Source organism: Hemitrygon akajei, chromosome 21 (assembly GCF_048418815.1).
Source record: "Hemitrygon akajei chromosome 21, sHemAka1.3, whole genome shotgun sequence".
NCBI lineage: Eukaryota > Metazoa > Chordata > Chondrichthyes > Myliobatiformes > Dasyatidae > Hemitrygon > Hemitrygon akajei.
In genome coordinates, this window is record NC_133144.1 from 17,131,561 (window position 1) to 17,275,739 (window position 144,179).

Below are 144,179 nucleotides of genomic sequence, written 5' to 3' on the forward strand. Positions count from 1 at the left end.
TCTGAAATTCTGTTAACAATAGTTCTATCATCGGCAAATTTACAGATGGTGTTTGAACTGTGCCTAGCCACACAGTCATGGGTGTAGAAAGAGTAGAGCAATGGGCTAAGCACGCATCCTCGTGGCACACCAATGTTGATTGTCAATGAAGAGGGGATGCTGTTTCCAATCCACACAGTCTGTGGTCTCCCAGTGAGGATGTCAAAAATCCAGTTGCAGAGGGAGGTACGGAGGGCCAAGTTTTGGAGCTTGTTGAATGGAACTGATGGTGTGATTATGTGGAATGCTGTGCTGTATTTAATCAACAGCAGCATCACGTAAGTGTTATTATTGTCTGGTGATCCAAGGCCGAGTGGAGAGCCAGTGAGATTGCATCCACTGTAGACCGATTGTGACAATAGGCAAATTGCAGCAGGTCCTGGTCCTTGCCTAGGCAGAAGTTAAATTTGCCCATGACCACCCTCTCAAAGCACTTCATCACAGTAAATGAGAGTGCCACTGGGTGATAATCATTGAGGCAGCTCCTCCACTCCTCTTGGGCACTGGTGTGATTGTTTCCCTTTTGAAGCAGGTGGGAGCCTCCGACTGTAGCAGTGAGGGATTGAGAATGTCCTTGAATGTTACTGCCAGTTGGTTCACACAGCTTTTCAGAACCCAACCAGGTACACCATCAGGCCCTGATGCCTTGCGAGGGATCACGCAACATGTTCTCTTGAAAGACGTTCTGAGGTTAGCTTTTGAAACTGAGATCTCAGGGTCTCTGGATGCTGCAGGAATTCACACAGGTGTAGATTTATTTTCCCTTTCAAAGATTACAAAAAGTTCGTTGAGCTCACCTGAGAGTGAAGTATCACAGCCATTTATGATGTTAGGTTTCGCTTTGTAGGAAGCAATGGTCTACAAACCCTGCCAGAGTTGATGGATATCCGATTCCATCAACCGTAAATGTTTTTCACTTTTAATATAGCCTTCAGTAGGTTGTACCTGGACTTCTTGTATAGTTCTGGATCACCCGTCTTGAATGTCACAGAACTATCCCCCAACAGACTACAAATCTGATCAGGACAGATCTACAAATGAGGAGGTGATTGACAAGAGCTACAGGGAGGTAATTACCCCTGGGATGCAGGAGATAGGTAACTGGGTGACTGTTAGGAGAAGGAGGGGAAATGCCAGTGCAGAGTGCACCTCAGGCCATTTCCCTCAATAATAATTATATAACTTTAGATACTATTGAGGGGGGTGACCTACCCGGGGAACTACAGTGACCCAGTCTCTGGCGCTGAGTCCAGTGCTGTGGCTCAGAAGAGCAAAGAAGTGAAGAGGACTGTAGTGTTGATAGAAGATTCCTTAGTCGGAGGAACAGAGACGAGATTCTGTGGGTGTGATATAGACACCCGATGGTATGTTGCCTCCCTGGTGCCAGGATCAGGAATGTTGTGGATCGTGTCCATGGCATTCTCAAAGGTGAGGGTGAGTAACCAGAAATCTTGGGATATATTGGCTTAGGGTGAGGAAATCCTGAAGAGAGATTTTAGAGAGCTTGGTAGGATGCTGAGAAACAGGACCTCTGGGGTAGTAACCTCTGGATTGTTGCCTATGCCATGTGCCAGTGAGGGTAAGACTGGAATGATTTGTCAGGTGATTGTGTGGCTGAGGAACTGGTGCAGGGGGCAGGGGTTCAGATTTATGGATCATTGGGATCTCTTCTGGGAAAGGAATGACCTGTACAAAACAGCCAGGCTATACCTGAACCCGAAGGAGTCCAAAATCCTTGTGGGAAAGTTGGCTAGAGTTGTTTGGATGGGTTTAAGCTAATTTGGCAGGGGTGTGGGAACCGGAGTGATAGTGCTGAAGATGAGGTAGTTGATTTACAAGCAGAGGCAATGTGTACCAAGACTCCTAGCAAGGAAAGGTGAGGAGTAGTAAGGATGTGGTCTACAAATTCCGATGGCAGATAGACAATGCATGCCAAAAGGGCAATGTTACAACAGTCGTGGGAGATTTCAATATGCAGGTAGATTGGGGAAATCAGGTTGGTCCTAGATTCCAGGAGGGGGAATTTCTAAAAAGCCCATGAGACAGCTTTTTAGAGCAGCTTGTGGGTGAGCCCACGAGGGAATCAGCTATTCTGGTTTAGGTGCTGTGCAATGATCCAGAATTGATTAGAGAGCTTAAGGTAAAAGAACCCTTAGGGGCAAGTGATAGTTATAGGATCAACTTCACCATGAATTTTGAGAAGGAGACGTATCAGTATTACTAAAGGGAATTACAGAGGCATGAGGGAGGAGCTGGCCAAAATTGATTGGAAAAGAACACAGGCAAGGATGGAGGTGAGCAGCAAAGATTAGAATTTCTGGAAGCAATTCAAAAGGCACAGGGTAAAAACATCCCAAAGAGGAAGAAATATTCTAAAGTCAAGATGGCACAACCAGAGAAATCAATGCCAACATAAAAGCCAATGAGAGGGCATTTAATAGAGCAAAAATTAGTGGGAAGTTAGAGGATTGGGAAGTTTTCAAAAACCAACAGAAGGCAACTAAAAAAGTAATTAAGAAGGAAAAGATGGAATATGAAAGTAAGCTAGCCAATAATATTAAAGAGGATACCAAAAGTTTCTTCAGATGCATAAAGTGTAAAAGAGAGGCGAGTGTGGATACTGGATTGCTTGAAAACAATGTTGGAGAGAATGTAACGGAGGACAAGGAAATGGCAGATAGATTGAATAAGTATTTTCCATCAGTCTTCATTGTGGAAGACAGTAGCAGTATGGTGGAGGAAACCTCAGATGCCAGGGGCCATGAAGTGTGTGAAGTTACCATTACAAGGGAGAAGGTTCCTGGGAAACTGAAAGGCCTGAAGGTAGATAAGTCACCTGGGCCAGTGTTCTGAAAAGGATGGCTGAAGAGATTGTGGAGGCATTAGTAATGATCTTTCAAGAAATCACCAGATTCTAGAATGTTTCTTGAAGACTGGAAAATTGCAGATGTTACCCCACTTGTCAAGAAGGAAGAGAGGCAGAAGAAAGGAAACTATAGGCCAGGTAGTCTGCCCTCAGTGGATGGGAAGATGTTGGAGTCAATTATTAAGGATAAAGACTCGGGGTACTTGGAGTCACTTGATAGAATAGGCAGTAGTCAGCATGGTTTCCTCAAGGGAAAATCTTGCCTGACAAATATGTTGGAATTCTTTGAAGAAATAACAACTAGGATAGATAAAGGAGAATCAGTGGATGTTGCGTACTTGGATATTCAGAAGGCCTTTGATAAGGTGCCACACATGAGGCTGTTTGATAAGCTACAAGCCCATGGTGTTACAGGAAAGATTCTAGCATGGATAAAGGAGCTGCTGATTGGCAGGAGGCAAAGAAGGGAGCCTTTTCTGATTGGCTGCCAGTGACTAGTGATGTTTCACAGAGGTCTATGTTGGGACCAATTCTTTTAAAATTATATGTCAATGATTTGGATGATGGAATTGATGGCTTTGTTGCAAAGTTTGCAGACGATATGAAGATAGGTGGAGGGCAGGTAGTTTTGAGGAAAGACAGAGGCTAGAGAAGGACTTAGACAGATTATGGGAATGGCTAAGAACTGACAGATGGAATACAGTGTATGGTCATGCTGGGAGAAGAAATGAAAGTGTTGGCTATTTTCTAAATGGAGAAAAAATACATAAAAAACTGAGGTGCAAAGGGACTTGTGCACAATTCTCTAAGGATTAAATTGCAGGTTGAGTCTGTGGAGAAGAAGGCAAATCTGACATTAACCTTTATTTTGAGAGATCTAGAATATAAAAGCAAGGATGTAATGTTGAGGATTTATGAAGCACTGGAGTATTGGGAGCAGTTTTGGGGCTCTTATCTTAGAAAGGATGTGCTGAAACTAGAGAGGGTTCCAAGGAGCTTCACAAAAGTAATTCCAGGATTGAATGGCTTGTTATATGAAGAGTGTACGATGGATCTGGGCCTGGTATTCACTAGAATTCAGAAGAATGAGGGTTGGCCTCATTGAAACCAATCGAATAGTGAAAGGCCTTGAGAGAGTTGATGTGGAGAGGATGTTTCCTATGGTGGAAGAGTCTAAGGCTAGAGGATACAGCCTCAGAATAGAGGGGCATCTTTTTAGAACTGAGATGAGGAGGAATATTTTTAGGCAGAGAGTGATGAATATGTGGAATTCTTTGCCACAGGCAGCTGTCGAGGCTAGGTCTTTATGTCTATTTAAAGCAGAGCTTGATAGATTCTTGATTGGTCAGGACATGAGGGGATACAGGGAGAAGGCAGTACAATGGGGCTGAGAGGAAAACTTATCAGCCAATGTGAAATGTTGGAACAGATGCGATGGGCCAAATGGTCTAATTCTGCACCTATATCTAATGGTCTTTTGGCCCAAGATCTTCCAGATCAGCTAAGCAGGGCAGAGGCAGAACCACCACATCTGTGCACCACAATGAGTTAATTATAAAGCATACTTCACCTCCACTGCCCTAAAAAAAACCTGGCTATCCTGTTTTTGCAGAGAATGGTGAAGTGCTGCATCCAAAATGGTGGGTGTGAGCCATGTTTCTGTGCAGCAAAGAACACAGCAGTCCCTGATGTTGCCTTGTACAGCAATCGTGCTCTGTGGTCTTCAACTTTATTTTCCAGAGTCTGTACCTTCACCAACAGGATAATTGAGAGTGGATGTCCGATGTTGCCGCATTGCAATGGAACCAGTAGACTAGCACAGTATCTACATTTCTGCTCTCTTAAAGGGGAACTTCACTCACAGCCCGTGTCTGCTGTCTGAGGTTCATTGATTTTGTGTATTGATAGGTTCTTTAAGCATCTTAAAATAATGTTGATTACCGATGTACCCATGACTGTGGCACTGGATTTCAGCTGTAGTAGACCTAAACAGGGATATGTTCCCATTGGAGCTCCATGCAAACAGTAGCACTTAATGGTGCCAAGTTTCACCACTTTGATGTTGATGCCCTGGAACTTGAAACTGCTCACCGTTTCCACCACTGATCACTCAATGAGGAATGGTGTGTGCTTTCCCAACTTCTCCTTCCTGAAGTTCACTATCAAGCCCTTGGTCTTGATGATGTTGAGTACAAGGTTATTGTTGCAACACCCATTTTCCAGCTGATATATCTTGCGCCTGTACACCTGTCATCTACTGCTCTTTCTCAATGTCACAGAAACTAAAGAGGTAATCGCTGACTTCAGGAGGGGGAAAGAAGGAAAAACATATGCTAGTCTACATGGGGCCGGGGGGGGGGGGGGGGGGGGGAATTGGTGATCAACAAGTCAGCAGCTTTAAGTTCCTGAGCAAGGAAGTTTGGCTTGTCACCAAACACTCCAATGACTTCTGCAGATGTTCTTTTGAAAGAATCCTGACTGGTTGCTTCATGGACTTGTATGGCATTTTGAATGCGCAGGAACATATGAAACTGCAGAGAGTAGTGGACTTTGCCTAATACATCACAGGATCATTCCTCACATCTGTATTATCTACAGGAGACACTGCCTCAAGAAGGCAACATTGATCATCAAAGATCCCCACCATCCAGACCCTGCTTTCTTTTTGCATCTACCATTGGGAAGCAGGTTCAGAAGCATGAAGACCCACACCACCAAGATTCAAAATTCCAGTTTATTTATCATGTGTACACTGAAACATACAGGAAAACACCTCAATTGCATTAACAACCATCATCAGTTTCAAGAACAGACACTTCTTTTCAACCAATATACACAAAATGCTGGAGAAACTCAGCAGGTCAGGCAGCATCTATGGAAGTGAATAAACAGTCAATATTTCAGGCTGAGACCCTTCATCAGAACTGGAAAGGAGGGGGGTAGATGCTAGAATAAGGGGAGGCGAAAGGAGGAGGAGGCTAAGCTAGAAGGTGATAGGTGAAGCTAGGTGGGTGGGAGAGGGATAAGGTAAGAAACTGGGAGGGAATAGGCAGAAAAAGTAAAGGGCTGGAGAAGAAAGAATCTCTAAGGAGAGGAGAGTGGATCATGCGAGACAAAAAGGAGGAGGGGCACCTAGGGGAGGGGATAAGCAGGTAAAAAATGGTAAGTGGTCAGAGTTGAGGAATGAAGAAGACCAAAGGGTGAGAGAGAAAAGACCAGCGGTTAGAGAAATCGAAGTTCATGCCATCAGGTTGGAGACTACCCAGACAAAATATGAGGTGTTGCTCCTCCAACCTGAGAGTGGCTTCATCGTTACAGAAGAGGAGGCCATGGACTGATGTGTTGGAATAGAATAGGAATTGAAATGGATGGCCACTGAGAAATTCTGCTTTTTGTAGATGGAGCTGAGGGGTTCAACAAAGTGGACCTCCGGTCTACATTGTGTCTCACCAGTGCAGAAGAGGCTGCATCAGGAACACTGGATACAGTAGATAACCCCAACAGAATTGCAGGTAAAATGCTGTTGGAAGGACTGTTTAGGTCCAACTGGTGGTGAGGGAGGAGATGATGGGGCAGGTGTAGCACTTCTGCCGCTTGCATAATTGTGAAATGAAGGAGATTAGCGGAGAGGGATGAATGGACAAGGGAATCATCGAGGGAACGATCCCTTCAGAAAGCAGAGAGTGGGGTGGGGGAAGAGGAAGTTAAGTTGTGTTTGATGGCAGGGTCCCGTTGAAGATGGTGGAAGTTGCCGAGGATGGTGTGTTGGATGCATAGGCTCATGGGGTGGTAGGTAAGGAACACTATCCCTGATAGGGTGAGTGCGGATGTCCAGGAAATGGCTACCGTTTGAGTTTGCAGAATGTGGGAGGAGGCAAAAGAGAAATTGTTGAGGGTGAGGACCAGTTTTGTCAGATCTAGGAAAGTGGTAGTGATGGGGAGGTCACAGCGGGTACCTAAACGCGCCAGCTTCCGGCGTTTCGACTCTCGCTCTCCGGAATACGGATAGCCGGCGTGACCTTTTTAAGGGTTCAGGATCGTCCCGCTAATAGCAATCATGCTTTGGGTGCCAAGAATTGAGTATTCAAGGAGCACCTGAACTGAAGTTCAGTGCTCAATCATAAGCCTAACTAGAGACATCATTTAGCGTTTTGTTTTTACACAGCTCTCCTGATGCACCATCAACAACTCGGAGACGTGGGTTAAGGTAGGCTTTTATTGGCTGGAAGAAAGCACAAGCAGCAAGTGACCATCACACAACATCCTGGAGACTGAGGAAGGGTCTGTGGCTCCAATCGCCTTTATACCGGGGTCTGTGGGAGGAGTCACAGGAGCAGTCAGCGGGGGGGGGGGGGGGTGTCCAGACAGGTATATGTAGTTCACCACATTCACCCCCCCTTTGTTTTAAAAGAGAGTCCCCATGGGGCGAAGTTTCTTACAAATATATTTACAGGTTAAGTCTATCAGGTGGTCGAATCTTTCGCTGCGATCTACGTAGCACCGGCTGTGATTGCACAGGTGCCGGTGGTGATTGCACAGGTGCTGGTGGTGGTGATTGCCCAGGTGCCGGAGGTGGTGATTGCACAGGTGCCGGTGGTGGTGATTGCACAGGTGCCGGTGGTGGTGATTGCACAGGTGCCGGTGGTGATTGCACAGGTGCTGGTGGTGATTGCACAGGTGCCGGAGGTGGTGATTGCACAGGTGCCGGTGGTGGTGATTGCACAGGTGCCGGTGGTGGTGATTGCACAGGTGCCGGTGGTGATTGCACAGGTGCTGGTGGTGATTGCACAGGTGCCGGTGGTGGTGATTGCACAGGTGCCGGTGGTGGTGATTGCACCGGAGACGGTGGTTGTGCTGGTTCCGGCCTGACTGGAGGAGTCAGCCCACTAGGCGTCAGTGATCCCTCACGCGTGTGCGAGACGCCCGGTATGGGAGTGTTGTGAGGAGTCTGTGTAGGGCTCGGTGTCACCTCGGGTACAGGGTTCATAGTTACCGTGGAGTGTACGGGGTAGTGGTCTGCTGCTCCTGTGGGCGCCAGGTCGCGGACGGAGACCGTGTCCTCCCGCCCATCAGGTAAGACCACGTAGGCATACTGGGGGTTCGCATGTAGAAGGTGAACCCTCTCGACCAGCGGGGAGTATTTATTGCTCCTCGCATGTTTCCGGAGCAGCACTGGCCCTGGGGACGCCAGCCAAGCTGGTCGGGTGGTCCCAGTGGCAGACTTCCTGGGAAAAGAGGCGCACTTGAGGGGTAGCATTGGTGGACGTGCATAACAGAGAGCGGATGGAGTGGAGTGCCTCGGGGAGGGCCTCCTGCCATCGAGAGACCGGCAACCCCTTTGACTTAAGAGCTAAAAGCAGGGGTTTATGTCCTGTGCGACGTCTCGACCGGTCGCCCTTGTCCCATAATGCTCACAAACTGGAGACGGACTGTTTTTAACTCCAATACATGGTCTCTTGCATCCGGGCTGGAAGAAACTGGTTGGACTGAAGTTTCTGTGGCATGGCCTCAGAAATGACTGGCGTAACTGGACTGAAGCCTGCGTGGAGTGCCAGCGGACAAAAATTAACCGTCATGTTCAGGCGCAGTTGGCACTTTTTGAAGTCCCTGAGCGGCGGATTGACCATGCCAATGTGGACGATGTTGGCCCCCCCCCCCCATGATTTCACACACATTCTTATCATGGAGGACCATATCACCAGGTGGCCCAAGGTCATCCCTCTAGCATCGATGACAGACGCAAACACGTGGCTTGATCATTCATCAGCACCCGGATTGCTGGGTTTGGCGCCCCATCTGATATTTCCTCTCACCGTGGTCCCAATTCATTTCAGACCTCTGGGCTGTAATGGCCGAGATCCTTGGTGTTAGGCTGCATCACATCATGGCGTATCACCCATATAACCATAACAGCACGGAAGCAAGTCATCTCGGCTCTTCTAGTGCGTGCTGAACGCTTACTCTCACCTAGTCCCACCGTTCTGCACTCAGCCCATAACCCCCCATTCCTTTCCTGTTCATATACCCATCCAATTTTACTTTAAATGACAATACCGAACCGGCCTTTACCACTTCTACTGGAAGCTTGTTCCACACAGCTACCACTCTCTGAGTAAAGAAATTCCCCCTCGTGTTACCCCTAAACTTTTGCCCCCTAACTCTCAACTCATGTCCTCTTGTTTGAATCTCCCCTATTTTCAATGGAAAATGCCTATCCACGTCAATTCTATCTATCCCCCTCATAATTTTAAATAGTTCTATCAAGTTCCCCCCCCCCCCAACCTTCTACACTCCAAAGAATAAAGACCTAACTTGTTCAGCCTTTCTCTGTAACTTAGGTGCTGAAACCCAGGAAACATTCTAGTAAATCTTCTCTGTACTCTCCCTATTTTGTTGACATCTTTCCTATACTGTAATTCGGTCACCAGAACTGTACACAATACTCCAAATTTGGCCTCACCAATGCCTTGTACAATTTTAACATTACATCCCAACTCCTATACTCAATGCTCTGATTTATAAAGGCCAGCATACCAAAAGCTTTCTTCACCACCCTACCCACATGAGATTCTACCTTCGGGAAACTATGCACCATTATTCCTAGATCACTCTGTTCTACTGCATTCTTCAATGCCCTACCATTTACCATGTATGTCCTATTTTGATTATTCCTACCAAAATGTAGCACCTCACACTTATTAGCATTAAGCTTTGAAAACCTACTTCATTATCCACAGCACCACCTATCTTAGTATCATCTGCATACTTACTAATCCAATTTACCACACCATCATCCAGATCATTAATATATATGACAAACAACATTGGACACAGTACAGATCCCTGAGGCACACCACTAGTCACCGGCCTCCAACCTGACAAACAGTTATCCACCACTACTCTCTGGCATCTCCCATCCAGCCACTGTTGAATCCATTTTACTACTTCAATATTAATACCCAACGATTGAACCTTCCTAACCAACCTTCCATGCGGAACCTTGTCAAAGGCCTTACTGAAGTCCATATAGACAACATCCACTGCTTTTCCCTCAACTTTCCTAGTACCCTCTTCAAAAAATTCAATAAGATTTGTCAAACATGACCTTCCACGCACAAATCCATGTTGACTGTTCCTAATCAGAGCCTGTCTATCCAGATAATTATATATACCAGTAATCCAATGGGCGTTTCACCGTTCCTTAAAGGCTGCCTGAGGGCTTCCCTAACGGACGAGTGTTGGCATGATCGTCTCCCACGGGCCCGCTGGGGCTCAGAACGGCTCCAAAACGGGACCTGCGGTTGTCCGTGGCAAAGTTAGTAGACGGGCAGCTAATATGAGTGCCAGATGATTTTACTCCTGACGCCACAACCTCTTATCAGCGTCCCCGCTCCTCAGTGAATTCAATTCCTCTTCACCTATCCCTACCTTCCATCATGACGTACAGCCGTCTTCCGTTCCTGGTGACCTACATTCCGCCTCGTTTGCTTTCGTCGGCCAGGACGCTCACCAACATCACACCCCTGTGCATTCTGTTTAATCGTATCAACTTAATCCTGACTGGCACCCGTTTTCCTCGCACTATGATCATTTAATTCGGAATCTCGATTAGCGCTGGTCGCGGAGTCATTGTGTGTTTAGAATGATTCTCTCGCAGTGTCACTTTGTTGTGCCACTGGAATAGGAATTCCTATTGTAGAACCTCGTTTCCGTCTCTACCTGGGAGTCTGCCGGGTTCAATTATTGCCAGCGCTCACCGTGACAGAGGCTGCTGTTCCTCCGCAACAGATAGTCAAATGAAATCAGTTGAAATTTAGAGATCTTGTGACTTCATTTTGGATTGAAGCCAAATTACCGGGACCTCCTCCAGAGTGACTAAAGCTGGTTTTTGAAAATACTCCAGTGTAAAACAGCACATGGGAGTTGCGACTACAAAGTAAGGTTTATCTTTATGACTTTATCTCGTTTTGATCAGCAAAGCGACAACAAAATGACTTCTGCATAACGATTCTGTGTTCACAACAAACGAGTTTTCATCGATCGTTGTTCTTTTCAGCTCGGCTTGCGAAAAAGGAAAGGGTTAATTCCAAGATATAGTTAGAGGGAAATGGTCATACCAGACAGTGACTGCGTGACCAGTGGTCAGAGCTGCAAATCGAGCATTACTTAAACTGGGAGCTTCCGTGATTGCTGCTCCAATCTGGGAATTGTTTAGAAGCCGTTCAGTTCTGACTGGATGTTCTCGAACGCCAGTAATGATTCGGAATGATTAAGGAGAGAGTTTGAAGCACATTCTGGGTCAGTGTTCATGCCTGCTAAAAGGTGTGAGATCGACCTGGTGACAAAGACAAGAGGCAAAGGATAGGTTCTGTTATTGCAAACAACAAGAGGATTGCAGTGGGGACGGGAGTGAATAAAGAAATTGGTCCCACTGAGAGAAATGGGGAAATTGAACAGTTTGCTGAATGGTTTAATGAATAAACTCGTCTCAGGCTTCCAGCCGGGTTCCGTGGAATGGGCTGCTGGCAACGGTGGTGGAGGCGGAGACGATAGGGTCTTTTAACAGACTCCTGGACAGGTACACGGAGCTCAGAAAAATAGAGAGCTATGAGTAACTCCGGGTAATTTCTAAGGTAAGGACATGTTCGGCACAGCTTTGTGGGCCGAAGGGCCTGTATTGTGCTATAGGTTTTCTATGTTTCTATAATCGACGTTTCAATGACAAACTTTGCCATCTTCATCAGGGATCAGAGATGAAGATGGCAGAGTTTGTCATCGAAACGTCGATTATAATCGATACCTGTACGCCGGGAAAGCACTGAGCCCTTTTTCAGCTGAAGGATTTATTTGTAAAAGAGGAATTCAGTTGGCTGCAATGGGAGTGAAGTGCTGAGCCTGTCCTTTCTCGATCTGGACAGGCTCAAGGATTATTTAAAGCTATGTAAACGGGGCTGCGGTAAGGTCCAACACAGGAGAGGAAGCTTGGACAGATACACTGACATCTAAACATTAAAGGCAGCCAAAATCAAACTGGTAACAGAGCTAACTCACACGGAAAACAAATAAAGATTATAATTCATCAAAATATGACAGGATTGATTACATGAAAGTCAGGCGATGTTTGTAAAGGTACGTCTTAGCATTTCATAATTTAAAAATCCTCTCTGCTGTGGTAAGCGAGAGCAGGAACTGGACGCTCTCTGAGTAATAGAGAAAGGAAGCACAACTTGGCAGTTGAAGGTCGCCTTGGCATCTTCATAAAGTTGGGAGGATTTAAAAAAACAGATTAGAGGGTGCTATCGAGAATTCATTGCGTAAGTAAATTGGGAGGATTAAAAAAAGCAGTGATCAGACAATGTGGAAATGAACTGTGAGTAACTATAGACACCTTGAACCAATTTGCCAAATCGTAATCAATACAGTTTAACATTATGATCGCTTTGAATTAAAATTGACTTATTTGTGTTCTAATTGCATTCGCTCTTGTTATTCTGACCTTGCTCAGAGTTTTTCCCATTTTCTTAAGCAAACAGATAGATAACGCCGTTCAGGCGTAGTTGTAGTTGAAGGCGGTTTTATTATTCACCAACGTGTTGTAGCACGCAAGAGCCAAAAAGACAGCACTTCTCGGCCTTCTTACCAAAGGCAGATTCAGATATTCATTGAAATTCCTTCGGCTTCTAACTACTAAATGAAATGTACAAAGTTATAAAATAGCCGACCTACTGACGAAAGCTAATTTGCTTAACGACGGGATAGTGACCATTAATAGTTGTGAGAAATAAAATAACAATCCAGATCAGGAGAGACATAACACTTGTAAAAACTGCCAAAGGATTTCAGCCAGACACGCCGACGGTGCACTTTTCGTGTGACACGCCGACAGTTCCTCCCGCATTTTGTGTGCTACTTGTATAACTGTATTATTTACGTTTAATTAACAATTTTCCTGAGAATGCTGCATATATAGCGCTTTGTGCCTGTGATGTTGTAAGAAACTTGGGCTTCATTGCCCCGTGTATACATGGACTTTGGCATAAGTCAATAAAAACGCTTACCCGACTCTGAATTGAACATATGCAGAAAGAGAATCAGCTACTGATCAAAGAACAGAGGGACTTTCAGGACACTTTTTTATTTAGTAGAGCAATGTAGATGTAATTACACATGTCAACAATGGAACAACGTGAGGGAAGCGGAGCAACATGTTAGAGATGAGGAAATGAGAAACACACGAAAGCTGATGCAGATGTTTGAAGCATCATCGACTGCGATAAACTGGGACTGTGTTCGTGGCTCAGACATTGCTGACAGCCGAATAGGTTCACTTCCCAGAGTCAGAATCAAGTTCAATATCACCGGCATATGTCGTGAAATATGTTAACTTTGCGGCAGCAGTAGAATGTAGTACTGGACAATACGGGAAAGTTTGAAATACTGTGAGGATACTCTAAAAATACTGTAAGTATATATATGTATATTAAATAGTTTTAAAACAGAAATAAAGAAGTAGTGAGGTAGTGTTCATGGTTTCAATGTCCATTCAGCTCTCAGATGGCAGAAGGGAAGAGGCTGTCCCTGAATCGCTGAGTGTGAAGCTCCAGGCTTCTGTACCTTCTTCCTGGTGGTAACGCTGAGACTAGGGCATGTCCTGGCTGGTGGGGGTCCTTAATGATGGACGCCACACTTTGAGGCACCGCTCGTTGAAGATGTCCTGGATACTACGGAGGCTAGTACCCATGATGGAGCTGACTATTTTTATAACTCTCTGCAGCTCACCTCGATCCTTTGCTGGAGCTAACCCCCCCCCCCCCCTCCCAAACTCCCGCCAAATACCAGACAGTGGTGCAGCCAGTCAGAATGCTCTCCGCTGTACATCTGTAGAAGTTTTTGAGTGTTTTAGGTGACAAACAAATCTCCTCAAACTCCTAATGAAATATAACTGCTGTCTTGCATTCTTAAGAGCTGTATCAGTATGTTGGGACCAGGTTAGATCCTCAGACATATTAAAATCCATGAACGTGAAATTGCTCACTCTTTCCACTTCTGCTCCTTCTATGAGGGTTTGTGTGTGTTCCCTCGTCTTACCCTTTCTGAAGTTGACACTCAGCTCTTTGGTCTTACTGATTTTGAGTGCAAGGTCCGCATCGTTCCACATTAACTGGATCACATGTGTTCAGTATGACCTAGTCAGGGGGTGTAGGAAGACCAGTAGGAGAGTGAAAATGAAGAAGTGCCCACACTCAGACATTGTCAGCTACCCGTATCTCAGCGGCACAAGGTACTAGAATTGAGGGAACTATTATCTCTCAGAAATTACAGAGGTAAAAGTGGAACAGAGGCATTTCACTTCAAATGCAAGGTCCTCAAGACCGAGGCTTGGTTCCTGACGACGGGTGGAATGGTTGAACAACAGATGAAACAGCTTGTGATGAGGGAAGCAGAGTGGAAACAGAGGCCAGGTGAGAAAGTGTTCGAACATTAGTCAAAGTAGATGATAAAGTTTGACTAATTTCACAATGCTGTGGAAGGGGACCACTGATTGCATTTAGCATTCACAAAAATGTGATAAGATATTGAAAAAAAAATACTCTTTTAAATATTTACAGCTGCCCTGTTACCAGAGAAAACTGGCAGTGTAGTTTCAGTAGCCACTTTACTTAACGTACCTCAGTAAAACAGAGAATTAAACCCTTTGGACATCAGCCTCACTGAAGAGAGGACATGCGATCTAATCTTTTTTACCCATGAAATGAAATCGATAGAAATTAAATTTAATTTCTACAATGGCCAAGAAATCATGTTTGGTCTTTCTTTGTTTACCAGTGCAATCAGACGACATCTCTCAACTTGTGTAAGGGTATTAGAATGTAATTCTCAACATAATATAATGATTGTAGAATCTTCTCACTGCTTCTTTCCTTTTAGTTCACTCTTTGCCTGATTAGTATTATAGGGTCATATCACGTAGACATCAGTCATTTGACCCCCAAATACTGTACATACAAACATCAAATATCCATTAATACTAATTCCATTTCTCTTCTTCCATCAATTCCATTCCCACACCCCACTCATTCCCACTGCCATCCACCATCAAAGGTAACTTCCGTCAACTTTCTGACTTGCATACATTTGGGATGTGGGAGGAAACCAGAGCATTTGGGGAAACCTTTGCAGTCACATCAATAGCTCTGTGGTCAGTACCAAACCCGAGTCTCTGAAACAGTGAGGTGGCACTTCAACTAGTTGCCCGACTGTGCTTCCCTCTTTGTGTGTTTATGTTCTTCTTTCTTTATCAATCTTTTTTATTGAGTTTTGAGTAGATAAACATAATGATGATGATACAAAGAGATCAGGATTACATTAATAACGGTTAACGTATACAGAAACACTCCAAGCAACATGTGTAATCTAAGCCTCCCCCTCTCTTAGTAACTAAACATGAAAAAGATTTTAAAAAAAGTTTTTACAAGAGAAAGAAAAAATGTCCCCCTAAACTAAAAAAAAACCAAAATAAAAACAGAACAAAACAAAAGCTGGGCTGCCATGTTTCATCGGTTAAAATTATTATTTGTTATTAACTCCGCTCCTCTATACACAAACAAAAAGTTATTGAGAAGGAATCAGAAAAGGTCAGTTTACATCATATGAAAATATTGAATAAATGGCCTCCAAGTTTCTTCAAATTTAACTGAAGAGTTGATAGTGCCACTCCTAATTTTCTCCAAGTTTAAACATGTTATAGTTTGGGAAAACCATTGAAATGTAGTAGGGGGATTAGAATTTTTCCATTTAAATAAAATGGGTCTTCTGGCTATTAATGTAACAAATGCAATTAAACAGCAACCTGAAGGGGATAATTGACTAGAGTCCATCACTGGTAATCCAAAAATTGCTGTAATTTTTGAGGTTGTAAATCAATACGCAAAACTGCTGAAAAAGTATCAAAATTATCTTTCCAATACTTTTCCAAAAGAGGGCAAGAACAGAACATATGTGTCAAAGAAGCTACCTCAGACTTACATCTGTCACAGACTGGATTTATATGGCAATAAAAATGAGTTAACATATCCTTGGTCATATGGGCCCTATGACCCACTTCAAGTTGTATGAAAGTGTGTCTAGCACACATTGAGGAAGTGTTAACTAGTTGGAGAATTTTCTCCCATTTCTCTTTAGCTAAAAATACCTGAAGTTCTCTTTCCCTTTCATTCTTAATTTTATCAGATGTACCTAGACATATTTTTGTAATCAGATCATAAATAATTGCTATTAAACTCTTCTGATAGGGGTTTAAACCTAATTTTTTTTTCTGTAATTTCAGTTTGATGTGATACCAAAAAAGTAGGTAAAGTGATATTCAAAAAATTTCTAATCTGTAAATATCTGAAAAAATGTGATCTAGGCAAATTATATTTATTAGACAACTGTTCAAATGACATGAAACTGTTATCCATGAATAAGTCATGAAAACATGTTATTCCCTTCGTTTTCCATAAAAGAAAAGCATGATCAATTCTTGATGGTTGGAAGAAAACATTAGGTATAATAGGACTTGATAGGATAAATTTATTCAATCCAAAAAATTTATGAAATTGAAACAATATTCATATTATATGTTTAGTTATTGGATTAATCATTTCTTTATTCAGTTTACTAAGTGGAAAGGGAAGTGAGGTCCCTAAGATAGAAGCCAATGAGAACCCCTGTACAGACTCGCGCTCGAGGTTCACCCATTGTGGACATTGAATTTCATCCCGATCTTGTGTCCAGAACATTAAATATTGAATATTAATTGCCCAATAATAGAATCTTAAGTTTGGCATTGCCAAACCACCATCCTTTACCAATTGCTGTAAATATTTATTACTTAACCTAGGATTTTTATTCTGCCATATATATGAAGAAATTTTAGAATCAATAATATCCAAAAAGGATTTAGAAATGAAAATTGGTACAGCCTGAAACAGGTACAGAAATTTAGGTAAAATAATCATCTTAATAGTATTAATTCTACCAATCAACGATAAGGACAATAGGGACCATTTAGTAAGCAGTTGTTTAACTTGATCAATTAAGGGTAAAAAGTTAACTTTCAAAAAAAGTTAACTTTAAATAGGTCCTTATGATTCTTAGTAATTTTAACATCCAAATAAGTAAAGTAATCAGTAACCAGTCTGAATGGCGATTGTCTATAGATTGGAACTTGCCTATTTAATGGGAAAAGCTCACTCTTATTAAGATTCAATTTATAACCAGAAAAACTACTAAACTGAGCAAGTAGTGATATTATTGCAGGGATGGATTTCTCTGGGTTAGAGATATATAGTAACAGGTCATCCACCTTATGTATCTCATTCGCACGAATAATGCCAAATATGTTGGGTGAATCACGAAGAGCGATTGTCAAGGGCTCCAAGGCAATATCAAATAGTAAGGAACTTAAAGGACAGCCCTGTCTAGTACCTCAAAAAAGCCTGAAAAAGGGGGATCTCTGATTATTGGTAAGTACAGAAGCCAAAGGTGTATGATATGTCAATTTAATCCAAGATATAAACTTTGGGCTAAAATTAAATTTCTCAAGCATGTTAAAATAAATATTCCCATTCAACTCTATCAAACTTCTTCTCAGTGTCAAGTGAAATAACACTTTGTGGAGTTTTAGATGAAGTATATACAATATTCATTAACCTCCTAACATTAAAATATGAGTAATGATTTTTAATAAATTCTGTCTGATCATCACAGACAATTTGTGGGAATACATTTTCCAAGCTAATTGCCAATATTTTGGAAAAGATTTTGGAGTCCACATTCAAAAAGGATATAGGCCTATATGATGCACATTCAGTGGAGTCTTTATCTTTTTTAGGAATTAAAGAAATAGATGCTTCATAAAAGGATTGTGTAATTTCCCTACAAATAAGACATCCTTAATGATTCTACATAACTGAGGAGAAAGTAGATTTGAAAAAGATTTTTAAAAATCTACTGTATACCCATCCAGACCAGGTGCTTTACCAGAATTCATCAAAGAAATTGTTTTCTTTATTTTTTCCTCCATGATGGGTGCATCTAATGCTAAACATTCATTAAGTGGTAATTTCGGAATATTCAGTTTCCTTTAAAATTCATGCATTATGGTCTAATCATTGGGAAATTCTGATTGGCATAAAGAGGTATAGAATTCTTGAAAAGATTTATTAATTTTGTCATGGTCAACCATCAAACTGTCATCCCATTTACAAACTTTAATAATCTGATGTCTAGCTGAAGCAATTTTCAATTGGTTGACCAAGAATTTACCCAATTTATCACCGTGTATATAAAACTGTCTCTTAGTTTTTAAGTAATCGATTTTCAATTGGGGATGTTAATAACAAACTGTGTTGCATCTGAAGTTCAACTCTTTTCATAAAACTCCAGATTAAGAGCAGCAGAATATTTTTTATCAATTTCTTTAAGCTTATCAACCAATGTATGTATTTCATTATTAATTCATTTTTTCAGTCTAGCAGAATATGATATAATTTGGCCACAGATGTATACTTTAAAAGTATCCCATAATATCCCACTGAAAATTTCTTCTGTAAACTTAGTTGAAAAGTAAAAGGCAATCTGTTCTTTAATAAAGTTAACAAAGTTTAAGTCCTGAAGTAGAGAAGAATTAAACCGCCATTGCCTAGCACTAAAAGTTACATCAGTTAATTTGATTGATAGTTTCAAGGGCACAAGATTGGAACGGCGATTGCATCGTAACAGACAGAACTAATGGAGAGTCAACAAAAAAGTAATCAATTCTAGAGTGATTATCAGGCAACAGTTAAAATCTCCACCCATTATCAACATATATTCATTTAAATTAGGAAGAGACACAAATAGATGTTTAAAGAATTCAGATTAGTCAGCATTTGGTGCATAGATATTAACTATAACAACTTTTTGGTTATAAAGTAAATCAGTAATTAATAGAAATCTACCATTCGAGATTGAGGTTGTTTCATGGTGAGCAAATGAAATCAAGGAGTCTATAAAAATAGAAACACCTTTCACCTTAGCCTGTTAATTAGAATGAAATTGTTGTTCTTTCCAAAACCTAAAAATCTGCTGATTATCCTCCTTCCTCACATGGATCTCTTGGGCAAAGATAATCTGAGCATTCAATCTATGAAAAACTTTTAAAATCTTCTTCTGTTTAATCGGATGGTTCAAACCATTCATATTCCATGAGACAAAGTTAGCAATTTTATCCATTTTATTTGAATAAACCATATGGTATGTAAAGGGTTAACCTTCCTGCGTAGGAAACTCGTGAATCAGGACGAGGGAAAAAGGTTTAAAGGGGAACCGGAAGTTCTGATAATTCAGTCATATTTGTAGTTTCAGTTCAGCCCAGATGAAAAAAACTAAACCAAGGATAGACCCACCCCCCAACCCACAAAAGCCCGAAAACTGGCCAACAGACACCCAGAAAGCTAACTAGAAACTCCCTTACCCCCACTCTCTTGAAGGCAAATCTCCAAAATTGGAAAAAAAGATGCAAAATACCACCCATTGTCAAAACATTGAAAGAGGTATGCCATATTTGCAAAACATTTTGAAAAACGAGATCTAGAAAAGTGAAACAGAATACAATCTTATTAATATTTCAGGGGAAAAAAAGGCAATCAATCACCAGATCAGATTCTTGATTATTTTCAAAAATGAACAATTGAAAATAATAAAAGAAGTTAAATGAACTTTAACATAAAAACATGACACACATCGATACTCCAAAACAAATACGAGTATTATCAAACCAAGGGCAAAAATCTTTAAACTTTAAGAGTCAGATCTATAAACTGGTTATTAATTTATAAACTAAATGAATACAGACATGAAAAAATTGAGAAAAATGCAAATTTCCATCCATAGTCAAATGTTGAGAAGGGAATGCTATAAACAACACCAAACAAGTGTTAAAAAAAAGATCAGCCATTTGCAAAACATTTTGAAAGGTGAGTTCTTGAAAAATGAAAGAGAATACAATCCTATTAATATTTCAGGGGAGAAAAACAGTCAATCACCAAATCAAATTCTTAATTATTTTCAAAAATGAACAATTGAAAATAATAAAGTAACAAAGGAAAAATAGAAACTTAAACATAGAAGCATAATAAACATCCATACTCTGAAACAGAATACGAGTGTTATCAAACCAATGGCAAAAATCTTCAAACTTCAAAAGTCTAGATCTATAAACTGATTCTTAACTTATAAACCAAATGAATACAGACACGAAGAAACAGTAAATTTATTAGACACCTGGGAGTGAACATTGATCCTCAAGGAATTGTTGAGTTTTCTTCCACAGGTTTAAACCATTTATGTGATTTGTCAGGCAGAACAACCCTTAAACAAGCTGGGAATAACAGAGCTGGTTGAAACTTTCATTGATAAAGCTCAGACATCACCGGTTTAAAAAGCGATCTTTCTCGCATCACCTCGGGACTGTAGTCTTCAACCATTCGAAACCCGAGGTCTCCGTGTTCAATAACCCCTTTCCGATGGGCAATTCGAATTAAATGCTCCTTGGTTTGCACATAATTGAATCAGAGTATAACAGGTCGGGGCTTCAACCCTTTAGGAGGTTTGGTTCTTAAAGCCCGATGGGCACGGTCAAGTATAGGGGTGGTAGAGAGAGCTTCAGAGCCGAACACATCCACTAAAAATTGAGAAAAGAATTTAATAAGGTCACCACTCTCAACGTCTTCATGGAGTCCTATTATTTGCAGGTTCTGTCTGCGGCTGCGACTCTCCAGGTCAATAATCTTCAGTTTATACTGTTCCAGTGTTTGAGTAGTTGAAGTTAATTTCTTTTCCAGCCATCCAATCTGCAATCTCTCTGCCTTCCAGCTTCATCAAGTTCAGAAATTTGCCGCTGTTGTTTTTCACTCTCCCGCTTAAGCACTCCCAGTCTGCTTTCGATCTCCTTTAACAATACTTCCAAAGTAGAATTTTTTTTATCGAATTTATCATCCAGGAGCTTCGACATAGCTTCCAAAGTGATTGGAGACTGTTTAAGTTGTTTAGAATCTCCCCTTTCCTTCCACTTTCATTATCGGCTTCCTTGCATTCGGCTGATTCATTTTGCCCTCTGGTATTCATTTTCAGCGATTAAAAATCAAAGCTCAGGCATATAAAAGTGTTATAAACACTTTAATATAGATAGTGAAAGGGTGGTAAAAAATTGATAAATGAACAGAGCAAAGCCAAAATACGACTAACTCCATCTAGTGCCCCAAGAGAACTCCGTACGCTCTTGTAACCATCGCCTGGACCATGGACAGTTTGAACCATCCCTTCCTCATTTCTCACTTCAATCTGTTAATCTCACCTAGTTCATCCTTGTCCTCTAGGCTTCTCTTTTTCCTTTTCTGTTTTCCTCATCATGAAGTATAGAATTGTACTACACAGAAACAGGCACTTAGGCCCACAGTATCTGTGCAAACCATCAAGCACCCCTTTTCACTAGTCCCTCAGTAACCCCTTTTCACTAGTTCCTCAGTAACCCCACTGTATTCTGCCCACATTCCCAACAGCTCCCCTCACCCCCGGATTCTACCACTCACAGCCAATCTGTGTACCTTTAGCGTGTGAGAGGAAACTAGAGCCCCCAGGTGAATCCCACACGGTGACAAGGAATACATGCAAACTCCACAGAGACAGCATTGGTATGAATGCTTTTATAAAGGAACAGCTCTTTTCTGGAAAGCACTATAGGTCTATGAAAACAAAATCTTCACACCATTTTAAAAGTTTCTCCCCACCCCCCAGGCAGTTCATCTGATCAAACATTGTAGTTATTCCCTCCCCATCTCCCTCTATCTATTATCTCAGTCACTGCACTGCACAGTAAACCCACTGAATCACTCTTTTATAATGCTGTTGCATCGTGAGTATATGCTGGTATTTATGTATTCATGCACATTTTACTCCATATCTATACTGATAAGCTTATTTTCATAGAATTATTTTTTTCTGTATAGTTGTTGAATGTTGTTTTTTGTTGCCTGTAGTGCCAACACGGCATAGAATTTTCATAAGACATGTAAATGAACAGGGTGAATAACACTGATCCATATTCCTTCATCAGAGGCTGGGATTGAAGCCAGTTGGCTGTGCAGGGAGAGAGCTACATCACTCTGTGACCCAATCACATTGTCCACCAGCTTAGTTTCTTTTCCCTGGATGCCTCCTAGCATAGACCTGGTGAATCGGTGACTTCAAATTCACGATCTATGAAAGCTCAAAAAAGGTCGCAGTTTTGCTCCTAATATCAGAATATGTCCTATACCATTGACTGTCAAATGTTGTGTTAAAATTTTAATTTAACTTTAAGGAAGTTGATCGGTCAGTGAACACTGAAGCTGTTTCCAGTAATTGGGACTGTTTGCCATTTGACAGAAGTGTTGAGAAAGAGTGAGAAGGCACAGGAGGATTCTGTCCAGTCCTTTGAGTCTCAACACCATTCAACCACTCCACATGGCTGATCACCCACTCAGCACCCTGTTCCATCTCCCCCCATCCCTTGCTCACCTTTGTCATTGTGAAATATACACATCACATCCTTGAACATATTTATTGCTGCCACTGCCTCTTATGATAGAGAATTCCAGAGGTTCACCATCTTTGTGAAGAAACTTCTTGAGAACTTGCTCTAAGTGTTTTACCCCACGTCCTGAGGCTGTGATCAGTGGTTACAGATCTCCAGCCATTGGGAGCATCTTCGCATTATCCCCTCTATCTTGTCATGCTACAATCTGATGTATCTCACTGAGATCCTCTCATTCCCTCTATTGGATCTAACCTCAGCTTTGATGTCAGTTCTGCCATTCCAGGAAGCAGTCCAGTGAAACATGGTTGCACTCTGTCCATGACAAGAACATTCCTACTTGGGTAAGGAGATTAAATCTTCGCACAAATCTCCAGAGGGGGTTTCACTAAACTGTGTATGCCTGCAGCAAGACATGTTTGTCTCTGTACTCCAGTCCTGTGGCAATGGAGGACAACACACCATTTGCCTTTGTAAATGCTTGCTGGACCTGAACATAGTTTTTCAGCAACAGGTGTACAAGGAAACCCAGGTTTTGTTATGCTTGCTATTTTCTTTTCTAATGTCTTTCTGTTTTCAGAACCAACGTAGGTAACCTTCCATGAACTGACATTAAACTGAATTGGCACACATTTGCCCAGTCACCCAACTTATTTAAATCATATTGGAGCCTCTTTGCATAATTTCATTCCACCATCCCCACGTTGCAGTGTTCTAACTGAAGTATTTGCATCAGAAAGTTCAGTAAGGCTAAAGGCATTGCTTCAGTGTTTTACTTGTTTCAATGTTTTCTTGTCTCCCAGATGTCCAACTCGGAGAAAGCCGTTCTAATCAAACCCTCACTGACTGAGGCCCAAGTGGTGGAGATCGTTGGTAGATTGTACTGTCTGAAGGTCTCTGAAGTCCAACCGATGCCCAGCTATGATGACCAGAACTTTCACATCCTGGCAACTGAGACCCAGGCAAGCGAGCATCCGAGGAGGAGCTATGTTTTCAAAGTGCTGAACACAGCCAACAGCCAAAACGTAGATTTAGTGGAAACACAAACACAAGCCATGATGCTTTTGAACCAGAAAGGATTACCTTCTCCCACATCCATCCCAACCACAGATGGCAGGATGATGTCACTGGAGACGATTAGTAAGTTTCCTTTGCTACCTTCTTGTCAAGGTTAAATTGCAGCATTGAAATACATTGAGCTGACTCATAGGAGATTGCGGTTCATCCCAATGTGCCTTGCCTGGCCTGCAGAGTTTGCTGTGCCTACCTCAGTGAGCAGCGAGCCTCCCCTCTCATGACTCCCGTTCCTGCACTTATCGAGGAGATGTTCCTGAAGCCATCTGTAGACTGGAGTGGCTGTGCACAGCACAGGAAGGAATTTCACTTAAAACACCAGTCCTTCTTCAGTTGCCAACCTGGTAGGCCGTGCCCCAAGCTCTACCAGCTCTCTCACATTTCCTCTACTTATGTAAATTGATGAAAATCTATTAAAATATTAGCATGCATTTCATCTTCATGGTATCAGAGAATTATTAGGGCATAGGAGGAGATGATTCAGCCCATCTAGTCCATGCTAGTGCAGTCATTTCAATCTCCTTTTACTGCTCTATTTCCTGTACTCCAAAATATATTCTCCCTGAATGATGTCTCTGTTTCCATTTTGAAGGCGCTGATTAATTCCATGTCTACCACCAACAATAGAAGCACTATTAAAAATGCCTGAATGCTTCATTAGTCCAGGGTCTGTAAACTGAATGAAGCATTCATAGAACAATACAGCATAGAAACAGGCTGACCACAGCATCCTCCCTGCTAGTCCCATCACCCTCCAAACCACTCCCCTCCATGTACCTAGCCATATTCCACTTAGGTGTTGCAATTGTATCCACCTCAACCATTCCCAGTACTCACTACCCTCTGTTACCTCTCGGGTCTCTTTTACGTCTCTCCCCTCTTATCTTGCATCTGTGCCCCCTAGGTTTGGACTTCCCAAACCTGTGGAAAATACTATGATCCTCAACATTATCAGTGCCCTAATGATGTTGTGAACTTCTGTGAGGACATCCCTCATTCTCGTATGCTCTAAGGAATAACATCCAGCTTAGCTAACCTCTCTCTATAAGTCAGGCCCTCTAGTACTGCCAGCATCCTCATAAATCTCTTCCACACCCTCTCCAAACTGACAATATCTTTCCCCTAACAGCTTGGACAAAACTGTACACAATACTCCAAGTGCAGCCTCACCTAAGACTTACACAACTGTTACATAATACTCCTACTCCTGAACGCAATGCTTGTATACAAAGTATGTTCTTCAGCACCCTGTGACCCTATGCAACTGGTTTCAAAGAACTGTGCACTTATACCGCCAGGTCACTCTGTTCCACAACACCTACCAGTGCCTTGTCATTCACTGTGCACTGTACCTTGGTTAGACTGCACACCTAACAGCATCACCTAACAGTTATTTAATTTGAAGTCCATTTTCCAATCTACAGTCCATCTCCCTAACTGATCAAGGTCTCTTTTCAATTATAACCTGCTTTATTATCAACAAGAGCCACTGATTTAGTGTCATCAGCAAACTTGCTAATCGTGCCAAGTGCATTCACATTCGAATTGAGTAACTGTATACAAATATCCCTACATTTGACCTTACTGCAGAAGGGAAGACATTGACGAAACAGCGGAAGATGGTGAATCCTAGCACACAGTCTCAAGGAAGTTGTAAGACCATAAGATATTGGAACATAAGTAGGCACCACCATTTCACCATGGCTAATCTGTTATTCCCCTCAGCCCCGGTCTCCTGCCTTCTCCTTGTATCCTTTAATGCCCTGACCAATCAAGAATTTATCAACCTCTGCCTTAAATATTTGTAAATATTTGTAAAACTAGTCCTCCACAGCTGCCTGGAGCAATGAATTCCACAGTTTTACCACTGTTTGGCTAAAGAAATTCTTCCTCATCCCCCTTCTAAATAGACACCTCTCTATTCTGAGGCTGTGTCCTCAGGTCTTAGACTCTCCCATCATAGGGAATATCCTCTCTACATCCACAGTATCAAGAGCTGTCACCACTTGATAGGCTTCATTTGGGATAGTTCTCATTTTTCTGAATTCTTGTGAACACAGGCCCAGAGCTATCAAACACTCTTTACATGATAAGTTGTTCTATTCTGAAATACTGCACAAGGTCTCTCAAGACCCCTTGCACCTCAACTTTTTTGTATTTCCTCTCCATTTAGAAAATAGTCAGCCCTTCAATTTCTTCTACCAAAGTGCATGACCATACACTTTCTGACCTTGTATTCCATCTGCCATTTCTTTGCCCATTCTCCTAATCTGTCTAAGTCCTTCTTAAGCCCCTCGTATTTCCTCAAAACTAACTGCCCCTCCAGCTGGCTTCATGTTGTTTGCAAACTTTGCAACAAAGCCATCAATTCCATCATCCAAGTCATTGATGTATAATGTACAATGAGACCCCTTGTAGAACACCACTAGTCACCAGCAACCAACCAGAAAAGGCTCCCTTTATTCCCACTCTTTGCCTCCTATCAATCAGCCACTGTTTTATGCATCCTGGTATCTTTCCTCTACCACCATGGGCTCTTAACTTGTTAAGTAGCCTCATGTGTGTCACCTTGATAAAAGCCTTCTGAAAATTCAAGTACTCAACTTCAACTGATTCTCCTTTGCCTATCCTGATTGTTATTTCTTCAAAGAATTCCAACAAATTTGTCAGGCAAACTTTTTCTTTGAGCCAACCATATTGACTAAGGCCTATTTTATCAGGTGCCTCCAAGTACCCCCCATATGCTTAACAATGGACTCCAACATCCTCCCAACCACTGAGGTCAGACTAACTGGCGAATAATTTCCTTTCTTCTGCTTCTCTCCCTTCTTGAGGAGTTACCATTTTCACAGTCTTCCAGAATATAGTGATCCTGGAAAGATCATTACTAATGCCTCCACAATCTCTTCAGCCACCTCTTTCAGAACCCTGGGGTGTACACCATCTGGTCCTGGTGATTTAATTTACCAAGAACTTTCTCCCTACTAATGGCACCTTCACACTCTTCTGAACGCTGTCCCTGCTAGTGACTTCCACAGTGAAGACTGATGCAAAATACTTAGTCAGTTCCACTGCCATTTCCTTGTCCCCCATTACCACCTCTCCAGCATCATTTTCCAGTGGTCTGATGTCCACTCTTGCCTTTCTTTTACACTTTATTTACTTGAAGAAACTTTTGGCACCCTCTTTAATTTTATTGGCTAGCTTACATTCATATTCCATCTTTCCCGTAATGACTTTTTAGTTGCCTTCTGCTGCCAAAAATGTGAGGCATTCTTGTTCTGCTGTCATCCCTGCCAGTGTTCTTCGCCCAATCAATTTTGGCCAACTTGTCTCTTATACCTCTAATTCTCTTTATTCCACTGTAAAACAGATACTTCTGACTTTAGCTTCTCCTCAAAATTCAGGGTGAATTCAATCATATGCTGATCACATGCCTCGAGGGTTCTTTTCCCTTAAGCTCTCTAATCAATTCTAGTTCATTGCACATTACTTAATCCAGAACAGTTGATACCCTAGTGTGTTGAACCACGAGCTCTTCTAAAAGACTATCTCATAGGCATTCTAGAAATTCCCCTCTTGGGATCCAGCACCAATCTTATTTTTTTCCCGAAGTCTACCCGCATATTGAAATCCCCCATGACTATTGAAACATTGCTCTTTTGCCGTGCATTTTCTATCTCCTGTTGTAATTTGTAGACAACACCATTACTACTGTTTGGGGGTCTATATATAACTCCCATCAGGGTTAAGTTCTGAGACAAAGTCCTGGGATGGGGATGATTGGCCTCCAAGAACCATAGCAATTTTCCCCATCACAAAGTATGACTCATCCCAATGGAGTGTGCCTGATGCCCATTTACTTCAGCTTGGCCGAGGCTCCTTGGTGCCAAGTCAGCCAAGGGCAGACACTCTTTCTTCACCTCTGGTATTTAGATCTTTGGTCTAAACTTGAACCAAAGCTGTGACAAAGTTTAGAGTCAAGTGGATTTGGTAAAAACACAAATGTGAATTCAGTGAGCAGAGGTCACTTAATATTACCCCACAGAAGTGTTGTCAAATAAACTTTGAGCCAATCGATATAAGATTCTAACATATGTTCCCAAATCACTGGTGAAGCAATGAGTTATTAGGAATTTGTTAAATGAGAAGAGAGAGTCAGGGAGAGAGAGAGGGAGAACAGAAGCCAAGAAGTTTACTCGGGAAGGAGGTTCAGAGCTTTGAATTCCGGTGTTCAACTTAAAGAGGTAGCTGTTAGACATTGGCATATGATCTGTTGTCTGTCACAACCTGAAGCAAGGGCTTGTGTAAGAGGTTGGGACTGAATGTGTGCAGACTAACAGGGCTGGTGGCGTTCACAGGGATAGGGAGAAATTAGAATGTAAGAACTTGAATCTTAACTCAACGTAACTGAATGGGACTTGGCACCATCGAGGACACAGGAAAGTGACTTTTGGATGATACGTTAATGGAGCAATGCAGATGATTGGGGAAAAATGCCTAGTGATCACAAATAAATGCCTGAGATTTTAATGAACAGGATGAGCCAGGATAAGACTGGATTGCCAAAGTTACAGAGATGTAGGGGGGAGTTGAGTATATTTGTACTGGAAGCTCATCGAACAGCAAAGTAGTTCACTCAGGCATCTGGAGATGGTAGCTGTTTTCAGTCAATGCCACAGACCTTAGTCTCCCCAGTAAATACACAGTGCCTACTACACTGAAAAAACACAAGAAAAGACAAATACAAAACATCAAACCAGAGTCTTTGAAACAGTCCAGGAATGTTCAATTCATTTTAAATTATTCTAAATGACCTGCAGTATATTCAGAGCTATTAAAAATCAATTACAAAATTACGGCAGTCCGCTGGTTATAAACACACAACTTTTAGGCATACTGACCTACACAAGCTCTCATAATATTATTAAGTTCAGAAGATCAACATCCTCATTTTCTCCCCATATCTACTTTTAGCAATCATTCTTTCTGATTTGTTTTGTGTGTTTCTGATGCCATTCATCATAACACTGTTGAAACGTTGAAAGTTTTTAGTGTATTTTCTGACTTGTAGACAAAATCAACTTATAGACTTTTGCTAAAATGGAAGCCATTCATTACCCAGGGAGAGACTGTAGATTCTAACATGATTACCTCTCTATCAAAAATCACCAAATAATATTTATTTCAAGATAATGTATAGTACTGTCAGGATGCTGAAACAGGGACCCAATTGCAGACCAAGTACTGTGCGCACTGAGATATTTACTGAGTAGCAAATCCAGAGGGGCAACAAAGTCAGCAGCAAAATTCAGGTGAAGATCAAAATTTCCAGCGAAATCCAAAAACCAGAATCGGGAAACAGGCAGAGTCATTATTCAGATAGATAGACGAATGCTGGAAAGCCTCAAGAAAACTCACTGGCACAATCTGGCAACAAACAGGTGAAAACACAGGACTGAGCAATAAACAGAGAGGCAGATGATAGGTGGAGCACAATGAGACACAGGTGGCAGCAATACAGGTGATAATGGGAAACAGGTGAGAGGCGGAGTACTCACTAATACAGGGGCTGGAGTAGAGCGGGGTGGAGACAGGAGAACAGGGGCATGAAAACAAACAATAGCACGTGGCAATACAAAACCACAGAATGGCGGGTAGGAGGAAACACACAGAAAGACAGTTCAGCTGGAGGAATTGACAAATACCTAATAATGGTGACCCTCAACCATTCCAATGACCTGGTGCAGGTTTAGCAGGCACATTTATGTGTGGCAGGTAAGGGTGTTTTTAATTCAAACATTTATAATTTGTTGTCAGCCTGCCATATTGTAATTGATTTTTAATAGTTTTGTATCTTTTTGACAATAGAGTTCATTTAGAATCATTCTAAGCATTTTATAACTTTGACAGCTAGAAAAGCCTTGATTTGGTTTTGATGGTTGAAGTTTCTTCTGTGAGTGAGGTTTGTTGCCTCACTTAACACCCACTGCCATGCTGAGCCTTGCATTCTGAGTTAGGGTAATAATGGCACCTATTGGCAAGACTTTGAGGGTTCTTTATAATGTGTCAATGGTCTGATATCAATGTGATCTTTCACTACCATTGCAGCATTAATGTTACTCTGGTTGTATTGGAAACATCAGTTTCCGGGCAGAGTTGATACTTTCTTCATTTACCCATGCACACAAAGTGTTGGAAGAACTCAATATCTATGGAGGGACATAAACAGATGAAGTTTTGGACCTAGACCTGGTCCTTGGCACTAAATGTCAACTGTTCATTTCCCTGCATAGATGCTGCCTGATCTGATGAGCTCCTCCAACATTTTGTGTGTGTCGCTCAAGATTTCCAGCATCTATAGAAACTATTGTGTCTTCATTTCCCCTCCATGTCTCTATTTCTATGATGCTTTACCCAATAGATTGATTGATCATTGCCCTGGGGGCTCTCACAAAGCACAGGCGGAGCTCCAGGTCTCCACACCCCTCCCCTCACCTACTCCTGAGTGGCAGATTAAACATTATTCTCTCTCCGATCACACAACTACCAGCAAAGTCAAAGTTCCTCTGACTTTCTAACAATTGTGGAATACAAGCCAACCTTGTACACCCAAAGAATAAAATTTACCAAATGAACTGCTGATGTCATGCTTGTGCTTACCTTCTATGTGGTCATGACATTCTGCCTGGGCTGGGCTGCCCAAAACCAAAGGCACGTTCTGTACGGGTTTGACCCAACTTCCTTTCAGCATCCGGTTTTAACAGGGTCACCTGCACAATAAAGATACTGAAACTACTGATGTTATGACCTGTGAATTTATTTAGAAAGAGAAGGATTAACAGGATTTGTAAAAGCAAAATCTATTGCAGTGCAGGGGAATGTCCGCAAGCAACATGTGGTCAGGCTGTTCAATTACCTGCCAGGAATCCCACTCGCCAAGTTCTCCTTGGATCATCGGATGTACTACAAACTTGGCAGATTCGTTGCTCAAATGGACAAGGTGCTTCATGAGGTACCTTAATATTTTCCTCTTTTGAATGATTGAGTGTGTTCAGGTCTGCAATAGTGTATGAGCTGCCTTAATTCTTTCAACAATGCCACATTCTCTTATGACAACTGCGTAACTCAATACCATTGTTCCTTCTCCAGGGAAAAGACAGGAGAACGTTAAGTGCTGTTGTGGTGATGGACATACCCCCCCCCAATTCCCCCCCCCCCCCCATTTTGGTGGCCCTCTCACTCCTTTACCTCCCCTCCCTTATCTTGATGATCGGTTCATCACCGCTTTTGGTACATTGACCACTTTCAGTTTATTCCACTGTCCTTTCCTATCAGATTCCCTCTTCTTCATCCCTTTGCTTCTTCCACCTATCACCTCCCAGCTTCTCAAATCATCACCACTTCCTCTACCCAACCACTTACCCCCTTCTCTGGTCTCACCGATCACTTGCCGGCTTGCACTCCTCCTCCACCTTCTTATTCTGGCTTCTGCCCACTTCCTTTTCCGCCCTGATGAAGGGTCTTGACCTGAAACATCGACTGTTTATTCTTTTCCATAGATACTGCCTGACCTGCTGAGTTCCTCCAACAATTTGTGCACAGTGGGCTAAGCATGCATCCTTGAGGTGCACCAGTTTTGATTGTCAGTGAGGAAGAGATGTTATTTCTGATCTGCAGTGACTGTCATTTCCTGGTGATGAATCAAGGATCTAGCTGCAGAGTGAGGAAGAGTGGCCCAGAATTTGGAGCTTGTTGATTAGAATTGATGGTATGATTGTGTTGGATATTGAGCCGTTATCAAGAAATAGCAGCCTGCCATATGTTTTGCTATTGTCCAGATGATCCAAGGAAGACTGAGTGGAGAACCAGAGAGATTGCATCTGCTGTAGACCTACTGTGGCGATAGACAAATTGCAATGGGTCCAGGTCCTTGCTTAGGGAAGAATTGATTCTGGCCATGACCAACTTCTCAAAATACTTTGTCACTGTAGATGTGAGTGCCACTGGGTGATAGTCATTGAGGCAGCTCACCCTGCTTTTGGGCACTGGTATGATTTTTGCCTTTTTGAATTGGGTAGAAACCTCTGACTGCAGCAGTGAGGGAGTGAAGATGTCCTTGAACACTCCTGCCAGTTGGTAGACACAGGTTTTCAGAGCCTGACCAGGTACACCATTAGTGCCTGATGCCTTTGCGGGGGTTCACCCTCTTGAACCTGTTCTGACGTCACCCTCTGAGACAGATCACAGGGTCACCAGATGCTGCAAGCATTTGCAAAGTTATAGTTTTATTCTCCCTTTCAAAGCATGCATAAAAGGCATTGAGCTCATCTGGGAGCGAAGCATCACTGCTATTCATGATGTTAAGTTTTGCCTTGTAAGAAGCAGAGGCCTGCAAACCCAATCAGAGCTGATGTGCATTTCTAACTTCATGGATTTTTGTATAACTCTGGATCGCCGGTCTTGAATGCCACAGATCTAGCCCTCAGTAAACTACAAGTCTCCTGGTTCATCCACGACTTCTGGTTTAGGAACGTCTGATAAGTTCTTAAAGGCACACACTCATCCACGCTGGTCTTGATGAAACCCATGACAACCGTGGCATATTCATTCAGATTTTAAGATGCGTCTCTAAATATTGTTCAGTCCACAAATGCTCTTCTACCTCCAACAACCATAACGTCTTGGTCCTGTCCACTGGTGTTGCATTGATAGGAATGGCATCCAAGCATCCTGTCTTTGGAGAAAATGGTGAGGCCAGCAGCCGCAGCACTGCATCCAAGGTGGCGGGTGTGAGCCATGTTTCTGTAAAGCCAAGTACAGAGCAGTCCCTGATATCCCTCTGGCACTGCAATCTTGCTCTGCGGTCTTCAATTTTATTTTCCAGAAGCTGTACGTTCACCAGCTGGATTGTTGAGAGTGAGGGTCAAAGATCTGTGTTTCAATTGTACTGCAGTCCAGTTTGACTTCGGCACTTCCATTTTTTAAAGGACAACAGCACGTAAGCTAATCTGTAGTCTGAGATTCATTGATATCACTAGATTTGAGTATTGATAGATTTAAAAAAAATCTCTTAAACCAATGTTGTTTACTGAAGTACCCATGATTGTGACTGTGGACTGTACAACCTTGGCTATCATTCTTGCATGTTCACTTTGTGAGGATTCTTGAGTTTTGTTGATATTCTTGTTGAGTTTTGCTGCGCCTGTTGATAAGCCAGATCTAAAACTGGTTTGGCGACAGGAGGCAGAGGGTAATAGTGGATGGGTGTTGCTCTGACTGAAGGTCTGTAGCAGGTGGTGTACAGCATGAATCAGTTCTGCGATCTCTGTAGCTTGCCATATGCAGGATCTGACTCATCGGAGGAGGTCTGATCAATAACAGCAGTGCCAACTGGAGTCATAAGTAGTGAAGAAGGTTGTCTAAGGATACGGATAATCTGGTTGGTTGGGCAGAGTGGTGGCAAATGGGACTTAACAAGTGTGCATTCAGGGAAGTCAGATTCTTGTTGGGCACAGACAGTAAATGGAAGGAACAACTGGAGCATTAATGTACTGAGAGAACTAAGGAGATGTGTGTCCATAGCTCACTGATAGTGGTGTTACAGGTGGACAGGAGAGAGAAGAAGGCATTTGGTATGTTTGCCTTCATTAAGTTAGGATGTCATGTTGCATCTGTACAAAATATTGGTTGGACTGCATGTGGAATATTGGGATATTTCTGTGCTGTTCAATTCTATGAAACTACAACAGTCCTAAATTTTGGGTAATTAATCTGACTGAGCCACAGAGATCTACCATCCAGCTCATCAATGTTACAGATGGTCCTGTTCCCTACTTATTCCATGAGGCCCGGCAATCATCGCCTTTTCAAATATACTTCCCTGTTGAAAGCTACCATTAAATCTCCTTCCACGCCCACTCAATCAATGATCCCAGATCTAAAAAAATCGCCCGATCTCAGTCCATTCTGTGTGAACAAACTGGGAGGATGTGGAGACAAACCATTCAGTTTCAATGTCTATTAATACTAAAACTTACTGTATGTCAAGATGCTGTTTATTGACAACAGCTCAGCATTTAATGGTTCCTACAGTTCTGATTGAAAATCTCTGAAACCTGGGCCTCCATACATCCCTCTGCAACTGGATCCTCGACTTCCTAACCAGAAGACCACAATCTGTGCAATTGGAGGTAACATCTCCATCTTGTTGACAATCAACACTGGTGCACCTCAGGGATCTGTGCTTTGACCACTGCTCTGCTCTCCCTCTACAGCCATGACTGTGTGTCTAGGCACAACTTAAATGCCATCTATAAATATGCTGATGACACAACTATTGTTCGCAGAATTGCAGATGGTGATAATAGTGCATTCAGGAGCAAGATATATCAGCTAGTTGACTGGCGTCACAGCAACAAACTTGCACTCAGTGTCTGTAAGACCGAAGAACTAATTGTAGACTTCAGAAAGGGTAAGAGAAGGGAACACACACTAGTCCTCACAGAGGGATCAGAAGTGGAAAGAGTGAGCAATTTCAAGTTCATGGCTGTTAACATCTCTGAAGATCCATTCTGGGCCCAAAGTATTGATGTAGCTACAAAGAAGACATGACAACAGCTATATTCATTAGGAATTTGACGAGATTTGGTAAGTCACAAATTTCTGCAGATGTACAATGGAGAGCATTCTAACCGGCTGCATCACGGTCAGGTACGGGTGGGGTGAGCTACTGCACAGGATCAAAATAAGCTGCAGAGATTGGTAAACTTAAACCACTCCTTCATGGGCACCAGCTTCCATAGTATCCAGAACATTTTCAAAGAGCGATGCCTCAAAAAGACAATGTCCATCATGAAGGACCCCCATTAGGAAGGAGGTATAGGAGACTGAAGGCATACATCAACGATTCATGAACAGCTTTTTCCCCTCTGACATCCAATTTCTGAATGGACATTGTACCGATGAACACTAGCTCACTACCTTTCTGCTCACTGTAATTCACAGTTTTTGGTATTATGTCTTTCATTTGCTGGCGCAAAGACACCAAATTTCATGACAGCTGTCGGTGATATTAAACCTGATTCTGACTCTGCTTTAATTTGTACTAAAGATCCACTATTGCAAAGCTTCCAGAGTAATACACACTAAGTGGGTGGAGGAACTCGGCAGGTTATGCAACATCTATGGAAACAGCCGACATCTTGAGCTGAGACCCTTCATCAAGACTGGAAAGGAAGGGGAAAGAAGGTAAAATAAAACGCTGAGGAGAGCGGAAGGAATACAAGCTAGAAAGTGATAGGTGAAGCCAGATGGGTGGGGGAAATGGGATGAAGTAAGAAGCTGGGAGGTGATAGGTGGTGAGGTAAATTTCTGGGGAAGAAGGGATCGGAAAGAAGAAGAGAGTGGGCCATGGGAGAAAGAGAAGGAGGACAGTGAGAGGTAATAGGTAGACAAGGAGAAGAAAAGAGGTAAGTGGAGGGCCAGAATGGGGAATTATAGAGAAGAGGGGAGGTGGACTGGGAGAAATTACTGGAAGCTGTTTCAAAAAAAAAGAAAAAAGATCGATGTTCCTGCCATCCAGTTGGACACTTACTAAACGGAATAATGAGGTGTTGCTCCTCCAACCTGAGAGTGGCCTCATCGTATCAGTAGAGGAGGCCATGGACTGACATGTTGGAATGGGAAAAGGGATTGGAACTAAGATGTTGGCCACCAGGAAATTCCACATTTTTTGGATAGAGTGAAGATGCTTGACAAACCATGCCAGGTTACAACAACAGAGGAGGCCACGTCGGCAGCAAAAGGTACAGTAGACAACCTCAACAGATTCACAGGTAAAGTGTGGCTTCACCTGAAATGACTGCTTGGTGCCCTGAATGGGTAGGGGTAGCACATCCTCCACTTGCATGGATAAGTGCCAGGGGGTAGGTTAGTAGGCAGAGACCAATACACAAGGAAATCATGGAGGGTGTGATCCCTGCAGAAACGGAAAGTCAGAGGATGGTAAAGATGTGTTTGGTGGTAGGGTCCCATTGAAGATGATGAAAGTTGTGGAGAATGATGTGATGGATGTGAAGGCTTGTGGGGTGGTACATGAAGACAAGACGGACTCTATCCCTGTTATGGCAAGATAGAAACATAGAAAACCTACAGCACAATACAGGCCCTTCGGCCCACAAAGTTGTGCCAAAAATGTCCCTACCTTAGAAATTACTAGGGTTACACATAGCCCTCTATTTTACACAGCTCCATGTACCTATCCAAAAGACTCTTAAAAGACCCTATCGTATCAGCCTCCACCACCGTTACCAGCAGCCCATTCCACGCACTCACCACTCTCTGAGTAAAAAAAACGTACCCTGACGTCTCCTCCGTACCTAATCCCCAGCACCTTAAACCTGTGCCCTCTCGTGTTAGACGTTTCAGACCTGGGAAGAAACCTCTGACTATCCACACGATCAATGCCTCTCATCATCTTATACACCTCTATCAGGTCACCTCTAATCCTCCATCACTCCAAGGAGAAAAGGCCAAGTTCACTCAAATTGTTTTCATAAGGCATGCTTCCCAATCCAGGCAACATCTTTGTAGATCTCCTCTGCACCCTTTCTATGGTTTCCACATCCTTCCTGTAGTGAGGCGACCAGAAATGAGCACAGTACTCCAAGTGGGGTCTGACCAGGGTCCTATATAGCTGTAACATTACCTCTCAGCTCCTAAACTCAATTCCATGATTGATGAAGAACAATACACTGTATACTTTCTTAATCACAAAGTCAACCTGCACAGCAACTTTGAGTGTCCTGTGGACTCGGACCCTAAAATCCTTTTGATCCTCCACATTGCCAAGAGTCTTACCATTAATGCTATATTCTGCCATCATATTTGACCTACCAAAATGAACCACTTCACATTTATCTGGGTTGAATCCATCTGCCACTTCTCAGCCCAGTTTTGCATCCTATCAATGTCCCGCTGTAACATCTGACAGCCCTCTACACTATCCACAACGCCTCCGACCTCTGTGTCATCAGCAAACTTACTAACCCATCCCTCCACTTCCTCATCCAGGTCATTTATAAAAATCATGAAGAGTAGGGATCCCAGAACAGATCCCTGAGGCACTCCACTGGTCACCGACCTCCATGCAGAATATAACCCATTTACAACCACTCTTTGCCTTCTGTGGACTAGACAATTCTGGATTCATAAAGCAATGTCCCCTTGGATCCCATGCCTCCTTACTTTCTCAATAAGCCTTGCATGGGGTACCTTAACAAATGCCTTGCTGAAATCCATATACACTACATCTACTGCTCTTCCTTCATCAATGTGTTTAGCCACATCCTCAAAAAAAATTCATTCAGGCTCGTAAGGCACGACCTGCCTTTGACAAAGCCATGCTGACTATTCCTAATCATATCATGCCTCTCCAGATGTTCATAAATCCTGCCTCTCAGGATCTTCTCCATCAGCTTACCAACCACTGAAGTAAGACTCACTGGTCTATAATTTCCTGTGCTGTCTGTACTCCCTTTCTTGAATAAGGGAACAACATCTGAAACCCTCCAATCCTCCGGAACCTCTCCAGTCCCTATTGATGATGAAAAGATCATTGCCAGAGGCTCAGCAATCTCCTCCCTCACCTCCCACAGTAGCCTGGGGTACATCTCATCCAGTCCCGGCGACTTATCCAACTTGATGCTTTCCAAAAGCTCCAGCACATCCTCTTCCTTAATATCTACATGCTCAAACTTTTCAGTCCGCTGCAAGTCATCATTACAATCACCAAGATCCTTTTCCATAGTGAATACTGAAGCAAAGTAAATAAACCATAGGAGTAAAGTATTCATTACGTACCTCTGCTATTTCCTCCACTTCCATACACACTTTCCCACTGTCACACTTGATAGGTCCTATTCTTTCATGTCTTATCCTCTTGCTCTTCACATACTTGTAAAATATCTTGGGGTTTTCCTTAATCCAACCTGCTAAGGCCTTCTCATGGCCCCTTCTGGCTCTCCTGATTCCCTTCTTAAGATCATTCCTGTTAGCCTTATAATCTTCTAGCTCTCTAACATTACCTCGCTCTCTGAACCTTTTGTAAGCTTTTCTTTTCTTCACTAGATTTATTACAGCCTTTGTACACCACAGTTCCTGTACCCTACCATAACTTCCCTGTCTCATTGGAACTTACCTACGCAGTACATCACGCAAATATCCCCTGAACATTTGCCACATTTCTTCTGTACCTTTCCCTGAGAACATCTCTTTCCAATTTAAGCCTCCAAGTTCCTGCCTGATAGCCTCATAATTCCCCTTACTCCAATTAAATGCTTTTCTAACTTGTCTGTTCCTATCTCTCTCCAATGCTATTGTAAAGGAGATAGAAATATGATCATTATCTCCAAAATGCTCTCCCACTGAGAGATCTGACACCTGACCAGGTTCATATCCCAATACCAGATCAAGTACAGTCTCTCCTCTTGTAGGCTTATCTACATATTGTGTCAAGAAACCTTCCTGAACACACCTAACAAACTCCACCCCATCTAAACGCCTTGCTCTAGGGACATGCTAATCGATATTTAGGAAATTAAAATCTCCCATCATGACAACACTTTTATTATTATTATACCTTTCCAGGATCAGTTTCCCTATCTGCTCCTCGATATCCCTGTTACTATTGGGCGGCCTATAAAAAACACCCAGTAAAGTTATTGACCCCTTCCTGTTCCTAACCTCCACTCACAGAGACTCGTAGACAATCCCTCCATGGCATCCACCTTTTCTGCAGCTGTGACACTATATGATCAACAGTGCCACGCCCCCACCTCTTTTGCCTCCCTCCCTGTCCTTTCTGAAACGTCTAAAACCCGGCTCTTGAAGTAACCATTCCTGTCCCTGAGCCATCCAAGTCTCTGTAATGGCCACAACATCATAGCCCCAAGTACTGATCCACTCTCTAAGCTCATCCGCTTTGTTCATAATACTCCTTGCATTAAAATAGACACGTCTCAAACTGTTGGTTCCCTAACATGGTCCCTTAGGAGCTGCAGCTTGACACACCAGGTGGCCGTCCAGGAGGCTGGGAGACTTCAGGACTTCCCACTTCTGACACCGAGCACAGAACACCGGCCTCACACACATACTTCCTTTCCGCAATTAACACAGGTAAACTGGCCTCGCCTCGTCCTGTTACCTCCAAAGTCCTATCACTCTGCTACCCTCTCACTCCGCTGTCCGCTGGATACTTCTCCTGCTCTACTGGCTGACGTCATGTGCCTGCACAGTCTTGCCTCTCTTTACCCCGAGTAGTAAAATGCCTTCTCTCCGAAAATCCTTAGCCGTTCCACTCGCGGCCTTCCTGCTTCGAGATGATGGGATGAAGGCAGATGCTTGGGAAATGGAAGCGATGTGTGTGAAGACAACATTAATGGTGGAGGAAGGGATATCCTGATGTCTTGGAAAGGAAAGTCTCATCCTGATAACAGATACAGCAGAGACAAAGGAAATAGCGTTATTACTGAGGACAGGATGAGGGCGCTCTCGGGCTGCGTTTACTTTCTAGGTTAATTGTTCACAGGGGTGTAATTGGGCGGAAGGTCTTGTTACAGGGATGTATCTCTAAATAAATAAAAATAAACAATTAAATACCGACTTGCATTGTTAAGGTAGTAGTGACCAACTCCTCTCCTTAGACTAAAACCAATACCTCAAATAAACAATGAACTAGTCATCACTGTTCATTTTCTGATTGCAAGTCAAGGGATTTTAATTCTTCTTTGTGAATCAGTTTTCATTGTGTCAACAGTCTTGTCACGCTTGCTCAAGCCCTGACCCAACCCGAGAGGCATCAGAACACACCTCAGGGGGGTTACCGTCCAGGGGTGGGTAAGAGTAGGCGTCCAAGAGGAGCCATCTAGTGTCTGCGAGGTAGCGATCGGTCCGCCAGACCGTAATGACACCGACTTTGTGTGCAGTCTTCATGGTGAGCTTGGGATTGGTCTGGAGAGATCTGACACTGCTCCGTTCAGAGTAGGTGAGGGGAGTGGAGAATTTCAGGTGGTTATCGTCACATCAGCCACTCCAGATGTAGGGTCTCGACATGTAACATTGACTCTCCATTTTGCACCATTGATGCTGCCTACCCCGCTGAGTTCCTCCAGCATCTTGTGTGTTGCTCCAGAATCCAACATCTGCATCCTCTAGTGTCCTGGACACTTGCTCCTCTCTTAGTCCAGAACTCAAGACTCTCTAACACTGCCCAGGCTCCAGGGATTCCCACCTCCCCCCTCCCCCCCGCATTCATGGGCATATTTCAGACCAATAGACACTGATTGGCTGAGTTGTTGAGTGTTTCCCAGTTTTTCTCTGTTTACTCAAGGTGGGGGATGTTGGCAGAAACTGAAGCTTAAGAGCTGAAAGGTCCAAAAAGGAATCAAATATGAGATCAGATTGAGAGGTGGCTTGATATACTGTAGGTGTATGAGATAATAAGCAGCATATATAGATTTGGAAGCCTGTGCCTTTTTCCCGGGGCACCAGTGTCTAATAGGAGAGGATGTACGATTAGAGGATAGTATAGAGTGGATATCAGAGTTAGCTTATTTATGCAGAGAATGGTAAGTGGTGGAACACTATGGCAGGCATGATGGTAGAGGCAGATATGTAAGAGAGAGTTAAGAGGCTCTTGGATAGGCATATGGCTAAAAGAAAATTGGAGGGCTATGAGGGAGGGAAGCATTAGATTGGTCTTGGAATAGGATAAAAGGTCAAAGGGCCTATACTGTGCAGTTCTGTTCTATGTTCATTGTAATGAACAGTATTAACCATCATTTCCTCGCTCCCACCAATGAACACTCATTGAGACAATAACGTATTTTCCAACCATTAGGATTTCAGTCACCCAACCATGAAGAGTCTGCATCGAGACCAATTTATATGGAGCCTTTCAAATACTCATCTCCTGGAAAGGTACTTGCATGAAATGGAGGAGGGTGAAACACAACAGATTTTACAGCAGGTTATTCAACAGTTCAAGGAAAAGATCCGTCCCAACCTGGACAAGTTTCAGAAAGGTAGGTTAAACTTTATTGGAAAGCTGGACAAGTTCCTGATGAGTCCGTGTTCTGGCCTGTCCTATGTTTATTTCTGCACAAGCTGCCTTGCCTGACCCCACAGTTCCGTTCACTTCTCATATGAACAGCCCATTAGTTATTTCTGGTGGATTTAGCTTGTGACCTCTGCAACAGCAGATCCCACAGCCCAGGAGAAAATGGGCGTCTTGCTAAGTTACCATTGCTGGTAGAACAGAATCGCACCATATCTCTTGTTGACAAGTGACAGCTGCTTGATGACAGGGCTGATCAGAGGGAATCCAGGAATGGCACGTAATTATCTGCTTGCTGCAATACTTTGTTAGTGAAGTTGAACATATTATTTGTGCCTGTGGTTTTGGAACCATTAACTTTTATGTGCAGAACTAGCATCAGAATGAGGTTTATTATCTCTTGAGTTATATGACAAGAAATGTGTTGTTTTGTGCCAGAAGTACACTGCAAAGATAGAAAATCACCTTGAAGCACGAGGTAAATAATGCAATAAAAGGAACAATGAGGTAGTGTCGTGATTTCATGGACTGCACACCAATGCTGTTAATACATGATTATCTGAGTTACTGTCACCTTCCTGTCAGCTTGAACCAGTCTGCTTATTCTCCTCTGACTTCTCTCATTAACAAGGCACTTTTTGCCCACAGAACTGCCACTCACTGATTTTTTGTTGTAGTTGTTTTCCGCACCATTCTCTATAAACTTTAGAGACTGTTGTGCATGAAAAGTCCCAGGAGACCAGCAGCTTCTGAGGTCCTCAAACCATCCTGCCTGGTACCAGCAATCATTCCACAGTCAAAGTCACACTTTTTACCCACTCTGATGTTTGTTCTGAACAACAACTGAACCTCTTGACCACGTGTACATGCTTTTATGCATTGAGTTGCTGCCACATGATTGGCTGCTTTAGATATTTGCATTATGAATTGGTGTACAGGTGGACCTAATAAAGTAGCCACTGAGTGTATAAGCCCATGCCCGAATTGAAGGTCAAAGACCGAAGATCAAAGTACCTGGATTGGCAAGTTTGGGGTTTGGAGGTCTGCGAGTCTATGAGTCCAGCCAGGGATTGGAGCCTTGAGGCCTGATGTACGTAAGTCTGGGCCAGGAGGCCTGTCCGTGTGTGTGAGTGGGAAAGGCTGTTATTTTGTTTTGTTGTTGTTTGTATTGTTCTGCTGAACATCGTGGGAATGCATTGTTGGCAAAGGAATACGTGGTGACACTTGTGGGCTGCCGTCCATCAAATCCTCAGGTTGTCTTGGTTGTTAACACAATCGATACATTTCCCTGTATGTTTCATTGCACCTGTGATGAATGAATCTGGATCAGAAAATGCTGCATACTGGCATGGTCGCTTCACCTGATGAGCAGTCACAAACTTAGTGCAATCGTCAGCGTACAATGACCTTTCGTTGGAAGGGTCATTGATGTTGCGATTGAAGATGCTCTGAGTATCTCCTCCAGTGACACCTTGGTGCTTGGATGACTGACCTCCAACAACCACAACCATCCTCCTCTGTGCAAAGTTTGATTCCATCTCCTGACTTTATCATCTTTAAGACCATTGACCAGCTCTAATAGGGTATCTTGAGGAGACAATTGGTCATGCTGCCTTGAAGTCAAGGGCAGCTTCTCCCACCTCGCCACAAGAATTCAGCTCATTTGTGCACATGTGGGAGATGGCTGAAAGATGATCCTGGCAAAGCCCAAACTATTTGTGAGTACTGTAGTTTATTGATGGAGAGGAGGACCTTGCTCAGAAAGAAACTGTTGAATGAGGGTCTTCTCATTCTAAACTATTATTCAATTTTGATATAAAAAATTTTCAGCTTAAAGCTTACTTTACAGTTTCTTTTGCAGACTTAAACTGTGGTGGACTTTAGGCTTCTAAACCTCCTGCCCGATGGTACCTGTGAGAAGATGCCATGGCTCAGATGGCAAGGGATTTTTGGTGGTGGATGTTGCCTTCTTGAGGCAATGTCTCATGTAGACATTGGTGGGTGTAGATGTGCCTGTGATGTACTGGGCTGTGTGTGATGTTGTGCTAACCCTTTCCTCTACATTGATCTCCAGTTTTTCTATCATCTAACAGTCTCCAAAATGTCCCTAAGGTATCTGCTTGTACCAGCATGTCTGCAGGGTATTCAAATCACCAACAACTCTTCGTGCAAAATCCTTACCTCTGACATCCCCCCTATATTTGCTTCAATCACCTTAAAATTATGCCCCCTCGTATTAGCCATTTCCACCCTGGGGAAGTGTGTCTGGTTGTCCACTCAATCTATGCTTCTTAGAATCTTGTACAGCTCTATCGAGTTGCCTCTCATCCTTCTTCATTCCAAAGAGAAGAGCCCAAGCTCACTCAGCCTGTCCTCATAAGTCATCTCTCTAATGCAGACAGCATCCTGGTAAATCTCCTCTGCACCCTCTACAGAGTCTCCACCTCCTTCCTGGAATGAAGTGACCATAACTGGGCAGAATATTCGAAGTGTGGTTTAACCAGGGTTTTATAGAGCTGCACTATTACCTCAGGGCTCTTGAACACAATCCCATGACTAACAAAGCCAACCAACAGATGCCTTCTTAACAACCCTATCACTTGTGCAGCAACGTTGTGGTATGTGGATCCCAAATCTTTGGGATGTGGATCCCAAAATCCCTCTGTTCCTCCACACTGATAAAATCCTCCCATTAACCCTGTATTCTGCCTTTCAATTCGGCCTTCCAAAATGAACCACTTCACAATTTTCCAGAATGAATTCTATCTGCCAGTTCTCTGCCCACTCTGCACCCTGTCTATTCCAAGTTGTAACCTACAAAAACCTTCTACTCTATCCACAATACTACCAACCTTTAGGCCATCTGCTAATTTACTAACCCACCCTTCCACTTCCTCATCCAAGTCATGCATACAATCACAAACAGCAAGAAATCTGAGAACAGATACCTGTGGAACAACATTGTTCACTGACAACATAGAACACAGAACATTGGAGAACAGGGTTAGGCTATCCAGTCCACAATGTTGTGATGAACTAGCTAAAAAGTAAATTTAAAAACAAATAAACTAATCCCGCCTATCAACACAATGTCCATATCCCTCCATCTACCTCATTTTCAAGGGACTATTTAAACGTCTCTTAAAAGCCTCTAATGTATTTGCCTTTACCACCATACCAGGCAGCACATTCCAGGCATCCACCACTCTGAGTAAAAAATTTACCCCTCACATCCTTTGTGAACCTATCCCCTCCTACCTTCAATGCATGGCCTCTGGTATGAGACATTTCTAACCCGGGGAAAAGATACTCCCTGTCTACTTTATCTATGCCTCTCATAATCTTATAAACCACTATCAGATCTCCCCTCAGCCTCTGCCACTCCAAAGAAACTAACCCAAGTGGCCTCTCCTGATAGCACACACCCTCTAAACCAGGCAGCATCTTGGCAAGCCTCATCTACACTCTGTTGCAGTGGGCAGCTGGAGGAGACTTGAAGCGGACCCAGGTGCAGGACGCAGGCATGGAGACTTGACACAGAGATGGATTTGGACATGACTGGGACTCAGAACTCGGAACTTGACTCGGGCTTGGACTGGGACTCGGCGACGACAACAGCAAACAAAGACTGACAATTCGCATCTTGCTCAGAGGAGCAGCTAACAGCCAGCAGTCCCCAGCTAGACCCGAAGAGACAGAATTCCCAACTCTGAGTAGTGGCAAATGGTTGGCCCTACTCAGCCGGGAATGGGATGACTGAAACAAACAACAACAGACAGTTCAAATCCTGACACGGAAGACTGTCCCTTACTCTCGGCGGCTCGGAAGACGGTCCCTTACTCTCGGTGGCTCGGAACGAGCATAGCCGCACTGTTGAGGTGACGAACCAGCAGTGAGTAGATGAAAGCCAGAGTTTTTACGCTGCCGGTTTGAATGAGGATCAGATGCCCTGATCAAGGAGCCCAGTGGAGCATGGGGGGTAAAAGGAAATTAACTGAAATGAATAGTTAATTGACCGGACCATGACACACTCTCTGCAAGGGCTCAACATATTCCTTACAGTGGGATGACTAGAACTGTATGCAATACTCCAAATATGGCCTAACAAGAGTTTTATGAAGTTGCAACATAACCCCTTGACAGTGGAACTCAATGCCATGACTAATAAAAGCAAACATTCCATAAGGTGGCTTATCCACACTATTGACCTGTCTAGCCACTTTCAAGGAGCTGTGAACTTGGACCTCAAGATCTCTCTGTTCAACAACACTGTACTTTCTCCTTGCATTTGCCCAAGTTGCAACATCTCACATTAATCTGGGTTAAACGTCATCTGCCAATTCTCTGCCTATATCTGCAACTGATCTATGTCGCACTGTATTCGTTGTCAGTCCTCTACACTATCCATAACTCCGCCAATCTTGGTATTGTCCGCAGTGAAGGAGGGCAGGAGCAAAGCATTGCGGAGGGTGTGGGGTGGGTGTGGGGTCTGTAGGTTGGGGTGAGGTAGAATCCAGCAGTGGTTAGGGAGGGATCTGATGCAACCATTTGGGAGGGTAAATGAAGCCAGAGATTTTGGAACTGGAGATAGGGAGGTGGCTTGTACCTGAGCTCCTGTATGTCCTCAGCACATCACAGGAACCAGTTTCCCCACCGTGGGAATTGGTAAATTCATGCACCCACGCTGAGTTCATCAATGTCATCAGCTTTACTTCTAAATTCCACCCTGCCATTGTATTCACTTGGTCCGTTTGTGACATCTCTCTCCCCTTTCTCCACCTCTGGAGGAAAAACTGTTGACCAACATCATTTATAAGCTTACCAGTTCCCATGGCAGTCTTGACTATATGTCTTCCCACCCTGTCTCCTGTAAAAATGCTTTTCCTTTCCTCAGTTCCGTCGTCTCCACAGCATCTGTTCTCAGTATGAGGCTTTCCTTTCTAGGACATCAGAGATGACTGCCTTCTTCAAAGAATGGTGCTACCCTTCCTCGATCTTTGTTGCTGCCATCACCTGCATCTCCTTCATTTCCCAGACATCTGTGCTTACCCCATCTCCCTGCCGTCTTAACAGTTCCTCTTGTCCTGACCTACCACCCCATGAGCCTTCGATTCCAACACATCATTCTCTGCAACTTCCCCCACCTCCCAAGGGATCCTACCACCAAAAACATCATCTCCAACTCTTTAACTTTCCTACCCACCTGGCTTCATCTATCATAGCTATCCTCCTTTCCCTCCTCCCACCTTTTTATTCTGTCATCTGCCTCCTTTCCTTTCCTTTGAAGAAGGTTCTTGGCCCAAAATGTTGAGGGTTTGTTCAATTCCACGGATGCTGCTTGATCTATAGAGCTCCTCCGGCATAATGTGTTTGTTGCTGTAGAGGCAATGAAAAAATGTACTTGATGAATACTGTGTTTCTGTCATCACAAACAGAAGGATATGATAGGTATTGGCATTAAAGAGAAAGGAAGTGAATTATTGAAATGATAAATGTAGAGTGAGAGAGGTCATTGTAAAGGGTGTGGTATCTTTAATGTGTTGCCATGAACCCAAACACAGGACACAGACACAGAGATTGAGTTTGGGATGCAGACGCGGGCGTGAGCGTTGAACGGCAAACAGGAGGGAGAGCAGTAAGGCAGGAGACTGGTGGGATTTATCTTGACACGGAGAGACTGGGTCTCACAGGTAAACCTCGGAATTGGAGTAGAACTTAGAAAACTGATCTTGACACGGAGAGACTGAGTTTCACAGGTAATTCTCGGTACTGAAGCAAAACCTAGGACACAGAATCCTTGGAGCCGGAAAGCGTTAATTACCACACTTGGCAAAACCAACGATCTGGCAACTAGTGAGTGCAAAGATGGAGTTTTCATGCTGCAGGTCTTGAAAACCAGGTGTGCTGTCATCAAAGGGAATTAGGAGAAAATGGGGAATTAACGGTGACAGTACCCCCCTCCCAACGGGAGCCCCCAGGCGAACCACCAGGCTTGTCCGGATTGTCTCGATGGAAATCATGGATGAGGGAAGGGTCCAGGATGAAGGAGCGGGGAATGCAGGTACGCTGCTCAAGGCTGTATTCCTCCCAATCGACCAGGTACTGGAGACCCCTGCCTCGACGGCACGCATCCAGTATTCACCGGACGGTGTATGCTGGGAAGTCATCAATGATCCGGGCGGGTGGAGGAGGATCAGCAGATGGGCACAAAGGGCTGACAGGCACAGGTTTCAATTGGGAGACGTGGAACGTAGGATGAATGTGCATGGATCTGGGCAGTTTGAGTCTGACCACCAAGGAGTTGATGATGCTCTCAATTTCGAATGGTCCGAGGTAGCGAGGGGCGAGTACCTTGGATTCATTCTTGAGGGAGATGTCTTTGGAAGAGAGCCAAACCTTCTGCCCAGGCCAATAATTTGGTGCAGGAATTCGATGGCGATCCGTGATCCTCCGGTTGCGGTCAGCGGAGAGGAGCAGGGCCCCGCATGCATCCTTACAGACCTTGTGGCACCGGCGGAGATGGGCCTGGACTGAAGGCACAGTGATGTCATCTTCATGTGCGGGAAACAGAGGGGGTTGATAACCCAGGGATAACCCAGACACTCCGATGGTGGCGCTGACCAGGGAGTTGTGAGCGTACTCTACACAAGCGTGATGGGTGCTCCAGGATGACGGGTTGTTGGTGGATATGCAACGCAGTGCTGCTTCCAAATCCTGGTTTGCTCGTTCTGCCTGACCATTAGTCTGAGGATGGAAGCTGGAAGACAGGCTTACTGAGGCTCCAAGGGCTTGACGAAAGGATCTCCAGACTTCAGAGATGAATTGGGGGCCCCGGTCAGAAATGATGTCAGAGGGAATTCGTCCGTTTCACGAGCTCTAGGGAGTTCGTGAAGGGCTGCGAAGTGTGCGGCTTTAGAGAAGCAGTCCACCACAGTGAGTACGGTGGTGTTCCCATGTGAAGGGGGTAGTCCAGAAATAAAATCCAGCGCAATGTAAGACCAAGGGCGGCTAGGGACAGGTAGGGGATGAAGCAGCCCAGAAGGTGGTCGGTGGGAGGCTTTTCCACGGGTAAAACAGATCAGGCAGAGACGGAGGAGCGAGTGTCAGCAACCATGGAGGGCCACCAGAAATGTCTCTTCAGAAGGGACAGAGCTCGATTGATTCCGGGATGGCAGGCGAAAGGAGAAGTATGCCCCCAGTGGAGAACCTGAGACTGAACAGTGTCAGGCACGAAGAGGCGATTGGGTGTCCATTACCTGGGTCAGGATGAGTCCGTCGGGCCTCTTTGACTATTCATTGGATCTTTCATTCCACCTCCCAGGTGAGGACAGCCACCACACGAAATAGTCTCAGGGTTGGGAAGGCACCCCTTGGAGAGGTATTAACGAGAGAGAGCATCGGGCTTCCTGTTCTTGGAGCCAGGACGATAAGTGAGTGGGAATCTGAAACGGCCAAAAAATAATGACCAACGGGCTTGGCGGGAATTTAGACGTTTGGCAGTTTGGATGTATGCGAGGTTCTTGTGGTCCGTCCAGACGATGATTGGATGTTCGGCTCCCTCCAGCTAGAGCCTCCACTTCTCCAAAGCGAGTTTGACGACCAGTAACTCCCGGTTCCCAACGTCGTAGTTCCGTTCGGTGGGGGGATAGACGAGAGAAGAAGGCGCAAGGATGGAGGTTTTGGTCTGGGCCGGACCGTTGGGAGTGGACCGCTCCCACCCCAGAATCGGAGGCGTCGGCTTCCACAATGAATTGATGAAGGGGTCAGGATAGGAGCGGAAGTGAAACGCCTCTTTAGCTGCGAGAAGGCTGAGTCCGCTTCGGGGTTCAAGTGAAAAGGGGTCACAGGAGAGGTGAGTCGAGTAGGGGGTGCTGCCACCTGGCTGTAATCCCAGATGAAGTGACGAACCCCAGAAATTGTTGGAGTTGCTTGAACATTGTGGATTTTGGCCACTCCGCCACTGCCCGGACCTTTTCGGGATCTGCCCTCACCTGCCCGCTCTCAGTGATGTACCCCAGGAAACTGACAGAAGGGACATGAAACTCGCACTTCTCTGCCTTAACAAATAGCTTGTTCTCCAAAAGCCTCTGCAGAACCTGACAGACATGGTGGGTGTGTTCCTGAAGAGTGTGGGAGAAGATTAAGATATCGTCCAAATAAACAAAAATGAAACTGTTAATAAATTCCCTAAGGACATCCTTTACCAGGGCTTGGAAGACAGCAGAGGCATTGGTGAGACGGATTGGCATGACCAGATATTGGAAATGACCAAGAAGGGTGTTAAAAACTGCTTTCCACTCATCTCCCTCCATTATCCTGACCAGGTGATAGGCACTCTGCAGGTCCAACTTAGAGAAAACCGTGGCTCCGTGAAGGGGCTCAAAAGCAGAGTTGATAAGGGGCAGGGGATACTTATTCTTTATGGTTGATGCTATTCAGCCACAGTAGTCAATGCAGGGATGCAGTGAGCCATCTTTCTTCCCCACAAAGAAGAAACCTGCACCTACTGGTGAAGGTGAGGGTCGGATAATGCCAGCCGCCAGAGAGTCTTTTAGGTAAGCCTCCATTGCTTCCCTTTCTGGTCAGGACAGGTTATACAAATGACTGGTGGGTATAGGGGCTCTGGGGAGAAGGTCGATGGCACAATTGTAAGGGCGGTGTGGAGGCAGGGAAAGAGCCCATTGTTTGCTAAACACTTCTCCAAGTTTGTGATACTCTGCTGGAACCTTGGATAAGTCGGGGGTGGGGGTGGGGGTGTTACAGGAGTGGGTGGGGTAAAATGAATGGATACACCTGGTCACTGATCTTCAGTACGTCAGCAGACAAGGAACGGAGGTTCTCCATGACCTCCCGGAGGAATTGGTCGTGCAGACCCAGTAGGGTACCCTGGCTGGCGGGGGCTTGTTGAAGGGTATTCCTGTCCGCTGGGTCCATAGTGGCCAGATTGTTCTGTTGCAATGAACGAGGTGAACCCAAACGCAGGAGAGGCATGGAGATTGAGTAATGATTGAGTTTGGGATGCTGACACGGGCGTGAGCGTTGAACGGCAAACAGGAGGGAGAGCAGTAAGGCAGGAGACTGGCGGAATTTATCTTGACACGGAGAGACTGGGTCTGACAGGTAAACCTCAGAATTGGAGTAGAACTTAGAAAACTGATCTTCACATGGAGAGACTGAGTTTCACAGGTAACTCTCAGTACTGAAGCAGAATTTAGGACACACAATCCTAAGCAGCCGGGAAGCGTTAATGACCACACTGGCAAAACCAATGATCTGGCAACTAGTGGGTGCAAAGCCCGGGTTCTTATGCTGTAGGTCTTGATGAAAACCAGGTGTGCCGTCATCAAAGGGAATGAGGAGAAAATGGGGAATTAACAGTCGGAACCATGGCACAATCAAAGGGAATAAGGAGAAAATGGGGAATTAACGGTCAGGACTGTGACATGATGTGAATAATTGATTAATTTCAGATAAAATATATTCTCGGACTCCCAAAGAAAATAGGAATGGAATTGTGGTGACTATGGATTTGTAGTGATATTGGTTTATTATTGTCACATGTCTCAAAATACAGTGAAAAGCTTCTCTTGCACAATGTTGGTAATGATCAGATCATTACAGAGTTCCCTGAGGCAAAACAAAATAAAACAATAACAATGCAGAATAAAATGCAACAGCTACAGATAAAGTGCAGTGAAGGTAAACAATCAAGTGCAAGATCAATAGAAGTAGATTATGAGGTGAAGCATCCATCTTATCACACAAGAGTTATGTTCTAGAGTCTGATAACAGCAGTGTAGGACTGTCCAGGGTGGGTGAAGTGTTTGATAATGCCGGCTGCTTTACGGATGCAATGAGAAGTACAGACAGAATAGATGGAGGGGAGGCTGGTTTCCGTAATGCCCTGACTGTGTCCGCAACTCTCTGTAGTTTCTTGCAGTCACATGCAGAGCAATTGCCATAGCAAGCTGTTATGCATCCATGTAGGATGCTTTCTATGGCAATGTGGTGCCAGCCAATCAGGATGGTGGGATTGGGAGAAGGTTCTACAGAACTCTGGGCGGAGAGGTTTTGTGAAGGACACTGGTGTGGGTCGAGGTCTTTTTTGCCGGGAGCTGGGAGAAGGCAGGAGGGAAGATGGCTGAGGATGCAGTCCCTGTTGCACAAGGTACTTTGTGCAGATGAATGGCTTCCAGGAGGAAGGACCAGTGGGAGATACTGTGTACTTGAGATGGATTTCGAGCTATATTCCGAAGGTGGCATGTGCTTTCATGCAGACCGTGAGTCCAGTGTGTGAGTTACAGACCATTTCAAGATGAGCTCCAAATTGTGTGCATATTTAACTGTTTAATTATAATGGGCCCCTCTTTCTTTTCTTTAATAAATCTTCGGTTAAGTTACATTTGCAGGTGATACTAAAGTAGGTGGAGTTGTGGATAATGAAGTAGGTTTTCAAAGCTTGCAGAGAGATTTAGGCCAGTTAGAAGAGTGGGCAGAACAATGGCAGATGGAGATTAATGCTGATAAGTGTGAGGTGCTACATTTTGGTAGGAATAATCCAAATAGGACATACATGGTAAATGGTAGGGCATTGAGGAATGCAGTAGAACAGAGTGATCTAGGAATAATGGTGCATAGTTCCCTGAAGGTGGAAGCTCATGTGGATAGGGTGGTGAAGAAAGCTTTTGGTATGCTGGCCTTTATAAATCAGAGCATTGAGTATAGGAGTTGGGATGTCATGTTAAAATTGTACAAGGCATTGGGAAGGCCCAATTTGGAGTATTGTGTACAGTTCTGGTCACCGAATTACAGGAAAGATGTCAACAAAATAGAGAAAGTTCAGAGAAGATTTACTAGAATGCTACCTGGGTTTCAGCACCTAAGTTACAGGGAAAGTTTGAACAAGTTAGGTCTTTATTCTTTGGAGCGTAGAAGGTTGAGGGGGAACTTGATAGAGATATTTAAAATTATGAGGGGGATAGATAGAGTTGACGTGGATAAGCTTTTTCCATTGAGAGTAGGGGAGTAGGGGCCTTTACTTCCTGAGAAAGCTAAAGAAATTTGGCCTGTCCCCTAAAACACTCACTAATTTTTATAGGTGCACCGTAGAAAGCATTCTTCTAGGGTGCATCACAACCTGGTATGGAAGTTGTCCTGTCCAAGACCGGAAGAAGCTGCAGAAGATCGTGAACATAGCCCAGCACATCACACAAACCAATCTTCCATCCTTGGACTCACTTTACACCACACGCTGTTGGAGCAGTGCTGCCAGAATAATCAAGGACAAGACCCACCCAGCCAACACACTTTTTGTCCCTCTTCCCTCCGGGAGGAGGTTCAGGAGCCTGAAGATACGTACGGCCAGATTTGGGAACAGCTTCTTTCCAACTGTGATAAGACTGCTGAACAGATCCTGACCCGGATCTGGGCCGTGCCTTCCAAATATCTGGACCTGACTTGCACTACTTACTTACCCTTTTCTATTTTCTAATTATGATTTATAATTTAAATTTTTATTATATTTACTTCGATTTGCACTTCAGGGAGCGCGAAGCGCAGATATAAATATCACTGTGATGATTGTACGCTTGGTGAATTGTTTGGTGACAAAGTATAATTAAGTAATGAAGATTCAAACAAGAGGACATGATTTGAGAGTTAGGGGGCAAAAGTTTAGGGGTAACACGAGGGGGAATTTCTTTACTCAGAGAGTGGTAGCTGTGTGGAACGAGCTTCCAGTAGAAGTGGTAGAGGCAGGTTCGGTATTGTCATTTAAAGTGAAATTGGATAGGTATATGGACAGGAAAGGAATGGAGGGTTATGGGCTGAGTGTGGGCCAGTGGGACTAGGTGAGAGTAAGCGTTCGGCATGGACTAGAAGGGCCGAGGTGGCCTGTTTCCGTGCTGTAATTTTTATATGGTTATATTAACATTCATAAATGTACTTTCTTTATAACTATATGCAGTGTATGTTCTGTTATTTCTTGCCAATGAGCAATCACGGTGGGGGGGGGGGGGGTTGGTAAATCACACAGCATTCATACAAACTGGGGTTTGGGTGTGCAAGAGATCCCAACTTCATTGGTTTGGTGGGACCAAAGTCAGATACACCTTAAACATACAGACGCTAAGAAAAGTGGGTTTCTCACCGTGCAGTCCAGTGGCTGTTAGCAAGGGGCTAACAAGCCACATTTCCAGAGATACCTGGTAAAAAGGGGTTTCACACAGGAAGCATGTTCTTCCCAATCTGCTCACACGCACCTCATCTCGCTGTAAGAGGTTCCTCTCCCCAGCCGCCACAGTCTCTGTCACAAGAACCATGCACTGTACCTCACTAAGTTATTTTTGAAACAAGTATGTCCAGAAATGTATCTTGAATAAATTCGATCTTTCTATTTCTTTCATTTTCCCTCACAGTTGTATAACGGAATATTTCTACCTTTTTCAAGGCTTTATTCATGGTGACTGCCATGACTACAACATTCTGCTGGAGCCCGTGAATCAGCCGGCTGATCAGATGCTGGAGAAAATGGAAAAGACTTCCCCAGAGCCAGAGTTACGGATTTCAGGAATCCTGGATTTTGGTGACATGAGCTATGGTTGTTTTGTGTATGAGTTGGCGATAACCATCACCTATCTCATGATTGAGAGAGAAAGCCCTCTGGCTATTTGTGGTCACGTCATCGCTGGCTTTGAGAGTGTAATGCCGCTGATGGAGGAGGAGAAAGGAGCGGTGTTCCTGTTGGTGCTCTGTCGGTTTTCTCAGATGCTGGTGATGGCCAGGCACAATGTGCTCCTGCATCCGGAGGATGAGGATTACCTCACTATCCACTCCAAGAATGGCTGGAAATGCCTGCACTTATTGTGGAGAACAGGTAAAGAGGCAGTGGAGAAGATCTGGTTTGATATAGCCAAAACCTATCAGCAATAACACAAGTGCAGTTTGCACACACGTACTCACACTCATGGACACACACACACACACACACACACACACACACACACACACACACACACTCTCTCTCTCTCTCTCTCTCTCTCTCTCTCTCTCTCTCTCTCTCTCTCTCTCTCTCTCTCTCTCTCTCTCTCTCTCTCTGAACAAAACAAATACAAAGAATTCAATAGGTCAGTAGCATCTGTGGGAGTGGCCGGGATCAGTAGAAAAGTTTAATTTCAAAACTAAAGTTTATTCAATATAGTTAAAAGAAGAACACAATACAAAACTTTTTATGTTCTTATTGGTGTTCAGTCTATATGTTCAGTGTTTCTGGTTTTACACCTAGTAGTGTCGACACATCTTTATTTTGTACTGAGCACTATTGCCAGTCATGCTGCACCCTGGGGTAATGCACCCTTCCATTGTTTGAGGGACTTCCTCACCAAACTCAGTGCCTTAGTGATCAGCAGCGGAAAGAGCCCAGACTGTGGTCGCTCCTAAAGAGCCTTTGTATTTTCCGTATGAAACTTCAGGGCATCCCTCAGCACATATTCCTTCAGCCTGGAATGTGCCAGTCGGCAGCATTTCCTTACAGACATCTGACTCAACTCTGGCATATCAAGACCAGGGGTTCCCAACCTGGGGTCTATGGCTTAAAAAAAGTTTGGAACCCCTAATCTAGACAGTGAAAGTGCATACATCAGGATGTTCTTCACTGATGACAGTTCTGTATTTAATACTATCATCCCATTAAAATGAACCAATTAGCTGCAAGACATGGGTCTCAATACTTCCTTGTGCAACTAGGTCCTCGATTTTCTCACTTGCAGACCACAGTCAGTTCTGATTAGGAACATCTCCTCCACAATCTACATCAGCACAGGTGCAACACAAAGCTGTGTGCTCAGTCCTCTGCTAAACACAGCTCCAACGCCGTAGTTAAGTTTGCTGACAACACTACTGTCATTGGCTGAATCAAAGGTGGTGAAAAATCTGTATATAGAAGGGGATTGAAAATCTGGCTGAGTGGTGTCATAGCAACAACATCTCACTCACTGTCAGCAAAATGAAGGAGCTGGTTATTAACTTCAGGGGGAGAAAACCAGATTCATCAGCCAGTCCTCATCAGGGGATCAGAGGTGAAGAGGAAGAAGGATCCTGTGATTTCCCAGTGTATATGATGAATAAATTCTTTTTGGGCTTCCAGCTGGGTAGAATTATTGATCATAACCAACGTTTCAATGAGAAGCTCTGCCATCTTCATCAGAGATGATGCCTGGACATGCCTAGACTGGTAGTATTTATACCCCCGTTGTCCAGCCCCCCGATTGGTTAGTCCTCATCCAATCAGGTTTCCACTCTCCCACCATACTTACGATCAAATTCCAGTTCCAACTTGGAGCAGGATGTTCATCGTTGTTAAAATTCTTTTCCTCTAGTTTTATTTAAGTTGCTGACCATCTAGAGGGTCATCAACTTTAACTTCCTCAGTGTTATCATTTCAGAAGATCTGTCCTGGGTCCAACACCTAAGTGTCATTACGAAGAAAGCACGGCAGTACCTTTACTTTCTTAGAAGTTTGCGAAGATTCGGAAACTCCTCAAAACCTGACAAAATTCTATAGATTGTCCAATGTCCTGTGTATGTTACTCAAAATGGCTTCTTTGGTTTGTTAAGAGTAGGAATGCTTCTTTGTCTGATAAGTGTTTCTCTCGCCGTTGTTTAGCTTTAGACTTGCTGATATGGGGATTGTATTCATTTGTTAACCAATGGGGAATGTTATTTTGTCTTGTGAGGCTGGGAACTTGCGGGGGGGGGGGGGGTTTCATGGTCTTTTGAGGAGAGTCGAGAGGAAGATGCCGAGGAAGGTGGACGTGCGCTGCACTGCTTGGTTGACCACCGGGGGTGGTCCCAGGTGCGAAGACGTGGAGGTCGGAGGCAAGCGACGAGGGGTCGAATGGTTCGATGGTTGAGCTCCAACGATGTGCACTAAACTGACTGAACTTTGATAAGTTGGCGTCTTTTGTTTTTTTTCTTTCCTTTCATATATATTGTATTGCCTAGTACTCTTTTAGTTTTAGTAAACTCTTTAAAGTGTATTTCATAACGGAATCTGGTATGAATTTGATACTGTGTGCTGGCGCGAGGCATAAACTTGATTCGCACAGCACCTGCATGTACGGGAGGTGGGTTTGGTGTGTGGCTGGATCTCCTTTTCCCCTAGACATATACCAGCCTGTTGGGTAAGTGTTACATTTGTGGGGGCTCATCTGGGATTGGATTGTCAGGGGCTGTGGAATCGCGCAGGCAGCAAAGCGGAGATGGACAGAGATAAGATTGTTAGCTGGTGCGAGTTGGAAGATGTATCGGTGCAGTATGCCTGTGCAGTGAGCAGGGTGGATTTTCGAGTTTCAGGAGACGCGTTAGTGCGGGGCTTAAGTTTGGTAAAAGGAATTGGGCAGGTAGAATTGGTAGCTAGACGGTGTGGTAAAGAGGTGGAGTCTAGCTGGGTGTTGGTTCGTACGAGTGCTGACATCATGACGTTGGAACTGCCGGTAGCGGTCAGTGTTCCGGGGGAGGCGGGGCCGTGGGGGCTCCACACCCTCTCCGAGGATGAGGCTGAGGAGCTAGAGCTAGAGGTAGACCCCAGAGAGGTGGCCGGCACTAGCAAAGGGAGGTCGGAGGAGGGAGGCGTGACTAGGCCCCGCCCCCCAGGTAGGGTGGAAGCCTCGGAGCTGGCAGCCACACTTAACTCCCTGGTGGGAGTGGCCGAGAGGCCACGGCTGAAGCTGGGGGTGTTCTCCGGAGCCAAGCCTACTCCGGACGGGGAGGTGGACTATGAGACCTGGATCGAGCATACGTCCTTGATGTTAGAGGAGTGGCCAGGCTCGGAGGAGGAGAAGAGGCAGCGATTGGTGGGAAGTTTGAGGGGTTCGGCAGCCAAAACAGTTCGGGAGTGGAAAGCTGAAAAGTCTGGGGCCTCAGTGGAGGAATGTATAGAGGTTTTAGAGGGAGCGTTTGGGTTGTCAGGGGAACCCTGGCTGCTTTTAGCAGAGTTCCAACGCCTGGAACAACGGAGAGGGGAAAAGCTCTCCGAGTACATATTTAGGATGGAGGGGATGCTCTCGGGGCTGCAGCGCCGGAGGGTAGTGAAGGCGCCTGACGTGGCTAGTGTGAGGATGAGTCAGATATTCAGTGGCTCTCTGGAGGAGGACAAGGTGGCGTGGACTATTCGGCAGGCTTATAGGAAAGGCCTCCCTCCATCGTTCAGGCAACTGATTAGAGAGGTGCGGGAGGAAGAGAGAGCGTTGGGGCGGAAAAGGGGCGCGGGCCTACGGGAGCGATCCTCAGCGATACAGGAAGTGGTGGCTGGGTGGAGGACTGACAAGCCCCAGCGGAGTAGGGACCCCCCTCTGGAGGGGAAGGACAGGGGAGGTACCCACTCCCGGGGGCGACCAGTGCAGTGGGTTGGGAGCAGGAGCTGCCCTGGGAGAGGAGGGGCGGCAGGCAGCGTGAGCTTTAACTGTGGGGAAGAGGGGCATTTCAGGCGGGACTGTGGGCGGCCGAGGGTGTGCTATAGCTGTGGAGAGGAGGGACGCTTTAGGTGGGATTGTGAGAGACAAGGAGTTCCGCGGAGGACAAGCCCCCCTGCGACTAAGAAGGGGGAGGTGTCGGGAAACTTAGGAGAGGCTCAGTGAGGGAACGGACTGGAGCCTCTGGAGGAACATGTTCCCAGAGATCAGCCAGGGGACCACCGGGTGCCCACGCCTCTATTCCGGATGGGCTGGTAGGACCCCGTGCCAGTGTGTGTCTACGGATAGAGGGAGTTTACGCAAAAGCCGTTCTTGATACGGGATCGCAGGCGACCTTATTGTACCGGTCTTTCTACAACCAATATCTGAAGCATTTGCCCGTAACCCCATTTGACGCCCTGCAGATTTGGGGTGTGAGCGAGGGTGACTACCCGTACGATGGGTACCTATCGGTGAGATTGGAGTTCTCGGAGGGCGATGTGGGAATGTCTGAAGCTATTGAGACGTTGGTGTTGGTGTGTCCTGACCCGGTGGAAACCGGTGGTGCTGCCCTCCTGGTGGGGACTAATTACCCCGTTGTGCGACGGCTCCTGGGAGCTTGTAAGGAGAAAGGAGGGGAACACTTTCTGGAGACCCTCTCGGTGCATCCAGTGTTTCGAGCGGTATTCGAAGAAGGGTTTGCCTCCCAAGGGCTGGACCCGGAGTGTAAACGAGGGACGGTGTGGTGTACGCAGGCGAGGCCCAAGGTGATTCGACCAGGGGAGGTAGCACCCGTGATGGGGACCCCCAGATTCCCAGGAGTGCCGACGGGCGAAGCCCTGTTAGTAGACGCCCCGGACGATCTTGAAGGGGAGACACGATTTCCGGCGGGGGCGCTGGTGAGGCCCGAAGTGCAGAGACCAGGGGTGGTACGTGCGAGGCGTATAGCTATAAGTGTCAGGAACACCACGGCAAGGGACATCACCTTTAAGAGGGGAATGCCGCTGGCACATCTGTTCCCGGTGACGGTAATGTCTAGCGCACCAGTGAGGACCCCTAACGGGGAGGGATTGGAGCATCGAAGGGAGCTGACCGCTGAAGCCTTTAACTTCGGGGATTCCCCTGTGTCGCCGGAGTGGAAACGCAGGCTAGTGGAGAAGATGCTGAAGATGGAAGCTGTTTTTTCTCGGGGTGAGTTTGATGTTGGCTGCTCCAAAAGCACTCGCCACACCATCCAGGTGACGGAAGACACCCCGTTCCGAGAGAGATCCCGGCGGCTGGCTCCGGCAGATGTTGAGGACGTGCGGTTGCACTTGTGCAAGTTGAAGGAAGCCGGAATCATAGCTGAGTCCCGAAGTCCCTATGCGTCCCCAATAGTGGTGGCACGGAAGAAGAATGGGCGAGTGCGCATGTGTGTTGACTACAGGACGTTGAATCGACGAACTGTCCCTGATCAATATACTGTCCCTGATCAATATACTGTCCCAAGAGTCGAGGATGCGTTGGCCTGCCTGAGCGGAGCGAAGTGGTTCAATGTGCTGGACTTAAGAAGTGGGTATTACCAGATCCCGATGAGTGAGGGCGATAAAGAGAAGACCGCTTTTATCTGCCCGCTGGGGTTCTTTCAGTTCGAACGAATGCCCCAAGGCATATCGGGAGCCCCAGCCACCTTCCAGAGGCTCATGGAGAGAACTGTGGGGGATATGAATCTGTTAGAGGTGCTGGTGTACCTGGACGATTTGATTGTGTTTGGATCGACTTTGGAGGAACACGAGGAGAGGCTGTTGAAGGTGTTGGGCCGGCTTAATGAAGAAGGGTTGAAGCTTTCCCTGGACAAATGCCAGTTCTGCAAGTCGTCGGTTAGCTACGTTGGCCATATCATTTCGCAAGAGGGAGTGGCTACTGATCCAACCAAGATAGAGGCTGTGACCACCTGGCCGAGACCCCAGAAAGTGGGCGCTCTGCGCTCATTTTTGGGGTTCTGTGGGTATTACCGCCGATTCGTGAAAAGATACGCCAGAATGTGTCACCCGTTGACTCAGCTGTTGTGTGACTATCCACCCGTGGGGAAGAAGAGGAAGGGGGACCAGAGGCAGGACGCTGGAGGATACTGGAACCCGGCGGAACCTTTTGGCTCGAGATGGGATGATCAATGTGAAGAGGCGTTCTGATCTTTGAAAAGGGCACTGACCCAGGCCCCGGTGTTGGCTTTTGCCGATCCCCAGAAGCCATATGTGCTGCACACGGATGCCAGTCGAGAGGGTCTCGGGGCTGTTCTGTACCAGGAGCATGGCAAAGCATTGAGGCCGGTAGCCTTTGTCAGCCGAAGCTTGTCGCCATCTGAGAGAAACTATCCCACTCACAAGTTGGAGTTCCTGGCACTGAAATGGGCGGTGGTGGACAAGCTGGGCGTTACCTGTACGGAGCTAAGTTTGAGGTGAGAACGGATAACAATCCTCTCACTTATATTTTGACTTCGGCGAAGCTGGATGCCACAGGACATCGGTGGCTGGCGGCCTTGTCAGTATATGATTTCAGCCTAAGGTACCGGCCCAGGAAGTAAGAATGTCGATGCGGATGCTTTGTCTCGTCGGGAGCCGGGGGAACAGGAGAGGGACGAGGAGTGGGAGAGTATCCCTGCCCCTGGAGTGAAGGCGATGTGTCAGTTTGCTATCACCGTGAAGGCCGAGGGAAGAGGGAGGCTGGAACGAGCCGTGGACCATTTGGGGGTTTTTGACGACGCCATACCCCTAGCCTACTGTGACCTGACCGCACTGCGGACTAAACAGTTGCCGGAACTGAGTCCGGGGGAAGTGGCAGCTGCTCAGCAAAATGACCCGGGCATTGGCACAGTGTGGAGAGCGGTCGAGAGGGGGGATGGGGCGTTGGCTGAGAAGGCGAAACACCCATTCGTGCCTCTGTTATTGAGGGAGTGGTCTCGGTTAAAGTTAAAGAACCAAATCTTGTACCGGGTAATGGCGCCTCCGGACCAACCCCGCCGTTGGCTACTGGTCCTGCCGGAGGAGTATCGGCAGGCTGTACTCCAGGCCCTACATGATGATTCTGGACACTTGGGGGTGGAAAAGACCTATGGATTACTCAAAGACTGGTTCTACTGGCCCCGGATGAGGGGGGAAGTCGAAGAATACTGTAGGGGATGCAGTCGTTGCATCTGGAGGAAGACCCTGCTGGCGTCGGCGGCTCCAATGTCACACTTGCAGAGTGCGGGACCTCTGGACCTGGTATGTATGAATTTCCTGTCGATTGAGCCTGACACCAGCAACACCGCGAATGTCTTAGTCATCACCGATCATTACACTCGCTATGCTCAGGCATTTCCCACTAAGGATCAGAAGGCGACGACAGTGGCGAAGGTGTTATGGGAGAAGTATTTTGTTCATTACGGCCTTCCCAGGCGAATCCATAGTGATCAGGGCGGGACTTTGAGAGCCGCCTTATCCATGAATTACTGACTATGCTTGGGGTTGAGAAATCCAGGACTACCCCTTATCACCCACAGGGAGATCCTCAGCCAGAGAGGTTCAACAGGACCCTGTTGGATATGCTCGGGACGCTAGAGATTGGGCAGAAAAGTAAGTGGAGTCGTCATATTGGACAATTGGTTCACTGTTACAATTGTACTCGCAATGATGCTACAGGGTACTCGCCCTATTATCTGATTTTCGGGCGGGAAGCGAGGTTGCCCATTGACTTGTGTTTTGGGGTTGAAGTGGGTGAACTACCCGGGAAGCCCTATCTAAAGTATGTGTCCGACATGAAGAGGGAGTTACAGCGGGCGTACGAATTGGCCGAGGCGGCGGCTACCAAACAAAATCAGAGGAATAAGATGTGGTATGACTGAAAGGTGAAGTTTGTCCAATTATTGCCGGGCGACCGGGTCCTTTTACGGAATTTGGGACTCCCTGGTAAGCACAAGTTGGCAGATCGATGGGCGGCCATCCCCTATGTAATAGAGAGCCAGATGCCGAGGTGGGGTTGGTGTGTGGCTGGATCTCCTTTTCCCCTAGACATATAGCAGCCTGTTGGTTAAGTGTTACATGTGGTTGAGAATATACTGACTGGTTGCATCACATCCTAGTACTGAAACAGCAATGCCCTTGAATGGAAAAGCCGACAAAAGGTAATGGGTGTTGCCCAAGCCATCACAAGTAAATCCCACCCAACCATTGAGCACATCTACAAGAAATGCTGTTGCAGGACAGCAGCATCCGAGGCACTTCACCAGGACTGGAGAAAAAAGATGAGGAGTCAGAGTTAGAAGGCGAGGGGAGGGGAGGGTGAACCACAAGGTGAAACCTGGGGGAAAGGGGTTTGAAATAAAGAGCTGGGAAGTTGATTGGTGAAAGAGATACAGGGCTGTAGAGGGGGGGAGTCTGATAGGAGAGAACAGAAGAGCATGAAAGAATTAAAAGGGTGAGGAGCACCGGGGGGGGGGGGGGTGGTGATGGGCAGGTAAGGAGATAAGGTGAGAGAGGAAAATGGGAATGTGGAGTGGTGTAGGTGGGGAGGCGGGATTACTGGAAGTTGAAGAAGTCGATGTTTGTGCCATCAGGTTGGAGGCTACCCAGCCGGTATATAAGGCGTTGCTCCTCCAACCTGAGTGTGGATTCATCGCGACAGTAGAGTAGGCCATGGACTGACATTCCTCTAGGTTTTAATTTTACTGAAGATATTGTAATCTTGTACAGGAACTATACAACGTACTCGTGAGGCTTGGACAGTTTTCAGAGAGCCATTGCCTGTTTAAGAATATGTTTGTTGTGTTATTTTTAGGTATTTATTATCTGTAAAATGCAGTGCATTCTGTTAATTAAACATCACAGTCCAGTAGTTTGGGTTCTGCTGAGATAAGGAGTTATTTGATCAAATTAGGAATGTAGTGTCAGCCATTCGGTTTGTCTTGATAACATTCTGTCCAGTGGGATGCCTGGAGCATTCAAGAGAGATTGTCGGCATCAGATGTCCGGGAGAAAGTGGGTCAGTTTGAGGTTGTTTGTTGCCAGGGGTTGGAAGAAGAAGGAGGTGTGGAGAGGAGCATAAGGAAAAAACGCTCGTGGACCCCCCCCCCCCAAAAGGAGACACACTGTCGTAAGTAGTGCTTTATGCAGGCAAGGAGGAAGTGCCAATAGTTTTCAATGAGCCTGTTGGTTCATAAAAGTTTTCAAGGGAAGTTCGAACTTCCATGCAGAACGTGGGTCCAGCGCCATGAGTAATTAAAGTGAAGCACTTGGCCACCCAGCAGTGAGTCCCAATGTTTATGTGCACATTTAGGTCGGTTTAACAGTAATGGGCCCTTTTATTCTATTAGCTGTTTGTTAAAATTGTAATATTTGTAAATACTGTATATTTCTACTGGACGTTTTTGCCAGAGTAGATAGATAGATAGATAGATACTTTATTCATCCCCATGGGGAAATTCAACTTTTTTTCCAATGTCCCATACACTTGTTGTAGCAAAACTAATTACATACAATACTTAACTCAGTAAAAAAATATGATATACATCTAAATCACTATCTCAAAAAGCATTAATAATAGCTTTTAAAAAGTTCTTAAGTCCTGGCGGTAGAATTGTAAAGCCTAATGGCATTGGGCCATAAATCTCATAAGTTCTGAGATTTCCTGGCAGACAATAACTCTTCATGGGACAGTATTTGTACAGCTGTCAGTATAATTTCCATCCCCTCAATGGAACAGTCCGACCTTCCTGTTTGGGTGAACCCATATAACACCGATCCTAGATGTGGATTGCTTATTGAAAATGGCCATCTCACTGTTACGCCTGCAATGTTGAGTCACGTGGCCGTTAGCCGCAGCTAGCTGATGAACCAGGTTTATTACGACCATGGTGAGAGGGTTATATACTAATTCTAGCTAATCAAGGCCCAGGTAACAAAATCTTGGGTATCATGTTTAGGGATAGCAGTCACCAAAGGAACACAGGAAATAGAGCAGAAACACACCGAGTCCATGGCTCATTTGCCCTTGTTCAGAGGGGTGAGCTTATTGAGTTTATGTCTGTTTGTTGGGATACTGCTAGAACTGCACTGAGGTTTTTAGCCACAAACTCTGCCCCCTTATGCGAACACCTCTTGGGAGTGGGCGCACAGCACACTCCCATACACACGCTGTTGGAAATGAAACAGACCCTAGCACAAGCGCCAGATTCAAAACTTCCATTCAGACTGGAGGTCGTAGCTACAGATACCACACTCAGGGTAGTCCTATTACAGGAATGTTATGGGAGGTTAGGAACAGTAGTGTATGCCCCAGGCCCCCTGACCCCAGTGGAACAGGATCCCTTTACATGAGCGGCTCTTCCAGCTTTCAGGGTTGTACAGCACTGGACTCAACCCACTAACTGTGCTGACAGAATACACCACTATATGACTGCTTTGGCAACCAGAGACAGACAGGGGCATGAAACTCTACATTGACAATTGTTCATTCTGTGTCTGAATCAATCCAGAATGTGGCAGGAGTGGAGGTTTCTGCCCAAGCCAAATGCCTGCCCCCTTCCAGGACTGGGTTATGTCTGTGCCCATAGGAGAAGGACCAGACGGTATTGACAGTTTGTAGATTTTCATAAGTAAAATTGCAGAGGTGTTTTAAGTTTAAGGGAAAACATAACAACTCCTTTACTGCCAATGAAATACAGAACACAAAGCAGAGTAAAACACTTCAGGTAATACGCCATCATGTCAGGGCAGCCCCTCAACATGAACCCCTACTCAAAGTTGGTGGTTGTGTATTATGGATATATCTCCCCCTTTTTACATTACTACCCCCCCCCCCCCCCCCCCCCCGGAATTCACTAAAACCGGCATTGTGAGCTGCCCGGCCTGGGTTCTATGTTCAACGAGTGGAGGAACAGCAGGCGCCTCTGGCTTATCCAGAGGTGTGTCGACAAATTCATGGTCATATCGTGACAGCAGGGGCCTGGTAGCAGAATCCTCCAAATCTCGATGACCCTGTTTAAGGCGATCTATCATAACACATTTGGGTTTACCCCTCCTATCTGTTATAAAAGTGTTTTCCACCCAACACAAAAGAGGCCATTATAAGGGGGCCTAAGGGGATGTTGATGTGCGTCATGGTTGACAAAAACAAACAAGGTGGAATGTGGGTCAACATGAACCCCACCCCTCCCCGGAGTGTTGTATGCGATGATGGGAGGTAGGGTACAAAAGATTTGAAGTTACTGAGGAGGGCAGAACGCTGTTGACTGTCCAGGTGGTTGGGACATCAGGAATAACATTGCCTGGCATTCATAACGGCTGCCTAAATACCACCTCTGCCACAGATGACTGCAGGTCCTCTTTTGGAGCTGTTCTGAGCCCCAGCATGCCAACACTCTTCGGACAGGGAAGCCCTCAGAGCAGCGAACCACTCTCACAGGCCATTGGGCTGCGGCTGGTTCGCCATGGTGTGATGTAGCCCAACGACGAGATTCTGGGCCGTCGCAACCCAGAGGTCTGATGTGAACTGGGGTGCCAAACCAAGCACCCCCAGTGCTGACGAGCATCTGCGACCCTCATCGATGCCAGAGGGAGGACCTCTGGCCGCCTGGTGTACAGTCTACCATGGTAGGGAGGTGTGTGAACTAACGGGGGCGGGATGAGGACCAACCAGGTACACGTTGACATGGTTAAACTGTTGCTCAGGTACCTCCAAAGGTGTCAATGGTACCCGAACATGACGACTAATTTTCGCCCTCTGCCACTAGTCACGGGCTGCACTTCAATCACATGCGTCCTTTTTTAAGGCCGTGCCGCACAAAGTTTAGTGCAACCTTCGGTGAGGTCTTCCGGCACGGATGCGAGAGGCCATGAATGGAGTTAAAATCGAGTTAGAGACTGAGAAGCATGCGGGTAAACATGCTGGACTTCCTCTCGAGGGGGCGGATCTGCTGTCCAAAGAGGGCAAGCAGCTGCCACACGCCCCTTACCGACTTTGTGCGCAGCACCCACAGCATAGTCTGAAGCGTCAGTAGTAATGCCTATGGATGCATTGAGGAGTGGGTGCACCAGCAGGGTCACGTTGGAAAGAGCTTGTTTGGGGCCATCAAATATCCTGGTCATATCTTCAGCAGTGTGAACGGGGCACGACTACACAAGCACGTGGAGGTCGGCCAGTGAGAACAGCAGGAAGAGTTTAAAAGGTGATGGTCATATCTTTAGCGGTGTGAACAGGGCACGACTGCACAAGCACGTGGAGGTCGGCCAGTGAGAACAGCAGGAAGAGTTTAAAAGGTGATGGTTATTTCTTCAGTGGTGTGAACGGGGCACGACTGCACAAGCACATGGAGGTCGGCCAGTAAGAACAGCGGGAAGATTTACAGAGTGGGCGTCAGAGGAGCAGGTGTCGAAATAGAGGGAAACAGAGTAGGAAGGCTTTGGCTCAACAGGGCTTAGGCGATAAGGGGTCGGGTTTAAAATAAAGACATAAAGTATATGTGTGAGGCCAGTTTTCTGCGCTCGGTGTCAGATGTGGGAGGTCCTGGAGACTCCCAGCCTCCTGGACGACCACATCTGCACCAGATGTGTCGAGCTGCAGCTCCTTAGAGATCATGTTAGGGAACTGGAGCTGCATCTCGATGACCTTCGTCTGGTCGGAGAGTGAGGAGGTGATAGATAGGAGCTATAGGCAGGAAGTCACCACAGGACCACAGGAGACAGGGAGGTGGGTAACAGACAGGAGAGGGAAGGGCGAGAAGCAGGTGCTAAAGAGTACCCCAGTGGCTGTCCCCCTTAACAATAAGTATTCCTGCTTGAGTACTGCTGGGGGGCAACAATCTACCTGGGGGGAGCAACAGTGGTCACGCCTCTGGCACAGAGTCTGGCCCTATGGCTCAGAAGGGTAGGGAAAGGAAGAGGATGGCAGCAGTGATAGGGGACTCTATAGTTAGGGGGTCAGAAAGGCGATTCTGTGGACGCAGGAAAGAAACTCGGATGGTAGTTTGCCTCCCAGGTGCCAACCGGGATGTTCTGATTGCGTCTATGATATCTTGACGTGGGAAGGAGAACAGCCAGAGGTCATGGTACATATTGCTACTAATGACATAGGTAGGAAAAGGGAGGAGGTCCTGAAAACAGACTACCGGGAGTTGGGAAAGAGGTTGAGAAGCAGGACCTCACAGGTAGTAATCTCGGGATTACTGCCTATGCCATGTCACAGTGAGTACAGGAATAGAATGAGGTGGAGGATAAATGCGTGGCTGAGGGATTCAAGCAGGGGGCAGGGATTCAGATTTCTGGATCATTGGGACCTCTTCTAGGGCAGGTGTGACCTGTACAAAATGAATGCGTTGCACTTCAATCCCAGGGGGACCAATATCCTGGAAGGGAGATTTGCTCAGGCTATTGGGGAGAGTTTAAACTAGAAATGCTGGGGTTGGGAACCAAACTGAAGTGACGGAGGAAAGGGAGTTGGCTCACAAATAGAGAAAGCTTGGAGACAGTGTGAAAGGGAGGTTGGCAGGTGATAGAGAAGGGACGCGCTCAGACCGATGGTTTCAGATGTGTCTATTTTAATGCAAGGAGTATCATGAATAAAGTGGATGAGCTTAGAGCGTGGATCAGCACTTGGAGCTATGATGTTGTGGCCATTACAAAGACTAGGATGGTGCAGGGGCAGGAATGGTTACTTCGAGTGCCAGGCTTTAGATGTTTCAGAAAGGACAGGGAGGGAGGCAAAAGAGGTGGGGGTGTGGCACTGTTGATCAGAGATAGTGTCACGGCTGCAAAAAAAGGAGGAAGACATGGAGGGATTCTCTATGGAGTCTCTGTGGGTGGAAGTTAGGAATAGGAAGGGGTCAATAACTCTACCGGGTGTTTTTTATAGACCACCCAGTAGTAACAGGGACATCGAGGAGCAGATAGGGAGATAGATTCTGGAAAGGAGTAATAATAACAGGGTTGTTGTGGTGGAGATTTTAATTTCCCAAATATTGATTGGCATCTCCCTAGAGTGAGGGGTTTAGAAGAGGTAGAGTTTGTTAGGTGTGTTCAGGAAGGTTTCTTAACACAATATGTAGATAAGCCTACAAGAGGAGAGGCTGCACTTGACCTGGTATTGGGAAATGAACCTGGTCAGGTGTCAGGTCGCTCAGTGGGAGAGCCTTTTGGAGATAGTGATCACAATTCTATCTCCTTTCATAGCATTGAAGAGGGATAGGAACAGACAAGTTTGGGAAATGTTTAATTAGAGTAAGGGGAAATATGAGGCTATCAGGCAGGAACTTGGAACCATAAATTGGAAACAGATATTCTTAGGGAAATGTACGGAAGAAATGTGGCAAATGTTCAGGGGATATTTGCATGGGGTTCTGCATAGGTACGTTCCAATGAGACATGGAAAGGACGGTAGGGTACAAGATCCGTGGTGTACAAAGGCTGTTTTAAATCTCATCATGAAGAAAAGAAGAGCTTATGAAAGGTTCAAAAAACTAGGTAATTGTTGAAGTGGGTGGCAGAGGAAGCGGACCCAAGTGCAGGACACAGGCACGGAAACAGACTTGGACATGACTTGGACTCGGAGCCAGGACTTGAACACGAAGCCTTGACTTGGACTTGGACACGAAGCCTTGACTGGACTTGAAGCCTTGACATGAAACCTTGGCTTGGACTTTGGACTGGACACAAAGCCTTGACTTGGACTGAGACCCGGAGCTTTGGCTGGGACTGAGACTCGACAAATCAAGACGACAGACCACTCGCATCCCAGCTTGGAACAGCGGCAAATGGTCGGCAACACTCAGCTGGACACAAGATAACAAAATCACGCGACAGACCACTTGCATCCCGGCTCGAAGCAGCGGCAAAACGACTGGCAACATCCAGTTGGACATGAGACAACAAAAACAAACAACAACAGACAACACGCATCCTGACATGGAGAAGCTCATGAAGACAGTCCCTTATTCTTGGTGGCTCAGAACATTCATCGTAGCCCTGGTGACGGTGACTAATCAGTCTCTTGACCCAAAGCAGGAACAGCGGATGACCTGCTCTCGACTCACTCCAGGTACTGCAGACGGCAGGCTCTTGACTCGACCCAGGAATAGCGGATGACAGGTTCTCGACTTGCCCCAGGTACTGCGAACAGCAGGCTCTCGACTCGATTCATTCTCGGCAGCTCAGAACGAGCATAGCCGCACTGTTGAGGTGGCGAACCAGCAGCAAGTAGATGTAAGCTGGAGTTCTTATGCTGCCAGTTTGAATGAGGATCAGGTGCCCTAATCAAGGAGCCCAGTGGATCACGGGGAAAAGGAAATTAACTGAAATGAGGAGTCAACGGACTGGACCATGACAGTAATGATAGGAATCTATAAGGTTATAAGGCTAGCAGGAAGGAGCTTAAGAATGAAATTAGGAGAGCCAGAAGGGGGCATGAGAAGGCCTTGGCAGACAGGATAAAGGAAAACCTCAAGGCATTCTACAAGTATGTGAAGAGCAAGAGGATAAGACGTCAGAGAACAGGACCAATCAAGTGTGACAGTGGAAAAGTGTGTATGGAACTGGAGGAAATAGCGGAGGTACTTAATAAATACTTTATTTCAGTATTCAATATGGAAAAGGATCTTGGTGATTGTAGGGATGACTTGCAGTGAACTGAAAAGCTTGAACATGCAGATATTAAGAAAGAGGATGTGGTGGAGCTTTTGGAAAGCATCAAGTTGGATAAGTCACCAGGACTGGACAGGATGTACCCCCAGGCTACTGTGGGAGGCGAGGGAGGAGATTGCTGAGCCTCTGGCAATAATCTTTGCATCATCAATGATGAGAGAGGTTCCAGAGGATTGAAGGGATGTGGATGTTGTTCCCTTATTCAAGAAAGGGAGTAGGATAGCCCAGGAAATTATAGACCAGTGAGTCTTACTTCAGTGTTGCTAAGTTGATGGAGAAGATCCTGAAAGGCAGGAATTATGAACATTTGGAGAAGCATAATATGAATCGGAGTAGTCAGCATGGCTTTGTCAAAGGCAGGTCGTGACTTACGGGCCTGATTGAATTTTTTGGGGATGTGACTAAACACATTGATGAAGGTAGAGCTGTAGATGTAGTGTATATGGATTTCAGCAAGGCATTTGATAAGGTACCCCATACAAGGCTTATTGAGAAAGTAAGGAGGCATGGGATACTTAGGGACATTGCTTTGTGGATCCAGAACTGACTTGCCCACAGAAGGCAAAGAGTGGTTGTTGATGGGTCATATTCTGCATGGAGGTCGGTGACCAGTGGTGTGCCTCAGGGATCTGTTCTGGGACCCTTACTTTTTGTGATTTTTATAAATTACCTGAATGAGGAAGTGGAGGGATGGGTTAGTAAATTTGCTAATGACACAAAGGTTGGGAGTGTTGTGGATAGTGTGGAGGGCTATCAGAGGTTACAACAGGATATTGATAGGATGCGAAACTGGGCTGAGAAGTGGCAGATGGAGTTCAACCCAGATAAGTGTGAGGTGGTTCATTTTGGTAGGTCAAATATGATGGCAGAATGTAGTATTAATGGTAAGACTCTCGGCAGTGTGGAGGAGCAGAGGTATCTTGGGGTCCGAGTCCATAGGACACTCAAAGCTGCTATGCAGGTTGACTCTGTGGTTAAGAAGGCATACGGTGCATTGGCCTTCACTAATCGTGGGATTGAGTTTAAGAGCCGAGAGGTAATGTTGCAGCTATTTTGGACCCTGGTCAGACTCCAATGGGAGTACTGTGCTCAGTTCTGGTCGCCTCACCCTAGGAAGGACATGGAAACTATAGAAAGGGTGCAGAGGAGATTTACAAGGATGTAACCTAGATTGGAGAGCATGCCTTATGAAAATAGCCTTTTCTCCTTGGAGCGACGGAGGATGAGAGGTGACCTGATAGAGGCATTGATCATGTGGACAGTCAGAGGCTTTTCCCCAGGGCTGAAATGGCTATCATGAGAGGGCACAGTTCCAAGGTGCTTGGAAATAGGTACAGAGGAGATGTCAGGGGCAAGTTTTTTTTTACACAGAGAATGGTGAGTGCATAGATGGCTGCCAGCGATGGTGGTGGAGGCGGAAACGATAGGGTCTTTTAAGAGACTCCTGGATAGGTACATGGAGCTTAGAAAAATAGAGGGTTATATGTAAAGCCTAGTTCTAAGGTAGGGACATGTTCGGCACAGCTTTGTGGGCCGAAGGGCCTGTATTGTGCTCTGGGTTTTCCGTGTTTCTATTTTCACTGACCAGTCAAGCTCTCGATTAGAGGCATTACCTTCAAGGGCACTATACAGGAAGAGAAAAAATCAGCAGCTTGCGGAATGAAAGAAGTTCACCATACCTAAAAGATGTTGTACATTTTTAGTAGTGGGGGATGATGGGAGATCTATAATAGCGGCTACTTTTGATGGGAAGAGTTTCGCACCGTCTGCAGTGATGCGATGTCTGAGAAAGTCAATGGTTGACAACGCAAAGTGGCATGACCGGGGTTAATAATCAACCCGTGTTGGTTTACAGTAAGTGCTTGAAAAGTGTGCGGAGATATGGTATGCGTTCGGATTTCGATGCACTCGTAAAACGTATGTCATCCAAGTGAACAAAAATAAAATCTAAATCTTTAAGTACATAGTCTATCAGTCGTTGGAAAGCCTGTGCTGCATTTTTCTGCACAAACGGCATGTGCAGAAACTGAAAAAGGCAAAACGGAAATATTGCAACCATTTTAGGAATGACCTCCGAGCACACAGGCATGTGATAGGAGCGCCTAACCACGTCAACTTTAGGCAAAATAACTTCCCAGCTAAACGTGCCTGGATGTGTGGGACTGGGTAACGATTGAGGTTGGTGACCTCGTTAAGAAGCCGGTAATCGCCTCACGGGCAAACGCTATCAGACTCGGACATCACGGAGGGGCGAAGTCCAGGACAATTCGACCCCCGGACAATAGTAAGCCTTTCCATGTTGGCAAACACAGTTTTCGCGGTTGCCAGCTTTTCTGGGTCCAGTCTACGCGTGCGTGAATGGTCCAGCAAGCCGGTTGTGGAAATGTGTGTGACTGTAGTGGAGAATGTGGGCTTGGTGAGGTTTGGGAAATCGCCCAGCAGTCGAGTCAACTCTCGTGTGGTGGCGCACACAGCTGGCAATGTCTTTGTGGGCAACTTACTGGCGAAGCAGAGGAACGGCCCAAAGTCCTTGACATTCACAAGCTGGCAGCTCTTAAGACCAACCAACAGTTCTTGGCCACAAAGGAAATCCGCGCCGGGTAGAGGTCTGGCCAGGACGAAACACCATGTGTAAGGTCACCCACTGTAGCGGAGTATCACGCGTCGTGTCCCGTAAGTCTGAAACTGCATTGGCGGCCCCCAGCGGGGCTTCATGGCGCTATCGCTTCCGATCCGATCAATAGGTGATGCTGGCGGCACACACGCTTCAGCACCCGTGTTACACACGAGGCGTCGCTCTGAAAGGGTGTCCAAAATGACACGTAGATGAGCCTTGTAGCTGGAACCTACGGCGTGCCGGCATTGTCGAACCTACAAGGGGGTTGACACTTCCCGGCGTTTGTAGCAAAGCGACCGAGGGGAAAGCACAGACCTGGCGTTGTTTGTTTCGCAGCCACGGGCGTGCGTGCAAATAATTATCCAGATCGTTGACAAAGTGAAAAGTAGCGGTCCCAATATTGACCCCTCAGCGTGGACGTCCCGCTGCACGTCGGATGTTTAATTTTCCCCTCTTTAGATAATAGTCTGCACTGTTGTTACTTTTACCAAAATGCATTACATACATTTCCTACCACTGCATTCCATCTGTCACTTTTTTGCTCATTCTTCTAGTTTATGACCTGCTGCAATCGCTTTGTTTCCTCAGCACTACCTACCCCTCCCCCTATCTTCGTATCACCGCAAATTTTGCCACAAAGCCATCAATTCCATTATCCAAATCACTGACAAACAATGTGAAAAGTAGCGGTCCCAATACCGACCCCCTAAGGAACACTAGTCACCGGCAGCCAATCAGAAAAGGCCCCTTTTATTCCCACTCGCTGCCTCCTGCCTGTCAGTCATTCCTCTATCCATGCCAGATCTGTCCTTAAGCGCCATAGGATTTTACCTAGTTAAGCAGCCTCGTGTGTCACCTTATCAAACGCCTTCTGAAATTCCAAGTAAATGACATACAATGCCTTTCCTTTGCTCACCCTGCTTGTTACTTTTTGGAAGAATTATAAAAGATTTGTCAGGCAAGATTTCCCTTTACAGGAACTATGCTGACTTTGACTTATGTTATCATTAGTCTCCAAGTACCCCGAAAACTCGTCCTTAACCATGGTCTCCAACACTTTCCCAACCACTGAGGTTAGGCTAACTGGTTTATAATTTCAAACAAGAGAAAATCTGCAGATGCTGGAAATCCAAGCAACACACACACACACACACACACACACACACACACACACACACACACACACACACACACACACACACACACACACACACACACACACACAAAATGCTGGAGGGACTCTGCATCTATGAAAAAAGTACAGTTCACGTTTCGGGCCGAATGTAAGTTCAGGGAAGCAGGGGTTTATGTCCTGTGCGACGTCTCGACCGGTCGCCCTTGTCCCATAATGCTCACAAACTGGAGACGGACTGTTTTTAACTCCAATACATGGTCTCTTGCATCCGGGCTGGAAGAAACTGGTTGGACTGAAGTTTCTGTGGCATGGCCTCAGAAATGACTGGCATAACTGGACTGAAGCCTGCGTGGAGTGCCAGCGGACAAAAATTAACCGTCATGTTCAGGCGCAGTTGGCACTTTTTGAAGTCCCTGAGCGGCGGATTGACCATGCCAATGTGGACGATGTTGGCCCCCCCCCCCATGATTTCATGCACATTCTTATCATGGAGGACCATATCACCAGGTGGCCCAAGGTCATCCCTCTAGCATCGATGACAGCCGCAAACACGTGGCTTGATCATTCATCAGCACCTGGATTGCTCGGTTTGGTGCCCCATCTGATATTTCCTCTCACCGTGGTCCCAATTCATTTCAGACCTCTGGGCTGTAATGGCCGAGATCCTTGGTGTTAGGCTGCATCACATCATGGCGTATCACCCATATAACCATAACAGCATGGAAGCAAGTCATCTCGGCTCTTCTAGTCCGTGCCGAACGCTTACTCTCACCTAGTCCCACCGTCCTGCACTCAGCCCATAACCCTCCATTCCTTTCCTGTTCATATACCCATCCAATTTTACTTTAAATGACAATACCGAACCGGCCTCTACCACTTCTACTGGAAGCTTGTTCCACACAGCTACCACTCTCTGAGTAAAGAAATTCCCCCTCGTGTTACCCCTAAACTTTTGCCCCCTAACTCTCAACTCATGTCCTCTTGTTTGAATCTCCCCTATTTTTAATGGAAAATGCTATTCCATGTCAATTCTATCTATCCCCCTCATAATTTTAAATAGTTCTATCAAGTCCCCCCCTCCAACCTTCTACACTCCAAAGAATAAAGACCTAACTTGTTCAGCCTTTCTCTGTAACTTAGGTGCTGAAACCCAGGTAACATTCTAGTAAATCTTCTCTGTACTCTCCCTATTTTGTTGACATCTTTCCTATACTGTAATTCGGTCACCAGAACTGTACACAATACTCCAAATTTGGCCTCACCATTGCCTTGTACAATTTTAACATTACATCCCAACTCCTATGCTCAATGCTCTGATTTATAAAGGCCAGCATACCAAAAGCTTTCTTCACCACCCTATCCACATGAGATTCCACCTTCAGGGAACTATGCACCATTATTCCTAGATCACTCTGTTCTACTGCATTCTTCAATGCCCTACCATTTACCATGTATTTTGATTATTCCTACCAAAATGTAGCACCTCACACTTATTAGCATTAAGCTTTGAAAACCTACTTCATTATCCACAACGCCACCTATCTTAGTATCATCGGCATACTTACTAATCCAATTTACCACACCATCATCCAGATCATTAATATATATGGCAAACAACATTGGACACAGTACAGATCCCTGAGGCACACCACTAGTCACCAGCCTCCAAGCTGACAAACAGTTATCCACCACTACTCTCTGGCATCTCCCATCCAGCCACTGTTGAATCCATTTTACTACTTCAATATTAATACCTAACTATTGAACCTTCCTAACCAACCTTCCATGCGGAACCTTGTCAAAGGCCTTACTGAAGTCCATATAGACAACATCCACTGCTTTTCCCTCAACTTTCCTAGTAACCTCTTCAAAAAATTCAATAAGATTTGTCAAACATGACCTTCCACGCACAAATCCATGTTGACTGTTCCTAATCAGACCCTGTCTATCCAGATAATTATATATACCAGTAATCCAATGGGCGTTTCACCGTTCCTTAAAGGCTGCCTGAGGGCTTCCCTAATGGAGAGTGTTGGCATGATCGTCTCCCACGGGCCTGCTGGGGCTCAGAACGGCTCCAAAACGGGACCTGCGGTTGTCCGTGGCAAAGTTAGTAGACGGGCAGCTAATATGAGTGCCAGATGATTTTACTCCTGACGCCACAACCTCTCATCAGCGTCCCTGGCTCCTCAGTGAATTCAATTCCTCTTCACCTATCCCTACCTTCCATCATGACGTACAGCCCTCTTCCGTTCCTGGTGACCTATATTCCGCCTCGTTTGCTTTCGTCGGCCAGGACGCTCACCAACATCACACCCCTGTGCATTCTGTTTAATCGTATCAACTTAATCCTGACTGGCACCCGTTTTCCTCACTCTATGATCATTTAATTCGGAATCTCGATTAGCGCTGGTCGCGGAGTCATTGTGTGTTTAGAATGATTCACTCGCAGTGTCACTTTGTTGTGCCACCACCGCCCTGTTGGAATTCCTATTGTAGAACCTCGTTTCCGTCTCTACCTGGGAGTCTGCCGGGTTCAATTATTGCCAGCGCTCACCATGACAGAGGCTGCTGTTCCTCCGCAACAGATAGTCAAATGAAATCAGTTGAAATTTAGAGTCCTTGTGACTTCATTTTGGATTGAAGCCAAATTACCGGGACCTCCTCCAGAGTGACTAAAGCTGGTTTTTGAAAATACTCCAGTGTAAAACAGCACATGGGAGTTGCGACTACAAAGTAAGGTTTATCTTTATGACTTTATCTCGTTTTGATCAGCAGAGCGACAACAAAATGACTTCTGCATAACGATTCTGTGTTCACAACAAACGAGTTTTCATCGATCGTTGTTCTTTTCAGCTCGGCTTGCGAAAAAGGAAAGGGTTAATTCCAAGATATAGTTAGAGGGAAATGGTCATACCAGACAGTGACTGCGTGACCAGTGGTCAGAGCTGCAAATCGAGCATTACTTAAACTGGGAGCTTCCGTGATTGCTGCTCCAATCTGGGAATTGTTTAGAAGCCGTTCAGTTCTGACTGGGTGTTCTCGAACGCCAGTAATGATTCGGAATGATTAAGGAGGGAGTTTGAAGCACATTCTGGGTCAGTGTTCATGCCTGCTAAAAGGTGTGAGATCGACCTGGTGACAAAGAGACAAAGGATAGGTTCTGTTATTGCAAACAACAAGAGGATTGCAGTGGGGACGGGAGTGAATAAAGAAATTGGTCCCACTGAGAGAAATGGGGAAATTGAGCAGTTTGCTGAATGGTTTAATGAATAAACTCGTCTCAGGCTTCCAGCCGGGTTCCGTGGAATGGGCTGCTGGCAACGGTGGTGGAGGCGGAGACGATGGGGTCTTTTAACAGACTCCTGGACAGGTCATGGAGCTCAGAAAAATAGAGAGCTATGAGTAACTCTGGGTAATTTCTAAGGTAAGGACATGTTCGGCACAGCTTTGTGGGCCGAAGGGCCTGTATTGTGCTATAGGTTTTCTATGTTTCTATAATCGACGTTTCAATGACAAACTTTGCCATCTTCATCAGGGATCAGAGATGAAGATGGCAGAGTTTGTCATCGAAACGTCGATTATAATCGATACCTGTACCCGGGCGGAAGTACGCCGGGAAAGCACTGAGCCCTTTTTCAGCTGAAGGATTTATTTGTAAAAGAGGAATTTAGTTGGCTGCAATGGGAGTGAAGTGCTGAGCCTGTCCTTTCTCGATCTGGACAGGCTCAAGGATTATCTAAAGCTATGTAAACGGGGCTGCGGTAAGGTCCAACACAGGAGAGGAAGCTTGGACAGATACACTGACATCTAAACATTAAAGGCAGCCAAAATCAAACTGGTAACAGAGCTAACTCACACGGAAAACAAATAAAGATTATAATTCATCAAAATATGACAGGATTGATTACATGAAAGTCAGGCGATGTTTGTAAAGGTACGTCTTAGCATTTCATAATTTAAAAATCCTCTCTGCTGTGGTAAGCGAGAGCAGGAACTGGACGCTCTCTGAGTAATAAAGAAAGGAAGCACAACTTGGCAGTTGAAGGTCGTCTTGCCAATTTAATGAAGTGGGAAGTTTAAAAACAGATTAGAGAATGTTATTGGAAATTCATTGTGAGTAAAGTGGCAGGATTAAAAAAAGCAGTGATCAGACAATGTGGAAATAGACTGTAACTATGGAGACCTTCAACCATTCGGTTCCTGAGCCAATTTGCTTAACAACAGGAAAATAAGCAATCAACAACAGCCTTGAGAAATAAAGTAACAATCTAAGTCGGTTTGTAAAAGCTGCTGAAGGGTTTCGGCCCGACACGTCGGCTGTATACTTTTCGTGGATGCTGTCTGGCCTGCTGATTTCCTCCAGCATTTTGCGTGTTACTTGTAAAACAGTATAATTTACGTTTAGTTAACATTTTTTTCTTGAGAATGCTGCTTATACAGCGCTTTGTGCCTGTGATGTAAGAAACTTGAGCTTCATTGCCCCGTGTATACATGGACTTTGGCATAAGTCATAAAATCGCTTACCCGACTCTGAATTTAACTTTCAATATACACAAATATGTAGAAAGAGAAGCAACTACTCGTCAAAGGACAGGGGCCTTTTTATTTAGTAGACCAATGTGACCAAGTAATTTAATCACTAACGTAACCTGATACGTAATGGAATAGGCATAGGGTATATCCTGGGTGGTGGGGGCCACATTCTGAGGCACCGCTCCTGGAAGATATATTGGATACTACGGAGGCTAGTACCCATGATGGAGCTGACTAATTTTATAACTCTCTGCAACTCACCTCGATCCTGTGCGATGCACCCCCCCCGCCCCCCCCCCCACCACCACCCAAACCAGACAATGATGCTGAGAGTCAATGTTCTCCACGGTACATCTGTAGAAATTTTCCAGTGTTTTAGGTACAAACCAAATCTCTCCAAATTCCTAATGAAACATAGCTGCGGTCTTGCCTTTTTTATAGCTACATCAATATGTTAGGACCAGGTTAGGTCTTCGGAGATATTAAACCCCAAGAATGTGAAATTGCTCACTCTTTCCACTTCTGCTCCTTCTATGAGGGTTTGTGTGTGTTCCCTCGTCTTACCCTTTCTGAAGTTGACACTCAGCTCTTTGGTCTTACTGATTTTGAGTGCAAGGTCCACATCGTTCCACATTAACTGGATCACATCTGTTCAGTATGACCTAGTCAGGGGGTGTAGGAAGACCAGTAGGAGAGTGAAAATGAAGAAGTGCCCACACTCAGACATTGTCAGCTACCCGTATCTCAGCGGCACAAGGTACTAGAATTGGGGGAACTATTATCTCTCAGAAATTACAGAGGTAAAAGTGGAACAGAAGCATTTCACTTCAAATGCAAGGTCCTCAAGATTGAGGCTTGGTTCCTGAGGACGGTTCCAATGGTTGAACAACAGGTAAAGTAACTTGTGATGAGGGAAGCAGAGTGGAAACAGAGGCCAGGTGAGAAAGTGTTCGAACATTAGTCAAACTAGAGGGAAAAGTTTGACTAATTTCAGAGCTGTGAAAGGATGCCACTGATTATATTTGGCTTACACAAGGAATGTGATGATACTGAAAAAATACACTCTTAAATATTAACAGCTGACCTTGTTATCAGAGACAAACAGTCAGTGAGGACACATAGGCCACTTTACTTAACCTTCCTCAGTAAAACAGAGTTAACCCTTTGGACGTCAGCCTCACTGAAGAGAGGATCTCTTTTTGCCCATGAAATGAAATCTATAGAAATTTAATTTAATTTCTACAACAGCCAGGAAATGATGTTGTGTTCTTTCCTTGTTTATCAGCAAAATCAGACGGTTTCTCTTGTCTTGTGTGGGGTTTTTAGAATGTAATTTTCAACTTAATTTAGTGATTATAAAATCTTTTCACAGCTTCTCTCCTTTTAGATCACACTTTACCTAATCAGTATTATTGGGTCATATCACGTGGGCATCAGTCATTTGACCCCCAAATACTGTACAGACAAACCATCAAACACTTGTTAATACCAATTCCATTTCTCTTCTGCCATCAACTTTATTCCCTCAACTCATTCATCCTCACTGCCATGCGCCAACATCAGAGGCAACCTATAGCAATTTATTAACTTTCTGACTTGCACACGTTTGGGATGTGGGAGGAAACCAAAGCATTTGGGGAAACCCTTGTAGTCACACCGATAGCACCTGTGGCCAGTACCAAACCTGAATCTCTGAAGCAGTGAGGTGGCACCTCGACTAGTTGCCCAACTGTGCTGCCCTGTGCGTGAGTTTATACTCTTGTAACCATCCCCTGGACCACAAACAGTTTGAACCATCCCTTCCTCATTTCTCACTTCAATCTGTTAATCTCACCTAGTTCATCCTTGTCCTCTAGGCTTCTCTTTTTCCTTTTCTGTTTTCCTCATCATGAAGTATAGAATTGTACCACACAGAAACAGGCACTTAGCCCCACAGTATCTGTGCAAACCATCAAGCACCCCTTTTCACTAGTCTCTCAGTAACCCCTTTTCACTAGTCCCTCAGTAACCCCCTTTCACTAGTCCCTCAGTAACCCCCTTTCACTAGTCCCTCAGTAACCCCTTTTCACTAGTCTCTCAGTAACCCCTTTTCACTAGTCTCTCAGTAACCCCTTTTCACTAGTCCCTCAGTAACCCCATTGTATTCTGCCCACATTCCCAACAGCTCCCCTCACCCCCGGATTCTACCACTCACAGCCAATCTGTGTACCTTTAGCGTGTGAGAGGAAACTGGAGCCCCCAGGTGAATCCCACACGGTGACAAGGAATACATGCAAACTCCACAGAGACAGCATTGGAATGAATGCTTTTATAAAGGAACAGCTCTTCTGGAAAGCACTATAGGTCTATGAAAACAAAATCTTCACACCATTTTAAAAGTTTCTCCCCACCCCCCAGGCAGTTCATCTGATCAAACATTGTAGTTATTCCCTCCCCATCTCCCTCTATCTATTATCTCAGTCACTGCACTGCACAGTAAACCCACTGAATCACTCTTTTATAATGCTGTTGCATCGTGAGTATATGCTGGTATTTATGTATTCATGCACATTTTACTCCATATCTATACTGATAAGCTTATTTTCATAGAATAATTTTTTTCTGTATAGTTGTTGAATGTTGTTTTTTGTTGCCTGTAGTGCCAACACGGCATAGAATTTTCGTAAGACACGTAAATGAACAGGGTGAAATTACATTGATCCATGCTCCTTCATCAGAGGCTGGGATTGAAGCCAGTTGGCTGTGTAGGGAGAGAGCTACATCACTCTGTGACCCAATCACATTGTCCACCAGCTTAGTTTCTTTTACCTGGATGCCTCCTAGCATAGACCTGGTGAATCGGTGACTTCAAATTCACGATCTATAAAAGCTCAAAAAAGGTCGCATTTTGCTCCTAATTTTGTGTTTAAATTTTAATTTAACTTTGAGGAAATTGATCAGTCAGTGAACACTGAAGCTGTTTTCAGTAACTAGGACAATTTCCCTTTTGCTAGAGGTGTAGAGAAAGAGTGAAAAGGCACGGGAGGATTCCAGCTGGTCCTTTAAATCTGCACCACCATTCAACATGCTGATCACCCACTCAGGACCCTGTTCCATCTTACCCCCCTATCCCCTGCTCACCTTTGTCATTGAGAACCATATTCTTGAATATATTTATTGCTGCCACTATCTCCGATGGTAGAGAATTCCATAGGTTTACCACCTTCGTGAAGAAACTTTTTGAGATCTTCCTCTGTTATACCCCACATCTTTAGGGTGTAACCAGTAATTACAGATCTCCAGCCATTGGGAGCATCTTCTCATTATCCTCTCTTTCTGGTCCGGCTACAATTTGATGAATCTCACTGAGATCCTCTCATTCCCTCTAATGGGTCTAATCTCAGCTCTGCTATTCCAGGAAGCAGTCCAGTGAAACATGGTTGCACTCTGTCCATGACAAGAACATTCCTACTTGGGTAAGGAGAGTAAATTTCCACACAAATCTCCAGAGGGGGTTTCACTAAACTGTGTATGCCTGCAGCAAGACATATTTGCCTCTGTACTCCAGTCCTGTGGCAATGGAGGACAACACACCATTTGCCTTTGTAAATGCTTGCTGGACCTGAACGTAGTTTTTCAGCAACAGGTGTACAAGGAAACCCAGGTTTTGTTATGTTTGCTATTTTCTTTTCTAATATCTTTCTGTTTTCAGAACCAACGTAGGTAACCTTCCATGAACTGACATTAAACTGCATTGGCACACATTTGCCCAGTCACCCAATTTATTTAAATCATATTGGAGCCTCTTTGCATAATTTCATTCCACCATCCCCACGTTGCAGTGTTCTAACTGAAGTATTTGGATCAGAAAGTTCAGTAAGGCTAAAGGCATTGCTTCAGTGTTTTACTTGTTTCAATGTTTTCTTGTCTCCCAGATGTCCAACTCGGAGAAAGCTGTTCTAATCAAACCCTCACTGACTGAGGCCCAAGTGGTGGAGATCGTTGGTAGATTGTACTGTCTGAAGGTCTCTGAAGTCCAACCGATGCCCAGCTATGATGACCAGAACTTTCACATCCTGGCAGCTGAGACCCAGGCAAGCGAGCATCCGAGGAGGAGCTATGTTTTCAAAGTGATGAACACAGATGACAGCCAAAACGTAGATTTAGTGGAAGCACAAGTACAAGCCATGAATCTTTTGAATCAGAAAGGATTTCCCTCCCCCACATCCATCCCAACCACAGATGGCAGGATTATGTCACTGGAGACGATTAGTAAGTTTACTTTGTTGGTCAGTTGTGCTGCCTTCTTGTCAAGTTTATCTGTATCCCCCATAATTTTGTGAACTTCTGTGATGTGACTCCTCATTCTCGTTTGCTCTAAGAAATAAGATCCAGCATAGCTAACCTCTCCCTATAAATAAGGCCCACTAGTACAGCAGCATCCTCATAAATCTCTTCTGCACCCTCTCCAAACTGACTATGTCTTTCTCATAACCGGGTGGCCAAAACTATACACAGTACCCCAAGTGCAGCTTCACAACTGCCGCATAATGTTCCCTCTCCTGAACTCAATGCCACCATGCAAAATATCTTCTTCACCATCCTGTGTACCTGTGCAACTGGTGTCAGTGAACTGTGCCACAACACCCGTCAGTGCCTTTTAATTCACTGTACAAGTCCTACCTTGGTTAGACTGCCCAAAGTGCATCACCTAATAGTTATTTAATTTGAAATCCGTTTTCCAATTTTCAGTTAATAATCAAGATCTCTTTTCAATTGATTATAACCTGCTTTATTATCAACAAGAGCCGCTGATTTAGTGTCATCAGCAAACTTGCTAATTGTGCCAAGTGTATTCACATTCGAATTGAGTAATTGTATACAAACATCCCTACATTTGACCTTACTACAGAAGGGAAGACATTGATGAAACAGCGGAAGATGGTGAATCCTAGCACACAGTCTCAAGGAAGTTGTAGGACCATAAGATATCAGAGCATAAGTAGGCCATTAGGCCCTTTGAGTCTGTGCCGCCATTTCACCATGGCTAATCTGTTATTCCCCTCAGCCCCAGTCTCCTGCCTTCTCCCTGTATCTTTTAATGCCCTGACCAATCAAGAATCTATCAATCTCTGCTTTAAATATTTGTAAAAACTTGGCCTCCATTGCTGCCTGTGGCAATGAATTCCACAGTTTCACCGCTCTCTGGCTAAAGAATTTTTTCCTCATCCCCCTTCTAAAAGGACACTCCTCTGTTCTGAGGCTGTGTCCTCGGGTCTTAGACTCTCCCATCATAGGGAATATCCTCTCTACATCCACAGTATCAAGAGCTTTCACCACTTGATAGGCTTTATTTGGGCTAGTCCTCATTCTTCTGAAATCTAGTGAATACAGGCCATCAAACGCTCTTCATATGACAAGCTGTTCTATTCTGGAATCATTTTTGTGAACCTCCTTTGTACCCCTCTCCAGTTCCAGCACATCCTTTCTAACACAAGAGGCCCAAAACTCACAATACTCAGGTGAGGCCTCACCAATACTTGATAAAGCCTCAACATTACATCCTTGCTTTTATATTCTAGTCCTCTTAAAATGAATGGTAGCATCGCATTTGCCTTCCACACATCAGACTCCACCTACAAATCTACCATTAGGGAATACAGCACAAGATCTCTCAAGTCCCTTTGCAACAGATTTTTTTTTTGTATTTCCTCTCCATTCAGAAAACAGTCAGCCCTTTCATTTCTTCGACCAAAGTGGATGACCATACGCTTCTTGACATTGTATTCCGCCTGCCATTTCCTTGCCCATTCTCCTAATCTGTCCAAGTCCTTCTGCAGTCTCTCTATTTCCTCAAAACTACCTGCCCCTCCACCTATCCTCATGTTGTTGCAAACTTTGCAACAAAGCTATCAATTCCACCATCCAAGTCACTGATGTGTAACATAAAATGAGACCCTTGTAGAACACCATTAGTCACCGGCAACCAACTGGAAAAGGCTCCCTTTATTCCCACAGTTTACCTCCTGCCAACCAGCCACTGTTTTATGCATCCTGGTATCTTTCCTTTAATACCATGGGCTCTTAACTTGTTAAGAGCCTCATGTGTTTCACCTTGATAAAGGCCTTCTGAAAATCCAAGTACTCAACTTTAACCGCTTCTCCTTCGCCTATCCTGCTTGTTATTTCTTCAAAGAATTCCAACAAATTTGTCAGGAAAACTTTTCCCTTGAGCCAACCATGTTGACTAAGGCCCATTTTATCAGGTGTCTCCAAGAACCACAGAACCACATCCTTAACAACGGACTCCACCATCTTCCCAATAACTGAGGTCAGACTAACTGGCCTATAATTCCCTTACTTCTGCCTCTCTCCCTTCTTGAAGAGTGGGGTGACAGTTACACTTTTCACAGTCTTCCAGAATATAGTGATCCTTGAAAGATCATTACTATTGCCTCCACAATCTCTTCAGCCACCTCTTTCAGAACCCTGGGGTGTACACTATCTGGTCCTGGTGATTTAATTTCCCAAGTACTTTCTCCCTACTAATGGCACCGTCACATTCTTCTGAACGCTGACCCTGCTAGTGAGTTCCACAGTGAAGACTGATGCAAAATACTTATTCAGTTCGACTGCCATTTCCTTGTCCCCCATTACTACCTGTCCAGCATAATTTTCCAGTGGTCTGATGTCCACTCTTACTTCCCTTTTACACTTTGGTATCCTCTTTGATTTTATTGGCTTGCTTACTTTCATATTCCATCTTTCCCTAAATGACTTTTTAGTTGCCTTCTGTTGGTATTTAAAGGCTCACAATCCTCTAACTTCCCACTATTTTTTCTCTATTATATGCCCTGTCTTCACATTTATGTTGCCTTTGAATTCTCTTGTTAACCACAGTTGAGTCATCTTGCCTTTCGAATACTTCTTCCATCTTGAATTATTTATTTATTTATTCCCCTCAGCCCCAATCTCCTGCCTTCTCCCCATATCCATTAATGTCTTGACCAATCAAGAATCTAACAACCTCTGCCTTAAATATTTGTAAAAATTTGGCCTCCACAGCCGCCTGGGGCAATGAATTCCACAGTTCACCACTCTCTGGCTATTATGATTTAGAAACATTCAAAGCATTTTATAACTTTGATAGCTAGAAAAGCCTTGATTTGGTTTTGATGGTTGAAGTTTCTTCTGTGAGTGGGATTTGTTGCCTCACTTAACACCCACTGCCATGCTGAGCCTTGCATTCTGAGTTAGGGTAATAATGGAACCTATTGGCAAGACTTTGAGGGTTCTTTATAATGTGTCAATGGTCTGATATCAATGTGATCTTTCACTATCATTGCAGCATTAATGTTACTCTGGTTGTATTGGAAACATCAGTTTCTGGGCAGAGTTGATACTTTCTTCATTTACCCATGCACACAAAGTGTTGGAAGAACTCAATATCTATGGAGGGACATAAACAGATGAAGTTTTGGACCTAGACCTGGTCCTTGGCACTAAATGTCAACTGTTCATTTCCCTGCATAGATGCTGCCTGATCTGATGAGTTCCTCCATCATTTTGTGTGTGTCGCTCAAGATTTCCAACATCTACAGAAACTGTTGTGTCTTCATTTCCCCTCCATGTCTCTATTTCTGATGATGCCTTACCCAATAGATTGATTGATCATTGCCCTGGGGGCTCTCACAAAGCACAGGGGAGTTCCCACATCCCTCCCCTCACCCACTCCTGAGTGGCAGATTAAACATCATTCTCTCTCCGATCACACAACTACCAGCAGTCAAAGTTCCTCTGACTTTCTAACAATTGCGGAATACAAGCCAACCTTGTACACCCAAAGCATAAAATTTACCAAATGAACTGCTGATGTCATGCTTGTGCTTACCTTCTATGTGGTCATGACATTCTGCCTGGGCTGGGCTGCCCGAAACCAAAGGCACATTCTGTACAGGTTTGACCCAACTTCCTTTCACCATCCGGTTTTAACAGGGTCACCTGCACAATAAAGATACTGAAACTACTGATGTTATGACCTGTGACATTATTTAGAAAGAGAAGGATTAACAGGATTTGTAAAAGCAAAATCTATTGCAGTGCAGGGGAATGTCTGCAAGCAACATGTGGTCAGGCTGTTCAATTACCTGCCAGGAATCCCACTCGCCAAGTTCTCCTTGGATCATCAGATGTACTACAAACTTGGCAGATTCGTTGCTCAAATGGACAAGGTGCTTCATGAGGTACCTTAATATTTTCCTCTTTTGAATGATTGAGTGTGTTCAGGTCTGCAATAGTGTATGAGCTGCCTTAATTCTTGCAACAATGCCACATTCTCTTATGACAACTGCGTAACTCAATACCATTGTTCCTTCTCCAGGGAAAAGACAGGAGAACGTTATGTGCTGTTGTGGTGATGGACATTCCCCCTCCCCATAATTTTTTTATCTTCCCCCATTTTGGTGGTCCTCTCACTCCTTTTCCTCCCCTCCCTTATCTTGATGATCTGTTCATCACTGCTTTTGGTACATTGACCACTTTCAGTTTATTTCACTGTCCTCTCCTATCAGATTCCCTCTTCTTCATCCCTTTGCTTCTTCCACCTATCACCTCCCAGCTTCTCAAATCATCACCACTGCCTCTTCCCAACCACTTTCCCCCTTCTCTGGTCTCACCGATCACTTGCCGGCTTGCACTCCTCCTCCACCTTCTTATTCTGGCTTCTGCCCACATTCCTTTTCCGCCCTGATGAAGGGTCTTGACCTGGAACATCGACTGTTTATTCTTTTCCATAGATACTGCCTGACCTGCTGAGTTCCTCCAACAATTTGTGTGTTTAACCAAATCAGCTTGTTTCTATGATGATCCTTGTGATGATAACCTGGCACTGCCCTTGGTTGTGTACCCATCCGCAAGTGTGGATGCCTGTACTCACCAAGTTAGATTCTGGGCTTTGGAGCTGCAAACCTTTCAGTAACTCTCACTGCTCTGCAGTGAGACCCCCAGCTCAACTGCCGCAGGTACAGTGGATCTACATAGCTGAAACATGCAAAGAACTTGCTCTGCTCAATACAAGCTGTAGAGGAGCAGTGAGCTCTGAGTACATTCCTTGGCAAGAGATACCAGACCACCTTCTATACTCATGTTGTTGACTCTACCTATCACACCTTTATACTCACGTTTTACTGCCTCGGAATCAGTTTTAATATCATTGGCATTTTCTGTGAAATGTGTTATTTACAGCAGCAGTACATTGCAATACATAATATTACAACAAAACTATAAATTCTCATAAGAAATATATATAAAAATTAAATACAGTAATTAGCGCAAAAAGATGTATATAGTAGGGCGTTGAAGAATGCAGTAGAACAGAGTGATCTAACAATAGTGGTGTATAGTTCCCTGAAGGTGGAATCTCATGTGGATAGGGTGGTGAAGAAAGCTTTTGGTATGCTGGCCTTTATAAATCAGAGCATTGAGCATAGGAGTTGGGATGTAATGTTAAAATTGTACAAGGCATTGGTGAGGCCAAATTTGGAGTATTGTGTACAGTTCTGGTCACCGAATTATAGGAAGGATTTCAACAAAATAGAGAGAGTACAGAGGAGATTTACTAGAATGTTACCTGGGTTTCAGCACCTAAATTACAGAGAAAGGTTGAACAAGTTAGGTCTTTATTCTTTGGAGCGTAGAAGGTTGAGGGGGGACTTGATAGAGGTATTTAAAATTATGAAGGGGAGAGATAGAGTTGACGTGGATAGGCTTTTTCCATTGAGAGTAGTGGAGATTCAAACAAGAGGACATGAGTTGAGAGTTAGTGGGCAAAAATTTAGGGGTAACACCAGGGGGAACTTCTTTACTCAGAGAGTGGTAGCTGTGTGGAACGAGCTTCCAGTAGAAGTGGTAGAGGCAGGTTTGATATTGTCATTTAAAAAAAATTGGATAGGTATATGGACAGGAAAGGAATGAAGGGTTATGGGCTGAGTGCAGGTCAGTGGGACTAGGTGACAGTAAGCGTTTGGCACGGACTAGAAGGGCCCAGATGGCCTGTTTCAGTGCTGTAATTGTTATATGGTTTATATGGTTATAGGAGCAAAAAAGCAAGTGAGTTAGTGCTCATAGATTCATTGTCCATTCAGAAATCTGACAGTGGAGGGGAAGAAGCTGTTCCTGAAATGTTGAGTGTGTGTCTACAAGCTCCTGTACCTCCTCCTTGGATCAGAATCACCAGGGTGTGCCGTGAAATTTGTTAACTTAGCAGCAGCAGTTCAATGCAATACATAATATATAACATAAGAACATAAGAAATAGGAACAGGAGTAGGCCATCTGGCCTGTCGAGCCTGCTCTGCTATTCAATACAATCATGGCCGACCTGACCATGGATTTATCTGCAGCTACCTGCCTCTTCCCCATAACCTTTAATTCCCCTACTATGCAAAAATCTATCCAACAGTGTCTAAATATATGTACTGTGTTAGCCTCCACTGCTTCATTGGGCAGAAAATTCCACAGATTCACCACTCTCTGGGAAAAGCATCTCCTCCTCATCTCTGTTCTAAATCTACTCCCCTGAATTTTGAGGCTATGTCCCCTAGTTCTTGACTCACCTACCAGTAACTTTCCTGCCTCTATCTTATCCATCCTTTCCATAATTTTATATATTTGTATAAGATCTACTCTTATTCTTCTGAATTCCAGCGAGTACAGTCCCAGGCAACTCAGTCTCTGACAGTCCAACCCCCTCATCTCTGAAATCAATTGGGTGAACCTCCTCTGCACAGCCTCCAAACCCAGTTTATTCTTCAAGTAAGGAGACTAGAACAGCTGCAGCATAACCTCCTTGCTTTCAAGTTCAGTTCCTCTAGCAATGAGGGCCAACATTCCATTTGCCTTCTTGATAGCCTGCTGCACCTGTAAACCAACCTTTTGCGATTCATGCACAAGCACTCCCAAGTCCCTCTGCACAGCAGCATGCTGCAGTCTTTTTTAACCATTTAAATAATAATCTGCTCTTTCATTTTTTCTTCCAAAGTGGATGACCTCACATTTACCAACATTGTATTCCATCTGCCAGACCCTTGTCCACTCACTTAACCTGTCTGTATCTCTCTGCAGACTCTCCATATCTTCTGCACAAATGTTTTTCCACTCAATTTAGTATCGTCAGCAAACTTAGATACACTATACTCGATCCCCTCTTCCAGATCGTTAACGTATATTGTGAACAGTTGCGGGCCTAGCATCAACCCCTGCGGAACACCACTCACCACTGATTGCCAACCAGAGTAACACCCATGTATCCCAACTCTCTGCTTTCTGTTAGGTAACCAATCCTCCTATCCTTGCTAATACATTATCCCCAACTCTATGCATCCTTCACTTACGGATAAGTCTTTATGTGGCACCTTGTCGAACACCTTCTGGAAATCCAAGTAAATAGCGTCTATCTATTCCCCTCTGTCCACTGCACTGATTATATCCTTGAAGAGCTCCAGTAAGATTGTCAGACTGGACCTACCTTTGCTGAATCCATGCTGAGCCTGGCTGATGGATCCATTTCTTTCCAGATACCTTGCTATTTCTTCTTTAATGATAGCTTCAAGCATTTTCCCAACTACAGATGTTACACTAACTTGTCTATGATTACCGTGCCTTTTGCCTACATCCTTTTTTGAACAGTGGCGTGACATTTGCTATCTTCCAATTCGCCGGGACCTGTCCAGAGTCCAGAGAATTTTGGTAAGTTATCACCAAAGCATCAACTATAACTTTTGCTATTTCTTTCAATACCCTGGGATGCATTCCATCAGCACCAGGGGACTGATCTATCTTCAGGCCCACAAGTTTGGTCAGCACTAACTCTTTAGTGATGGCCTTTGTATCGAGGTCCTCACCTCCCGTTGCATCCCTAACATCTTTCTTTGGCATGGCCTTGGAGACAGACACAAAATAATCATTCAAAGTCTCTGCCATTTCCTCATTACCTAATATCAATAATTCCCCCTTATCGTCCTCCAAGGGACCTACGTTCACTTTAGCCAATCACTCACAAGGAAAAATCTGTAGATGCTGAAATCTGAGACTTCCACTGTACTCTTTTCCTAGGTGCTGCTTGGCCTGCTGAGATCCTCCAGCATTTTGTGTGTGTGTGTTGCTTCACCTTAGCCACCCTTTTCCACTTTATATATAAAAACTTTTACTATCCATTTTTAAATTTTGTGCTAGATTATTTTCATAATCTAGCTTCCCTTTCTTTATTGCTCGCTTAGTGGTTCTTTGTTGCTTTTGAAAGTTTTCCCAATCTTCCGGTTTCCCACCACTCTTGGCAACTTTGTATGCACAAGCTTTTAGTTTGATGCCTTCTTTTATTTCCTTAGTTATCCTTGGCTGGCTCTCCCCACCTTTACTGTCCTTGCTTTTGATTGGAATATACTTCTGTTGAGCACCACGAAGAATCTCTTTTAAAGGCTTCCACTGTTCCTTAACCATCCCACCATATAGCTTGTGTTCCCAGTCTACACTAGCCAAATCCTCCCTCATCCCCATTGTTTAGGCATAATACATTGCACCCTCCATTGTACGAGAAACTCAATCATACTGTGATCACTCCTTCCAAGAGGATCCCTAACTACAGGATCACTAATTTTACCTGTCTCAATACACAGGACCAGATCCAAAATAGCACATTCCTTTGTAGGTTCAGTAACATGCTGTTCAAGAAAGCCGTCGTGGATGTATTCTATGAAGATCTCCTCAAGACTGCCTTGACCAACTTGAACCACCTAATCTATGTGCAAGTTAAAGTCCCCTATGATAACTGCTGTCCTGTTCTTACATGCCTCAGATACGATGGGTGATTGATAAGTTTGTGGCCTAAGGTAGAAGGAGTCAATTTTAGAAAATCTAGCACATTTATTTTTCAGCATTGTCCCCTCCTACATTTACACACTTAGTCCAGCTGTCATGGAGCGTACGGATCCCTTCTTTATGGAAGTTGGCATCTTGGACCTCCAGAAGTGGTCCACAGCAGGGGTGATCGATAAATTTGTGGCCTAAGGTAGAAGGAGATGAATTATTAACTTCAAACTTTGTGCATAATCACTCACAGAGTTGAACTGCACGTGCTTGTAATGACAGCTGTATAACTCTAGTTATGCGATTCGCTAGGATCCAGGTCCGGTTCAGGTGGAGCCTATCCCATTGGTACAGCTCCCTCCTTCCCCAATACCGGTGCCAATTTCCCATGAATTCAAACCCACTTCTCCCACACCAATCCTTGAGCCACGCATTTAACTCTCTGACCCTATGCCAATTTGCACGTGGCCCAGCTAGTAATCCAGAGATTACCACCTTTTTGGTTCTGCTTTTTACTTTAGTCTCTAGCTGCTCAAATTCCCTCAGCAGAACCTCTTTCCTCATTCTACCTATGTTGTTGGTACCCACATGGACCATGACAACTAGATCTTTCCCCACCCACTCTGCAGGTCAGATAAGATGTCCCAAACCCGACACCAGGCAGGCAACACAGCCTTTAGGATGCTCTATCCTCACGACAGAAAACTCAGTCTATTCTCCTGACTATACTATCTCCAATTGCCACGACATCTCTCTTCTTTCCCCCCTCTTGAATGGCTCCCTGAACTACAGTGCCATAGTTAGGTTGCTCATCCTTCCAACAGCCCCCACTCTCATCCACACAGGGAGCAAGAATCTCAGACCTGTTGGAGAAGCTCAGGGGTTAAGGCTCCTCCAGTACTGTCTCTTAGATCCCACTACCCGCCTCACTCACAGTCACACACTCTTGTCCCTGACCACAGACCGAATTTGAGGCAGCTAATCGAATGGCCATGTCTACCTCCTGAAACAGAGAATCCAGATAATCCCCACCCTCCCTGATGTGCCGAAGGTCATCAAGGTTATCAACCTTGAGCCTGAGTTCCTCGAGCAGCCAACACTTGCAGCAGATGTGGTCAACAGGAACCACAATGGGGTCCATCAGCTCTCACATCACAGCAACAGCACATCAGCTGATTCTGCATCATCCCTACTTCATTTAATTAGTGGCAATTCAGTGACTTTTTATTCAACCACTACAAAAGCCTACCTGCTACTCACCTCTGCCTCCTGCCGAAGCCTCTTGAGCCAAAGTCTCAAGTTCCCACTCCTACACTGGTCCACTCACACAATGGCCTCCCTGTTTTATTTGTATTTGCTCCTGCTAATGAATTGCGCATCGATTGGTCCGCCGCTAATGTGCCAAGCCCTACGAAACGCTCCTTTTTTTTAAACCCTTCTCCCCAACCTATGCAAAACTGTCTCTCTCTGCAAAATTTTTGGTCCACCATTAATAATACAACAAAACTATAAATTACAGTAAGAAATGTATATAAAAATTAAATTCAGTAAGTAGCACAAAAAGAGGAAAAATGTAGTGAGGTAGTATTTATGGGTTCATTGTCCATTCAGAAAACTGTTCCTGAAACCTTTGAGTGTGTCTTCAGGCTCCTGTACCTCCTCCTTGATGGTAGCAACAAGAAGAGGGAACACTCGGTAATGCGGGACCTCAATGATAGATTCCTCTTTTTGAAGAATCATCTCTTAAAGGTATCCTTGTTGCTGGGGAATTTTGTGCCAATGATGGAGTTGGTTGAGTTTACAGCTTTCTGCAGCATTTTCTGGTTCTGTACAGTGGCTCCTCCATACCAGATGGTGATGCAACCAGTTGGATGCTCTCCATGCTACATCTGTAGAAATTTGAGTGTCTTCGGTGACATACCAATTCTCTTCAAACTCCGAATGAATTCAAAGTTCAAAGTATATTTATTATCAAAGTCTGTATACATTATACAACCTTGAACTTCTTCTCCTTCCAGGCAGCCACAAAACAAAGAAACCCACCAAATACCCAATGTGCTGAGAGAAAATAAACAAATTGTGCAAACAATGAAAGTAAGCAAATAGCCTTTAGAATGAAAGTGAGCCCTCAGACAGAACAGCCCTCAGTTTCAACCTCCATTCAGTACAGCACGTGGAGCCACAGACATGAAGCCCGTTAGAGCCAGAGCAGGCCACAGCCTCCGCGTCAGTGCAGCGGAGGGCGGAGTAAACGTGGCGGAGTAGTGAGCAGCACCAGCTCGACCCTCGCCTCTGATCCTGACACCCTGCTTTTCCAATTCACCTGGCCCATTGTTTAAATCATCCAAACATTGGGTTGTTCCTCGATCTCAGACCTGAGCCGTCTCATTGATATGCTCAGGGCCTGCACTCCACCACCATGTTTCAGCCCATTTACAACCTTTGCAAAACGGCCCTTAGATTGATTAAACCTCACTCTCAGCTGAGATGGATGGGCCTCAAATCTGCCTCTCCTCCACCTGGAAGCCTGTGCCTTTTCCCCAGGGCACCAGTGGCTAATAGGAGAGGACCTACAGTACATTTAAGGTGATTAGAGGATAGTATAGAGAGGATATCAGAGTTAGCTTTTTCATGCAGAGAATGGTAAGTGCATGGAACAGAATGCTAGTGGTAGAGGCAGATCCATCAGAGAGATTTAAAAGACTCTTGGGTAGACATATGGCTAAAAGAAAAATGGAGGGCTATGACGGAGGGAAGCATTAGCTTGATCTTGGAGTAGGATAAAAGGTTGGTACAATATTGTGGTCAAAGGGCCAATACCGTGCAGTTCTGTTCTGTGTTCAATGTAATGAACAGTATTAACCTTCATTTCCTCACTCCCACCTATGAACACTCATTGAGACAATAACATATTTTCCAACCATTAGGATTTCAGTCACCCAAGCATGAAGAGTCTGCATCGAGACCAATTTATATGGAGCCTTTCAAATACTCATCTCCTGGAAAGGTACCTGCATGAAATGGAGGAGGGTGAAACACAACAGATTATACAGCAGGTTATTCAACAGTTCAAGGAAAAGATCCGTCCCAACCTGGACAAGTTTCAGAAAGGTAGGTTAAACTTTATTGGAAAGCTGGACAAGTTCCTGATGAGTCCGTGTTCTGGCCTGTCTTATGGTTTATTTCTGCACAAGCTGCCTTGTCTGACCCCACAGTTCCGTTCACTTCTCATATGAACAGCCCATTAGTTATTTCTGGTGGATTTAGCTTGCGACCTCTGCAACAGCAGATCCCACAGCCCAGGAGAAAATGGGCGTCTTGCTAAGTTACCATTGCTGGTAGAACAGAATCGCACCATATCTCTTGTTGACAAGTGACAGCTGCTTGATGACAGGGCTGATCAGAGGGAATCCAAGAATGGCACGTAATTATCTGCTTGCTGCAATACTTTGTTAGTGAAGTTGAACATATTATTTGTGCCTGTGGTTTTGGAACCATTAATTTTTTATGTGCAATGCTTCGGCCAGATCTAGAGTTAGAATCAGAATGAGGTTTATTATCACTGACTTATATGACAAGAAATGTATTGTTTTGTGCCAGAAGTACACTGCAAAGATAGAAAATCACCTTGAAGCACGAGGTAAATAATGCAATAAAAGGAACAATGAGGTAGTGTCGTGATTTCATGGACTGCACACCAATGCTGTTAGTACATGATTATCTGAGTTACTGTCACCTTCCTGTCAGCTTGAACCAGTCTGCTTATTCTCCTCTGACCTCTCATTAACAAGGCATTTTTTGCCCACAGAACTGCCACTCACTGATTTTGTTGTACGGTCGGCCCTCCTTATCCACCAGGGATTGGTTCCAGGACCCCTCGCGGATACCAAAATTCGCGGATGCTCAAGTCCGTTATTCAACCTGTCTCAAAGTGGTAGATCTTAGGAGCCAGCGGAACCCCAGACCTTATTTAACCTGTCTCAGTGTAGGGGACATTAGGACCCAGCAGCAGAACTCTAAATCCACAGTGTTTCTGTTCACAAAAATAATCACGATTGAAAATAAAGTGGAAATAATAAAGCGATCGGAAAGAGGGGAAACGCTATTGGTCATTGGAAAAGCATTAGGCTACAGTTGGTCAACGATTGGAACAATTTTAAAGGATAATGGATAAAGAAAGGCTCTGCCCCGATGAAAGCTACAATTATTACTAAGCAACGCAGTGGTTTAATTATTGGGTTTTGGGGTTTTGTGTTTTTGATCCTCCACATCAACCCAACATGGTGGAGAGTGCACTCAGGAGCAGTCTGTCACTCAATCGAACTCGGGAAGCCCCACACTGAAACATACGCTCTTAAGTGTTTTATATGCATAGAAAGGTAAAATATATACTATTATACTAAGACAAATGTTTGACTAACTGACGCTAAGTAATACTGGATTTACCTGTTCCAATTTACTTAGTAAGAGAACTTCTGATTTTTTTCTATCCCGATCCATGATAACCCACGCACATCCTCCCGTGTACTTTAAATCATCTCTAGGTTACTTGTAATACCTAATACAATGCAAATGCTATGTAAAATAGTTGTTTAGGGAATAATGACAAGAAAAGAAAAGTCTGTACATGCTCGGCAACAAGTGCTGGAAGAGCACTTCCAGGTTTTCGCTATTCGCAGTTGGTTGAATTCGCGCATGCGGAATTTGTGGATAAGGAGGGCCGACTGTAGTTGTTTTCTGCAGCATTCTCTGTAAACTTTAGAGACTGTTGTGCATGAAAATCCCAGGAGACCAGCAGCTTCTGAGGTCCTCAAACCATCCTGTCTGGTACCAGCAATCATTCCAGTCAAAATCACGTTTCATACCTATCCTAACAACTGAACCTCTTGACCATGTGTACATGCTTTTATGCATTGAGTTGCTGCCACATGATTGGCTGCTTTAGATACTTGCATTATGAATTGGTGTACAGGTGGACCTAATAAAGTAGCCACTGAGTGTATAAGCCCATGCCCGAATTGAAGGTCAAAGACCGAAGATCAAAGTACCTGGATTGGCAAGTTTGGGGTTTGGAGGTCTGCGAGTCTATGAGTCCAACCAGGGATTGGAGCCTTGAGGCCTGATGTACGTAAGTCTGGGCCAGGAGGCCTGTCCGTGTGTGTGAGTGGGAAAGGCTGTTATTTTGTTTTGTTGTTGTTTGTATTGTTCTGCTGAACATCGTGGGAATGCATTGTTGGCAAAGGAATATGTGGTGACACTTGTGGGCTGCCATCCATCAAATCCTTAGGTTGTCTTGGTTGTTAACACAATCGATACATTTCCCTGTATGTTTCGTTGCACCTGTAATGAATGAATCTGGATCAGAAAATGCTGCATGCTGGCATGGTCGCTTCACCTGATGAGCAGTCACAAACTTAGTGCAATCTTCAGCGTACAATGACCTTTCATTGGAAGGGTCATTGATGTTGCGATTGAAGATGCTCTGAGTATCTCCTCCAATGACACCTTGGTGCTTGGATGACTGACCTCCAACAACCACAACCATCCTCCTCTGTGCAAAGTTTGATTCCATCTCCTGACTTTATCATCTTTAAGACCATTGACCAGCTCTACCAGGGTATCTTGAGGAGACAGTTGGCCGTGCTGCCTTGGAGTCAAGGGCAGCTTCTCCCACCTCGCAACAAGAATTCAGCTCATTTGTGCACATGTGGGAGATGGCTGAAAGATGATCCTGGCAAAGCCCAAACTATTTGTGAGTACTGTAGTTTATTGATGGAGAGGAGAGGACTTTGGTCAGAAAGAAACTGATGAATAAGGGTCTTCTCATTCTAAACTATTATTCAATTTTGATATAAAAATTTCTCAGCTTCAAGCTTACTTTACAGTTTCCTTTGCAGACTTAAACTGTGGTGGACTTCAGGCTTCTAAACCTCCTGCCCGATGGTACCTGGGAGAAGATGCCATGGCTCAGATGGCAAGGGATTTTTGGTGGTTGATGTTGCCTTCTTGAGGCAATGTCTCATGTAGATACTAACGATGGCGGGTATAGATGTGCCTGTGATGTATTGGGCTGTGTGTGATGTTGTGCTGTCCTTTTAACATATCCTAAGATCAATCTAACCCTTTCCTCTACATTGATCTCCAGTTTTTCTATCATCTACCCGTCTCCAAAATGTCCCTAAGGTATCTGCTTGTACCAGCATGTCTGCAGGGTATTCAAATCACCAACAACTCTTCGTGCAAAATCCTTACCTCTGACATCCCCCCCTTATACTTTGGTCCAATCACCTTAAAATGATGCCACCTAATAGAAGCTATTTCCACCCTGGGAAAATGTCTCTGGCTGTCCACTCGACCTAAGCTGCTTAGCATCTCTGTCAAGTTGCCTCTCATCCTCCTTCACTCCAAAGAGCCCAAACTCGCTCAACCTTTCTTCATAAGTCATCTCTCTAATGCAGACAGCATCCTGGTAAGTCTCCTCTGCGCCCTCTATAGAGTCTCCACCTCCTTCCTAGAATGAAGTGACCATAACTGGGCAGAATATGTGGTTTAACCAGGGTTTTATAGAGCTGCACTATTACCTCAGGGCTCTTGAACGCAATCCCACGACTAACAAAGCCAACCAACAGATGCCTTCTTAACAACCCTATCAACTTGTGCAGCAACTTTGTGGTATCTATGGATGTGGATCCCAAAATCCCTCTGTTCCTCCACACTCGCATTAATCCTGTATTCTGCCTTTCAATTCGGCCTTCCAAAATGAACCACTTCACAATTTTCCAGAATGAATTCTACCTGCCAGTTCTCAGCCCACTCTGCACCCTGTCTATTCCAAGTTGTAACCTACAAAAACCTTCTACTCTATCCACAATACTACCAACCTTTATGTCATCTGCTAATTTACTAACCCACCCTTCCACTTCCTCATCCAAGTCATGCATATGATCACAAACAGCAGGAAATCTGAGAACAGATACCTGTGGAACAGCATTGTTCACTGACAACATAGAACACAGAACATTGGAGAACAGGGTTAGGCTCTCCAGTCCACAATGTTGTGATGAACTAGCTAAAAAGTATTTAAAAAAAACACAAAAACTAATCCCACCTACCTACAAAATATCCATAACCCTCCATCTTCCTCATATTTGTGTGTCCAACTAAACGTCTCTTAAAAGCCTCTAACGTGTATGCCATTACCACCATACCAGGCAGCGCATTCCAGGCATGCACCACTTTCCGAGTAAAAAGTTACCCCTTACACCTCAAAGTGTTGCAGAGGGTGTGGGGTGGGTGTGGAGTCTGTAGGTTGGGTTGATGCAGAATCTGGCAGTGGTTAGGGAGGGAGGGATCTGATGTAACCATTTGGGAGGGTAAATGAAGCCAGAGATTTTGGAACTGGAGATAGGGAGGTGGCTTGTACCTGAGCTCCTGTATGTCCTCAGCACATCACAGGAACCAGTTTCCCCACCGTGGGAATTGGTAAATTCATGCACCCACGCTGAGTTCATCAATGTCATCAACTTTGCTTCCAACTTCTACCCTGCCGTTATATTCACTTGGTCCGTTTGTGACATCTCTCTCCCCTTTCTCCACCTCTGGAGGAAAAACTGTTGACCAACATCTTTTATAAGTTTACCAATTCTCATGGCAGTCTTGACTATATGTCTTCCCACCCTGTCTCCTGTAAAAATGCTTTTCCTTTCCTCAGTTCCGTCGTCTCCACAGCATCTGTTCTCAGTATGAGGCTTTCCTTTCTAGGACATCAGAGATGACTGCCTTCTTCAAAGAATGGTGCTTCCCTTCCTCTATCTTTGTTGCTGCCATCACCTGCATCTCCTTCATTTCCCAGACATCCGTGCTTACCCCATCTCCCTGCCATCTTAACAGTTCCTCTTGTCCTGACCTACCACCCCATGAGCCTTCAATTCCAACACATCATTCTCTGCAACTTCCTCCACCTCCAAAGGGATCCTACCACCAAAAACATCTTTTCCTTCATCTCCAACTCTTTAACTTTCCTACCCACCTGGCTTCATCTATCATAGCTATCCTCCTTTCCCTCCTCCCACCTTTTTATTCTGTCATCTGCCTCCTTTCCTTTCCTTTGAAGAAGGTTCTTGGCCCAAAATGTTGAGGGTTTGTTCATTTCCATGGATGCTGCTTGATCTATAGAGCTCCTCCGGCATAATGTGTTTGTTGCTGCAGAGGCAATGAAAAAATGTACTGGATGAATACTGTGTTTCTGTCATCACAAACAGAAGGATATGATAGGTATTGGCATTAAAGACAAAGGAAATGAATTATTGAAATGATAAATGTAGAGTGAGAGAGGTCATTTTAAAGGGTGTGGTATCTTTAATGTGAATAATTGATTAATTTCAGATGAAATATATTCTCGGACTCCCAAAGAAAATAGGAATGGAATTGCAGTGACTATGGATTTGTAGTGATATTGGTTTATTATTGTCACATGTCTCAAAATCCAGTGAAAAGCTTCTCTTGCACAATGTTGATATGGATCAGATCATTACAGAGTTCCCTGAGGTAGAACAAGATAAAACAATAACAATGCAGAATAAAATGCAACAGCTACAGATAAAATGCAGTGAAGGTAACCAATCAAGTGCAAGATCAACAGAAGTAGATTATGAGGTGAAGCATCCATCTTATCACACAAGAGTTATGTTCTAGAGTCTGACAACAGCAGTGTAGGACTGTCCTTGCACCTGGTGGAATGTGGTTTAGGTTTTTGTATTCTCTGCTCATTGTGATAGGGAGAAGAGGGACTGTCCAGGGTGGGTGAAGTGTTTGATAATGCCGACTGCTTTACGGATGCAATGAGAAGTACAGACAGAATAGATGGAGGGGAGGCTGGTTTCCGTAATGCCCTGAACTGTGTCTGCAACTCTCTGTAGATTCTTGCAGTCACATGCAGAGCAATTGCCATAGCAAGCTGTTATGCATTATTGTAGGATGCTTTCTATGGTGCATCAATGAAAATTGGTAAGGGTCAGCAGGGACATGCTGAATTTGTTTTAGCTTCCTGAGGAAGTAGAGGCACAGGTGAGCTTTGTCAGCTGTGGTGTCTACTTTGTACGTAGTTGGACAGGTTAATGGTGATGTTGAGAAAAATTACTGGCCATCCTTTTCTTGTGCTCTGCCTGTAAAATGATTCTGTTGTTAAGGAGAAGGAAAGCAATGGACCAAGAAAATTAAGTGGTGGTCAACCACCACACCTTGTAAGAATGGACACGCCTCCTGCAGCCTGTAATCACACTTTTCTAACTGTTACATGGATGTCTTTAGCCAAGTCTGACAGGGATTTCAGTCCTCTCCCAGCTGCTGCAGACTTGCTGATGTGAGGAGGTTAGGGAAGTTGCACTACCACTGGGTGGTGGTTCTGCAAGTCTTTGGCACAGGTCCACACAAAAGCACTGAGTGGAATCCCTGTAGTTACTAGCCGACTGAGCTGGTGAAGAACACTTGTATTATAGTTGGTGAGCTGTGGCAAGATATGGTACTTAGTGCCTACACTCCCTACCTGGCATCTGTTGAAGACAACACAACTGACAGCCCAAGATCTGCCAGTGACTTGCCCCATTCATTTAGACACACTTTTATTGTTGGGGTTCTGAATCTGCCGCTGGCCAGGAGTGAGAGGCAGAAAGCTAGTGATCACTCCCGCAGCCCCTGATGGTGTGTGGTCACCAGCACACTTCCAGAACGCTGTACCTTTGTTGCCACCTCAAGTGACCTCAGAAGGGTGACCTTTTGCTGTATAATGTCTCCTGACCTATTCTCTCCCTGACTGCTTCATTCACAAGGTGAGAGCATTGGTTACAATGCCCCAGATTTATCACCACAGTTAGCTGTGAGATGGTGGTGTGAGCTGGTGTTTTGAACCATGTGTTGAGTAGGGAGATGCAGAACTGAAGTCCAACAGCACTGAAGGAACTAACAGTTATTTCCAAGTCAGGGTGGTGGGTGAACTGGTGGAGGAAACCTTATGCACCTGATGACTTGTCATTGTTGGTGCCAAAAATTGATGTTGCAGTGACCTTATGAGTAACTTCTGTTTCTGTGCTATGGGATTGAACACTCGGCTTGGTGGAAGAAGTGCCAATTAAGCAGGCTGCTTTATCTTGAACAGTATCAAAAACCTTGGGAGTTATTGGGTTTTACTCATGGAGACATGCGAAGAACATTAATCATATCTATGGGGAATCAGATCATTTGCTGCAAGGTACCCAATCTGTGAGCCACTTTTGCAGTCACTGCGTTGCTGCCTTGTTAAGCTTGTGGTCAATGATGACTCTCAGGATGTTTATAGTGAAAGACTCGAAGACAGAGATGCCATTGAATAACAAGCTATACGTGTAGAGTCTCTTTCAATGGAAGTGGCTATTGTCTGGTTTTGTGTGGCAAGAACGTTGTTTTCCTCTTTTATGCCCAACTTGATTGCTGTCTCGATCTTGGTCCACAGGCTACTTCATTTGTCAAGGAGTTGCAAAGAGAACTGAACATTGTGCAAATAGTCAATGGACATCCTTACTTCCAACCTTTTTTTCTGTTGTTTCTTCCTCCCTTCATCGACTCCCTCTCTGATCACCACCATTAGTTCCCTCCACAGCTGGCTCAAGTTTCCAGTGAAGGTCAATTTGCTCAGAGTCCAAGTCCCAAAACACTTCCTTCCTGATCTGCCCGATAACCAAAGCTATCCCACCATAAATGCTCTCAGCAAACCTTTAGGCAGTGGAAATATGAATGATTCTGTAAGCGGTGAGTGTGTTGATGGTGGAGAGCAAGGATACTGAGAGTCTCTGCATTTCCTAATTACCATCCCTTGTCCCTATGGCTGAGTCTCAAAGAGCACATGAAATGTGGGTTAAATATGGTTGGATCCTGGGCAGGGCAGCAGGAAGCCATTCAGCCCACTGTGTCACTGATAGCTTCCTGTACTCTTGGTAAAGTAATGTTTGCTGTAAACATGAAAGTAAAAGATCAGAGTGAAGGTCAATCCCCGACTACAATGTCCTGTTCCTAGTCCATGTCCTTCAACAAAATCTCCACAAATCACTACGAATCATATATTTAGGAGTGATCTACATCAGTATTTAGAGCAGTATGGATTAATGAAGGAAAGATGTCAAGTCAGTTTTTATTGTCATTTCTACCATAACTGCTGGTACAGTACACGGTAAAAACGAGACAACATTTTTCAGGACCATGGTGCTACATGAAACAGTACAAAAACTACACTAAACTACGTGAAAACAACACAGAAAAAAAAAGGTTAATGTCTGACCAACAACTGAATTTTCTGAGTAGGACAAACAATGTTGGTGGAGTATTTCTGGAGGTATTGAAGGTCTTTAGCAAGGTAATGGATAAATCCTAAATTACAGATTGATCAAGGAAGTTCAAGCCCTTGGAATTCAAGAGAAAGTTGCAAATTGGATTAATAATTTGGCCTGTTACAGAAGGGAAATTTCAATGGTTAAAGGGGATTTTCATGATTGGACTGCTGTATGCAGCAGGTTCAAGAGGCCTTGCTTCTTGTGGAATGTATAAATGACCTGAAGTTAAATGTAGAGGCCACAATTCAGAGCTTTGTCAATGATACCAACACTGGCAGTGTGGCTGAGGGTGAAGAAGACAGTTCTGAACTATTGGGAAATATTATTGGTTAGGTTGGGTGGCACAGATGAAAAATTATGAAAAAAATCTGTTGAAGGCAAGTGAGGCAAGAACATGTATGATGAAAGGGAAGATGTAAGAAATGTAGAGGGACGGGGATGTTGGAGTGCAGGGACGTAACTACCATAGACATCAGATAGGTGGATAAGGTGTTTAAGATGGAACATGGGATCCTGGTCTTTATAAGAGAGATCATGCTGAAATTGCACAAAACATTAATTTGGCCACAAGTTGAGCATTATATACTACTCTTGTCACATTACAGAACATTTGGGGAGTGCCTTTCCTGGTCTATTCTGGGAACAATTGTGACTGAAGATATACTCTTGGGTCTCCTTCAATATATCCTGTTGTTTTTCAATAATCTCCGCAGCTCGTTTTGAAGTGTTGTCCATATGCTTTCCCGCTGTTGTTTCTGACTCAAATTGTATTTTAAGGTGCAAAAACACATCATCCATCATTCTCATGGATCAGGGACAATGTGTTTTTGGCTTTTCACAGCAGCCAGCCTGGTCCAGAAGCTGGTGACATCAACAGTGCGGGAGAGGTTTAGGAATCACGTATAATGTCCTGGTTAAGGTTTTCACTGCTATGCTATGGGCATTTCATTTTAGTAGTTCTATAAGAGCTGTCTGCTCTGCTTTCAGCCAGTATGGGTTTGAGCTGAGATGAGGGGCTTTATCGTGCAGCTTGGGACTTAGGTGCCAGCCAATCAGGATGGTGGAATTGGGTGAAGGTTCTACAGAATGCTGGGCGGAGAGGCTTTGTGAGGGACACTGGTGTGGGTCGAGGTCTTTTTTGGCGGGAGCTGGGAGAAGACTGGAGGGAAGATGGCTGAGGATGCCGTCCCTGTTGCACAAGGTGCTTTGTGCAGATGAATGGCTTCCAGGAGGAAGGACCAGTGGGAGATACTGTGTACTTGAGATGGATTTCAAGATATTCGGAAGGTGGCATGTGCTTTCACACAGACTGAGGGTCCAGCGTATGAGTTACAGACCATTTCAAGATGAGCTCCAAATTGTGTGCATATTTCACTGCTTAATTATAATGGCCCCCACTTTCTTTTTTTAAATAACTCTTTGGTTAAGTTAATGTTCATAAGTGTACTTTCTTTATAACTATATGCAGTGTATGATCTGTTATTTCTTGTCAATGAGTGATCACGGTGCGACGACGCAGGGCGCAGCGGCCACCCCAGTAAGGAATATCCGTTATCTGTAAGTAGGGGCCGTGCACAATCCTGATTTGATTGAGACGGATGTGTGAAGCACGGAGGAACATCTGGCGAAACTTCTGACATGCCTGTGCTGCTGACGCTGCTACTGAGCGATCGGAGAGATCTCCAGAGAGGAAGGCCTCGAATCCTCGGCTTTGCCTGTTGCTTGGTGGCCGGAGCCGGGGTTGAAGCACTCGGCAGAGATGGTGCTCGGTGCTCGGTGTCGGAGGGCTGGTCGGAGGCACGAAGTTGTCGGAAGTTTTCGGACGGACTCACAGTTGGCTGTGCTCGGGTGCTTCCAGAGGCTGCATCGGGAAGTTTTGCCACGTTGGAGGTTTCTTCCTTCTGCCATCTGCGTGAGATGATGGGCTATCTGGGACTTTGAGACTTTTTTTTACCGTGCCCATGGTCTGCTCTTATCAAATTATGGTATTGCTTTGCACTGTTGTAACTGTATGTTATAATTATGTGGTTTTTTCGGTCAGTTAGTCTTGGTCTGTCTTGTGTTTATGTGATATCATACTGGAGGAACATTGAATTTCCCCTTGGGGATGAATAAAGTATCTATCTATCTATCTATCTATCTAAATCACACAGCATTCACACAAACTGGGGTTTGGGTGTGCAAGAGATCCCAACCTCATGGGTCTGATGGGACCAAAGTCAGATACACCTTAAACATACAGACTCTAAGAAAAGTGGGTTTCTCACCATGCAGTCCAGTGGCCACATTTCCAGAGATGCCCAGTAAAAAGGGGTTTCACACAAGTAGCATGTTCTTCCCAATCTGCTCACACGCACCTCATCTCGCTGTAAGAGGTTCCTCTCCCCAGCCGCCACAGTCTCTGTCACAAGAACCATGCACTGTACCTCACTAAGTTATTTTTGAAACAAGTATGTCCAGAAATGTATCTTGAATAAATTCGATCTTTCTATTTCTTTCATTTTCCCTCACAGTTGTATAACGGAATATTTCTACCTTTTTCAAGGCTTTATTCATGGTGACTGCAATGACTACAACATTCTGCTGGAGCCCGTGAATCAGCCGGCTGATCAGATGCTGGAGAAAATGGAAAAGACTTCCCCAGAGCCAGAGTTACGGATTTCAGGAATCCTGGATTTTGGTGACATGAGCTATGGTTGTTTTGTGTATGAGTTGGCGATAACCATCACCTATCTCATGATTGAGAGAGAAAGCCCTCTGGCTATTTGTGGTCACGTCATCGCTGGCTTTGAGAGTGTAATGCCGCTGATGGAGGAGGAGAAAGGAGCGGTGTTCCTGTTGGTACTCTGTCGGTTTTCTCAGATGCTGGTGATGGCCAGGCACAATGTGCTCCTGCATCCGGAGGATGAGGATTACCTCACTATCCACTCCAAGAATGGCTGGAAATGCCTGCACTTATTGTGGAGAACAGGTAAAGAGGCAGTGGAGAAGATCTGGTTTGATATAGCCAAAACCTATCAGCAATAACACAAGTGCAGTTTGCACACACGTCTTCACTCTCACACACACACACACACACACACACACACACACACACACACACACACACACACACACACACACACACACACACACACACACACACACACACACACACACACACACACACACACACACACACACACACACACACAGAGAATTCAATGGGTCAGTAGCATCTGTGGGAGTGGCCGGGATCAGTAGAAAAGTTTAATTTCAAAACTAAAGTTTATTCAATATAGTTAAAAGAAGAACACAATACAAAACTTTTTATGTTCTTATTGGTGTTCAGTCTATATGTTCAGTGTTACTGGTTTTACACCTAGTAGTGTCGACACATCTTTATTTTGTACTGAGACTATTGCCAGTCATGCTGCACCCTGGGGTGATGCACCCTTCCATTGTTTGAGGGACTTCCTCACCAAACTCAGTGCCTTAGTGATCAGCAGCGGAAAGAGCCCAGACTGTGGTCGCTCCTAAAGAGCCTTTGTATTTTCCGTATGAAACTTCAGGGCATCCCTCAGCACATACTTCTTCAGCCTGGAATGTGCCAGTCGGCAGCATTTCCTTACAGACATCTCACTGTGCTGGGAGACCAACAAATGTTGGGCAGACTTTGAGATGACATGCAGCTAATTAATTATCTTCCAGCAGCACTAGATGTCTGCCTCTATGTGTGCCCTTAGGAATAGTCCTAGATCAGACAGTCTTCTGTAGCTTAGCTTGCATAGCTGCTCTGGGTGAACTGATACAAGCAGACTTATACCCTTCCCTACACCTCTTTACCTGCAAAGAGGAGGACACCATCTCCTCCCCATTGCAATATGTGTTGGGAGTGATTTTCTGACTGTACTGGAAAGTTCTGATGAGAGAGCCCCTCTCACCACCAGCCAAGCAAGGGTTTGGTGCTTTGTGAGTTCTGCTGATGAGTCATTGTGCCAGATGATTTGGACAGTCCACTCGGGGGAGCACCCCACATGGAGTCAGGAGGGGGATGGAAGGTGGAAATAGTAACAGAGTCTGGGAGTTGATTAATAGAGACAACAAAGAGTTGCAGCTGATGGAATCTGATAAGAAAAGGTGAGCTGCTAACAGTAAAAAAATACCTTAAAGGTCCAGAAGTTTATTGCACCTTCTCTGTCATCCGCAACCTCTTTAAGGATTTTTATTAAAGTTACATTTTCTTCCAACATTTCTCTTCTTAGTTCCATTTAACATTTAGCAAAAGAAACCTAGGACAGGAGAAGGCCATTAGACTACAGCTGTCTATTCCACAAGCCCTAATCCATCGTAAACACTCCTGAGACCTTTTAATAATGGCTAAGTCAGTAAGCAGTTTCCCCCATTGACACCTCAGACATGCTGAACAGATTGAGCTAATTTTTAATCACATCGGACCGTCAGGATGTTCAATCATCTCATGTAAATGTTCCACGACTGTGTTTCTATCTTTGGACATTCCTATTGTTACGTACCCCGTAACAGGGTCACTTACCAGCAAAGACAGAGAGGTCCGTTGAAGTCTGATGGTACTATTTTTAACAATATTTATTGATAGAAATACACAAAAATAATATCAATGCAAACACACAGATAATATACGTCGTCAATACTAAATCTAAAAGCGCGGGTATAATAATAATCAATAAGAAATAGCTCTATTGTTGTCTAGGGGATAATGTATTGTCCGATGGAAATATAAAAGTCACTTTAGTTCAGTCAAGCTGTAGGCTGCAGCCTTTGGTTGGAGAGAGAGACGGGTTAAAACTTGCCCATTCCTTTTATGATGTCAATCCTTCGAGAGTCGTTGGGAGTTGATTTCCCCGTTGTTAGCTAAAAACCGTTCTTCCATGGTAAAGGCCCACCGATTCCGGGGCAAATGGAAACGGACGCACGTGGCCTTCCACCGGCTTTCGCTATTACGGGATCGCTAGCGTTTCTTCTGGTGCGTCTGAGGGGCTGTTCCCCCAGACCCTCTTTTTATCCTGACTCACAGGGTCGCAGATGTCGATCAGGTTGGGATGATGCAATCCCTCCACCAACCTCCCCCTCGGTTCATTGCCTGGGGGGGGGGGGGCTTCGATGCATCGTGCTGGATGCAATACACAAGTCCGTCTCCAAGAGACAATAGCCGGTATCAATGGTGTCCGCCTTTCGGAGGCCAGGACACATTCCAACCCTTTTGTGGATTCTGCATGTCTTTCTCTCATTTCCTGTGTCCCCTGAATTGACTCAATAGTGATCTTGCGATTCTCACAAAGGAGGGGGCTACCCCGCACCCTTCGGCCCCTCAGAGCTGTGGCACATTCGTAACACCCCCTTTCTTCAAAGCGTTTTCACCAGCGGTGAAAACGAAGTAGTACAGAGTCTTACAGGATTTGAGAATCTAACACAATACAAAAGCTTTTCCTTTTCACTACAGAGTAATACAGTTATACATTCAATTCAGCATCTAGATGGTTACCGATTACAATTGTCACTTCCTTTAATATCTTAACATCTTGTACCCTACTAAAGTCTTGTAGCATCAGACTCCAATTTAGTAACCACCTTTTTTTTTCTTCAAACAAAACTAAAGAGTTGTGATCTTAAGCTTACATGTATACTACAAAAGTTCATGCAAATACCAATCGTTATGTTGCTTTCAAACTTAACAGGCAAGCTTCCATGGGGGTTGTCTTTTATTATTCATAGGCTTTGTCGAAATCCCTTAAAACCGGTTTCTGCTATTTAAAAATGGCGTCCCCATTAACCCTCGTCTCTTTTCCGGTTAGTTCCCACGTGGGGAGCTTGGGTACTCTGGTGAAATAGGCTTTTGCCCGCTTCTTTCATAGGAGTTATTTTATCAACACTGTGTCCCAAACTTAGACCATCTTCTGAATTTCCACCCAATTCTTTAATTTTACACAAGTTGCTAGCTTTCTCTTCAGGACCCTTCAGGATATTTGTTTTCAGTTCAAACTCTTTGTTCAAGCAGCATTTCAAATTCTGCCTTTTCACACCACACTCTGGAATAACAATAGCATGGGGGGCCCCGTCATCTTCCAACTCAACCTGTAAGTGATCCGCAGGTTTTACATTTTCTTCATTCGATTTGGGAACTACATATTTCCCGTTTTCTTCAATGATAATATTCATCTCCCCACTTTTGATCTCCGCATTAACTTTTAACACACCTTCGAGCACAAACACCTGGGAACTCTCACTTCCCACTATTACCAAGGTTAACCCTTCCTTCGCTGAACCAAGTCTATCTGACCCACAAGGACTGCCTTCCTTGTCAACTGAATCAAATACTCAGACTTTTTCTGAGCTTCATTACTAGGTTCAGTACCACGTGCATCCACATCTTGGACACATTCCAACGGGACATTTGCCTCTTCCAGGTTTTCAATACCCGTACCCGGTCCAAACTCTAAATTCCCCAGATTCTCCCAGCTACTCTCTGGGCAACTCCCTTCCGGAGTAAACTCAACCCCGTGGGCTGAAACAACCTCGTCTGCCAACCCAGCAGACTTCTTCAAGGTAAGGGCACCCTTTTCATCTAGGACTGCCCTCATTTCATTATCGGGAACACCTTTAGAATTTTCAACTTCTTCAAACGGTTCTGCCAAACCAGACAGATCATCCATGTCCAACTCTGGACCTTTTAACAGCCTTATCTGTTTCTCATCTTTATCTCCTGCCTCTAGAACTTTTCTCCTCACTAAGGGAGGGTCTACCTCCTCTCCCTTACTCTCTTTCACTTTACTACTCTTCGTTTTACCACCCTCTAAACCCTCGTGGTACAGGGTCGGTAAAACTGTCTCGGCCAAATCGACACTGGCCAGATTTAAACTGCTCTCGTTCTCAGCTGCCTTTCTCGACATGCTGCGAGTAACCGCGCATGCGGGATAGATCTTGGACGCTAGGGGCGGGGCTGCAATGCTCACCGGCTGGCTCGTCAGCGTCATTGCTGACCAAACCTTACCACCGGCAAAATCGTTACCCAGAAGGACGTCCGTGTCAGTTCTCGGGAATTCTGATCGCACCCCCATTTCAACTGGTCCAGAGACTAGCTCACAATTCATAATGACCTTATGCAAGGGCACCATTTCCGTCGCTTTGCCTATTCCTTTCATAGCTACCATTCCCGTCTTGCGACCAAAATCTAGTACCTTACTACTGATCAATGATAGTTCAGCCCCCGTGTCTCTCCAGATCCGTACTGGAACTGGGGTGCCTCCCTCCCTCACAGACACGGTTCCGTTTGACATACAAGTCTCAGACCCTTCTCGTACTCTGTCTACCCGGGACTCTCTTGTCGATTTACTGATTACCACGGCACATCTGATAGGGACTGCTGCTTTCCCTTTTCCTGTCTCTTTCTTCGGAGCAAAACACCTAGATGCAATATGCCCGCTCTTCCCACAATTAAAACAGGTCAAGCCCGGAAATCTCTGGCCATCTTGCCTTTCCCCCTCAATCTTACCACTAGCTCCCGGCGGGACCTCTGCCTCAGGCGGCGGGCTTTCTCGATTGTTCCCACGGTCTCTCTGGGAACTTTTATTCGAGGAAAACTTTGTCTTGTGGGTTAGGGCATATTCATCTGCGAACCTAGCAAATTCTGAGATGGACTTATTCGGCTTCTCATTCAAATACATCTGGATATCCTCCGAAACATAACCTTTAAATTCCTCAATCAGAATTAACTCCCTGAGATGCCAATAATCCTTGTCCACTATTTCTGCGGTGCACCAACGGTCCAAGAGCACACCCTTCTCATAGGCAAACTCGGTATACGTTTGATTCCACCTTTTCTTTAAATTTCTGAACTTTTGTCTATACGCTTCAGGTACTAGTTCATAACTCCGGAGAATGGCCGCCTTTACTTTGTCATAACTCTCCTCATCTTCCTCCTCCATGGACAATGCCGTATATGCCCGCTGTGCCTTCCCTTTTAACACACTTTGTAACAACGCCACCCACTGATCTCTGGGCCACTTCTGATTCACTGCCACCTTTTCAAAAAGCAAGAAATAACTATCAACATCCGTCTCCTCGAACGGAGGTACTAACCTCAACTCCCGACTAACATTAAACCGCTCCTCTCGGTCTGACCCCTGAACTCGTTGCTCTTGCCTTAACTTCTCCATCTCCAAGTCATGTTTCCTCTGTTTCTCTCTCCCTCTCCTTCTCGGCCCTTTCCTTCTCTTTCTCAGCTCTTTCCCTCTCTTTCTCTCTCTCTCTCTCAGCTCTTTCTTTCCCCTTCTCAGCTGCTTCCAGCTGTTTTAACTGAAGTTCATGCTCTCTTTGCTTCTCAGCTCTGTCCTGCTCTAACTCCTTTAGCTGGAGCTCATGCTCCCTTTGTTTGTTGGCCCTTTCTTTCTCCTTCTCAGCTCTTTCCCTCTCTTTCTCTCTCTTTCTCCTTCTCAGCTGCTTCCAGCTGCTTTAACCTAATAGCATGTTCCAAACTTAATTTCTCCAACTCTAACTGAGCCGTCCCACTAGCTGGTACCTTTGCAGGGATATTTTCCAATACTTCAGCTGTAAACACATTCTTCCCAATATAATACTGAGTTATTGCCCTTCGCACCTCCCGCTTTTTCATTGACAACCTCACCTCTGCGAGGTTTAACCCCTTCGCCAAATTTATCAAGTCTGATTTGGTGGCCGCCTCTAGCGCCTCCAGAGTTGGGTTTTCTATAAATTCACGCACGTCCATTTTGCTGGTTTCCCGTCTGGCTACCCACGTAACCAGATCCAAGTTTGGACTTACAAGCCCGATTCACTGGCCTCCCAATTTGGTGTCAAATCCCGAGACGAGAACCCCAAGTTGTTACGTACCCCGTAACTGGGTCACTTACCAGCAAAGATAGAGAGGTCCGTTGAAGTCTGATGGTACTATTTTTAACAGTATTTATTGATAGAAATACACAAAAATAATATCAATGCAAACACACAGAAAATATACGTCATCAATACTAAATCTAAAAGTGTGGGTATAATAATAATCAATAAGAAATAGCTCTATCGTTGTCTAGGGGATAAATGTATTGTCCGATGGAAATATAAAAGTCACTTTAGTTCAGTCAAGCTGTAGGCTGCAGCCTTTGGTTGGAGAGAGAGACGGGTTAAAACTTGCCCATTCCTTTTATGATGTCAATCCTTCGAGAGTCGTTGGGAGTTGATTTCCCCGTTGTTAGCTAAAAACCGTTCTTCCATGGTAAAGGCCCACCAATTCCGGGGCAAATGGAAACGGACGCACGTGGCCTTCCACTGGCTTTCGCTATTACGGGATCGCTAGCGTTTCTTCTGGTGCGTCTGAGGGGCTGTTCCCCCAGACCCTCTTTTTATCCTGACTCACAGGGTCGCAGATGTCGATCAGGTTGGGATGATGCAATCCCTCCACCAACCTCCCCCTCGGTTCATTGCCTGGGGGGGGGGGGCTTCGATGCATCGTGCTGGATGCAATACACAAGTCCGTCTCCAAGAGACAATAGCCGGAGGCCAGGAGGCTAGGACACATTCCAACCCTTTTGTGGATTCTGCATGTCTTTCTCTCATTTCCTGTGTCCCCTGAACTGACTTAATAGTGATCTTGCAATTCTCACAAAGGAGGGGGCTACCCCGCACCCTTCGGCCCCTCAGAGCTGTGGCACATTCGTAACACTATTAAGATCGTTGTGCTTTATGTGATAATGTTCCATGTATGCAGACGTCACAATGTACTGTGCACTGTATGCACATGTCACAATGTACCATGACAAAACCTTCAATGATTTTGTTCTGTAATTCAACAATCTGTAACTTTGTGACTGAACCTCCTGAGTTTATCTGTTGTATCTGAATGTCCTGTAATTAAATACTTTCTGACTGGATGTCTTGTGTTTCAGTGTGCCATATCTGTGACAGTCTTTTATGAGTACAGAGGCCCCAATTCTGGTGGGGAATACAGACACTAAAATGCATCTTAGGACTATGAGATCTTTTGCCTGAGAGATTTGAATCTAATCCTTCTCATCTGAAGAGTTGCATGTAACCTCATCAGGATGCCTGGTAATACATCAACCCATGTATTTCCCACCTCAGTTAAAGCACTCTTGATTGTTCAGTTCATCCTTTCTACCATTCCTCAGCTCTGAGGGTGGAAGAGTAGGTGGAACCATAATCAAATCTGTAACAACTGGCATATTGTCTTCATCACTTTCCCTGTGAAATGTTCTGACGGATCCGAGTCCACCTGGACTGGGGTTCTCCACCTTGGGAGGATTTCCTGTCCTGGAATCTGTGCAACTGTGCTGGTGGTGCAGTTTCTTGTTGGGAAAGCCATTACCCTCTGGGTGAATTGGTCCATAATTACTAGACGGTAGCTCCCCCACTGCTTTTTGGCAGGGGCTCCATGATGTCCATCTGAATGGTTTCCCAGGGTCCCCTCAGCTATGGCTGGTTTCCCAACTGTAGCCCACTTCTGACACCAAATGTTGTTGCTCAGACAAAGTCACTGGAGAGAAGTACTGGGAAGTATGAAGCACTCTCTTTATTTGGCAAAATGAGATACAGCAGGCATCAAATTTAGACCCCTTTAGGAGGAAAATAGCTTGCTTGATCTAACACTACACGACAATTTTATATGTTAGAGATCAAAGAAAAATGCAGGGCAATTCCATATTTAGAATGCTTCCTTTGAACTACACACCACCTTCTCACCTCCCTCTTCACACCCATACTACAGACACACAGATCAGCATTGCCTGAACTTCCAATTAACTCGGTTCACAGTTCTTAGGAACCCATTGTTCAGAGCTGCATTTTAGATTTAATCCACAGTTTAAGTTCGTATCTGAAGACTAGTGGCTGAAGTCAGTTGCTGATGTTATTTGCTATACGTGCTAACCCGAAAAGCGCACTAACACTATCTCATTTGAAAGTCCATTCCTATCACAAATTGCATACCCTCAGTACCAGGTTTGGGGTGGGGCCGGGTGAGTCAGTGTAAACACTGGCTCTGGGGAAGACTCTTCTATCATGATGTGCTGTCAAGTATTGCTGCTACCAACGGGGCAGTTCCCTATTTGGTTTAATTAGAGTAGAGGTGGAGGAGTGTTGGTGAAAGCAGGTGACACTCAGTTACCACAAGTCAAGAATCTATTCCGTTCTAAGAAAAACAAGAAGGAGACAGAAAACATTAAGAGAACAGTGTTAACTCAAAACAACCAAGAGACCTCTTCAGGAGAGATGTTCAGAGCTTAAAGGTTAATAGAAGTTTAGAACTCTTCCAGAGGTGAAAACCACATGACCCTTAAAGTCTATGTTAGCTCTCAGGACCACCCCAACAATCTGTTTCTCCACTTGTTTCCCTGTAACCTTTTCTCTCTCACATTGCTGATTTTCAAACTGCTGATAAGCCCAGCAACCAGCTACACTGGAGGAAATTTGCAAAAACAACTAATCTAGGAATTAGAACAACTTTGGGATGTAGGAAGACACCAAATCACCCAGAGGGAATCCACACAGTGTGAACAGACAGGAGCACTGGAAGTCACGACTGAACCCAGGTTGTTAGAGTTATGAGGCAGAATTACTAACACAACACCTTAACAGAGTCTGGTCACTGAATGGCCATTGAATGGACAGACTCGAGAGACCGGATGCTCCTTATGTCCATTATTCTGCACAGCAGTGGCTGAGGTCCAGGGTGTAATCAAAGCTGACAAGTTTCAATTGAGATACTAGATCAAAATTCACACATGTACTGGATAACATGGATCGTAATCAAGCTCTGCCCAGTTTCCTGATTGGTATGATTTCAGTTGAAAGTGATTCAGATATCTGATTCACACTTAATTAAATCAATAATGGATCCTCAGGTGATCTGGATTATTGATTTTGTAACTTCAGACAACCTTCACTGACACTACATCACTTACTTTGGTGTCAACTGAAAATTTACTAATGGCGTCACCTACATTCACCAAATCCAGATGACAAACAACAGGGGGTTCAGTATTGATCCCTTTGGCACACCACTGGTTAGACTCCCAAACTGAAACACAACTCTCCAATTTTGTACTCTATTTGCTAACTCACCTTGGATACAATCAATTCTAATATTCGAGACCAGCAAAGTAAAACCAAGAGGAATATATGACAAGGTTTCATTCCCAAATCAGCTCAATGCCTTTCATGCTCGCTTTGGCTGAAAAAACATGGAGGTACCTTCACAAACTCCCATAGCCCCCAAAGACCCTGTGATTTCATCTCCACGTGAGGCCAACATGAGAGCATCTTCACGGAAAGCATCAAGCCCACTAAAGACCTGTGCTGATCAACTGGCTGGAGTGTTCAATGTTATCTTTATGCTCTTGCTTCAGCAGTGTGAGGTACCTAACTGCTTCAAGCAGGCTTCAATTCTACTAGTGCCCAAGAAGAACATGATAACCTGTCTTAATGACTATCGTCCAGCAGCACTTACATTGACTGTGACGAAGTACATTGAGAGGTTGGTGATGAAACATAACAACTCCGGCCTGAGAAACAATTTGCATCCACTCCAATTTGCCTAATGTTACAACAGGTCATCAGCAGATGCATCTTCATTGGATCTTCACTCAACTCTGGAATACCTAGACCAGGGGTTCCCAACCTGGGGTCCATGGATTCCTTGGTTAATGGTACAGGTACACAGCATAAAAAAGATTGGGAACACCTGATCTACGTAGTTAAGGTGCATACATCAGGATTTCTTCACTGACCACAGCTCGTTAATCAATAATATTATCCCCTCAAAACTAATCAATAAGCTTCAAGACCTTGGCCTCAATACCTCTTTGTGCAACTGGATCCTCGATTTCCTCACTTGCAGATCCTAGTCAGTTCAGATTGGCAACATCTCTTCCACAATCATCATCAGCACAGGTGCACCACAAGGCTGTGTGCTTAGCCCCCTACTCTACTTGCTTTATACTTATGACTCTGAAGCTAAAGCACAGCTCCAATGCCATATTTAAGTTTGCTGACAACACCACTGTCACTGGCCGAATCAAAGGTAATGATGAATCAGCATCTAGGAAGGAATGGCTGAGTGGTGCCATAACAACAACCTCTCGCTCAATGTGAACGAGTCCAAGGAGCTGATTATTGACTTCAGGATGAGGAAACAAAGGTTCAGGAACTAATCGTCATTGGGGGATCAGAGATAGAGAGGGTCAGCAGCTTTAAATTCCTTTGTGTCATCATTTCAGAAGATCTATCCTGGGTCCAGCACGCAAGTGCCATTATGAAGAAAGCATAGCAATGTCTCGACTTTCTTAGAAGTTTGTGAAGATTCTGCAAGTCATCTAAAACTTTGACAAACTCCTATAGATGTGTAGTTTAGAATATACTGACTGGTTGCAGCACAGCCTGCTTTTGAAACACTAGTGACTTGGAATTGAAAAGCCTACAAAACGTAGAGGATACAGGCCAAGGCTTCACAGGTAAATCCCTCCCCACCTTTGAGTACATTTACTAGAAGTGCTGTCACAGAGAAGCAGCATCCATTATCACAGACTCCCACCATCCAGATCATGCTCTCTTCTTGCAGCTGTCATCAGGAAGAAGATACAGGAGTCTCAGGACTCATACCACCAGGTTCAGGAACAGCTATTACCTCTTGACCATCAGGTTCTTGATTCAGAGAGGACACAGAGTCTATAAAAAATATTCATCCCCCCCCCCCCCCCCCCCCCCCACCCCCGGAAGTTTTCATGTTTTATTGTTTTACAACATTGAACCACAGTGGATTTAATCTGGCTTTTTTGACACTGATCAACAGAAAATGACTCTTTTTCATGTCAAAGTGAAACAGATCTTTACAAAGTGATCTAAATTAATTACAAATATAAAACTCAAAATAATTGATTGCATAAGTATTCACCCCCCTTTAATATGACACAGCAAATCATCACGGATGTAGCCAATTGGTTTTGGAAGTCACATAATTAGTTAAATAGAAATCTGTTTTTGGGGACCTGTGTGCAGTCAAGGTGTTTCAATTGATTATAGTAAAAATACACCTGAATCTGGAAGATCCTACTGCTGGTGAGTCAGTATCCTGGCAAAAACAACACCATGAAGACAAAAGAACACTCCAAGCGACTCTGTGAAAAGGTTATTGAAAAGCACAAGTCAGAAGATGGATACAAAAGAATTTAAGTCACTGAATATCCCTTGGGGTATAGTTAAGTCAATCATCAGGAATTGATGATGATCTGCCTCGAGCAGACAATCCTCAAAAACTGACTGACCGTGCAAGATGGGGGTGAGTGAGGAAGGCCATCAAGAGACAGACCTATGACAATTCTGGAGGAGTTATAAGCTTCAGTGACTGAGATGGGAGAGATTACACATACAACATCTGTTGCCTGGGTTCTTCACCAGTGGCAGTTTTATGGGAGAATGCAAAGAGAAAGCCATTGATGAAAAATATCATGATATCTTGGCTAGAGTTTGCCAGAAGGCATGTGGGAGTCTCTGAGTCAGCTGGAAGAAGGTTCTATGTCTAATGAAATTAACATTGAGCTAAACACTACACTGCACATAATCAAAAACACATCAACCCTACCATGAAGCATGGTGGTGGCTGCAGCAGGCTCTGAAAGGCTTGTGAAGGTAGAGGATAAGATGAATGCAGCAAAATACAGGGAAATACTGCAGGAAAACCTCAAGTAGTCTGCAAGAGAACTGCGACTTGGGAGAAGATTTGCTTTCTAGCAGGATAATGATCCCAAGCATAAAGTTAAAGCTACACAAGAATGGCTTATAAACAACCAATTTAATCTCCTGGAGTGGCATGTCAGAGTCTAGACCTCAATCCAATTGAGAATTTGTGGCTGGACTTGTATAGGGCTGTTCACTGATGATGCCCATGCAATCTGACAGAGATTGAGCAATTTTGTACAGAAGAATGGGGGAAAACTGCAGTGTCCAGATATGCAAAGCTGATAGAGACCTATCCACACAGACTCAAAGCTGTAATTGCTGTCAAATGTGCACCTACTAAATACTAACTTGAAGGGGGTGAATACTTATGTAATCAAGCATCTTGTGTTTTATACTTGTAATTAATTTAGATCACTTTGAGAAGATCTGTTTTCACTTTGACACAAAAGAGTCTTTTTCTGTTGATCAGTGTCAAAAAAGCCAAATTAAATCCACTCTGATTCAATGCTGTAAAACAATAAAACATGGAAACTTCCAAGGGGGGTGAATACTTTTTATAGGGACTGCAACTTCTCTCAACTTTACTTGCCCATTGCTAAACTCTTCTCACAACCTGTGGACTTACTTTCAGGGACCCTTTATCCCATGTTCTTGATATTTATTGCTTAATTATTTAAAGCTTATGGAGGATGGCAATTGATTACAGGGAACTAAACAACACCACTTTGATTACAGCAGCTACAGTGGCAACAAGCCCTGAACTATGATGACCATGTCCAACAGGTCAAGTGTTTAAGCAGGATGGAAATCAGCAGCAGATTTTGATCAACTCCTTTGAGTTAGTAGTGTCAATATAACAATACATAGGTTCCTACTTAACAAACGTTTTCCACAATTCCCCATTGATATTTCACCAGAGACTAGCAGATAGATTAGATCTAAACTTATAACTGGACTGTCTGATCCAGTATGTGGATGATCTCCTACAATAGACCAACATAAGGAAAGAATACTTAACCCTACTAACATAATCACTAATTCTAACTAATCAAGGCCCAGGTAACAAAATCCTGGCTATCATTTTTAGGGATAGCAGTCACCAAAGGAACACAGGAAATAGCGCAGAAACACACTGAATCTGTGGCTCATTTGCCCTTGTTCAGAAAGGTGAGCTTATTGAGTTTATTTCTGGATACTGCTGGAACTGCATTGAGGTTTTTAGCCACAAACTCTGCCCCCTTATGCGAACACCTCTTGGGAGTGGGCGCACAGCACACTCCCATACACACGCTGTTGGAAATGAAACAGACCCTAGCACAAGCGCCAGATTCAAAACTTCCATTCAGACTGGAGGTTGTAGCTACAGATACCACACTCAGGGTAGTCCTATTACAGGAATGTTATGGGAGGTTAGGAACAGTAGTGTATGCCCCAGGCCCCCTGACCCCAGTTGAACAGGATCCCTTTACATGAGCGGCTCTTACAGCTTTCAGGGTTGTACAGCACTTGTCCTGTATCACTGGACTCAACCCACTAACTGTGCTGACAGAATACACCACTATATGACTGCTTTGGCAACCAGAGACAGACAGGGGCATGAAACTCTACATTGACAATTGTTCATTCTGTGTCTGAATCAATCCAGAATGTGGCAGGAGTGGAGGTTTCTGCCCAAGCCAAATGCCTACCCCCTTCCAGGACTGGGTTATGTCTGTGCCCATAGGAGAAGGACCAGACAGTATCTCTATATGCAGTAGGGGTTTTCTGGGACCAGTGGGCACCTCAGGAGCTCACGTTCTGGATACTACTGACTATGTCATAATTTGAAACTGTAAATAGTATGATGTACTGCAATATGATAAAATTCACCCTGCAATTTGAGAAGGCAAAGCTAAAATCAGATGTATCAGTATTACAGTGGTGTAAAGAGAATTACAGAGGCATCAGAGATAAGCTAGTTGGAAAAGGACACTAGAAGGGATGATGGCAGAACAGCAATGACTGGAATTTCTGGGAGTAATTCAGAAGGTATATGATCGGTACAACCCAAAGAAGAAGCATTCTAAAGGCAAGATCATGCATTCATGGCTGACAAGGGACGTCAAAGCCAACATAAAGTCAAAAAGAGGGCATAAATTAGAACAAAAATTAGTGGGAAGTTAGGGGATTGGGAAGTTTTTAAATACCAACAGAAGGTCACTAGAAGAATCATAAAGATGGAAAAGATAGAATATGAAGGTAAGCAAGCCGAACATATCAAAAAGGATACCAAAGGTTTCGTCTGATATATAAAGAGTAAAAGAGAGGCAAGAGTAGATGCTGCAGAGGTAGTAATGGGAGACAAGAAAATGGCGAACAAAGTGAATAAATATTTTGCATCTGTCTTCACTGTGGAAGACACTAGCAATATGCCGTAAGTTCAAGAGTGTCAGGGAGCAGACGTGAGTGAAGTTACCATTACTAGTAAGAAGGTGCTTGGGAAGCTGAAAGGTCTGATGGTAGACATGTCACCTAGACCAGATGGATTACATCCCAGGGTTCTCAAAGAGGTAGCTGAAGAGATTGCTGAAGCATTAGTAATGATCTTTCAAGAATCACAAGATCCTAGAATGGTTCTGGAGGACCAGAAAATTGCAAATGTCACTCCACTGTACAAGAAGGGAGAGAAGCAGTAGTGAGGAAGTTCTTGGCCAGTTAGTCTGACCTGTGGTTGGGAAGATGTTGGAGACAATTGTTAAGGATGTTGTTTCAAGGTGTTTGGAGGTTCATGATAAAATAGGTTGAAGCCAGCATGGTTTCCTTAAAGGAAAATCTTGCCTGACAGATCTATTGGAATTCTTTGAAGAAATAACAAGTAAGATAGACAAAGGAGAATTAATGAGTGTTGTGCACTTGGATTTTCGAAGGCATTTGACAATGTGCCATACATGAGGTTGCTAATAGTCCATGGTACTACAGGAAAGATACTAGCATGGATAGAGCATTGGCTGATTGTCAGGAGGCAAAGAGTGGAATAAAGGGAGTCTTTTCTGATTGGCTACCGGTGACTATTGTTGTTCCATTAGGGTTTGTGCTGGGACTGCTTTTTACAATATACATCAATGATTTAGATGGTGGAATTGATGGCTTTGTAACCAAGTCTGCAGATGATACGAACATAGGTGGAGGAGCAGGTACTGTTGAGAAAGCAGGGAAGCTGCAGAAGAACCCCTGGACAGATTAGAATGGGAAAAATGGCCGATGGAATACTGTGTAAGGAAGTGTATAGTCATGCACTTCGTTAGAAGAAATAAAAGCGTAGACTATTTTCTAAATGAAGAGAAAATTCAAAAATCTGAGGTGCAAAGCGCCTTGGGAGTCCTTGTGCAGGATTCTCTGAAGTTTAATTTATAGGTTGAGTCAGTGGTGAAGAAGGCAAATGCAACTTTAGCATTAATTTTGAGAGGACTATAATATAAAAGCAAGAATGAAATGTTGAGGCCTTATAAAACATGGTAAGTTCTCACCTGGAGTATTGTGAGCAGTTTTGGGCACTTAATCTAAGAAAAGATGTGCTGACATTGGGAAGTGTTCAAAGGAGGTGCACAAAAATGATTCTGGGAAAGAAAGGGTTACCATATGAGGACCAATCAATGGCCCTAGGCCAGTACTTACTTGAATTCAGAAGAATGCAGGGAAATTTCATTGAAACCTATCAAGTTATGTCAGATATATTCCAAATAAGAAGAAAGTTTTTGAATGGAGGTAGGACACTACCGTGGCTGACAAGCGAAGTCAGAGAAAAAGTAAAAGAGAGGGCATACGAGGAAGCCAAAGCTAGTGGAAAGATAGAGGATTGGGAAGCTTTAAAAAACTTGTAGGAGGAAACTAAGTTCATTAGGAAGGAAAAGGTGTACTATGAAAGCAAGCTGGCGACTAATATCAAAGAAGATACTAAAAGCTTTTTTAAGTATATAAAGGGTAAAAGGGAGTTGAGGGTAGATATAGGACCAATAGAAAATGATGCTGCAGATATTGTAATGAGAAACACAAAGATGTCAGAAGAACTGAATGCATATTTTGCATCAGTCTTCACAGTGGAAGACATCTGCAGTATACTGGACATTCAAGATTGTCAGGGAAGTGAAGTATGTGCAGTGAAAATTATGACTGAGAAGGTGCTCAGGGAGCTTAATGGTCTGAGAGTGGATAAACGTCCTGGACCTGATGGAATGCACCCTCAGGTTCTGAAGGAAGTAGCTGGAGAGATTGCGGAGGCATTAACAAAAATCTTTCGAGAATCAATAGATCATGGCATTGTACCAGATGACTGAAAAATTGCAAATGTTACTCTGCTATTTAAGAAGGGTGGGAGGCAGCAGAAAGGAAACTATAGACCTGTTAGCCTGACATCAGTGGTTGGGATGTTGTTGGAATTGATTGTTAGGGATGAGATTGTGGAGTACCTGGAGGCACATAACAAGATAGGCCAAAGCCAGCATGGTGTTATAAAGTCGATTCTGAATAAAACTCAGGAGACCAGCTTCTTATAGTTACAACAGTTTATTGTGCACCCTTCTGCAGGAGTTTGAGACCCAGCTGTCAGAGGGAAGACATGTAAGTACTGCCACCATCCGACAAGTGGGCCCATTCTCTCTGGTTACAACCGTATATTTATACATAGTAAGCCCCATACATTACTGTTGCAAGATGATATTTGAACTGGTACACCTACCAAGTCTGTTGGTGCAAAACTTAATTACTTACATAAGCGAGTCCGCTAAATCAAGGTTTAATTACAGATGGATGTACTGTCCAGTCCTTATCAGTTATTCCCTTTGCTAGGCCCTGACCTAATTACAGATGGACGTTCATTCCTGTCCTTACCGCTGAGTCTTCCTCTCTCTACTCAAACGAGGGTACAATATACAATGTTATCAAACTCTCAATCTCTCTCTGCAAACCAAGGGAGAACTAGTATGAGCCGGATTTTAGCTAACTGTGGAAGACAGAGTTTACCTCGGTTCAAAAATTCTTACTCAGTCCCAATTATTCTTTTAGCCGGAGGTTACATAGGTTCAAAATGATTTTTTATATCCTCAATTCCTCATTACCTCCTTTTTATCATTTCATGATAACTCTCAAGGCCCAAAGATTACAATCGGATCCCATGGCTGAAGCAGCTAGCCACCAGTGGCCACAAGCATCACAATACAAGAATGACAGCCATTACAATACTTCCATAATGCAATAGCGTACCACCAATATTCCCGAAGAAGCTCCCAAACAACCATCATGCTGTCCTGCTGCAACCTCTATCCTATGATAGGAATCTTCTGTATTTCCTGGGTTATATGCTCAGAAAGGGACAACATGTTACTAGATTCGTCGGGTATGTTGATACAGCATTCTTTCCCTATAATGGTGCACGTTCCTCCTTTCTCTGCCAGAATGAAATCAAAGGCCATCTGGTTCTGTAGGACTGTTTGCCGGATTGCAATCATTTCAGTGGAGATTTCTGTTACTTGGGCCTGTGTTTCTGTCAAGGCCCCTGCAGTATTGTTGGCCAGCTCCTCAAGTGCTGTGGCCAAATTGATTATCTCTCGTGAATTCCTGGCTACTCCATAGGAGGGAAAAGCGATCATCAAAAATTGCTCAGTCTCAGTTATACCTCTCCACTGCCTGTTCCAATGGAGGTGATTCTGCAGTTGGACCATGCCTCCCAGATGGGGTACTAAATATGCCAGGTAACAACCTTTGCGGATCCTTTGCGGATCCCATCTGCTGGCAGTTTCCCTTTGGGGGGTCATATATAGGCTCGATTTCCACACACCCAGTGGGTGCTATTTACTGGTTGGGGAGGGTCTGCAGTATTATAGGTGGTACAGCTGCTATTTCCCAGAAAAACTGCATCTCCCCCCCCCCCCCCCGGAAATTACAGTAACAGGTGGTATTTACTACTCCGCTGCTAGGCACACGCAGGTATGGCCAGGATGCATGTTTCCCAGTTATGAGGTTCTGTTTGGTGGGAGCCTGAGATACCATCCCTCAAAACACTGACAGCCACAGTCACCTCTGACTGGACTACAATTCTGCGCCTCACTTCCCGGTGTTATTTGAGAAAGTTAGACCCAAGTTAAACAATTTAAAGGCAATGCTACCAGATACTAACAAAGTGTATGTAAACTTCTGACCCACTGGGAAAGTGATGAAAGAAATAAAAGCTGAAATAAATAATTCTCTCTACTATTATTCTGACATTTCACATTCTTAAAATAAAGTAGTGATCCTAACTGACCCAAGACAGGGAATGTTTTCTAGGATTAAATGTCAGGAATTGTGAAAAACTGAGTTTAAAGAAAAAACTGTATTTGGCTAAGGTGTATGTAAGGCTACATCCATACTACTCCAGATAAATCCGTAACCAAAGCTTTTTCTCTTCGTTTTTACCCTCTGTCCACACTAAAACGGCGTTTTCATCCCCTGAAACCGGAGCTTTTCAGAAACGCTTTCCAGAGTGGGTATTTTTGAAAACGCCGGATTGGCCAAAGCAGTGTGGACAGGGTAACCAGAGAAATCTAAAAATGCTATCAGACGGCAGCACGCCATTTCATTGTTTTCTTGAACGTAACCTAACAATTTCAGAACAGACAGCAACGAGACTAACACCAGAAGAGTTAGAAATGTACTCACCAAATACTTTGACCCATAACTTACTGAATAAATAAGTATACTCACTTTGCCCTGTTTTCTGTCCTTGCTCGTATGAAGGTGGTTTACCTATTTATGCCAGTACTTCTCTGACAATAGATGTGTAACAGCCTAATGTAACATTGTATGGAAATACAAGATAATACTGATGCAGACATGTTTTACACATTTAACAAGGTGCTTTATAAATGCAACAGAGTTAGTCAGTTTTTCAATGTTCGTCGTCAGCCAGGTCAATCTGTCCGTGAACTCCCTGTCGGTTGCTGCCGTATGCTCCAGTATTTGTTTTTTTAAGTTCTCCTGCGCGAGAGCCAACAGAGAGTTCTCCCTGTCGTTTTAAGTTTTTCTAGTCTGTAACTCTACACAAACGCGCACTTTCATAGTGAGATTCGACACCAAACATGTCGCTTGTTTTCAGTAGATGTGTCCTGCGTATGTCCAATAGGAGGAGATTCGCCAAAATCTCCATTTCAATGTGGATAGAGATCTTTTTTAAAACGCCTAGTGTGGACGCCTATTGTTTTTATGCGAAACTGGCATTTTCAAAATTATCTGGTCTAGTGTGGATGTCTTCTGACTTCAACTGTACATTTCCCCTTCTCTTTCCCCAGGGTATGCATATCCAATTTTGCTGGTAGACTTTCTGGGAGCAATCATACACGAGATCTTGGTCCCCAGAATGTCCTCATGGGCCATCCATAAATGATTTCAGCTGGTGACAACCCTGTTTTCCCCTGTGGGGCAACGCTCATGTGGAATAGGGCTAGTGGTAGGACCTTCAACCAAGTGAGTCCAGCCTCCACCGTTAGTCTGGCCAATTTACTCTTCAGAGTGCCATTGGCTCTCTCCACTCTGTCAGCGACCCATGGGTGGTGTACACAGTGGAATTGTTGCTTGATAGCTAGTTTGTTACATACCCCTTTGTTTACTTTCACCACAAAGTGTGGGCCATTGTCGGAACTCAGCATCTCGTCAGGCCGTACCTGGGAAATATTTCTCATAATAATACTTTCACAACAGTCATAGCAGTATTATTGGTAGTTAGAATAGCTTCAATCCATCTACTAAACACATCTATAATAACTAAGCAGTATCTATAGCAATGTACTCTAGGCAATTCAATAAAATCAACTTGTTGACACGAAAAACGTCCACCTGGCAAGGGAGTTGTATACGATGTGCAGGGTACAGGTTACCAACCATTCCCTCCTTTCCCAGGTGTGTACAATTATGTACATAATCGACCAATATTGGTAAAACTCGTGTAGGAACACAAACCTGTCCTGCTGGGGTGATCCAAAAGCACAGCTCGGGGTCTTTCTGGCACCCCATCCGGGACCACAGTTTGCGCTCCTCCTCAGAGGCATCCCCCTGAAAGTACGTACCTCCCACGTCTGGCAAACCTGTTCTACTTAAGTCATGGAGGGTTGCTTGACGGGAACCCCAGGGGACTACAACTACCAAGGATTGTGCCGCACTTTTCGCTGTCTTATCCGCTAAAGTATTGCCTTTAGTGACCCAGTCGGACATGTGGGTGTGGGCTGCGTATTTAATAATAGCCAAAACTCAAGGCAGCTGTTAGAGCGGTGAGTAAGCTGTTTACAAAGGTAGCATTACTAATGGGGTGGCCAGAGGAGGTCAGGAATCCCTGATGTTCCCAGAGAGCCCCGTAGTCATGTGCAACTCCAAATGCATAACAGGGGTCTGTGTAAACGTTCACACTTTTGTCTGATGCTAGGATACAGGCACGAGTCAGAACAAACAGCTCAGCCTTCTGGGCTGAAACAGCTGCTTCAAAAGAGACCTGCTCCATTACTTCACTGTCCGTCACTATCGCATAGTTAGAACATCGTTTCCCTGCTGGATCCACAGAAGAGATTCCATCCTCATAAAATGTTGCGGAATGGATGGGAGAGTCTGTCCTTCTTTCACGGTGATCCGGACAGGGGAGCAGTCGGTGAGGTCGACTTCACGGCCTGAAATTGCCCAGAGATGGGGTACAACGTCCTGGGTTTGGTCAATATTGAAAGAATGTCTTACCAGATATCCCATCTTCACCTCAGACTCCTTCCAGTATCAGAGTTGGCCAGCGGGCAAGTTTTGCCAACCTCCCTTGGTGCTGAAGGCTTGTTTCATCAGGGTGTAGGCAAGGAACCCTAGCTCTTTGGCTTGAACCCAGAGCAAACCCTGACGGTGGTATGAGGAACCACCAGTCCTGTCTGTCACCAAAGGAAATCCGGAACTTCGGCCAGCAATGCACTGCCCTCTCTTCCTTTAACCTCTCCAATCACCGTGACTGGGAACTTCTGTCCCTTGAGGGGTGCATAATATTGGCTTTCCTCAGTGATGCACCCCGTAGGGTCATAGCACAGGGTCACATGGGTGTCGACCGCTGGCAGAGGGGGTTCAGACAAAGTGGAGTCCAGATTAAGTGCTCACCACTGGGGGATTGGAAACTGGGGAAGCTGACAGTTGTTCACTAGTCCCAGGGTGATCCCCTTGTCTGAGCATAGAGTCTCAACTTCCAACGGACAGAGCAAGTCCCTCCCTGCTAGATTACACCTCAGACTGGTGGTAACTGTAAATTAAACCTCACACCGGTTCCCCTGGAATTCCACTTGCAGTGGCTGAGTACATGAATACATACGTTCCGTGCCTTCGAATCCAGACAGAGTGAATGCAGCGTCCGATAGCTGGAATCCCTGTTCCGATACTATTTCCTGATCGAGAATGGATGTGGATGCTCCTGTACCAATCATAAATGGAATTGGAATTCCAGCAACTTGCAATATTACATTGGGCTCTTCTTGAGAGGTGGTATTCACAGTAGGGAGCATCCTTGCTTGTCAATTTCTAAACAGGTTGTTGTCCCCACCTGTCCCTTGGTAGGTTTTTGTTCCCATGGGCACCTCGCCCTCCAGTGCCCACGACATCCACAATTGAAGCACACCCCACTTGGTCCGGGGTAACCCCCCACCCCCATACCCATTGCCTGTCAGTGATAACAGTGGACCAGACCTATCATTCCTAGAATCCTGATGGTTGGATGGAAGTCATTGGGCTAGCATTCTATTGGGTCCTGTCCAATAAGAGTCTGGGTTACCAGGGTACGGCCAATCGGGAAAATGATCCCAGTTCTGATCCCCAGACATAGCCCACTCTTGTCCTTCTCCCTGCTGAACATATTCATCTTTAATATTAGTTCCCATCGGGGTTGATTGGAATTCGAAAGCCAGATCCCATTAGTATGTCAAAGCTCGTCGCATTTGATTTCGGTCATTGTCAGGCCAATTCATATTATTTGTTTTAATCATGTTGGCTAACTTAGTTGGTAAGCATTGGAGCAGTAGGACATTAAACTGGGGGATGGATTCCCTTTATCAAAGGCTTTGTCTCCTGCGAAAGTGCCGTAGCAGGCCACAAATAGCTCCCAATTGTCTGGTCCCGATTCCCCAGGCTTAGGTTTGCATTCAATTACTTTAGTGATGTTTACAGGTTGCTGGAGAGCCCTTTCCAAGGCTTGAATAATCTGGTCTGTCTGTTCCTTCTCATTAGGGTTTCCTACCTGAAACTCCTGATAGGTTTGGTATCTCAATTCTGCCTTCCATTTCCTCCCCTCAGCATCTGAGACAATCATGCAGCAGAGACCGAATAAATCTTGCGGGGTCACATTAAACATTTGTATAGTACTGCAGAGATACTGAGCAAACTGTGCTGGTTTTTCTTTTCTGTCTGGGGCCTGATTCATGATCATTATCATTTCTTGAGGCTTCCAGGGTGCATACACGGGAATCACTGAGGGCTGTCCCTCCTCCTGCTCAAGGATTGGACAGCATTCATGTGGGCAATTGTCCTGGTGGAGCCGTTAACTCTGGGGTTTTATTGGATTCTTCCCTCCCCATCTCGGAACAATCCTCTGTATTCCCTTTCTGGATCTCAGGGTATAAGGACCTCCCCTTCCCTGTTGCCGCTGTTTTACCCGAGCGGCCACCGTGGGAGGATTGGGGTTCGGGAGCACTGTGTGCACTTGGCCACTGGTAAGGTGGGGGGGGGGGGGGGTACAGTGGGTGTCCACTCCTCATCGCGGTCACTGTCCTCAAACAGAGTCGGTATGCCAGACATGGGTTCAGGATCCCTTGTTTCCCTATCAGTTTGAACTTTAGACTGATATTCCTGCCCTTCTCTCCTATCTAGGTCAGCCTTGGTTTGCTGACGTTGTTTTTCCTGCTCTCATTTTCGGTGCCCATTCACCCATTCACACTCCGCCTTTAGCGTCTCCCAACCTTTCGGCATTCCTTCTGCAGTACATACCTCTATCCCTTTGTCACATGCATTATTCCTCCAACTTGCTGATAATATACGGTTTCACTTTACATCTGCCTTTTCCTTCCATTCCCTTTTCAACAATTTCCACTTCTTTCCACAGTTCTTTTTCCATACCAGATTTACTGCTTGTTCTCATGACGTAATATCCCAGGTTCCCCGCCATTGGCCACATTTTGTTCCCCAATTTCTTATTCAGCGCTGCACTCAACATTCGCAAATCTTTTTCCTTTTCTGGAAAACTCTCACACATATTGCGTAGGGCTGTTACTGGCCCACTCGTATCAATCGACTACAATTGATCCATGTTCTCTAAGTAATTTACCCAGCACTAAGCCTCCTGCTCAATTAATAAATCAGATAAATTTACTCTGCTTGGCACCTCCTGCTCAAATGATAAATTGACCCGGCACGAATGCCTCCTGCCCAATTAGTAAAATTTACTTGGTACCGCCTCCTGCTCAATTAATAAATTGACCTACCTTATACGAGTCTCCCAGCAGATTCTTTCCCGATCCCGTCAAGGTTATGCGATCAGCCTTGGGCGAGGGACCATGCCTCCAAAGGAACTAATGGAGAGTGACAAAAGGTAAAATACCTTTTGGGTGCCCAGTCAGTCTCCGCAGTCCCCAGCGTATTCCAGCCACTTACTCAGCCTGTCTGCTTGGCACTCCCTCTATTGGGATCCTGTTTGTGACGCCAAATGTTAAAATCGAATCTGAATAAAACTCGGGAGACCAGCTTCTCATAGTTACAACAGTTTATTGTGCACCCTCCTGCAGGAGTTTGAGACCCAGTTGTCAGAGGGAAGACATGTAAGTACTGCCACCATCCGACAAGTGGGCCCACTCTCTCTGGTTACAGCCGTATATTTATACATAGTAAGCCCCATACATTACTGTTGCAAGATGACATTTGAACTGGTACACCCACCAAGTCTGTTGGTGCAAAACTTACTTATATAACAGAGTCTGCTAAATCAAGGTTTAATTACAGATGGATGTACTGTCCAGTCCCTATTAGTTATTCCCTTTGCTAGGCCCTGACTTAATTACAGACAGATGTTCATTCCTGTCCTTATCGGTGAGTCCTCCTCTCCCTACTCAAATGAGGGTACAATGTATAATGTTATCAAACTCTCAATGTCTCACTGCAAATCAAGGGAGAACTAGTATAAGCCAGATTTTAGCTAAATGCGGAAGACAGGGTTAACTTCAGTTCAAAAATTCTTATTCAGTCCCAATTATTCTTTTAGCCAAAGGTTACATCGGTTCAAAATGATTTTTTAATATCCTCAATTCCTCAATGGTTTCCTGAAAGGAAAATCCTGTCTAACTAACCTACTGCAATTTTTTTGAGGAAATTACAGACAGGGTAGACAAAGGAGATGCATTGGACGTGGTGTATTTGGAATTTCAGAAGGCCTTTGACAAGGTGCCACACATGAAGTTGCTGAACAAGATAAGATTCCATGTAATTACAGGGAAGTTACTAGCATGGGTGGAGCATTGGCTGATCGGCAGAAAACAGAGTGGGAATAAAGAGACCCTATTCTGGCTGGCTGCCGGTTACCAGTGGAGTTCCACAGGGGTCGGTTTTGGGACCGCTGCTTTTTACAATGTATGTCAATGATTTGGACTATGGGATTAATGGATTTGTGGCTAAATTTGCCAATGATACAAAGATAGGTCGAGGAGCGGGTAGTGTTGTGGAAACAGAGAGCCTGTGAAGAGACTTAAGATAGTTTAGGGGAATGGCCAAAGAAGTGACAAATGAAATACAATGTTGGAAAGTGTATGGTCATGCATTTTGGTGGAAGAAATAAACAAGTAGACTATTATTTAGATAGGGAGAGAGTTCAAAATGCAGAGATGTAAAGGGACTTGGGAGTCCTTATGCAGGATATCCTAAAGGTTAACCTCCAGGTTGAGTCAGTGGTGCAGAAGGCAAATGCAATGTTGGCATTCATTTCTAGAGGTATGGAATATAAGAGCAGGGATGTGATATTGAGACTCATGAGACCACACTTGGAGTATTGTGTGCAGTTTTGGGCTCCTTATTTTAGAAAGGATACACTGACATTGGAGAGGGTTCAGAGAAGATTCACAAGAATGATTCCAGAAATAAAAGAGTTACTGTATGAGGAACATCTGGCAGCTCTTGGGCTGTATTCCCTGGAGTTCAGGAGAATGAGGGGGGATCTCATAGAAACATTCTGAATGTTAAAAGGCCTGAACAGATTAGATATGGCAAAGCTATTTCCCATGGTAGGGGAGTCCAGGACAAGAGGGCACAATTTCAGAATTGAAGGATGTCCATTTAGAACAGAGATGTGGAGAAATTACTTCAGTCAGAGGGTGGTAAGTCTGTGGAATTTGTTGCCACGAGCGGCTGTGGAGGCCAAGTCATTGGGTGCATTTAAGGCAGAGATAGATAGGTTCTTGATTAGCCAGGGCATCAAAGGATATGGGGTAAACACGAGGAAATCTGCAGATGCTGGAAATTCAAACAACACACACAAAATGCTGGTGGAACACAGCAGGCCAGGCAGCATCTATAGGAGAAGCACTGTCGACATTTCGGGCCGGAACCCTTCGTCAGGACTAACGGATATGGTGAGAAGGCAGGGGAATGGAGATGATTGGAAGAATTGGATCAGCCGATGATTGAATGGCGGTGCAGACTTGATGGGCTGAATGGCCTATTTCTGCTCCTATATCTCATAGTCTTATAAAATTTTGAATAGCCTTATAGAATGGATGTGGAGAGGATGTTCCCTATGGTGTTTGCTAGGTCTGGAGGGTACAGACTCCTAATAGAGAGATGTCTATTTAGAACAGATAATGCGGAATCCCTCTAGCCAGAGAGTGGTGAATCTGTAGAATTCGTTGCTACAAGTGGCTGTCATTGGATATATTTAAAGCAGAGGTTGATAAATCCTTGATTCGATCTTGATAGCTTAATGAAGGGTTATGGGGAGAAGGCAGCAGATTGGGGTTGAGAGCCATGATGAAACAACAGAGTAGACTCAATGGGCCAAATAGCCAAATTTTGCTCCAATCCTTGCGGTCTTTGGTCTAATATCATGTTCCTAAGATACTGTAATTACTTCCAGTTTAAGATTGTGCTGCTGAGGACATGTGACAACTTACTAGCAGTAATACAACTAAATACTTTATTAATAACACTTTTTCTTTAAAAAATGGTAAATGATCATCAGAAACAATGAAGAGGCAAGTGAAGGCAAGGCAGATTCGAGCTTCGAGGCATGTGGGTGTGATGCAAAGCCGGAGTGAGGTGAAGGCATAAGATACAGGAGCAGAATTAGGCCATTTGGCCCATCATGATTGCTCTGCCATTCAATCATGTCTGATCCAATTTTCCTCTCAGCCTCAACTGCCTTCTTCCCGTATCCATACATGCTCTGACAAATCAAGAATCTATCAACCTCTGTCTTAAACACACTTAAAGGCTTGGGCTCCAGAGCTCTTTTGAAGTTTCAGCACACCATTTCTAAGATAAGGGGCCCAAAATTGCTCACAATATTCTAAGTAAGGCCTCACCAATGCTTTATAAAGTCTCAACATTACATCCTTGCTTTTATATTCTAGTCCTCTTGAAATGAATGCTAACATTGCATTTGCCTTCCACAGATCAGACTCTACCTGCAAATTTACCTTTAGGGAATACAGGTGGCCCCCGTTTTTTGAACGTTTGCTTTACGACAGCTCACTGTTACGAAAGACCTACATTAGTACCTGTTTCGTTAACCAAAGAGGATTTTCGCTTTTACAAAAAAAAGACGCTCGCCTTATATGCGTGTTTACCCCGAGAAAGACTACCATAACCGTGAAGCCTTGTGCGGGCAGTTGTGTGTGCATGTGTGTACATGCGTATGCGTATACGTGGGTAGGCATGTATGTGCGTATGTGTGTACGTGCTGATTTTTCTCTTCCAAATCGATTTTGGCTCGCTGTCGTCCCCATTCTGAAAAGTGAAACTACACCGTACATACAATATTTCTACTTTATATAGGCTGTATATTTATCATATCATTCCTGTTTTTACTATATGTTCATGTTATTTTAGGTTTTATGCATTATTTGGTATGATTTGGTAGCTTATTTTTTGGGTCTGGGAACGCTCAAAACTTTTTCCCATATGGATTAACGGTAATTGCTTCTTCGCTTTACGGCATTTCAGCTTACGAACGGTTTCATAGGAACGCTCTACCTTCGGATAACAGGGGAAACCTGTACCACACAAGGTCTCTCAAGTGCCTTTGCACCTCTGTTTTTTTGTATTTTCTCTCCTTTTAGAAAATAGTCAACCCTTTGATTTCTTCGACCAAAGTGCATGACCATACGCTTCCTGACATTGTATTCCGCCTGCCATTTCCTTGCCCATTCTCCTAATCTGTCTAAGTCCTTCTCTCTATTTCCTCAAAACTACCTGCCCCTCCACCTATCCTCATGAAAAGATATGGGAAGAAGGCAGGAGATTGGGGATGAGAGGGAAATAGATCAGCCATAATGAAATGGTGAAGCAGACTCGATGGGCCAATTGGTCTAATTCTGCTCTATCTTATGGTCCTATGGTATCTTGCCCCACGAAATTTCCTCTTAGAATCATGGTTGGCAAATTGCTGTTATCCAAATCAATATGCTTGCATGCTTCAGATCCATGCGCCCTCCTGTGGTGAAAGTTCAGATCTACTTCGATCCATCTTCAAACTTCAACTGTAATAATGTTTCAGAGGGGATTTGTCAAAAAGTGCCTCTTTATATTAAAAGACACAGTGATTCCAATTATTAATGTTTAATAGCAACAATGGCTGATTCTTAAAGGGTATGCTAATGTCCTATTTGCTTTGTTTGCATTTTATAAACAGATGTAGATGATGTTCAGGTACACTGCACATAAACTGTTTCCTCCCAACTAAAGGTTGGTTTTCCTTCCAGAGCTCTGGCCTTACAGACAATGGAGTCTACTGCTTTTGTAACTTCTCCGGCCCTTTCACCAACTCAGATGCTGCCCGACCTCCTGAGTTCCACCAGCATCTTGTGTTTAATCTAACACTGACTGAGTTACTCAGAAACACAAGAGATTCTGCAGATGCTGGAAATCATGAGCAACACACACAAAACACTGGAGGAACTCAGCAACAAGGCAGTATCTTGGGAGGGGAATAAACACTGATGTTTTGGGCCAAGACCCTCCATCAAGACTGGAAACCTATGTAATCACAGGGAGAATGTGCAGGCTCCACATAGACAGCACCAGAGGTTCAGATTGAACCCAGTCTCTTGGGCAGTGAAGAAGCAGTTCTGGCAGCTGTTCCACCAACTGCTGCTGAAAGCGTCCTTTGTCCAAAAGCCATTTGTGGTATAAATCCTAAGAGCTGGTGCTTTGGACTAAGAGGTAGGTTCTTCCATTGAGTATATTTACCGCCCGGAAGAACAGTCTTATCATCAGACCACATCCCACTTCTTCACTAAATTCCTTGCAGGTGTAATGTCCTAGTCAGGGATACAATTAGAAGTGGTTATGTTTCTGGACTGGAGATGAACAAACTGCAGATGCTTGGATCTGGACCTTACTGGAGGAAAATCAAAAAAACTTTTGAAATATGAACTCTGATTTCTTCCAGGGATGCCACTTTTCCTGCTGAGTATTTCTAGCACTTTTTTTTTAGTAATCTGGAGGCAAAAGTTTTTTTAAAGTAAGTTTTAAAAGCCTGGAAATAAAAATTGGTAACAGTGAAGAAGACAGTGACATTGGCAGACTGCATTAAAAACTCTACCCGTACCTCATAAAAAGAAATCCACATACTGTACGTAGAAACACAAGTCTGCATTATTGCCATGTGCTCACGAACAGTGAGGGGCATCTGCAGTGATAAAAGTGCCTGTAGCAGCATCACAGACACGTGGGTACAGATAACAACATATAATGTAAGTGATACATAAATTATACACACAATGAAGAGATGAAAAACCAAATGCACAAAAAAATCAGACAGTGTTAAAATAAGGGACACGTTCAGAGAAGAGTCCATGGTAGTGCAAGAGGTGGTCTGTATCGTTCTGTTGCTGAGGTAAGATCAGAGTTGTGCAGGTCAGTTCAAAACCCTGGTGGTGTGGGCCTTCAGGCTTCTATACCTCCAGCATAATGGCAGCAGTGAGAAAAGAGCATGACACTAGAGGGTGAAAATCTTGATGGTAGATATTGTCTCCTTGAGGCAGTGCCTCATCTACGTGCTGTCACTGGTGGGGAGTGTTGTGCATATGATGGATCGGGCTGTGTTCAGTGCCCTCAGCCTCTTGTGTTCCTGTGCATTAGAGTTTTTTTAAAGTAAGTTTTAAAATTGGTAACAGTGAAGGAGACAGTGACATTGGCAGACTGCATTAAAAACTCCACCCATACCTCATAAAAAGAAATCCACATACTGTACCAGACCACGATGCAGTCAGGATAATTTATCAGAGTATTCCGTGATATGCCAAATCTTCTTAAGCTACTAAGAATGTAGAGGTGCTGTCACGCCTTCTTCACGATTGCATGTTTGTGCTGAGTCCAGTCAGGACACCCCCGATGTTAATGCCCAGGAATCTGAACCTGTCGTTTCTCTCCATCTTTGACCCACCAAGACGAAGTGGATTGCGGTCCCTTGAAATCAATGATTGAATGCTCGGTTTGACAGTGTTGTGTGTGAGGTTGTTGTTACAGCAACATCCAACTAGTTGTCCTACCTCAGTCCTGCACGTTGATTGTTCATGGCTGGTGATTCAGCCAACAGCAGCAGTGTCGTTGAGAACATGCGGTTGGTATTAGCACCATGCTTGGTCACATAGCCCTGGGTGTGTATGGGGGGTCAGCTGTTGGGTGTACTGGGGGTCAGCTGCCGTGTGTATGGGGAGGGGGTCAGCTGCTGGGTGTACTGGGGGGTCAGCTGCTGGGTGTATGGGGGTCAGCTGCTGGGTGTACTGGGGGGTCAGCTGCTGGGTGTATGGGGGTCAGCTGCTGGGTGTACTGGGGGGTCAGCTGCTGGGTGTATGGGGGTCAGCTGCTGGGTGAACTGGGGGGTCAGCTGCTGGGTGTATTGGGGGGTCAGCTGCTGGGTGTATGGGGTCAGCTGCTGGGTGTATTGGGGGTCAGCTGCCGTGTGTATGGGGAGGGGGTCAGCTGCTGGATGTATGGGGTCAGCTGCTGGGTGTACTGGGGGGTCAGCTGCTGGGTGTATGGGGGGGTCAGCTGCTGGGTGTACTGGGGGGTCAGCTGCTGGGTGTATGGGGGTCAGCTGCTGGATGTATGGGGTCAGCTGCTGGGTGTATTGGGGTCAGCTGCTGGGTGTACTGGGGGGTCAGCTGCTGGGTGTATTGGGGGTCAGCTGCTGGGTGTACTGGGGGGTCAGCTGCTGGGTGTATGGGGGGGTCAGCTGCTGGGTGTATGGGGGGTCAGCTGCCGGGTGTATGGGGGGGGTCAGCTGCTGGGTGTATGGGGGGTTAGCTGCTGGGTGTATTGGGGGTCAGCTGCTGGGTGTATGGGGGTCAGCTGCTGGGTGTACTGGGGGGTCAGCTGCTGGGTGTATGGGGGTCAGCTGCCATGTGTATGGGGAGGGGGTCAGCTGCTGGATGTATGGGGTCAGCTGCTGGGTGTATTGGGGTGTCAGCTGCTGGGTGTATGAGGGGTCAGCTGCTGGGTGTATGGGGGTCAGCTGCTGGATGTATGGGGTCAGCTGCTGGGTGTATTGGGGGTCAGCTGCTGGGTGTACTGGGTAGTCAGCTGCTGGGTGTATGGGGGTCAGCTGCTGGATGTATGGGGGGTCAGCTGCTGGGTGTATGGGGTCAGCTGCTGGGTGTATTGGGGGTCAGCTGCTGGGTGTACTGGGGGGTCAGCTGCTGGGTGTATTGGGGGGTCAGCTGCTGGGTGTACTGGGGTGTCAGCTGCTGGGTGTACTGGGGGGTCAGCTGCTGGGTGTATGGGGGTCAGCTGCTGGATGTATGGGGTCAGCTGCTGGGTGTATTGGGAGGTCAGCTGCTGGGTGTACTGGGGGGTCAGCTGCTGGGTGTATGGGGGTCAGCTGCTGGATGTATGGGGTCAGCTGCTGGGTGTATTGGGGGGTCAGCTGCTGTGTGTATGGGGTCAGCTGCTGGGTGTATGGGGGTCAGCTGCCGTGTGTATGGGGAGGGGGTCAGCTGCTGGATGTATGGGGGGGGTCAGCTGCTGGATGTATGGGGGGGGTCAGCTGCTGGGTGTATGGGGGGGGTCAGCTGCTGGGTGTACTGGGGGGTCAGCTGCCGGGTGTATGGGGGGGGTCAGCTGCCGGGTGTATGGGGGTCAGCTGCTGGGTGTATGGGGGTCAGCTGCTGGATGTATTGGGGGTCAGCTGCTGGGTGTATGGGGGTCAGCTGCTGGATGTATTGGGGGTCAGCTGCTGGGTGTATTGGGGGTCAGCTGCTGGGTGTATTGGGGTCAGCTGCTGGGTGTATGGAGGTCAGCTGCTGGATGTATGGGGTCAGCTGCTGGGTGTATTGGGGGGTCAGCTGCTGGGTGTATGAGGTCAGCTGCTGGGTGTACTGGGGGTCAGCTGCTGGGTGTACTGGGGGTCAGCTGCTGGGTGTATTGGGGGTCAGCTGCTGGGTGTACTGGGGGGTCAGCTGCTGGGTGTATTGGGGGGTCAGCTGCTGGGTGTATGGGGTCAGCTGCTGGGTGTATGGGGTCAGCTGCTGGGTGTATTGGGGGTCAGCTGCTGCGTGTATGGGGTCAGCTGCTGGGTGTATGGGGTCAGCTGCTGGGTGTACTGGGGGGTCAGCTGCTGGGTGTACGGGGGGGTCAGCTGCTGGATGTATGGGGTCAGCTGCTGGGTGTATTGGGGTCAGCTGCTGGGTGTATGGGGTCAGCTGCTGGGTGTACTGGGGGGTCAGCTGCTGGGTGTACTGGGGGGTCAGCTGCTGGGTGTATGGGGGGGTCAGCTGCTGGGTGTATGGGGGGGTCAGCTGCTGGGTGTACTGGGGGTCAGCTGCTGGGTGTATGGGGGTCAGCTGCTGGGTGTATTGGGGGGTCAGCTGCTGGGTGTATGGGGTCAGCTGCTGGGTGTATTGGGGGTCAGCTGCTGGGTGTACTGGGGGGTCAGCTGCTGGGTGTACTGGGGGGTCAGCTGCTGGGTGTATGGGGGGGTCAGCTGCTGGGTGTACTGGGGGGTCAGCTGCTGGGTGTATGGGGGTCAGCTGCTGGATGTATGGGGTCAGCTGCTGGGTGTATTGGGGGGTCAGCTGCTGGGTGTACTGGGGGTCAGCTGCTGGGTGTACTGGGGGGTCAGCTGCTTGGTGTATTGGGGGTCAGCTGCTGGGTGTACTGGGGGGTCAGCTGCTGGGTGTATTGGGGGGTCAGCTGCTGGGTGTACTGGGGGGTCAGCTGCTGGGTGTATGGGGGGGTCAGCTGCTGGGTGTATGGGGTCAGCTGCTGGGTGTATGGGGGGGGTCAGCTGCTGGGTGTATGGGGGGTCAGCTGCTGGGTGTATTGGGGGTCAGCTGCTGGGTGTATGGGGGGTCAGCTGCTGGGTGTATGGGGTCAGCTGCTGGGTGTATGGGGGGTCAGCTGCTGGGTGTATGGGGGAGTCAGCTGCTGGGTGTATGGGGGGTCAGCTGCTGGGTGTATGGGGGGGGTCAGCTGCTGGGTGTATGGGGTCAGCTGCTGGGTGTATGGGGGGGTCAGCTGCTGGGTGTATGGGGGGGGTCAGCTGTTGGGTGTATGGGGGGTTAGCTGCTGGGTGTATGGGGGGTCAGCTGCTGGGTGTATGGGGGGGTCAGCTGCTGGGTGTATGGGGGGGTCAGCTGCTGGATGTATGGGGTCAGCTGCTGGGTGTATGGGTGGTCAGCTACTGGGTGTATGGGGTCAGCTGCTGGGTGTATGGGGGTCAGCTGCTGGGTGTATCGGGGGTCAGCTGCTGGGTGTATGGGGGGGTCAGCTACTGGGTGTATGGGGTCAGCTGCTGGGTGTATGGGGGTCAGCTGCTGGGTGTATGGGGGGGTCAGCTGCTGGGTGTATGGGGGTCAGCTGCTGGGTGTATGGGGGTCAGCTACTGGTTGTATGGGGTCAGCTGCTGGGTGTATGGGGGTCAGCTGCTGGGTGTACTGGGGGGGTCAGCTGCTGGGTGTATGGGGGGTCAGCTGCTGGGTGTATGGGGTCAGCTGCTGGGTATACAGGGGGGTCAGCTGCTGGGTGTATGGGGGAGTCAGCTACTGGGTGTATGGGGTCAGCTGCTGGGTGTACGGGGGGTCAGCTGTTGGGTGTACTGGGGGGTCAGCTGCTGGGTGTATGGGTCAGCTGCTGGATGTATGGGGGGGTCAGCTGCTGGGTGTATGGGGGTCTGCTGCTGGGTGTATTGGGGTCAGCTGCTGGGTGTATGGGGTCAGCTGCTGGGTGTACGGGGGGTCAGCTGTTGGGTGTATTGGGGGTCAACTGCTGGGTGTATGGGGGTCAGCTGCTGGGTGTATGGGGGGGTCAGCTGCTGGGTGTATGGGGGGTCAGCTGCCGGGTGTATGGGGGGGGTCAGCTGCCGGGTGTATGGGGTGGGTCAGCTGCTGGGTGTATTGGGGGTCAGCTGCTGGGTGTATGGGGGTCAGCTGCTGGGTGTACTGGGGGGTCAGCTGCTGGGTGTGTGGGGGGGTCAGCTGCTGGGTGTATGGGGGTTAGCTGCTGGGTGTATTGGGGTCAGCTGCTGGGTGTATTGGGGGTCAGCTGCTGGGTGTATGGGGGGGTCAGCTGCTGGGTGTATGGGGGGAGTCAGCTGCTGGGTGTATGGGGGGTTAGCTGCTGGGTGTATTGGGGTCAGCTGCTGGGTGTATTGGGGGTCAGCTGCTGGGTGTATGGGGGGGTCAGCTGCTGGGTGTATGGGGGGGGTCAGCTGCTGGGTGTATGGGGGGGTCAGCTACTGGGTGTATGGGGTCAGCTGCTGGGTGTATGGGGGTCAGCTGCTGGGTGTATGGGGGGTCAGCTACTGGGTGTATGGGGTCAGCTGCTGGGTGTACTGGGGGGGTCAGCTGCTGGGTGTATGGGGTCAGCTGCTGGGTGTATGGGGGTCAGCTGCTGGGTGTACGGGGGGGTCAGCTGCTGGGTGTATGGGGGAGTCAGCTACTGGGTGTATGGGGTCAGCTGCTGGGTGTATGGGGGTCAGCTGCTGGGTGTATGGGGGGTCAGCTGCTGGGTGTATTGGGGGTCAGCTGCTGGGTGTATGGGGGTCAGCTGCTGGGTGTATGGGGGGGTCAGCTGCTGGGTGTATGGGGTCAGCTGCTGGGTGTACTGGGGGTCAGCTGCTGGGTGTATGGGGGGTCAGCTGCTGGGTGTATTGGGGGTCAGCTGCTGGGTGTATGTGGTCAGCTGCTGGGTGTATTGGGGGTCAGCTGCTGGGTGTATGGGGTCAGCTGCTGGGTGTATTGGGGGTCAGCTGCTGGGTGTATGGGGTCAGCTGCTGGGTGTACGGGGGGGTCAGCTGTTGGGTGTACTGGGGGTCATCTGCTGGGTGTATGGGGTTCAGCTGCTGGGTGTATTGGGGTCAGCTGCTGGGTGTATGGGGTCAGCTGCTGAGTGTACGGGGGGGTCAGCTGTTGGGTGTACTGGGGGTCAGCTGCTGGGTGTATGGGAGGTCAGCTGCTGGGTGTATGGGGGGTTAGCTGCTGGGTGTATTGGGGTCAGCTGCTGGGTGTATTGGGGGTCAGCTGCTGGGTGTATGGGGGGGTCAGCTGCTGGGTGTATGGGGGGGGTCAGCTACTGGGTGTATGGGGTCAGCTGCTGGGTGTATGGGGGTCAGCTGCTGGGTGTATGGGGGGTCAGCTACTGGGTGTATGGGGTCAGCTGCTGGGTGTATGGGGGTCAGCTGCTGGGTGTACTGGGGGGGTCAGCTGCTGGGTGTATGGGGGGGTCAGCTGCTGGGTGTATGGGGTCAGCTGCTGGGTGTATGGGGGAGTCAGCTACTGGGTGTATGGGGTCAGCTGCTGGGTGTATGGGGGTCAGCTGCTGGGTGTATGGGGGGTCAGCTGCTGGGTGTATTGGGGGTCAGCTGCTGGGTGTATGGGGGTCAGCTGCTGGGTGTATGGGGGGGTCAGCTGCTGGGTGTATGGGGTCAGCTGCTGGGTGTATGGGGGGTCAGCTGCTGGGTGTATTGGGGGTCAGCTGCTGGGTGTATGTGGTCAGCTGCTGGGTGTATTGGGGGGTCAGCTGCTGGGTGTATTGGGGGTCAGCTGCTGGGTGTATGGGGGGGTCAGCTGCTGGGTGTATGGGGGGGGTCAGCTGCTGGGTGTATGGGGGGGTCAGCTACTGGGTGTATGGGGTCAGCTGCTGGGTGTATGGGGGTCAGCTGCTGGGTGTATGGGGGGTCAGCTACTGGGTGTATGGGGTCAGCTGCTGGGTGTATGGGGGTCAGCTGCTGGGTGTACTGGGGGGGTCAGCTGCTGGGTGTATGGGGGGTCAGCTGTTGGGTGTATGGGGTCAGCTGCTGGGTGTACGGGGGGGTCAGCTGCTGGGTGTATGGGGGAGTCAGCTACTGGGTGTATGGGGTCAGCTGCTGGGTGTATGGGGGTCAGCTGCTGGGTGTATGGGGGGTCAGCTGCTGGGTGTATTGGGGGTCAGCTGCTGGGTGTATGGGGGTCAGCTGCTGGGTGTACTGGGGGGTCAGCTGCTGGGTGTATGGGGGTCAGCTGCCATGTGTATGGGGAGGGGGTCAGCTGCTGGATGTATGGGGTCAGCTGCTGGGTGTATTGGGGGGTCAGCTGCTGGGTGTACTGGGGTGTCAGCTGCTGGGTGTATGAGGGGTCAGCTGCTGGGTGTATGGGGGTCAGCTGCTGGATGTATGGGGTCAGCTGCTGGGTGTATTGGGGGTCAGCTGCTGGGTGTACTGGGTAGTCAGCTGCTGGGTGTATGGGGGTCAGCTGCTGGATGTATGGGGGGTCAGCTGCTGGGTGTATGGGGTCAGCTGCTGGGTGTATTGGGGGTCAGCTGCTGGGTGTACTGGGGGGTCAGCTGCTGGGTGTATTGGGGGGTCAGCTGCTGGGTGTACTGGGGTGTCAGCTGCTGGGTGTACTGGGGGGTCAGCTGCTGGGTGTATGGGGGTCAGCTGCTGGATGTATGGGGTCAGCTGCTGGGTGTATTGGGAGGTCAGCTGCTGGGTGTACTGGGGGGTCAGCTGCTGGGTGTATGGGGGTCAGCTGCTGGATGTATGGGGTCAGCTGCTGGGTGTATTGGGGGGTCAGCTGCTGTGTGTATGGGGTCAGCTGCTGGGTGTATGGGGGTCAGCTGCCGTGTGTATGGGGAGGGGGTCAGCTGCTGGATGTATGGGGGGGGTCAGCTGCTGGATGTATGGGGGGGGTCAGCTGCTGGGTGTATGGGGGGGGTCAGCTGCTGGGTGTACTGGGGGGTCAGCTGCCGGGTGTATGGGGGGGGGTCAGCTGCCGGGTGTATGGGGGTCAGCTGCTGTGTGTATGGGGGTCAGCTGCTGGATGTATTGGGGGTCAGCTGCTGGGTGTATGGGGGTCAGCTGCTGGATGTATTGGGGGTCAGCTGCTGGGTGTATTGGGGGTCAGCTGCTGGGTGTATTGGGGTCAGCTGCTGGGTGTATGGAGGTCAGCTGCTGGATGTATGGGGTCAGCTGCTGGGTGTATTGGGGGGTCAGCTGCTGGGTGTATGAGGTCAGCTGCTGGGTGTACTGGGGGTCAGCTGCTGGGTGTACTGGGGGTCAGCTGCTGGGTGTATTGGGGGTCAGCTGCTGGGTGTACTGGGGGGTCAGCTGCTGGGTGTATTGGGGGGTCAGCTGCTGGGTGTATGGGGTCAGCTGCTGGGTGTATGGGGTCAGCTGCTGGGTGTATTGGGGGTCAGCTGCTGCGTGTATGGGGTCAGCTGCTGGGTGTATGGGGTCAGCTGCTGGGTGTACTGGGGGGTCAGCTGCTGGGTGTACGGGGGGGTCAGCTGCTGGATGTATGGGGTCAGCTGCTGGGTGTATTGGGGTCAGCTGCTGGGTGTATGGGGTCAGCTGCTGGGTGTACTGGGGGGTCAGCTGCTGGGTGTACTGGGGGGTCAGCTGCTGGGTGTATGGGGGGGTCAGCTGCTGGGTGTATGGGGGGGTCAGCTGCTGGGTGTACTGGGGGTCAGCTGCTGGGTGTATGGGGGTCAGCTGCTGGGTGTATTGGGGGGTCAGCTGCTGGGTGTATGGGGTCAGCTGCTGGGTGTATTGGGGGTCAGCTGCTGGGTGTACTGGGGGGTCAGCTGCTGGGTGTACTGGGGGGTCAGCTGCTGGGTGTATGGGGGGGTCAGCTGCTGGGTGTACTGGGGGGTCAGCTGCTGGGTGTATGGGGGTCAGCTGCTGGATGTATGGGGTCAGCTGCTGGGTGTATTGGGGGGTCAGCTGCTGGGTGTACTGGGGGTCAGCTGCTGGGTGTACTGGGGGGTCAGCTGCTTGGTGTATTGGGGGTCAGCTGCTGGGTGTACTGGGGGGTCAGCTGCTGGGTGTATTGGGGGGTCAGCTGCTGGGTGTACTGGGGGGTCAGCTGCTGGGTGTATGGGGGGGTCAGCTGCTGGGTGTATGGGGTCAGCTGCTGGGTGTATGGGGGGGGTCAGCTGCTGGGTGTATGGGGGGTCAGCTGCTGGGTGTATTGGGGGTCAGCTGCTGGGTGTATGGGGGGTCAGCTGCTGGGTGTATGGGGTCAGCTGCTGGGTGTATGGGGGGTCAGCTGCTGGGTGTATGGGGGAGTCAGCTGCTGGGTGTATGGGGGGTCAGCTGCTGGGTGTATGGGGGGGGTCAGCTGCTGGGTGTATGGGGTCAGCTGCTGGGTGTATGGGGGGGTCAGCTGCTGGGTGTATGGGGGGGGTCAGCTGTTGGGTGTATGGGGGGTTAGCTGCTGGGTGTATGGGGGGTCAGCTGCTGGGTGTATGGGGGGGTCAGCTGCTGGGTGTATGGGGGGGGTCAGCTGCTGGATGTATGGGGTCAGCTGCTGGGTGTATGGGTGGTCAGCTACTGGGTGTATGGGGTCAGCTGCTGGGTGTATGGGGGTCAGCTGCTGGGTGTATGGGGGGTCAGCTGCTGGGTGTATGGGGGGGTCAGCTACTGGGTGTATGGGGTCAGCTGCTGGGTGTATGGGGGTCAGCTGCTGGGTGTATGGGGGGGTCAGCTGCTGGGTGTATGGGGGTCAGCTGCTGGGTGTATGGGGGTCAGCTACTGGTTGTATGGGGTCAGCTGCTGGGTGTATGGGGGTCAGCTGCTGGGTGTACTGGGGGGGTCAGCTGCTGGGTGTATGGGGGGTCAGCTGCTGGGTGTATGGGGTCAGCTGCTGGGTATACAGGGGGGTCAGCTGCTGGGTGTATGGGGGAGTCAGCTACTGGGTGTATGGGGTCAGCTGCTGGGTGTACGGGGGGTCAGCTGTTGGGTGTACTGGGGGGTCAGCTGCTGGGTGTATGGGTCAGCTGCTGGATGTATGGGGGGGTCAGCTGCTGGGTGTATGGGGGTCTGCTGCTGGGTGTATTGGGGTCAGCTGCTGGGTGTATGGGGTCAGCTGCTGGGTGTACGGGGGGTCAGCTGTTGGGTGTATTGGGGGTCAACTGCTGGGTGTATGGGGGTCAGCTGCTGGGTGTATGGGGGGGTCAGCTGCTGGGTGTATGGGGGGTCAGCTGCCGGGTGTATGGGGGGGGTCAGCTGCCGGGTGTATGGGGTGGGTCAGCTGCTGGGTGTATTGGGGGTCAGCTGCTGGGTGTATGGGGGTCAGCTGCTGGGTGTACTGGGGGGTCAGCTGCTGGGTGTGTGGGGGGGTCAGCTGCTGGGTGTATGGGGGTTAGCTGCTGGGTGTATTGGGGTCAGCTGCTGGGTGTATTGGGGGTCAGCTGCTGGGTGTATGGGGGGGTCAGCTGCTGGGTGTATGGGGGGAGTCAGCTGCTGGGTGTATGGGGGGGTTAGCTGCTGGGTGTATTGGGGTCAGCTGCTGGGTGTATTGGGGGTCAGCTGCTGGGTGTATGGGGGGGTCAGCTGCTGGGTGTATGGGGGGGGTCAGCTGCTGGGTGTATGGGGGGGTCAGCTACTGGGTGTATGGGGTCAGCTGCTGGGTGTATGGGGGTCAGCTGCTGGGTGTATGGGGGGTCAGCTACTGGGTGTATGGGGTCAGCTGCTGGGTGTACTGGGGGGGTCAGCTGCTGGGTGTATGGGGTCAGCTGCTGGGTGTATGGGGGTCAGCTGCTGGGTGTACGGGGGGGTCAGCTGCTGGGTGTATGGGGGAGTCAGCTACTGGGTGTATGGGGTCAGCTGCTGGGTGTATGGGGGTCAGCTGCTGGGTGTATGGGGGGTCAGCTGCTGGGTGTATTGGGGGTCAGCTGCTGGGTGTATGGGGGTCAGCTGCTGGGTGTATGGGGGGATCAGCTGCTGGGTGTATGGGGTCAGCTGCTGGGTGTACTGGGGGTCAGCTGCTGGGTGTATGGGGGGTCAGCTGCTGGGTGTATTGGGGGTCAGCTGCTGGGTGTATGTGGTCAGCTGCTGGGTGTATTGGGGGTCAGCTGCTGGGTGTATGGGGTCAGCTGCTGGGTGTATTGGGGGTCAGCTGCTGGGTGTATGGGGTCAGCTGCTGGGTGTACGGGGGGGTCAGCTGTTGGGTGTACTGGGGGTCATCTGCTGGGTGTATGGGGTTCAGCTGCTGGGTGTATTGGGGTCAGCTGCTGGGTGTATGGGGTCAGCTGCTGAGTGTACGGGGGGGTCAGCTGTTGGGTGTACTGGGGGTCAGCTGCTGGGTGTATGGGAGGTCAGCTGCTGGGTGTATGGGGGGTTAGCTGCTGGGTGTATTGGGGTCAGCTGCTGGGTGTATTGGGGGTCAGCTGCTGGGTGTATGGGGGGGTCAGCTGCTGGGTGTATGGGGGGGTCAGCTACTGGGTGTATGGGGTCAGCTGCTGGGTGTATGGGGGTCAGCTGCTGGGTGTATGGGGGGTCAGCTACTGGGTGTATGGGGTCAGCTGCTGGGTGTATGGGGGTCAGCTGCTGGGTGTACTGGGGGGGTCAGCTGCTGGGTGTATGGGGGGGTCAGCTGCTGGGTGTATGGGGTCAGCTGCTGGGTGTATGGGGGAGTCAGCTACTGGGTGTATGGGGTCAGCTGCTGGGTGTATGGGGGTCAGCTGCTGGGTGTATGGGGGGTCAGCTGCTGGG

General features: G+C 45.9%; 2 protein-coding genes across 10 annotated transcripts; both read left to right on the forward strand.

Annotated features, from left to right (window-relative positions):
* Positions 1-10,713: 10,713 nt before the first annotated feature.
* On the forward strand, positions 10,714-53,651 carry LOC140714115 (hydroxylysine kinase-like). Of its 3 annotated transcripts, none has more exons than XM_073024890.1 (5): positions 10,714-10,841; positions 23,306-23,642; positions 30,449-30,591; positions 40,477-40,660; positions 53,141-53,651. In XM_073024890.1, exons 2-5 carry the CDS (start codon positions 23,306-23,308, stop codon positions 53,620-53,622), a joined length of 1,146 nt encoding a protein of 381 aa, XP_072880991.1. In that variant the 5' UTR covers positions 10,714-10,841; the 3' UTR covers positions 53,623-53,651. The 3 variants fall into 3 exon arrangements, with proteins under 3 accessions (XP_072880991.1, XP_072880992.1, XP_072880993.1); XM_073024891.1 differs by lacking the exon at positions 10,714-10,841 and adding an exon at positions 10,859-11,538; XM_073024892.1 differs by lacking the exon at positions 10,714-10,841 and adding an exon at positions 10,859-11,483.
* A 6,942-nt stretch (positions 53,652-60,593) lies between these two features.
* On the forward strand, positions 60,594-104,467 carry LOC140714116 (hydroxylysine kinase-like). 7 transcript variants are annotated; one of them, XM_073024897.1, is made up of 6 exons: positions 60,594-60,733; positions 75,828-75,913; positions 80,991-81,327; positions 85,156-85,298; positions 92,843-93,026; positions 103,821-104,467. In XM_073024897.1, exons 3-6 carry the CDS (start codon positions 80,991-80,993, stop codon positions 104,300-104,302), a joined length of 1,146 nt encoding a protein of 381 aa, XP_072880998.1. In that variant the 5' UTR covers positions 60,594-60,733; positions 75,828-75,913; the 3' UTR covers positions 104,303-104,467. The 7 variants fall into 7 exon arrangements, with proteins under 7 accessions (XP_072880998.1, XP_072880994.1, XP_072880996.1 ...); XM_073024893.1 differs by lacking the exons at positions 60,594-60,733; positions 75,828-75,913 and adding an exon at positions 70,925-71,072; XM_073024895.1 differs by lacking the exons at positions 60,594-60,733; positions 75,828-75,913 and adding an exon at positions 71,241-71,461.
* The last annotated feature ends 39,712 nt before the right edge of the window (positions 104,468-144,179 follow it).

Bases quoted from the DNA above. Each gene is read 5' to 3' on its own strand.
- LOC140714115 (XM_073024890.1), top strand. From the start codon at position 23,306: ATGTCCAACTCGGAGAAAGCCGTTCTAATCAAACCCTCACTGACTGAG. The intron at 23,643-30,448 runs GTAAGTTTCCTT...AATCTATTGCAG, and splicing joins GATGTCACTGGAGACGATTA to TGCAGGGGAATGTCCGCAAG. The intron at 30,592-40,476 runs GTACCTTAATAT...TCCAACCATTAG, and splicing joins TGGACAAGGTGCTTCATGAG to GATTTCAGTCACCCAACCAT.
- LOC140714116 (XM_073024897.1), top strand. From the start codon at position 80,991: ATGTCCAACTCGGAGAAAGCTGTTCTAATCAAACCCTCACTGACTGAG. The intron at 85,299-92,842 runs GTACCTTAATAT...TCCAACCATTAG, and splicing joins TGGACAAGGTGCTTCATGAG to GATTTCAGTCACCCAAGCAT. The intron at 93,027-103,820 runs GTAGGTTAAACT...ACCTTTTTCAAG, and splicing joins CCTGGACAAGTTTCAGAAAG to GCTTTATTCATGGTGACTGC.